Here is a 144,179-nt window from a genome sequence, read left to right as displayed (position 1 = left end):
CATTGCTCAGTGAAAGAACACCGGCTCTACATGTAGAAGGTCCCAGGTCCAATCCTTGGCCTCTCGAAGTACGGCAGGGAAAGACTCCTGTCTGATGTTTTGGAGAGCTGGTGCCAGTCAAATGAGAATTCCTGTTCTGGGGAGAGAAAGGCAGGCTGTAGTATTTAGTCCTTAATGTTGCTGGTGAGACAGTGAAAAGTTTACAACAATTTATAATCTGGAGGACAGGTAATTCAACTATGAGGATAATTCACTTCTGATGGAAGGAAAGCTTCGGATGCCAACAGCCAGCCTTCTCAACTTATTCCTACAATTAACATGTGGTTCAAAACGATATAAGTTTGCAGAAAGCAGAGAAGTAGTGTTTGCTTTTTTGCTTGATCGAGCGAGTCCATAGATTCTTAGAGAAAATGATATGAGTAATATGTCATAGCATGGCACCCCACACAACTGAATTGGATTATTGATGTATATATTTATCTGTATGACCTGTATAATAACAAAATTGCAGATCTTGGACCTATTAAAATCAACAGCATTCTAAGTGCTGACATGCCTGGGTACCAGAGTTTGCCAGACGTTTGAACATTTTTCTTAAGAGTTTAAACATGCAAGGTAGCATTTAGAGGCACAATGCACTAAAGATTTTGCACAGTGTTTAGAGGCATGAGGCACTATGGGAATTTGAATTCCTATAGATTTTCATAGAAAATACCTATGGGTGTACTTAGGCCATATCAAGCTGATAGTCAAAATGTTCTCCCATTGTACGATCAATCAATGTAATTATGGTTTTAGGGTAGGGATGTGCACAAAAACAGTTTGCCCAGTTTGGTTTGAGTCCAGGCTGGACTCAAACAAAACTGGGTGTGTTTGGTTTTGCCTCCCCTAACAGACCCCCCCTCACCGGCTTGGCTCGAATTTAAGCAGTTTGGAGGTTCTAAAGTAGAAAAAAAAATTAAACGCTCACCACCTCCAGAGGGTGCTCTGGGGTTCCCCCTCCCCTCTGGTCTCAAATGGCCTGTTTGGGGCCTCTCTGTGCTGGTGGTGGCCATTTTGGAGGCTGCTGCACATGTGCACTGGCCATCTGCATAATCAGGTTTAACCCAGCCACACAGATGACCAGTGTGCATGTGCGGAGGCTTTCAAAATGGTTGTTGCCAGCACAGAGAAGCCCAGAACGGGCTGAGAATGGCCCAAACTGGGCCATTTGAGGATGGGGAGAGGCCAATGGGGGGGAGGGGGAACCATCAGAGACACACACACACCCCACGGCAGCACTCCCGAGAGGCAAAGAGTGTTTTAAATTTTGGGGGGTCTACTTTAGAACCCCCGTACTGGTCCTAATCTGGCGCGGGTGGGGGCTTCAGCTCAGCTTCGAGCTGGACAAGTTGAATGCTGAACTGGATCAAGATCAAGCCGGTTCGCACATCCCTATTTCAGGCCAGGGAGAAGAGCTGGTCTTGTGGTAGCAAGCATGAAATGTCCACTTTGCTAGGCAGGGTCCACCCTGTTTACATTTGAATGGGAGACTACATGTGAGCAAATTTAGGCAAAGGGTCGCTTTGGGAAGAGCAGCTGCATGCTTGCATGCAGAAGGTTCCAAATTCCTTCCCTGGCATCACCAAGATAAGGCTGAGAGACTCTCCTGCCTGCAAGCTTGAAGAAGCCGTTTCAAGTCCCTGTAAACAATTACTGAGCTAGGTGGACCAATGGTCTGACTCAGTATAAGGCAGCTTTCTAAGTTCCATTCTTTTCTATTAACGTATTTATTAAGCTTTAAGGAAAATACAGAAACAATCTACAGAAATGAGATTGCCAGTCATAATTTATTTTCTACCATCCTAGACCCCACTCCTCTAAATCTAGAATAAACTTTGCTATACTGGTACAAGTTGCATAGTCAAGAATAGTTGGAGAGCAGTGGACAGCATACATCTGTAGGGGAAATATGGATCTAGCAAGAAGAGAGAGAGAAAGAAAAGAAGCAGCAAAAGGTAGTAGAGGGATATGGAAAAGCAGTATGTAGGATAGGGGGCAACTAGATCTCTGTTTAAGGGCTTAATTACTAATTAACATTTATATACAGCCTGTCTGCCAAAGCTCTCAAGAATTTACTGAGACATGATACAAAGACAAAATAAATTGGAATGGAAGAAGAGAAAAAATAAAATCAAGTCCCAACTCCTTCATATGAAGTATTGTAAAATTTTAAACGGTGTAAATGAATATGTTACATTAGTCGCATTTGCACGTAATGCGGAACTAGAGTTGCAGGGGCCAAAGGTTTCCCTATTGTTACATCTGAATTCATGCCACTCCGGTGCCATCTGTAAAGCAACCCAAGGTTGTGCTCTGCAAACTCCAATTTGAACCCTCGGCTTGTAGTGAGTTTCACTACTCAAAAATGGGGTTGGAGATTTGGAGTATGATGTGAGAATGCAGCACTGGAGGTTGCATTCACTCTAATCGGAGTTGAGGTAGGAAGCTCCTCCCTCTCTCTGGTGGTGATTGGTTGTGCAGGCTGTCCTTCAAGCAAGAAGGAAGCCCGCACAGCCACTTCCCCCTCCTCTCTGCAGTCTCCCTAACTGTAGAGAGCCTGTTCTCCATTTCATCCAGATGTTGACAGGAGAGCGGCAGGAAGCAGAACTGCTGGTCCATTGGACCAGCAGTTCTGTGCGAATGTAGCCATTAATTCTTGGACTATAACCATCTCATTGCTACAAAATGATAGCATATGTTCCAGCTACCCTTGTTTTCTCATCCCTATCTCTAGTAAAACACTGACTCACATACCATACAGCATTCTGTGGACATTTTGTGCACAGCTGATGCCGCTGCATATTCCAAGTACAAGTTGCGCTAGAGTACACTTGTGCAAATGCTGAAAGCACATGACCACTAGAAATGATGGCCTTGTGATCATGTAACTCCCTCACACAATTTCGGCATTTATGCAAGGGCACTCTGGCACGACTTGCATTTGCAAGATGCAGCAGTATCCACAGTGTGCAAAATGCCTGTGAAATGCTGCACTGTGAACCAATGCTCCAGTTTTGCCCCTATGCTTGCTTATCCATGGGAGGCATAGAGGGTGCCTTTTTAAAATGTTGTTAATGTGAGCACACATGCTCAAGAGTCTAGATAAATTTCTGAGTGAAGTGGGGTGAGGCAGTGGATGCATGAAAATGAACACACAGGACTCAAAACGCCAACTCCCTCCTCACCTTCCATCCTCTTGCCATAACTGTCTGCCTTCTATGCAACATAGTCCTTCATCTGCCAAAAAGCAACCACAATTTATTTTCTCTCTCTCTTTACTGTTGATTCAATTAATTGTGCCACCCAGGAGTATGGCTAGCTCCATTGGGTAGTGCTGGGGTGGAGCAGAAGCAGGGTAGATCCTGAGGGTGACTATAACAGACATATGCTGGAGCCTCAACACTGGCAAAGACACATACACACCTCTGCCCCAACAGCACCACCATCCTTTCTTTGCATGGAGCATCCAGGAAGCTTAGAGGCAATCCGAGATGATTTTCAATCAAATGGATGTGTGTGTGCGCGCGTGCGTGCGTGTGCAGGGGCAATGCAGACAGCTTTTCAGACAAAGGCTCCATGTAATGTTTGCTTTTCCTTTAGTATTAACTAGGTTTGCTGGTAGTTAGTTACAGCGACTAGTTAGTAGTTTTTCTTTGCTGTTTTTTAACATGCTTTCAGTGCACACCTATGAATGAACTAGGAATTCTAATCTGTATTAGTGATTCTATGGATCTAAGGAATTAGTCTGGATTAGCACAGAATACATGCTCGATTTTATGTAGGTTCAGTTAGTACAATCTACCTTTAAGAAGCAGAGAGGCCTACAAATGGCCTCTTGCCGTGCAAAATCCCGAAGCAATCCCAGTTTCAGAGTGTACATTGTGGGTAATTTTGGCTTTCCATGCTAAATCAGATTTAATTTTATTAACTCTCGCTTCTGTTTTTAGAACCCATACATACTGGAGATTAGTTGGGGCCCACTATGGTAGCTGACAGATCACACAGTGCTCCGTCTGCCTTACAACAGAGCATTGGGGCAATTGTGCAAGAGTGTTCTTGTGCAAGACTGCAGAATTGTGCAAACATCATTTCGTGACAGAGGGCCATTATTTCCAATGGTTCTCTGTTGCACAACTGCATTTGTGCAATACTGTGATCTTGCACAGCTGCTGAAATGCTCCCTTGCAAAGCAGATGGAGTAATGTCAGCCAGTGTTTACACTTTCCTAACACAAAGTTGATGTGTTTAGAAACCTCTCTCCAGAAAGGATCAAGTATTTTTCAGTACCATTACAAGTCGGTCAACTGGACCTTAGGTGCTTTCTCACACCTTCAGCAACTGTCTGGATATAATAGAAGGTTCAAACCTGTCCTAACTAAGATGCCTCATAAATCATCTTGAATCTCACATCTAATGTGACAATGTGTTATCACAACTGATTCCACTGCTAACCATCTGTAGGTTTGGGATTCAGAGCACTTTGAAGATCTACATTTATTTTCATTTCAAAATCTGTTTCTGGGCTTTCAGGCTATGGTAATGCATAACCAACTGATTAAGCATTGCTCCACTGAAATGAATGGGACTACTGCAGAACAATTCTGGAGTAAAGAGATTTGAGACTTAGGGATTTGATCTTCATTACTCAAAGTATATCACTGGACGGCACTGTGGCTGTTTAGGGTAAATTCATACCAATAAATTGGCCCAAACATGTGCATTTAGCAGCTGATGTCAGCACAGTAATGTTGGAAGAGAGTACTCATGGACGAACGTCTAGTTATGACTTAGTCCTCACTGAGGTGATGAACGTATGTCTGTGCTGTACCATTTCAAAGTGAAGATGGGGATGCAATTGATAAAATAGGTCTTCATAGAAGACAATTGCTTCCATATAGAAAGCTAACACATCAGGAAGAAGGCTAGTTTAGACTCTTTCTTCCTGATAGCTAATAATTTTCCATGTGAAGGATTCTTCTAAATATGAAGGCACAGTCCCAGGGTATGGCACATGCCGCAGCCATCTTGCTGAAACTAGCCAGTTCAAGATTTGATCAGTGCCTAAATGGGTGACCCCTTCAGAACCCCTCATGTACATCACCCAGGCATTACTTAACGTTTCAGATGGAATTAGGCCTGCTTCCATGAACAGGGCCTAATTTAGACTGTGAGACCTTTGGGAACAGGGAACTTTATTTTATTTTATTTATTTACTGACTTAACCTACTATGTATGTATTTATTTGTTTATTTCGGCCAAAGGCCAGCATATAACTTACTATGCAAACTACTTTGAGAACTTTTGCTGAAAAGTGATATATAAGTAGTAGTGGTAGACGTAGTAGTCGTAGTAGGGCATGCTGCAAAAGTAGAAATCCCTATTGGTGAAAGTCACTACCTGCTGCAAGACCTTTCATACAATATGAATCAGCTTTGCATTCAATGGGGCTCCAAGTACTTGAAATATGAGACTGAAAACAATAAGGAAAGTCAGATGCCTTATTACTTACGTAACTTTTACATCATGTAAAAGGTAGGTTTTTGTTCTTTTAAAGCCCCTTCTTCCATTTTCTTCTAATCTTCTTGGGACAAAGATTGCCTGTCCATACTAGATTCATGAAATCTTCTGTTGTGTACCCCATGGTGCATATTACACACTCCTGTGTGATCTGTAACCATTACCACCATCTCCAGTGCCTATTACTGAGCCAATTTGATATCCAATTGAGTATTTCACCATCAATACTCTACCTGCTAACCTTATAAATGAATCTGTTATATGGTACCATATTGAAAGTCTTTTCAAGTCCAAGTGAATTATGTCTAGTTCTTCACTCTTGTCCATTCTCATTGCTACTTCCTCAACGAAATGAATCAAGTTTGTTAAGCATGACATTCCTTTGGTAAATCCATGCTGACTATCTCTAACCAATCTATATTAGATTGGTATTAAAGTCAGACTCCAAGGGGCCCCCTACATAAATATGTCCTGAGGATGCTTCACAAGTAGCTGAGATGGAGGAAACACAGCTAACACAAGTTGTGCTTGGCTCCACATAACCTTTTATATTACCTAGGACTGCACACTTTAAACAGTTTAGCGGGTAGATTAATTTGCTAAAGCTTTAGGGGTAAATTTTAATCACCAGAGTGGAAAGTGACATTGGTTTTGTCATTTAATGCTATTTTGATTCTGGTTCTATATAAATATTATATAACACCTTTCCTTCTAACAGTGGACATAATCTTTTTGAGGAAACAGAGAGGGGTTTATTTTTACCTTTCTTTCAAAATCTTAGAAAGCTACTTATCTTGAGATTTTAATAATATGCAAACAAATGTCATTTAGCAGTTGTTCATTTAAAAGACAGATGATAACTAAACATTTTTTTGTTGGTAGATCTCTAATCGGTTTCCACAAAGGTGGGCCATTTTGAGTTCTCAGTAAAGAACAATTTATATCTCTGTGACTAGTCATATCACCTTTAAAGCGCTACACAGGTTACAAAGTGAGATTAAATGATAAAGGAACATATCCTGTAAGCAGAGATAACCCACTTCTCTCGCAGTATATCTACCACAGGGGCTTAGCCACCATTGGGCGACCGGGTTCAGAGAACCCACGCTGCTGCCCCTCAGGGGCCGTGCCTCACGGCCCTGACATGCCCCCCTACATCAGACATCAGACACAGGGGGTGTGGATTAGCTCCCAAACGGGGTCACATGGCCCTGTTCAGGAGTTAAGTGGCCAGCACTGGGTTCACAGTGCTGGGCTTGATCTAGCTCCTGAACGGGGCTCCGCAGCCCCATTCGGGAGCTAGACCATGCCCCCTGCACCATACATCAGACACGGGGACATGGATAACTGCCCACATCTGATGTCGGATGCGGGAACAGGGCGAGGGGGGCTGCGGTGGTGGCCAGACATGGGCCACCGCTGGCCTCCCTCCACCAGTGATCTACTATTTTCTCCCCCAATTCTTATATTTGATTAAATATCAAATATATTGATAGGGGGGGGCATGTTCACACAGACAGTTCCCCCATGGTCCCCCTGTCCCCCTCTCACAGCAGCTCCTTCCAGCAGCTTTTATGCCTTGGAGGTGAAGTAGCAATGTATGTTGAAGAAAGGATAGAATCTAACAAGGTAGAAAACCTAGGAGGACCAGAGTGCTCCACATAAACCCTATGGGTGACAATACAAGGCCTGAAAGGAAATGTGCCAGGCTCGTACTGGCCCACAGGGCAACAGGCATATTCCCGGTGTGCCCCAGCCGTGTGGCGCCCCACGCCCCAACTCCCACCCTTAATTACCTATTCTGCTCAAAACTCAGTGCCCTCCCCACATACATTCTCAACGCTATCCCCACATACATTCTATTGCCCTCTCAGTGCCCCCAGTCCAGCCCTGAAAGGTGCTACTGGGGACGTGTTATCGCCCTCCGGATCAAAACACTGACAGTGACTGGGAGTTGCAGCAGGAAATCGGGGAGGCATCAAGGAGAGGAAAGGCTGTAATAATGGGTGACTTCAATTACCCACACATAGACTGGGTAAATTCACAGTCAGATCATGACAAGGAGATCAAATTTCAAAATACACTGAATGAATGTGCCCTAGAACAGTGGGTCTTGGAACCAACCAGAGAGAAGGCGACCTTGGACTTAATCCTGAGTGGTACCCAGGACCTGGTGCGGGATGTCAGTGTCATCTACCCTTCTATCGACATGGACCATAGTGTGATCAAATTCAGCATACATGTGAGGAGAGAATCACCAAAGAAGTCTAACACAGACACTTTGGATTTCAGAAGAGGAAACTTCTCCAAAATGAGGAATATGGTGAAAAGAAAACTGAAAGGGAAAATCAGGAGAGTCACTTTGCTCCAGAATACATGGAGTTGACTCAAAACCACAATACTAGAAGCCCAGTTAGATTGTATACCCAAAAGGAGGGAAAGTACCACTAAGTCCAGGAGGATGCCAGCATGGCTAACAGGTACTGTCAAGGTAGCCATAAAAGGGAAGAAGACTTCCTTCCGAAATTGGAAAGCCTGTCCAAATGAAGAGAACAGAAAAGAACACAAACTCTGGCAAAAGAAATGCAAGGTGACAATAAAGGAGGCAAAAAGAGAGTTTGAGGAACATTTAGCTAAAAGTATCAAGGGAAATAACAAAAACTTCTTTAAATATATCAGAAGCAGGAAACCTGCCAGGGAGGCAGTTGGACCATTAGACAATGAGGGAATGAAAGGGATTATTAAGGAGGATATGGAGGTTGCAGAGAAGCTAAATGAGTTCTTTGCATCCATCCTCACAGCAGAGGATATTGAGCATATACATGTTCCTGAACCAGGCTTTTTGGGTATGGAGGCTAAAGAAATGAGTCTGATAAAAGTGACAAGAGTTGATGTTTTAAACTATCTGGAAAAACTGAAAACTAGCAAATCGCCAGGAACGGATGGCATCCATCCAAGAGTCCTCAAAGAACTCAAATGTGAAATTGCCAACCTCCTTGCTAAGATATACAACTTATCCCTCCAATCAGGTAGGGGCATGCACGGAACTGGCTGGTCCGGTTTGGTTCGAGTCCGGACTGGATCCAAACCAGACCGGGCCAGTTCAGTCCAGCACGCCCTCAACCCCCCCACAGTTCAGTTCAGTCCTGGGGGTTCACGGAAATTTACTATTTTTAAAAATAATAATAATAATAAAATTAACTTACCCCCTTCGAGGGAGTTGTTGGAGGTGGCGTGGGTGTGTGTCTGTGGAGGTTCCCCATATCCCCGCTGGTCTCCCTTCATGCCCATACCAGCCGTTTGGTATGGCCAGTTGCCCAGGCATGGCAGGCTCCAAAATGGCCACCGCGCTGGAGGGGGAAGGCCTGAATGGGCCGAAGAGCCAGCCGAACGGCTGGTATGGGCATGAAGGGAGGCCGGAAGGGGGAGGGGGAACCTCCACGGACACCCCCCCACACGTGAAATAAGGGGGTAAGTTAAAAAAAATGGTTTGTGTTTTTTTTTAATTAAAGTTGTCTGCGAACCCCACGAATATTTGGGGGGTGTATGGTCCGGGGTCAGACTGAACAGGGGATGATTCAGTTCAACCCTGAACAGTCAATGTCGAACGCATTCGACGTCAAACCTGTTTGCACATCCCTACAATCAGGCTCTGTACTGGAGGACTGGAAAGTAGCAAATGTAACACCAGTTTTTAAAAAGGGATCCAGGGGCAATCTGGGAAATTACAGGCCAGCTAGCTTAATGTCCATTCCAGGCAAATTGATGGAAAGCATCCGCAAGGATAAAATTGTAAAGCACATAGAAGAACAGGCCCTGCAGGGAGAGAACTGTCCCTATTAGATGAGCAACTGTCCCTTTTAGATGAGCAACCTATAAGACCCTATTATATCTAACTGTTCCTATTAGCGAGCCACTGTCCCTATTAAAAAACTATCCTTTTTAGCAGGAGGAGAGCAACTATCCCTATTCAGCCAGCATAGCATCTCTCCAGGGCCTGCTGCCGTTTGTGTGTTTAAACCATGAGCCATTTGGGGGCAGGGATTGATTTTCTCATACCTTTTGTGATGTAAACTGCTCTGAGGACGGTTTTTTTTTTTTTTTTTTTTTTGGTCTGAAAAGCTATTTGTAGATCTTTTAAACAATAATAAGTATAATTCACAGGAGAAACCAGGTGCTATACACAGAATGGAGCATAGGTGACATTCTGTTTGGAAGCTTTTCCACCAAAATACTCTGCTAGCTTCTTGACATTTTTGATTAGGTTGTAGCCCTTTTCTCTTTAACCATCACTGAGGACTCTCTAGTGTAAGTGGAAAATAATTTACCCTAAATATGCTATCTTGAGTTTTTTTGCAACATATGAATTGGATTATCTGAGACTTAGAGTATGTCAAGAATTCTTTGGGAAATACTAGCCTTTGACCTCACAGTTCGCAATGTACACTGGCAGATTACTAATGGACATACAGTTGTGGCTTATTGAAATAACAGAAGTTTCCATTTCTCTTCTGTGTTGTATTCATAAACAAGGAAGTGAATGTATTGTTGACATTCCTTGCTTTGAAAGATAACAAAATCAGGTGAGTTGGCCACTTTAATGAGTCTGGCATCACAGCCAGTAGAAAACAGGAAATGATCCACTGGAACAATTTAAAGGGGTCCCAAATCAGTTTGACCTGCATTCAAGGCCTTGAACTGCTTGAACAAGCAGTAGTTATATGCCCAGAAAAAAAAATAAAAAAAAATGGATGAGTCCCGAAATGCTTAATTTGAGCTGACTAAAGGTATAGAACAATCAGAAGGCTGCCTTATATTGCATTGTTTTGATCTCACCATCTTTATTTATGACTAAATGAAGACCTAATGAATTCATTTGGCAAGTAAATAAAGAAATGCAAATGCAACAAACAACTCACAAGGTCTGGCCCACAAGGATGTATTATTACATGTCATCATGATCAGCATCAATAGCACCAACACATCCATATTTGTGAACAATTGCATAGAAAATTAAAGGCTCTCCTAATTGTCAAAAGCTGGATGTTGCTCAATGAACACTGAGCTCCTCTATCACATTTGTGATGTTTAAGTTGTCAGCGGCATGGAAATCACAGCAATAACATGAAAGCAGGTATGCATGTAGTGTATATGCTGTTTATGCACTGCTTCCTCCATGTGACCTGGACTCCTCAAATCTCTAGGATGCCCACTGGAAGAAGCTGCCATGTGGCTGAACCAGCCTTAAATGTATTTGATATGTGGTCCTTAAATATAACTGACCCATTCAGCAAATTAGTTAGAGGTCTGGAAGTTCTGGTGTATATACATGAAGCTCCCCAACACACCAGATGTTCCCATTCATTTCATAAGAACAGCCCTGCTGGATCAGGCCCAAGGCCTATCTAGTCCAGCATCCTGTCTCACACAGTGGCCCACCAGACACTTCTGAGAAGCCCACAGGCACAAGGTGAGGGCATGCCCTGTCTCTTGCTGTTGCTCCCCTGCAACTGGTAACTGGAGGCATCTTGCCTCTGAGGCTGAAGGTGGCCTATAGCCCTCAAACAAGTAGCCATTGATAGGCCTGTCCTCCATGAATTTGTCTAAGTCCCTTTTTAAGCCATCCAAGGTAGTGGCCATCACCACATCCCATGGCAGATAATTTCAGTAGATAATTGCCTTCAGAATTCCTATACAGATTGAATTCCTACAGAGGTGCTCTTACCCCTGGACCTTGGGGCCAAAGTCCAGGGCCTCCACAGCCCCTGGGGCCCCCAAAATTCTCTTTAGTCTGTCCTGGATGGTGTGGTCACCCGGCAGAGCATTATGATGCTTAATTTGCAGGGGAGGGGGTTCTCCAAAGGACTTTAGGTCCAGGCTCCAAAATTACCTAGATGTACCTCTGACTGAAATAACTGCAGTATTTAGGCAGCAACCCAGGCATGCAAATCGGTGTCTGCAACAGACAGGGGTGGTACTTCGAGGAGGCAAGGTCTCCTCAAGCAGTGTATCATAAACCTGTCAGGCTAATCTAGAGCTGTATATCAGCAGACAAAGTGTGAAGTAGGCAAAGGATCAAAAGGAGAATGTCAGAGCCAAACAGTAAGCAATTTCCAAACCAAAGCCAGTCTGAGTCATTACAATATCCAGTCGGTCAAACCAAGTCCACGTTGAATTCCACAAACAGAGTCTAAACGGTCCAGAGTCAAAGCACAGTCAAAACAAGCAGGAACACAGCTGGATAGCTCACCAAAGCACGACATTGCTATCAGCAATGCGGCTGAAGCGAAGCCGTCTTAAATAGGCTGAAGCCATGTGCTTTCAATCATGGGTCCCTGACTCAGCAGCTCTTCTTGTTAGTTGAGCCATTCTGTGCATGCGTCTCCTTATCGCCTCCTGTCTCTTCAACTGACACCTCTCCACAGTTGAGATCGGCTGCGCCTCCTCCACAGGAGCTGTCGTACTAGGCTCTGTTTCTTTTTCAACGTCCCATGAGTCGGTCCCGCTTGCCTCTGCAACTTCTTGCCTTTGAGGTTGCTGCACTCTCTCCTCCGCTGTCACACTGCCTGTCTCCTCCTCATCCTCGGAGTCTGATAGCATGCCCATGACACAGTGAATGACTGAGATGCCAGTGGAGCAACAAGATGTTCCCCACCAACTCCAGCCACCTCACATGCCTCCCTCTGCTGCCCCCACCATCCATGTAGGTTAGGAAAGAGCCACCCAGCCCGAACTAGTGACTCCTAGTCTGACCCTACAAAGATAGGACCAGCCCCAGCCCTGCACACTAACACCAGTCCCAGAGCATGAGAGAACATCAGAGATGGGGCCCATTGAGACAAGACTTGTGGAGCCTAAATGCCCTGAAGCAACACCCTCGGAGACTGAGCCCCCAGGAGAGCCAGCTCCTTTGCTTCCATCACCCTTCCTAATATCTGCAAGGCAGGATCAGCTGGAGAAGAGGAAGAGTGCCAGACTCCTGGCCAGAGGGTTACCCCATTAATAAAATTTCTATTTTATTACTCTTGTAAGCCACCCCAAGCAGTAATGTATTGGGAGGGATGGAGCATAAATATTTAAAACCAACAAACTGCTGCTGCTCTCCAGGCAGGGAGGCGAATCCCAGGAGCAGCAGAGTGAGCTCAATGCTAAGAGCTCACCATACCTCTGGTTGGATTTGGGTCAATGTGTCCTATGGACCTGTCCATGGTGCTATCCTGACCAACCTGCCTTACTGTCTTGGCCGATAGACCTACATTGCTTTACAGCAGCGATTGTGGCAACTATTGTTGCTGTGAAGCAGGAGACAGCAGAGGTAAGTTTGTGCACACAATCAAGCAGTGACTATTATCATTGCTTGGAAAGATCACCTCTCTCTCAGTAGAGAACATAAGAACAGCCCTGTTGGATCAGGCCCAAGGCCCATCTAGTCCAGCATCCTGTTTCTCACAGTGGCCCACCGGATGCCGCTGGAAGCCACAGGCAGGAGTTCTCTCCTGCTGTTACTCCCCTGCAACTGGTACTCAGAGGCATCCTCAGAGGAGAGCTGGTCTTGTGGTAGCAAGCATGACTTGTCCCCATCGCTAAGCAGGGTCCACCCTGGTTGCATATGAATGGGACACTTGATGTGTCAGCACTGTTAAGATCTTCCCCTTAGGGGGTGGAGCTGCTCTGGGAAGAGCATCTAGGTTCCAAGTTCCCTCCCAGGATCTCTAAGATATGGCTGAGAGAGACTCCTGTGTTGACAATACTGAGCTAGATGGACCAATGGTCTGACTCAGTAAATGGCAGCTCCCTATGTTCCTATGTTCTTAAATTATACTTTCTGTTCATAATAAAATTATTTTGATCCTTTCAATGACTTGCAACTCAAGGCAAACCAGTAATTCACCCTTGCCTAAATATGTCAGAAAAGGGGCAGACATACCTATTTCTTGGTGAAAAGTTCTGTTTCTCACTTCACAATTAATCTTCTTGGAATTTTTTTCCTACAAGATAGTTAATCTCTCTTTTTCACTTTTGGGAACTGAAAAGAACTCATCTAAACTGGTTTTGGGAACTGAAGGTGTTAGTGTAAACTAAACCAAAATCACATGGCAAGCACACAAAAGAAAAACGGTGAGGGTGATAATGTAAATTATACAATAATGACTCTAATCCTGCATCTCTGTGTAGCTGCCACATAATTTCTTCTGCGTGTTTCTCAGTTATCTGCTGAGAAATAAAGACGAGTGGGACACGCTCAGTGAACCTGACCTGTATGATGAAACCGTTTATGAGAAATTATGATATATGATGAAAATACAAAGCCCTGATGTTAATGGGCTTATTTATTGATTGCAAATAAAATTCATGAAGTGTGAAGCCAAAAATGGTGCTATGGGGAATTGGGCCAGAAGGACATTAGCCAGACAGTGTGTATTACACATAACTAAAGCTAAAGGTTGCCGAAAGGCTTCAGATTCTCAGAGCAAAGCCTCTGAGGATACAACAGGAAAGCCTTTAATGCCGCTAAAGCTCTGTCAAGCCGCTATTTGCATATTTTGCCTACAAAAGGGAAATGCTGTATTAATTCATTTTTATTTACCTTTTTGAGCCCTCCAAAAGAAACCTCACAGGAAAGCCATTCACGATACAGCTTTATGAGATAATGTTGAGAGCGGCTTTGCAGGTAATGTCTGAAAGGGAGAGGGAAAATGTGAGTCAAATTTAGATTATTAACAACATAATCCTTCGGCAGCCGGTATCTTGGAATCTAATTCATCTTCACATTTAAATTTACAAATGACTTGAGCTTTCCCTGTTTCTTTTCATTACCACCACCTCCAAACACACACACACACACACACACACACACACACACACACACACACACACTTCCTTCCTTCCTTCCTTCCTTCCTTCCTTCCATAACTTACTGGAATGGGGGGAAAGGAAATTGCTGCTTAGTGGGCAGGTAGCAGGCAGTAACATGAGAAAACTAGGTTCTGTTCCCAGCAGGAGACTGGGAATGAACATTTTTTTCACCCTACATCATGTCTTTCTTAACCACTGAAGACCTGAAGGGACCTAGCAACACACATCTCTGTTTTTATCTTACCAACAGAGCAATATTTTCCAGATGGCCTTGTGGTCCTACAGCTGTGGTTTTTAAACTGACTTACATTCAGCCAAGCGTGTAGCTAGGTAATTTTGGACCTTGGACCTCTGAGCTTACGGAGGGGGGGATGGCTACAAAATAAGCATCCTCTCTGTATATATACATATTTCACCACAAACCCACAGGTCTAGGCTAGTGTGCATTTGGGGGTGGGAAAACTAACCCCCAAAAACTAACCCCCAAAGGATCCATACATCTTCTTGATCATTCACTACAAACCCACAAATCTAGGCCAAAGTACACTTGCCAAAAAAATAAAAAAGACCGTGCAAGCCCCAATGAATTCACACAACTTCCTAATCATTCACAAACAAAGATACAACATGTGTCCCTTGCGCCACAGTTCAAACACAAAACCAACTTGGACGTATAATTCATTTGTAAGGAAAAAGGGACGGAGAGCCACAACACATGCCCTGGGACTTTTTAGTTTAGGGGGGAAAATGACTGAGGGGAGACATGATAGAGGTCTATAAAATTATGCATGGTGAGGAGAGAGTGGATAGAGAGAAATATTTCTCCCTTTCACACAACACTAGAACCAGGAGCCATCCCATGAAACTGATTGCCAAGAAATTTAGGATGGACAAAAGGAAATTGGTCCTTTTTTTCACACAATACACCATTAACCTTTGGAATTCTCTGCCACTAAATGTGGTGACAACCACCAGCCTGGATGGCTTTAGGAAGGGCTTAGATAAATTCATGGAGGACAAGTCTATTAATGGCTACTAGTTTTGAAGGCCATCTCCAGCCTAAGAGGCAAGATGCCTCTAAATACCAGTTGCAGGGGAGCAACAGCAGGAGTGAGGGCATGCCCTCTACTCTTGCAGGTGGGCTTCCCAGAAGCATCTGATGGGCCACTGTGTGACTCACCATACAGTTCTTATGTAGGGTCTTCTTACTGACTCTGGCCAGGCTGTGGATCTCAACTGTCACATGAGAGCCATATGACTCCCTCATTCCCATTCTTTGAAGGCAATTGAAGACTGCCCTTTTCATTCTGGTGACTCATTTGTCTGGTGGCTGCTCAGAGTCATCCCTTCTCTGTGGCATGCACTTCCTGCTGAGATTAGAGCTGCTCCATCCCTGCTGGCTTTTAGGAAACAACTAAATATGTATGCACCTCTTCAGCCAAGCTTTTTAGTTAGTTGGTGTGTGTTTATGGATATTTTAATCTGATTTTTATATGTTTTAACTGTTAAATTCTTGCTTTGTTTTATTCTTGGTTTGTTTTATGCTGTAAATGGCCTAGGAACTTCAGTAGTGGGTGGTATACAAATGTATCAAATAAATAAATAAATAAATAAATAATCGTCTGATTTCTTATCAGTTGGTGTTGTAGCTGTGTTTGTTGTGTTTTAGCAGTATTTTTAATGATTTTTTTTGTTTTAATTTGTGTCCCAGCACAAAGCTAATATATAAATCTAGTAATAGATGCATAAACTGAGTGGGCACCTTTTAGAAAATTGCCTGAAATCTTCTGCAACACACAGGGTTGCCATGACAGATGTCTAAAGCTTCCTGAAAGATAAATATCTGGCTTCTTGAAGCTAACAAGTTTGAAAACTACTCTCCTACGGTTTCACAAATAATGACAGAAATGGGACCAAGGGAGTCTTGGTGATTGGTAATATGCACCATAACTATGAAATCATGCTTCAGTATAAATGGAGTAACTGATTCCTCAAGGATCAGGTTTGCTTAAGTCAGACTAGCTTTAACATGAAAGCCCACATTTCCTTCTCCTTCCCATATCGCTGAAGCAAGAAATTATTAATTGATTCTGAACTGCATATCTAATACGGAAGCTTATCTACTATGTTACTTACATTGCTATGTGGCTGACACTACATTGTCTAAGTTGTAACTGCATCTTTGATATTTGCTAGCATATGCTCACTTCATACAAGATATGTTTTTAATGGCCACTAATAGATGGGTGCAAGTCCCCCGCTTTTGCATATATTGCTGTGTGCTTTCTCTTAGATTGAGGAATTATTGTTAGGGAGGGGAAGCACTAACATGGCTTAGTTACTCCCAAACATCTTCCAGACTTTTCAAGGGTCTTGTGAAATTGGTCAAGTGTCAAGTGTCACAACAGGGTAAAATAGTGCAGTTCTTCACACAACCGAAAACTGGGTCGGACAAGTGTCCTACCCAGGTTTGGGAGCTGTCTGCGCTCCCAATTTTCGATTGTGTGGGAGCAAACAACTAGGTAGGAGGAGGGAGAAGTGATTGTGTGGGGGACAGGACCTGGGTAGGAGAGCTTTTTCTTCTACCTTGGTCAAATGCTGGGTATGAAAGCTGGGTAGGACAGCACTGTCCTACCTAGTTCCCGTCTCCCACAAAATCATGTCAAATTGTCCTACCAGTTTTCGGCTGTGTGAACAGTGCTGTGTGAACAGACTAGAATGTTGGGATTTGGATCGAAAAGACGGTCTGAGGATGTTTGAGAGAGAGAAACAAGATGAATTTTTGCCAGTATCAGAAAAACATCTTGCTTCATGAAAGCAGAAAGATTTCACTGGGCTAGCACTACTGCCATCATGGTGTGATCTTTAGGGCTGCCATAGTCAAGCTTCCCAAATCCAGGTGACCTAATTTGCATATTATGCAACTTATGCTTTATTTATTTATTTAGACAGATTTGTATCCTTTCCCTTCCTTCTCTGCCCTCCCATGTGATCAGATCCAGAGTAAAATCCAGCCAATCCGGGCAACGCATTTGAAATCCATGTAAATCTGGGTGGAATTTAGCAGCCGGATGGAGGACCCAAAATCTGGGGGCTACCCTAAATTCCAGGGGAAACAGCAACCCTAGTGATCTTAGACAGGGCTCTAAGAATGGGTTAGGTGGGGGTCACTTGCAAATGGTGAGGAAGCTTAAAATTTTTTGAAGATCATGTAGGTGTCTAAAGGTTTATCACTCCTCTTTCATCTGTACTGAGAGACTATTTAATTTGTGGTTAGATTTCTTCAATTTCCCCTCCCTGCATAATATTAGGGAAATGCTGCATCTGAAAGACTTCCAGCCAAGGTCAGTTAGCGCTCGTAGCAATTCGTCTTACAAGAAGCACTCTTGTGATGCAGTTAGCCAGATCATCTTGCAAAGCTGATTAGTACTAAACCCTGAAGACATTTCAAATAGACTGCAATGTTACTAGTGGAAAGGAAAAAAATAGAATCTTTGGTAGTAAGACTTCAAAAATCCCAGCTAATGATGTACAAGTTTTCCCCCTCTAAAGTACAATAAAGGAAATTCTGGGGAGAAAAAGAGAGCAAAGAGATTAATTAGGGGTGTTTCCAGAAGAGAATTCTTAGCACTACAAAACTGAAACTGACTTTCCACACTTCCACGGATATAGAGCTTTTTTGGTGTGCTCACCCCACTAAGTTCCATCTACAGTGGTGGGCAACAGGCGTGGCCAACCTGAGACTCTCCACAACTCCCATCATACTGAGCTACAAATAAATTGCATCTCTGGATGATGGAAGTCATAGTCCAACAACTGCTGGGAAGCTCACAGGTTGACCAGTAGTGTGACTATTGTTCCTTCTCTCTCACCATCTCTCTCTTCCTATTCTCCCACCATAGTAGCTTTTGCTTGTAGGTATGCACAGAAAAGTCCATTTCATATAATACAGCCCCTGGCACACATAAATATGAAGGAGACACACTGAGAGAGTAAGATCATACACATGATCGCTGTTGGTGGGGCTGGGGAGGGTGGGGGGCAGGATTAGTCCTACCTTCCCCCCACATTTGCGTGGTCTCCCTTCAGCCATGCCGTTCACATGCCCACACAATCCGCACTGCATTGAGCAGTGTGGCCATTTGGATTCCAGGGGAATGGAGTCCGGCCTCCAGAAATCCCACAATGCACTGCATGAGAAGTAGGCAGTACATTGCAGGCAGCCTGAGCATTCCTATGACCAGGGAGTGGGGTAGAAGGGCACACTCGCACCCTTCTACCTCTCTATAAGCCCAGGGGGGAAACCCATGCTACCGCAGTGAAGAACAATCAGGACCAATCTCAGTGCTCCACATGAGCTACCTGGCTAGGGCTGCTCATGTGAATGACCTCTGTTTCTGTCAGAACATCCTCTGCAGATGTCCTGACACCTTCCAAGTGCATCCTTTTATTGTGTGGGTTGCTGTTCATCCAAATGACCCCTATACACGTGATCCAAATAGTTGTTTAAAAGCACCGAAGAAAGAATGAAAAGTTGAATCACAGAATTTCATACATTCCAATATATGAGATTACTGTTTCCTAACAACAGAAGCTGCAGTGTTTTATCACATGAGGCATCTTACAAAGACTCTCTTGGGCACAGGCTGACATTCCATAAGATTCTGAGATTCTAACTCATTTCTCAGATTGAGAAATGCAGAATTGTACACCCACAGGCTATAAAATGTAATGCACATCATGCATATAATGCCAAAGGCCATTGTGGCTGGGAATGATGGGAGCTGAAATTCAACAACATCTGGGGACCCAAATTTGAGAACAACACAATTCCAAATCCAGCAAATGTGATCAATGGGCAATAGGTTTCTGCAAGCAAATCTGCTATACCTGGTTGGGAGCGAGGGAGAGTTACAGAAATACTGCCTGTCTGTCTATCTATCTATCCATTTATGTATTTACTTTTAAAACTTCTGCACCACCTTTCAACAGTGATCCAGGGTGGGGGGTTAAAAAAAAAAGATGCATTCAAAGGCGTAACTATAGGGGGGGCAGGGGGGGCACGTGCCCCGGGCGCCATCTTTTTGGGCCACGTGGGGGGCGCCGCCATGTTAAAAAATAATAATAATAATATTTTAAAAAAATACAAATTTCTCCTGCTCAGTGCAGCAGTGCTGCAGCAGTCAAGGGAGTGCGTTGGCGCCCCCTCCCCCACGAGCGGTCCCTTCTGCGCCGCCCACACACAAACCCCATTGCTTTGCTGGCGGCCAGTCAGTGGCCTGGCTTGGCGGCGGCGGGCGCCTTTAATGCTGCTCACTGCGCCTGCCCGCCCGCACCCCCCCCCATTGCTTTGCTTGCGGCCAGTCAGTGGCCTGGCTTGGCGGCGGGCGCCTTTCATGCTGCTCACTGCGCCTGCCCTTGGCTGAGGCTCACTCGCTCCGTCGCTTGCTTAGTCTGGAACAGCCAGAAAGAGGCCCTCTAGTGGCTTGCCAGCCAGAGGGTCTCTAGTCAGTGACACACGCACGCGTGACTCGGCCAGCGTGCCAAGTCGCGCTGCGCATGCATGCGGTGCGTCCATCCTCCTCTGTTCGCCTGCACGTGGTGGCGCGGTCGCCGTCGCGGAGGAAAGCATTGTTGCTGGGGCTGGGGCTGCACTGCAGCAGGCGCAGGCAGGACAACGAGGACACACCCGGACACCTGGCACGGAAGAAAGGATTCGGCGGCGGGCGGGTGGAAGCAGCAGACCAAGTGTCAGGGTGAGAATGAGTTGCAAAAACTACAGAAGCCACATGTGGAAAAAAAACATATTAAAGAATCAGGCTTTTATTTAGCTGCCCAACTATGGTCTCAGGTGCCTAACAGGTGTTAATGTTTGCATTACACGCTCCTCTCTCCGCCCCAAAAGAAAGAAAAACAATCATAAAGATTCTTTGGCACTCAATCTTAAATGCATGCATGTATATGGAACTGAGAGTCAATTCCCACAGTCTGGGTAGTACAGCAGTGTGAGTTGACTCAAGCAGTGTAACATAGCTGACTGTGCATTGTTACAAGGTGTTTCAAGAGAGTTTTACCACGAGTTCTGCTTGCTGGCATGCTCGTTTTTGCACTGTGAAAGCTTGCCTTGTGATCTCAGTTTACGCTGAAGTGCTCCTATAACAGCTCCATCTCAGAAAAACCTGCAGTGTTAGCTTTAACAAGTGCCTGTGGTATCCTGCTAAAGACACAAAGTTTGGCAAGAAAAATGGGGGAGGGGGTTATATGCCAGGACCTTTGGAGATATTATTCTCTTGCTTGTGAGGAAAAACCAAAGTATAATGTGGTGTGTATCATCAATCATTGCATCATAATTCTGTTGTTTGAGATACAAGCCAACTCCACAGGGTTGTTGCTTGTGAGGAAAAAACTAAGTATAATGTAGTGTGTATCATCATTGCATCATAATTCTGTTGTTTGAGATACAGGCCAACTCCATAGGGTTGTTGCTTGTGAGGAAAAACCTAAGTATAATGTGGTGTGTATCATCATTGCATCATAATTCTGTTGTTTGAGATACAGGCCAACTCCACAGGGTTGTTGCTTGTGAGGAAAAACCTAAGTATAATGTGGTGTGTATCATCATTGCATCATAATTCTGTTGTTTGATATACAAGCCACCTCCACAGGGTTGTTGCTTGTGAGGAAAAACCTAAGTATGTAGTGCACCACTCTGGGCTACTTGGAGGGAGAGTTCGCATTTTTTGGTTATTTATCGCATTTTTGGTTATTTATCGCATTTTGACATTTTTGGTAATTTTTGTAATTTTTTAAATTTTTAAAATAAAAGTTTTCTGAAACATGTGTGTCAGTCAGATGTATGCTGGGGGGTGGCAGGGGTGTGTGTGCGCGGCGGGGGGGCGCAATTTCAGTGCTTGCCCCGGGCGCCGTTTTCCCTAGTTACGCCTCTGGATGCATTACAGCAAAACAATATCATGAAATACAGAACACTAATAAAACAGCAGATGGAAAGCAGCAGTTAAAACAATGTTAAAGGCCTGAAGGAATAAAAATGACTTCACCTGGAGCTAAAAAGACAACAGCGTAGATTCCAAAGAGAGAATTCCACAAACTGGACACCACAACTGGAAACCATAACTAGAGTATATGGTGGCCACTTGCTGCTCTAGTTTACATAACAATGTAAAGTTAGTGTGATGTAATTAGACATACGCGTTTTATAGCATTTTTGAGGTTCCTGGAGTTTTAATGAGTGAAGATCTGAATACTGACTTGATGGATTAAACCCAGGCGCGTAACAATGATAGGGCAAGGGGAGACAGTTGTCTGGGGGCCCCACTGCCTGGAGGGGCACCCCAGAGGCACCTCATGTGACTCCCCATTGCCCCCTGCCCAGCCCCATAGCCTCTCAGCCACTTGCCCTCTTCGCCGTCTCTCCTGCTTGTTCTGCTGGCCCGCAATCGAAGCAGCAGGCAAGCTGCAAAGAGCTCCTTTTCTCCCGCCTCTCAGCTGATCGGCGGGTGGGCGGGGCTTCCACGGAGGCCTCCGTGTAGGCCGCAGTGAAGCCTGAACTCGAGTAGGGCCCAAGCAAGCCAGGAAGGAGGAGGCAGCCAGTGTGTTCTCTGCAGCAGAAGACCTCTTGCTGCCCTGCTTAACCCAGACCAGCATTTGTCAGGTAGAGTGTGAACTCCTTTTTGTGGTTACCTTTCCCGCCCCGCCCCCCCCATATATAGGGATCTGCTTGCCATAGGGCTTGGATATGCGGGGGGGGAGGGACTGAGAAGTCTCTGAATATTTATTTTGAAACAGCTTGGAAAATTTGCTGACTTTAAAAAAACTATCTAAAAAGTCCTATAAGTGGCTTGTTTCATGGCAGAAAATTGCAAAAACTTCTGGAACAGTATTTTATTAATTTCATTCATTCATTCATTCATTTATAAATGCACTTCTGTTCAAGTTGTTTTGCAACCCAGAAGGTCTGAGTGAGAACTGTGAAGCATGTGTGGTGCTTTTATTTTATTTTTCTTGTGTGTGAACTGCTCCCCAATAACTTGCAGGGACTTCAGGGTAAATCTGGCCAACATGTGAATGCAGCACCTCCATTCCAGAGGAGATGTGTCTTAAAGGGCTTTAAAAGCCTCCTGTGAAAAACCTCCTGCAATCAAACTTGACTGAATTTGTTCAGAATTCTGAGAAAACAAACATAGGTTCACCCTGCATGGTTGAAAGTCTCCTTTGCTAATCTGCAGCGAGGGGCCCATTTTAATAATTCATCTTTCTAGTGTGTTCTAGGCATTAAAAGTAATACAAATGTATAGTACTCAATGTATATCACTATATATTGTGATATGTGTGTGTGTATTCAGTGAAATGTATTTGCAGGCAGCATACTTATTTTGGAATATCAGACTTGGGGGCCTGGGATGTGCAGAGGCCCTGGACTTTGGGGGGGGGGGGGCATTTTAAAATCTTGTCTCTGGGCCCACTCCAACCTTGCTACGCCCCTGATTAAACCTCTGGGGAATGAGCTTCTGTATACTGTCTTTGTCAGGAAGGAAGGTGAGTTCTGCAGCAGCTGTAACTTTCAAATGCTCATCCGGAGGAGCATCATATCTGTGGCTGCTTTTTAAAAAAACAGCTAAAGACCTTTTTATTTGTTCAGGCTTTTACCCCTTAGGGGTTGTCAGGCCCCTCAGAAATCCTGCTTCTGTTGTCTTTTTAATGGTGGTTGTTTTTTTGGTGTTATGTGGGTTTTTACTATTTAACTGATTTTAAGGTTTTAAATGATTTTAATGGAATTTTATTGTATTTTAATTTTTGCATACTGCCTTGGGATGCTTTATGAAAGGCGGTATAAAAATTGATCAATCAATCAGTCAGTCAATCAACCCTGTGCATTGCAGTAGTCTTGATTTCAGAGGCGTGAGCAACAGATGCTTTGAGAAGGGTTGCTGTGAGAAGGGTTGCTAGCAAATATACGCACTACATTGAGCTCAGACGATGGCCAAAAGTCTTTATCTGGAGTGAAAATCAGTATAATTTTAATATGTTTTTTGTTTTATAACCCTTTAATTTATTTTAACTCCTTTAAAATTCACTGCTGACAGTAGATTAGTGGTGTTGCTTGATTATTTAAAGCCTTTGATGACATGACAACAATTATTATGAAAGACCGGGTTTATTAGGACCAATCAGATGTCCTTTTGCACTTTGTCTTTTAAAGCCAATAGCAAAAGTGAACATTAACCAAACTGGATTGTCCTGCAAAATGTTAAAAAATAAAATAGACCATAGGGCTGGGGTTCCCAGATGTGGTCTGCAGGTACTCCTAATATGTGGAACTGGCCCCCATGCTGATACATCCACTCTCTAAAGAGTGGACACTTTTGCGTTCTTGCACAATATAAATATTTTTAGAGCTCACTCACACTCCAGAAGTTCTCTGTTAGAAGCGAAACAATGCCACTGAGAGTCAAGCGGTGTCTTTTGCTCTAAGAGGGCAACCAAGATGATCAGGGGCCTAGAGCACCTTTCTTACGAGGCAAGGCTACAACACCTGGGGCTTTTTAGTTTAGAAAAAAAGATGACTGCAGGGGAGACATGATAGAGGTCTATAAAATCATGCATGGTGTGGAGAAAGTGGATTGAGAGACATTCTTCTTCCTCTCACATAACACTAGAACCAGGGGTCATACCATGAAATTGACTGCTAGGAAACCTAGGACCAACAAACGGACGTACTTTTTCACACAATGCATAATCAACTTGTGGAATTATCTGCCACAAGATGTGGTGACAGCCAACAACCTGGATGGCTTTAAGATGGGTTTGGATAACTTCATGGAGGAGAGGTCTATAATTGGCTACTAGTTGGAGGGCTAAAGGCCACCTCCAGCCTCAAAGGCAGGATGCCTCTGGGTACTAGTTGCAAGGGAGTAACAGCAGGAGAGAGGACATGCCCTCAACCTCTGCCTGTGGCTTCCAGCGGCATCTAGTGGGCCACTGTGCGAAACGGGATGATGGACTAGATGGGCCTTGGGCCTGATCCAGCAGGACTGTTCTTATTTTCTTAAGAGAGTACTTCCAGTGTGTAGGCAAGCTCCGAGTAGTATTTGCAGTGGATGTTAGGAGTGCCAGATGTCAGCTCCCTGATCCAGAGCTCCCCGAGCTGTGCGCAAAGGGAATTCTTGCAAGAAGTTTCTGCATTCATTTTAATGAAGGAGGCATTTCTGTATGCACATCCCATTGTGCGTGGAGCTGCTCCCCACTGAAATGAATTTAAATGAATGGGAACATCCTATGCCTGTGCATGAGTTTCTAAAGTGGTGGTTCTCTTATATTTAGCAGGGGGAGAGCAACTGTCCCTACCCAATCCCAGCACAGCATCCCTCCAGAAGCTGTTTGCTGGTGTCTAACTTATGTTTCTTTTTTAATGTGAGCACTTCTGCAACAGGAAACCATTGTATTCATTTATTATTTCTTTTCCCATGTAAACACTTTGAGGACTATTGTTGAAGTCCTCAAGACCAGAGGAGAGCTAGTTTTGTGGTAGCAAGCATGACTTGTCCCCTTAGCTTAGCAGGGTTCACCCTTGTTGCATTTGAATGGGTGTGAAGTGTGAGCACTGTAAGCATAGGCGTAACTGGGGGGGCAGGCAGGGCACGTGCCCTAGGCGCCACTGAGGTGGGGGCACCATGCCAGTTCCTGCCACCCCCACCCTATTGCCCACCTGCCCAGCCCCAGGGCCCCTCAGCCACTTGCCTCCAGCTCCGGCTGATCGGCGAGGCCTAGGATCGGCAAGGCCTGCAAATCTCAGAGCTCTTCTCTCCCCACCTCTCAGCTGATCGGCGGGTGGGCGGGGCTTCCAGAGAGGCCTCCGAGTAGGCCTCCCTGAAGCCTGTACTCGGCAGGCCAAGCAAGCCAGGAAGGAGGAAGCAGGCAGAGTTCTCTGCAGCTGCAGAAGCAGCCGCTCTGCCCAGACCATCCAGCACAGCTTTTGCCAGGTAGGCTGTGAATTCCTTTTTGTGGTCCCCCACCCATAGGAATCTGCTTGCCATAGGACTTTGATATGGGGGGTGGGGCGAGACTGAGAAGTCTCTGAATATTTAATTTAAAACAGACTGAAAAATGTGCTGGCTTTAAAAACAAAAACTATCTAAAAAGGCCTATAAGTGGCTTGTTTCAGTGCAGAAAATTACAAAAACTTCTGGAACAAGTATATTTTATTTATTTTCATTCATTCATTCATTCATAAATGCACTTATGTTCAAGTTGTTTTGCAACCCAGAAGGTCTGAGTGAGAACTGTGAAGCATGTGTTGTGCTTTTATTTTATTTTATTTTATTTTATTTTTCTTGTGTGTGAACTGCTCCCCAATAACTTGCAGGAACTTCAAGGTAAATCTGGCCAACATGTGAATGCAGCACCTCCATTCCAGAGAAGATGTGTGTTAAAGGGCTTTAACAGCCTCGTGTGAAAAACCTTCTGGAATCAAACTTTACTGAATTTGTTCAGAATTCTGAGAAAACAAACATAGGCTCACCCTGCATGGTTGAAAGTCTCCTTTGCTAATCTGCAGCGAGGGGGCCATTTTAATAATTAGCATTGCTAGTGTGTTCTAGGCATTAAAAGTAGCACAAATATATAGTACTCAATGTATATCACTATATACTGTGAAGTGTGCATGTGTGTATTCAGTGAAATGTATTTCCAGGCAGCATACTTATTTTGAAATATCAGACTTAAATCCTTGGGGGCCTGGGGTGTGTGGAGGCCCTGGACTTTGAGGGGCTGGGGGCCCATTTTAAAATCTCATCTTGGCCCATTCCAACCTTGCTATGCCCCTGGCAGTCACTACACATGGGTTTCTGCACAACACCTGCACAGAAGAAACTTCCATGTAGAAAATGTGTCTCTTGTAAATTGACCCTGAATTTTCCATCCATGACTGGGATATCTGAGAGTTGGAGTCAATAATAAAAGAACAGCACACTGCTTGTGACAGGAAGGGGCAAATTACAATGATTTCTTAGTCTGACAGAGGCTGGTTTTGGCCCTGGCAGAACTTGGCTGTCTGCTCCTGTTGCAAATTCCTCTGTCTAGTGTGGCAAACTAATGTATCCTCCTCCCTCTTGGTGTCAAAGTAAGCACTAGTGTGGTGAATGCACATATACCCCATCATGAGCCAACAGTCATCATAAGACAAAGGCTGGCAGGAATCATTCACTGGTTTATAGACACACACACACCCCACCACCTTCTTCTTCCCCTATTTTGCTAGTGGCTATTTGGGCAGGTGATCCTCTAGGACAAAGTCATGTTTTTTAAAGGATGAGATGAGACAGAGAAAATGACACTTGGAATCCTCGCATAACTCCTGACTGTTGTTCTAAGTCTTTTACAGAGATGGCTCATGTTTTCAGGTTTTGATCAACAAACCATGTCTAGATGGTACAGTGTTCCTTTTAACAGGGATTTCCAGATATTGTTGACTACAAGTCCCATCATTCCTGTTTGGACAGGGGCGCAATTTCAGTGCTTGCCCTAGGCGCTATTTTCCCTAGTTATGCCTCTGACTGTAAGATATTCCCCTTAAGGGATGGAGCCACTCTGAAAAGAGAAAAAGGTTTCAAGTTCCCTCTCTGGCTTCTCCAAGATAGGGCTGAGAGAAATTTTTGCCTGCAACCTTGGAGAAGCTCCTGCCAGTCTGTGAAGACAATACTAAGCTAGATAGACCAATGGTCTGACTCAGTATATGGCAGCTTCCTATGTTCTTATGAAAATGGTATGTATAAATAGTAGTAGTAGTAGTAGTATATGGTGTGGTAGTTAGCATCAGACTAGAACTTTATTTATTTCATTTTTACATTTATATCCCGCTCTTCCTCCATGGAGCCCAGAGTGGTATACATGGTTATGTTTCTCCTCACAACAACCCTGTGAGGTAGGTTAGGCTGAGAGAGAAGTGACTGGCCCAGAGTCACCCAGTGAGTTTCATGGCTGAATGGGGATTTGAACTCAGATCTCCCCAGTTTTAGTCCAACACTCTAACCACTACACCACACTTGGGAGAACAAGGTTCAAATCCTCAGTGTGAAGCTTATTGGGTGGCTTTGGACCTCTCCATATTTCTCAGTCTAACCTACCTTACAGGGTTGCTGTGTGAGGATAAAATGGGGAGACCATGTATGCCACCCAGAGTTCCTTGAAGAGTAAGATAAAAAATGTAATAAATAAATTTTTGTGTGCACATCACAGGGGTGAAGCTCCTCGTGCAAAGAGCCCCTGTACTTAACCAGGTGGCACATGAAACATGCTAAATATATTTGAATCCACAATGATTCTTTAACATTTTGAAATTCCAGCTATATTATAACCGATTTGTAAGTTGTCGGGCAGCACAGGCTTCCAGCATAGATATGAACTGGAACTTTCCAAGGTAGAGCAATACGATAAGATCTAGAACCTTAGCTAAGTACCAATAAGGACATGGAACAGCACCACCAATCGCTGTGCATCCCAGCTAGTATGCTGTGGGTCACTGACTGATGTGCCGTGGCTGACTTACTCTGAGTCTGCTCCAAAAGCAGGAAGTTTAAACACCCTGCTTGGGAAGCTGACTTGCCCCTTGCCTGGGAAGGATGGTGTGCAGCTTAAATATGTCCTTCCTGGCACATATGGGAGCGGGTTTAAGTGAAGCCGGCTTGCTTCCTTATGCAACAGGAGTGAAACATCCTTTCTGGTGTATTATGGAGCAAATCATCTCCAGGATGGACACAGACATGAATAAGAATAAGAATTCTGTAAGAATAAAGAGGAAGAACGAAAGTAAAATAAATAAATAAAAATAATGTGGCAGCTTTGCCAACACATATACACACTTTGAGGACATTCACATGACTGGGTGGGTGGGCAGAAGGCTGCGCTTCACTTACTTCCCCCCAGATTATCATTTTAGAAGTATTTGATGTGCCACCACCCACCCAGACGATCCGTGCTGCTCTGCAGGCCAGGACTCGAGGCCTGGGCTTGTTGTCCTGGCCGATTCGAGGCCAGGGCTTGTTGTCCCAGCCTCCGGGTATCCCACAATGCATCACATGATGAGTATGGTGCATTGGGGGATTCTCCCATCAGCTGGGCACTCTAGGGGCCTGTCTCTGTGTCTCCTCGGGCTGCATGCAGTCCAGGAAGACACATGATCCTGGCAGCCAGGTTATGGGTGTTCTTGAGCTCTTAACCTCAGCTAAAAGCTGGGCTTGAATGCAAGGTTAGGCTGCTATGCTGTGCGAATCCCGGCACTGCAAACGAGCAGCCTAACCCAGGCTGGGCCTAACCCCAGGCTGGGCTGCCCTAGCCTGCGTTAGGCTGGTCGTGAGATCAGCCTTAAAAGGTATGCAAGTTGTGGGGGACAGTGTAGCCCTATGTTTGTGTTTGTGTGTGTGCCTCAGGATGAAACACTGACCTATTGGCAGAGGTGCACCTAGATAATTTTGGAGCCTGGACCTAAAGGCCTTTGGAGGTCTCCACCCTTGCTGGAGGAGGCCTCTTCCCTCCCTGATGCAAGTTAAGCATCATCCCCCTATTCTTATACCACATATTTCTTTCCCTACTCCCCCGCTTTATGTCTAGAACAGCCAGCACAGGTCATAATCACATGTCGCTGACCGGCACAGTGTGGGCCAGTGGTGATCACAACACCTAGGACAGACTCAAAAGGATTTGGGGAGCCCCAGGTGGTGTGGAGGCCCTGGACTCTGGCCCCAAAGTCCAGGGGTAAGAGCACCACTGCCTATAAGGACATAGTGCTTATGTAATCATTACAATATGTTATGTTCTGTAAAGTAACTCATGTTAGCAAAGTAACTCAGGTTAGCAAGTAACTCATGTATTTTCTTTCTTCTAATAAGGCTTTCCCAGAAAGCCTTTGCCTAAACTGGGCAGGAATCCATAAACAATAAATGCTGAGTGCCAGCAAAACAATAAAAAATATGCAGGCCATAGGGCTGTGGAGCACAGCAAAGGAATGGCTCAGAGCTTCCCTTCTAGACATGCATATGTTGTGGTGGCAGCACACATTCTGGGCATCTCAGTGGTATGCATGTCCTAATGCAGCCTCCCCATGAATCAAAGTATCTGAGGGCTCAACCCATGGTTTAGGGTTGCCATGCAAGCAAACATCCTTCCTTTTCCCCACACACCCTTTTTGTGCTGGCACAGCCAATTTGGGTGGATTGGGCTCTTTTCTCTTTTGTCTGCTCTTTAGTGTGGAAAAAGCAGCTTAAAATCAAGCAAAATTTGAATATGTGGGCACTGGTATCACTACCAATGTAAAAGACATGACCAAACAAAATGTGTAGCTAGCAACTAAAGGAATGGTGTTGTGTGTTTTTTTAAAAGATGTTTTTAATAACTAAATTAAAAGCGACTAACCCATTTTATACCACTTGGTGGCAACACTTCCATATTTGATTTATTGAATCTTGTCAGTATTGCTGCTGTTCTGATAATTGAAAAAAATAAGTATGGGCCCTAGATGGAAATACTGTACAACTAATTACAGCAGACATCAATCCCATCACCACCACCAGGATTTCTTCCCCCACAACCATAAGGATTTTTTTTCCCCAATTCGCCAAGAGCAATAAATAATGTGTTATAAAGCTATGCTGCCTGGAGTATTTTAATAAGAATTTTTACATGCCACAGAAGCATCATTAAAAGTCTGGTTAGGCTGTCATCTCATCATAAATAGGGTCCCAAAAATATTTTCAGGGAATTTAATTTCCTTCTTAGCATACATACTGCAACAAAGCAAAACTGCTGAACAACATAGTACTATGTTCTCAGATGCTTCAAACTTTACATGGAATTGCTTGGAAAGCAATGTCTGAGTGACTCTATACCAGAGCTGTACAACTCAAATGTCCTGATAGCCCAGAACCATCTACAACTTGGTGTGCAGGGGCCGAGGTCAATTTTTAGCAGATGGAACATATTTCTGAGAAAAGATGCATATAATGGCACTATAAGGCAGATTCCAGATAATAATAATAATAATAATAATAATAATACTGCCCTTCAAAAAATGGCTCAGGGCAGTTTACACAGAGAAATAAAAAATAAAAAATAAGATGGATCCCCATCCCCAAAGGGCTCGCAATCTAAAAAGAAACATCAGATGGACACCAGCAACAGTCACTGGAGGTACTGTGTTGAGGGTGGGATAGGGCCAGTTACTCTCCCCCTGCTAAATAAAGAGAATCATCACATTAAAAGGTGCCTCTTTGCCAAATTAGCAGGGGTCCAATGTTGCTCTTGGATGCCTGGGAGCCAGTAAAATAGTCCCTGAAGGCCGAATCTGGCCCCCGGGCCTTATGTTGTGCAGGCCTGCTCTATACCAACACTTCAGTTGTATTTTCTCCATATGATGTAGGACAGGAGCATTTCTCCAAATTAGAAGACGGACCTAGACTGCACTCTTCAAGGTCTGAACAGTTCCTCCCGACAGCAACGTCTCTTCCATCTGTGACTCTACTCATACTACTCTCCAAAAATATACTGACACTGCTACACTCTTTTGCCCCTCAGCAAGATTATATCTTCTGCTCCGTATCTGGGCCACATTTTAATAAGCCTGGTGGCTGTTTGTTTGTGCAACATTTTATTAAATCAGCATCACAAATAATAAATCTGTACTTGTTCTTATGTTGTTGTCCTGCTATGTCGCAGTTATCACACAGACAGGTCACCTTTCAAATGGGTAGTGGTTTCACTGTGCTCATTTATTTCTCATGTAGCAGGTCTATGGAAATAGTCATGAAACCTCCACCAAGATCTAGCCGGGGAGATCCATGCAAGAAAGAATGTTTCCACACACATACTTCATTTAGGTGAAGAGCCTCATTCAAATGCACATCCTGATCTGTACTGTGATGTTCATCCAGCCCCGTTGAACTGGTTAGATACATTTCTTGATGCAGACTGGCTCACATAGGCCAGGAGTGCCTTCTATCATCTCTTGTTGATATGACAGCTACGTCTGTTCCTTGAAGATAATGATCTCAGAACTGTGGTGGACTCTCTGGTAACATCTAGGCTTGACTACTGCAATGTGCTGTATGTGGGGTTGCCTTTGTATGTAGTTAGGAAACTTCAGTTGGTCCAAAATGCAGCAGCTAGATTGGTCTCCAGGGTTTCTCAGCGAGACCATACTGTGCTTGTTTTAAAACAATTGCATTGGCTGCCAATAGGTTTCCAGGAAAAATACAAAGTGCTGGTAATTATCTTCCTTCCTTATGTACATTTATATACTGCCCCATACAAAAAGGTCCCTGGGCGGTTCACAATATAAAACTGATTAAAACATTAACATAATTAAAACAATTTAAAATACAATAAAAACTCTAAAACTGAAGCTTTAAAACTATAAACTAAAAGCCTGACTAAACAGGTATGTTTTTAGGTCCTTCTTAAAAACATTCAAAGCCTTTGGAGTCAGCGGTATATAACCAACCAGCCAACCAACCAACCAAGACAGAAAGATAGATAGATAGATAGATAGATAGATAGATAGATAGATAGATAGATAGATAGATAAAATGCTTGAGAGTACATCAGCCTAGTAATGTTGCATATGCACAAATTGCATTACACATGCATAGGCTCCACTGGAAATAATGGTCTTACTCTTGTGTAATGCAATCCATGCAAACATAATATTGCTAGGCTGTCATACTCTTGTACAGTATGTGAACCTCTATCCCCATCTTGGATAACTACTTGTCACATTATTAGTTACCCACACAGCTATAGCTAGAGAAAGCCTCTGGGTATATACATGTTCCTTTTGAATCTGCTTAGGAACCTCATTTCACCCTGAACTGTCTGTGCTGCTGCAGCCATCTGTTACTGCACCCCTATTCCTCTATCATCATCCATGGAACATACATGTATAGTATGAATGGGGACAAGGAAAGGGAAAGCAGTGCTGCCTTCAGTTGCATCCTAATAGTCATTCATTGGCCCTGGAACAGTGATGCAATTCTTTGATTGGAAGGTGACAAAAAGCAGAAGTGTTCAATTCATTACCTCAGGTTGTGAGATGCTGAAGCTACCAGCTAGGGTTTTACAGAATTATTTCCATGGTTATAGAAGTTATGGACTTATATGGTATACCAGTTAGTTACAAAACTGACTTCACAGTCTGTATCTCACTACATTTATTAACTTTCAATGCTATGAAGTCCAGACAGCCATCTATACCTCCAGTTTGTTTGCTTGGCTAAGTACATGAAAATGTGTGTGATGAAACCTCCTCACTATAAAGCCACATTTGGGAAGCGCAATTTGTGATGGTGAAGTGGTGGGAGGTGCTTAAGCCTCTCCCCCCCACACACACACACCAAAAAAAATGTATCTGCAACTCCCCTAGATTTTCTTTCCTATGAGGTTCCTGGCTGAACATAAGAACAACCCTGCTGGATGAGGTCCAAGGCCTATCTAGGGTATCATCTGGTTTCCTACAGTGGCTCACCAGATGCCTCTGGGAAGTCCACAGGCAAGAGATGAAGGCATGGCTCCTCCCTTGCTATTACACTCCTGTAACTGGTATTCAAAGACATCTTGCTTCTGAGCCTGGAGGCAGCCTATAGTCATCAGGACTAGCGGCCACGGATAGTCCTGTCCTCCATGAATTTGTTTAAACGCCTTATAAAGCTATCTAAGCTGATAACCATCACTACATGTGAGCTGCCCAGGGAACAATTTGTTATGGGACGGCTAACAAATAAAGTTTATTATTGATTATTACTATCTTCTATATATTTAATTCTCTAAGACGTACCCATGGCTAATCCCGTGCGTGACAACTCTCGCGAGAGTTTGGAGAGGTGCGGGATAACCAAGGGACAGGTGGGAGGGAAGAAAATGGCAGCTGCGGTGGCAGCAGCTGGCCGTGACCGGGCGGCAGGAGGGTGGGTGGCTGCGACCAGGCGGTAGGTGGGCAGGCAGGCAGGCAGTCACGGTGGGCAGCCAGAAAATGGCGGCTGCAGCAGGGCAAGCAGCACAAAAGAAGAAGATGGGGGGTGATGGATGGGGAAGAAGAAGGAGGAGGAGGGTAGGGAGAGAAGGCGGCAGTGGGCAGGCAAAAAAGCGGGGTGGGTGGGATGGGGGAGAAACCAGCAGTGGCAAACTAGGGGTACAGATGCTCTGTGCCAGATCAGCTAGTTATTACTATATCCCATGGCAGAGAATTCCATGATTAATTGCACACTGTGAAAAAATACTTCCTTTTGTCACCCCTAAATGTTGGGGCCTTCCTTTTGTAGGGGTGGTCTTGCTGCCTGCTCAGAGGTGCTGTTTACATGCATGTTTGGTAGTCAGAACGTCAGCCAGTTTGGGGAGAAGTGGTTGGGGAAAGCAGCAGGAAAGGAAATGATTCCCCTACTTCAAATCACCCTCTCCTGATTCTATGTTGCAGGAAGGGAGGATGTTGTGTGTACATCATTTACTCACATTTGCAAAGAACATGAAGTTAGGCCTTATAAATTGCAGTTTGCTAGCTGGCAATGTGGCATTTAAATCCAATGGGAGAAGCAAGATGTTGAATTGGGGGAGGGAAATGAGAGAGCCAAAAAAGCCATTTGTATTGACACTTGTTTTAAAACTAAGGACATAATTACCCTGTTGCAAGCCTGTGCTGCAGCGAGAGCATCTTGTTGGGAACTAATTAAAGAATTATCCAATGTTTAGCTTCTCATAGATAAAGAAGCATAAGCTTTGAAGCAGAAGTGTTTGCAGTGAGCTTTTGAAAACTCTCTAAAGACAGAGGAGCTTAAGTCAGTTAAGCCTTTTCCTTTGCCAATTAGACAGCTTTTGAACTGTCTTTTTAAAATTATGATAGAAGCTGCCAGTGCCTCTGAAATGTGAGCAATTTACTTCTTAATCTCTATCCAGTGACACACTATAACATAATGCTATCAGCATGGAAATTGGCATCAGGTGGGGCAGACAGGAAACAAGGCCACAGCTATCGCATTCCGAGGCAGGTTAGACAGAATGTATTTGGGGGTGCCATGTAGGCATCATTAGCTGGATCTGCTGTTTTTCCAGTATTCATGTCATGCAGAAGTTATTTTATTTTTTTATTTATTATATTTATATACCACCTATGTGCATCTCTAGGCAGTGTACATAATTTAACACAACACATATAAAAGTGTGAAAGCAAAACAATGTATTATTTATTTATTTATCATATTTTAATATGATATGCAAATTTCACAGAATAAACAAGATAAAACAATCTCCTGGGATAAAAACAATGAAACGAGTTTAAAATTAATTTCAGTTAAAAGCCTGAGATAACAGGTGTGTCTTGAGGATCTTCCGAAAGGCAAACAGAGGTGGAGATGCTCTTATTTTCACAGGGAGCATATTCCAAAGCCCTGGGGCAACCACAGAGAAGGCCCAGTCCTGAGTCACCACCAAACGAGCTGGTGGCAACCATTAACGACCTCTCCAGATGATCTCAATAGGCAACAGGCTTCATGGCAAAGGTGTTCTCTTAAGTACCCTGTACCCAAGCCATTGAGGGCTTTATAGGTAATAACCAGCACATTGTATTTCGCTCGGAAACATAGCAGCAGCCAGTGCAATTCTTTTAAAATTGGTGTTACACTATCTGTTCATGTTGTCCCAGAGATCAGTCTAGCTCCACATTCTGTACCAATTATTTGTCCTGTATTTCATTTTTATCCAAAATAAAACTTGGGAAACCGGGAGATAACTCACCAAAAAACTAAATTTTATATAGGATAACAAGGTCCAAGTACCACCTCTTCTATAAACTGTGTGAAAATGGGAATATTGATCCGCCTCACAGGGTTGTTGTGGAAATAAAGGCTGCAATCCCTTTGCAAAATTTAAAGTTCTAGATAACATGCTAAGTATCAGTAGAGCTTCGGTTCTGTGTTGAGACATAAACAAACACCAATATTTCCAATGGAATGAGCATGCTGGGTTTTTTAAGGTTCGTTTAAATGAATGGTGAGTGAGGAAAGGCTGTGCAGCATTTATTGGAATAATAAGTATTCACTTCAAAGCTACGGTATTCTGGACAGCGTTGCAGGTGAAATAAAATGGAAGATCTTAAGAGTTTGTTGACATTTTGTTTGCAACTTATAGAGAGAAAAGAATAGAAAAACCCATTTTGTTCAACAATTAAAGGTAGATGCCCAAGTCACTAATTGCCACTATTTGCACCTGCCTCTTATCTGAGTATTGGCAGCTACTACAGCTAATTAGGCCTAATCCTAGCCATCTGTGCACTCTTTGGGGCCGGCGGTTACCTCCTCCCCACCACCACCTTCTGCCCGAGTCTCCGCTTCCAGGCCCAGCCACCTCTCCTCTCCACCGCCACTTCTGCCCCCGCACTTTCTTTCCCCCCTCCTGGGCTTTGCCTCCATGGGTGAGCCAGGCCCACCACCGCCTCTAGCCTTCGCGACCAGGCCTGCGGCGGCAACCAATCCTCCTGGGTATGCCTCAGCCAATCAGGCATGTCTGCTGCCCAGCCAATCAGCTGGGTGCTGCGACGCATATTCCAAGGCACACCCAGGAGAATTAATATAATAGATGACAACTGCTTGATAGTTCTAAGTTAGAGGAATCACCTTCCGTTTCCCCATGTGCTTGGCAGCCAGTCCTGTTCCTCTCTCTCGTCTACTTGGCTTCTGCTGTGTGGAAAAACCCCTCCTCTTCTGCTGTGTGAAAACCCGCACCGAACCTGAAGGACCAGGCTCACAGCCTATGGGTGCTCTTCAATCCAGCACTGTTACTAGAGGCCCAAGTGGCCTCTGAGGCTCAGAGCGCCTGTTAACTATGACCTTACCTGGATAGAGATAGCTTAGTCACAGTTACTCATGCTCTGACAATCTTGCTTAGATTACTGCAGTGCATCGTACATGGGGCTGCCTTTGAAAACTGTAGCCGATACAAAATAGGGCTGCAAGATGATTAACGTGGACTGATGTTTTGATCATGTCACACCAGCGCTTTGTCAACTACACTGGCTCCCAGTCCATTTCTGGGCCCAATTCAAAGTGCTGGTTTTAACCTTTAAAGTCCTATATGGCTTGGGACCACTTTACCTGAGAGAGGGCCTTGCTCCATATGTCCTAACCCGAACCTTCAGATCTTCTTTAGAGGCCCTCCACCAGGTGCCCCTGCCAAACGAGGTGAGGTGGGTGGCTACCAGGGAGAGGGGTCTTTTCGGTGGTTGCACCCCATTTATGGAATAGCCTCCCCAGTGAGGTTTGCCTGGCTTCATCACTTTGTTCTTTTAGACACTAGGTAAATAACTCTTTGTTCACCAAGGCCTTTTAAATTCAGATTTGATCTGATTTTTTAATGAATTTTAAAATGAGTTTTTAAGCTGCTTTGTATTGTATTTTGTATTTTCTTTTCAACTTTTTAATCTGTTATGATTGAATGTGTTATGTGTTTTTATTGTATGTTTTAAGCCTCTGTTGTGAGCTGCCCAGAGAACAATTTGTTATGGGGTGGCTAACAAATAAAGTTCAAAGTTTATTATGATTGAGGTCTTCTATTCATGCTATTGAATGCCAAGTGTGGGAAGGCAGTTTAGGTTCCTTAACTAGACCAAAAACCAGTTTGAATAGGTCAAGATAATTCAAATTATCCAAACCTTCAGGAGCTGAGTTGCCACCACACACTGAAGCACTCTGCCCAAACAGCAGAGATTAGAAACTGGCTGATAACTCTCAGAAGTGAAGGATCCAGGGAAGGTTTTTTCAAAAGAGCTTCACAATCACGTCTTTAAGACTAGATAGTAAGGTCATTCACATGACCAAAAATTATGAGGGTGGGGAGGGCTGGCGGGGAGGCAGGCACGGAGGCCAGTGGCGGACTGGGTTCTGCCGCTGCCACAACTCCCCTAGCCCCACCCCCTGTGTCCGACATCAGTTGCAGGGAGCGTTTAGCCACACCCCCAGCATCTGGTGTCAGACGTGGGGGCATGATTTAGTTCCCTAACAGGGCCGCACGGCACCATTTGGGTGTTAGATTGGCCAGCGCTGCATTTGCAGTGCAGCTGGAGTGACTCTGCCTGCCTTTTAAAGCAGGGCTGGCCGATTTAGTTCCCAAACTAAACCGATTTAGCTCCCAAATGGGGCCACACATCAGACACGAGGGGGGCGTGTCTGGGGTGCAAGGCACGACCCCTGATGCAAGCCTCAGTAGGGCTGCTTGGGTGAACAGCCCCATTACTTTGTTATGTGTGTGCATCATCTGAAGAAAGATGATCTAGCAACCTTGTTAAAACTAAGCACTTGTGGGTCTGGTATGTGCCTGGTGCGACATGGCTAGGAACTCTGCATCTGCCACCTTGAATTCCAAGAAAGAAATGCTGGGAGAGATACATAATAAATAAATAAATCTGATAGTAGTAACACTAGAGGGACAGGTTTCATCATTAGAGCTGAACAGCCAGCTTGCATAATATCATGCACTGGGGAAAAACCTGAATTTCTGTCTGGTTGTAGCAATCTCCAGTGAAAGTAAATAACTTTAGTTGTTGTTCTGTTGTTTTTCCCCCATTAGCATTCCACTGAGAAAACAGAGGAAGGGGAGTTCAGCTTTCTGAAATTAATTCCCACAGGAAAGCATTCTTCTCTCTTGCTGCAGAGAGAAACTCCCACACAGACATATAAAAACCTTCTGAGGCTGCCACATTCTTGAATACCTTTATCTTAGTGAAGCCTGGCATCTTTTCACAAACAGAGCTGGGTCAGTCACATGCAGAACAAGAGAGGCATGGCAGATTGTTCTGCAGGGCGTTTTCCAGATTACACATTGCAATGTACTCACACCATATCCTCTAAGTGCCCCTCCATATTGCTTGTGTTTCCACATTGGTGTTCCTACGTTGTCAGCAGGGTGTGTTCACATTTCCCATGCCTTGATTCGAATTCTAATGATGCGTTTTTGCCCTACAATGTTGTAAATGCATTGCAGGAAAGTAGCTACATTTTTCCGTTGTAGGAAGCCTTGCCCCACGTTTTACTCATTGTAGTGTTTTGCAGTGTGGACAATTCTTTCCGTGCCTGCTTCCTCCATCCCCTCACCTCAGGGAGAGAAACAGGCAGGGAGAAATCTTAGCTTTCCCCTCCTTTCCTCTCACAGATCCCAAACCCCACACCTCCCTCCTCCTCCACTTGCTTCCAACATAACTGGAGCTTCTCAACACAGAAGGGGAGGGGGAGATCAGAGAGGTTTTATTATTATTATTTTTCCATAGGGTTATTTTATGCATTGCCCTTTTAATTTGCTACTTTGGCCAGACACTCGTATTAGTGCAGCTGAGCAGATTTCTAAATCCATCCCTTTCTCATGAATGTTTTACTGAAGAGGAAGCCCATTTACTTCTGTGCAAATCCACTTGCTTAAGAGCCTCCCCATCTCTTAAAACCTTTAAAAAGGGAGTCAAGACATATTTGTTCACCCAGGCTTTTAATTAGATACTGTTTAATTGTTTGATTATTTTTAATAGTTTTAACATTGTTTTAAATTTTAAATTGTTGCAATGTTTTAATCTATTTATTTGTTGTAAACTGCCCAGAGACTTGCATTTTGGGCAGTATACAAACATGTTAAATAAATAAATAAAAAATACTGCAAGGCAAAGGGCAAGGAGAGAGAACAATCACTTACTTAAAAGAAAGCCCATTGAACTGAATCATGACTCATTTACTTCTGTGCAATCCCACAGCCCTCATTGGAGGAGCACTCCACTCCCCTATTTGTTTGTTTGTTTGTTTGTTTGTTTGTTTTATTTGGAGGTGTGCTGCTGCCATCCTCCATCCTCAGGAGAAGGCCTGGCAGGAGGAAAGCAGCAAGGGCGATGGCAGAGAGGAGAAAGCTACAAGGCTCCCTGGCCCTAGCGAGGCTCTACCTGGGGCAGGCCCTTCCTTAGGGTGAGGCAACTGGTATGATTGCCCCAGGCCCCACGTTCGGAGGGGCCTCACGGTGGTGGTGCCACGGTGGTGTGAGCAGTGAGCAGCCTCCCTCACTGCTCACTCAGCTCCCATTGAGCATATGATTGCCCCTCCTGCTGGCCGCACCATCGGGGAGGAGGGGCAGCGAGCGACGGCCGAGGCAGCGAGTGATGAACAGCCTACCCCACTCGCCTGCCTCAGCCCCCAGTGGCACAGCAGCTGGCATGGCGGCCGCCACCATGGCATGGCTGGCAGTGGCCAGCAAGAGGCGAAGGGCCTGCTCCACACAGTGAGGCTGTCCGCACGCACGCCTTGGCTCTGAGGCAGAGCGGCAGTGGCAAGTAAGCAGCCTGCTCCGCTCATTGAGGCTGCCTGTGCACCCGCCTCGGCTCTGGGGTGTGTGTGCAGTGGTGGCAGCTGGCGAGCAATGAGTAGCCTGGTCTGCTCGTTGAGGCGGCCCGACAGGGAAGCTGAGGGGCTGCTGGCTGCCGCCACCATGGAAGAGGGTGCCCACCCAGGTGCCCCCGTTCCTCTCTTTCCCTTCCAGGCTTACCGCAGGATTTCCTTTCGCTTCCCCATTTAAAAATAATTTTTAAAAAATTATGTCACACACACTCCACGAGTCGAGTCCATTGGCCCAAATGGAACAGGAGGAGGGACAGATAAATGGGTTTCAAGGAAAATATGGACACTCTTGCCTGTAAAATACGTTTCTTGGGGTGGAAAAATATGCAGCATTAAACAACCCTTTACTCTTGTTTTGAAACCGTTACACTATTCTGTCATGGTTTGCAATGCACTAACCATTGCTAATCTCATAGTTTGGAAAATACTAGAAGAATTAAACCCAGAACTCAGCTTTCTTTCTATGGTAAGGGCAGCAGGACTTGCTTCAAACCATTTCAGCCACAGTAAAGGTAAAATGTACCCACAGCTCAGTGTCAACTCCTGGCGACCACAGAGCCCTGTATTTTTTCTTTGGTAGAATAGAGGAGGGGGTTACCATTGCCATCTTCCATGCAGTATGAGATGATGCCTTTCAGCATCTTCCTATATTGCTGCTGCCCGATATAGGAGTTTCCCATAGTCTGGGAAACATACCAGTGGGGATATGAACTGGCAACCTCAGTAGGCCACCTAAAAGTCCACCTAATGGCGCAGCGGAGAAGTAACTCCCTCTAGGAAGCAAGAGGTTGCTGGTTCGAATCCCCGCTGGTATGTTTCCCACAACTTGACTTAAAATTATCAATTAATATCAATGGAGTTAGGCCAGCTGAAAAAAGTGCAATTTAAATCAATACACAAATGTGCATTTGTTTCCAAATCATAGTCTCCATTTTAAGAAATCCCGCCTCTCTGCGTAAAACTGACGAGGGGACACATTGCCCTACCTGAAAGATGTACCTTAAAATTCTCATTTGTATCTTTTCAATGTCAGTAACAACACCAACCGGCCCCAACTGAGCTCCATAAAGAAGTTGTGACCCAACTTTAACCTGAAACAGTTTTAGCGCGGCAGGAATATAGTGGGCCCCTCAGGAGCTATAAAACACTTGGACAGCCGAAGCTGACTTAGAAGCGGATTGGCAGATGTAATTACAATGGGCTTTCTGCTTCCCTGAGGCCTGAAAAACTACACCCATGTATTTGAATAACTTGACTTGAACCATCACACGAGAATTCTCATGCAGCTTAAACAACAATAGTAATAGTCTCCTATCGATTGAGGAATTCTCCAATTTTTACAAAGTCTATCTCTTGCAACTGAGTCAAATGCGATCTTGAAATCGATAAATGCAGCATATAGAGCTGTACCAGAACCAGTGCTATACTTCTGTATCAAATTATTATTTATTCAATGTTGCAAGACTAGTATATGATCAATCGTGGAGTGCCCAGGTCTAAAACCGGCCTGCTCTTCTGCTATGATCTGTTCATCCTCCAGCCACATAATCAGCTTCTCATTAATACGTTTTGCATAAAGCTTGCTGACTATGCTGAGGAGACTGATTGGTCGATAGTTGGCTGGTAGATTCCTTTTGCCTTTCTTCCAGGGGCGTATCTAGGGAAAATAGCACCTAGGGCAAGCACTGAAATTGCTTGCCCTAGGCACTATTTTCCCTAGATACGCCCCTGGAAGAGAGGCAAAAACACTGAAAGCACTGAAAGCTCCTGTCCAAACATCTGACACCCATCTTTCAGATAACTTTACCATAATATCAGCTAAAAAATACAACTCCAGACACTTTCAGGAGAAACAAGTTGTAAGCAACACACACATGAATACACACGTACAACCACACATGTGGCACATATGTGCCAGTTGCCTTCCCAAGGAAACGCAGCACATCCATGTGCTGGGCATGCCTCCATACAGCTAAGCAGTGAAAGCTCTCTTTAGCAAATGCTCTGCCACCTCAGCACACCTCACTACAGGTTGCTGCCTCCAAGAAATTCAGGGATGGGTTTTTTTCTGTCCAAACGGCCTTTGCCTTAAAGGGAGATGGTTGCAATGGGAAAGCAACAGGCAGACTGGATGGTAAACTTTATGTCTAGTTTATCAAAATCAGATTGCTTGACAAATATGCAGATAAAGATAGAGCTCTGTATAGAGAATTAAACAGCATGAAAGTGAATATTTCCATTTTATTCCTTGCCTCTCCCCACCCGCCACCCTTCAGTTTTGCCAGCTTACAATGTATTAAACCAACATTATCTTTTTAAGGCATGTTTTGTACACTTACTTTTGTGCCATCTGTATCTGTTCTTTAAACGCTCAGGTACATTGCATTCTTCTGACTCCCTAGATCAGGGGAAAAACTAGACTAGGGCCTTGCAGAGGCCATTTGAGCATGTGTGGTGGCCATTTTTTTTGGAGCACATGCTCAGATGGTCCCTGTGAGCTCCTAGGCCTTGCCAGGCCTCGCAGAGGCCTTTTGAGCATGTGCGGCGACCTCCAAAATCACCACCACACTGATCTTTGTAGGCCTGAACAGGCCTGAAATCAGACCGGCACAGGCTGCAGCGGTGATCTAATAGGCCGGCGGGAGGAGGAGGAACTTTTGCAGACTGCCCCCTCCCCCCGCGGGCTTTAGGAAGCCTCCCGAAGAGGCTATAGGTTAAAAAAATTGTGGGTTTTTTTTAAAGTTGTGAATTGAGGGTGGGTGGGTAGCATGACACTGGCACCCCCCCACAAGTGGCACCTAGGGCACGTGCCCTGGCTGCCCCTGCTAGTTTTGCCTATGCTCTCTTCTATAATGGAACTCTGAATCTATTCCACCCAGATGCCTCAATGCAACTAAAGTAAAAGTGAAGTTGTGCCTCTTTGCTAACTTGGCAAAGAGGCACCTTTTAACGTGGGGATTCTCTTTATTTAGCAGGGGGAGAGTAACTGGCCCTATCCACCCCTGGCTCAGTACCTCCAGTGACTGTTGCTGGTGTCTATCTTACGTTTCTTTTTAGATGGTGGGCCCTTTGGGGACAGGGATCCATCTTATTTATTTATTTGTTATTTCTCTGTGTATGCCACCCTGAGCCATTTTTGGAAGGGTGGTATAGAAATCTAATCGAAATCTAATCTAATTAATCTAATCTAATCTAATCTAATCTAATCTAATCTAAATAAATAGTTGGAAAAAAGCATTAGAGCGTAAGCTGCCCTATATTGGGGTTTCAAGCGAAATTTTATTGTCAGTGGGCTATGAAAAAGCCAGGAGAATATTGGTGCAATGTTTGATAGATTTAGACCTCCAAGAGGATATAGCCAGTTTACCAAGATATATTTTTCTTAGCAGTGGTTCTCCTCAGCTGAGACCTGCTAGATATTTATATTCCATCACGGTCCCAAAGCTAAGAAGAGTCTTGACATTAGTTAGATTTAATATTTTACCTACAGCTATTCTTGAAGGCAAATTCAAGAAGGTTCCTTATGGGGCCAGGGTTTGCCCGTGTGGAGCTTGGGTTGTTGAATCTTCTGCTCATGTTCTATTGTACTGTCCATATTACAGAGATGCTTGGGCTCAATTAATCTTACCATTGCTGCTTTCTATTTGCAAATTTATTGTCTGGTAATAACGATGCCATTTCTTTAAATGTTGCAAAATATTGTTTTGTTGTCTGCAAGCTATGGCCTGAGTTAGCGGGATTGTCATTTTAAGCTTTCTGAAAGTTTTAGATGATTGTTTGTCATCTATTGCTGTTATTATGGTCTGGTTATTGACTGTATTTTTTAAATAATAGAATCTGATCCTTGATCGTAAAATAAATCTTCATCTTAAGCATCTGGGTGGTGGCAACTGGGCAGTGCTCTCTCATGGGATGTGAAGCTGAACACGACCAATTCTTGGGTTATGACAACTTTGAATTTTACCACCCAGAACTAGCGACCTTTCCTGTCCTGTTTCAAAGTACTCACAACCAGATATCTTCCTGTGCTCTATGGCAGTGATCATCTACCTTTCCATCAACTCTTTAACCTTAACATAATATCAGACCCACTTCTAATCTTTGTAACAAAAAACAAAACAAACACACCCACCACCACTCATTCTTGCTGTCTTTCTTTCCAACTGACAATCAGCAGCAAAGACTAAAGAAAAAACTAGAGGGGGGAAAGACAGTCATTCCTATGCTGTGCAGGAACCGCCGTCATTCCCAATGGGAGTATGGTTAGAGAGACTTCTCACAAGGCTTATTAGGCAGGCATGCAGCAGCTCCACCTCTGCAAGCCGTGCAGGCAAGCTTTACAACAGGGGCTCCCAAGGCACATGTGCACCTTTGCTTCCATCGGTGGCCCCCTGTGCAGTATGGGAGCCACTTCTGGTGGTGCTACTGGTGTGATGCGCTTTAAGTTAGGTTGTAACCAATGTTCCCTCTAACGCATGCACATATGTGCATGCTCACAAATGTGTTGATGTCTGCTCATTTAATTTTAGATCCCACTCAGGTTGAATCAGGAAGGCTCCAACAAAACTCATTCTGCGCACATGAAAAAAATTAGATGGAACACAGGTTGGGGCCCACTTATGGTTCATGACACACCCGTTAAAAACTCAACTCTAGAGGGTCTGTCAACTTCTGTTGATTGGGAGCATAAACTACTGTGTGTGTGCTGCAGGGGATGGCCATGCTTGCTGATTGATCCTAAGGTCTAGTCCTGAATTAGACCTCCTTAGGTTACTTGTCAACTAATGCAAACCTGCCTACACAGCCACATTGTTACAGAGCCAACAGGGCATCAGGACTAATCAATTGTCTGTTAAATTAGTCAATATGCAGGGTTGCAGACTAGACCACTTAAGTTAGTTCACATGTTTCTAGATGCGATTTGAAACCTTAATTTGTGTGCCATCTGAGTGACATTTTGCAGGCAGAATGGATAATAGTGGGACACAATTAGGATTAGGAGAAGGAATAGCGTAGTGCACTATTCAAAGTTGTAGTCCTTCTGGAGAGAAGAGCGACACTCTACTGGAAGGCACTCTCACAAGATCACACCAAGGTCAACTATGCAAATAAACCATAATAAATAACTGTTCTCCCCATATCTCTCCTGCTTCCCATTTGCCAAAACATAAGGCAACATCAGTGACATGCAATACAATAGTATCACAGGTGCCTAGGAAAATATCTGTTTTTGATAAAATATCTACACTCAGAAGAACTAGTACATAAACTGGGCCTTATGCACCCTTTGACTAGAAACGTGGAGTGCCAGTATTTAAAATAAAAATTAATGAATCAATAAAGTTGCCTTAGAGATGTTGCTTTAATGTGCTATATGAACTGGCTTTGTGAAATTTTATCCAAAAGCTAATCAGATGATCTTCACCAAAGATACAGGAACTGAAGATAACTTTTAGATGTCAAGAATAGCACCATACAGCAGAAGCAATATTTCAGTGATCTTTGAAATGCTTCTTCAGCCTGGGCTAATCCTCTCCACAGGTTGATGCTCTCAATCCTTAATCACAATCCGCACATAGATTCTTCCAGAGGCAACATATCGCCACAGCAGCACTGAGACAAACCAGTCAGTCGCTCATCTCTCACTCCCCTCCAGAGAAATCAGACTCCACTGTGTAAAAACCCCTTGGCTAGGATCAAGGACCAAAGTCTCTTATCTCTTAGCTGTACTGGGAGGATTTACCTCTGTGGGAGTCCAGCAGAGGAATCGAATAAGATGTTGGCATTAACTAAGGTTGTCAGCATGGGAGAATTGCTACTCTGAGATCTTTAGTTCAGCTGCTATAGTATTTCTTATAAGTCTCTATCCCCCGACCCCTTCTTTAAAAGAAGTCTTGTTCTGTCTTTTCTCAGTGTTTTTACCAGGGAGTAGGGAAAAGCATTCTGTACCCCAGGAGTGTACAACTCAAATTACTCTGCGGGTCATTTTTATTTTTCAGACTGTGTTGCCTGAGGAGGTGGACCGGCTGCTTGGAAGGCTGAGGCCTACCACGTGCATCCTCAACCCTTGCCCTTCATGGCTGGTGAAGGCTTCTAGGGAGGGACTGGGTCCATGGGTGCCAGGGGTGGTTAATGCCTCTCTAGAGCAAGGGATGGTGCCCCCTCACCTAAAAGAGGCAGTCATTAGGCCTCTCCTACAAAAGCTCTCATTGGACCCAGATGACAAATAACGTTTGACCAGTTTCAAACTTCCCCTTCTTGGGCAAGGTGTTGGAGAGTGTTGTGGGGTCTCAGCTCCAAGCAGACCTGGATGAATCTGATTACTTAGATCCTTTACAGTCTGGCTTCTGATCTGGATATGGGATGGAAACTGCCTTGGTCACCCTGGTGGATGATGACCTTCTGAGGAAGTGTTACTTTGTTGATCCTCCTGGATCTCTCAGTGGCTTTTGATACCATCAACCATGGCATCCTTCTGGGATGTCTCTCTGGGTTGGGACTTGGGGGCATGGTTATCCACTCCTACCTGGAGGGTTGTACTCAGAAGGTGGTGCTGGGGGGGTTACTTACTCCACCCCTTGGCCTTTGAGGTATCACAGGGATCTATTCTGTCCCCCATGAGGTATCTACATGAAACCACTGGGAGAGATCATCCGTGAGTTTGGGCTGTGGTGCCATCAATATGCTGATGACACCCAGCTCTACCTATCTTTTAAGTCAGCAGACACCAGGGAGGCAGTGGATGCTCTGAACCTGGGCTTGGAGGCTGTTATGGATTGGATGGGAGCAAACAAGCTGAAACTTAATCCAGAAAAGACTGATGTGCTCTGGCCTGGTAGAACTGATCATCCGAGTAATGAGGTAAATCTGGTCTTGGATGGAGTCACACTCCCTCTGAAAGACCAAGTCCGCAGCTTGGGGGTGCTTCTGGACCCAACACTGTCCTTGGAGGCACAGGTGGCGGTGGTGTGCAGAAGTGCCTTTTACCAGCTACTGTTGGCACGCCAGCTGTGAACCTACTTGGAGAAGTCTGACCTGAGTGACCTTAGTCACTCATGCTTTGGTAACATCCAGATTGGACTACTGCAATGCACTCTACATGGGGCTACCCTTGAAGATGGTTAGGAAGCTTCAGTTGGTTCAGAATGCTGCTGCAAAGATGTTTGTGGGCACAAATCACTTTATGAGTGTCACACCCATCTTGCAGCAGCTTCATTGGTTACCAGTCCGCTTCCAGGCTAGAGTCAAGGTGCTGGTCTTGACCTTTAACGCCCTACATGGCTTGGGGCCGGAGTACCTGTCAGACCACATTCACCCATATGAGCCTGACAGGGCCCCTCCGCTCGTCATCTCAGGCCCTGCTCTTGGCCCCACCACTAACAGAGATCTGGTTATCAGGGACAGGGCCTTTTTGGTTGTGGTCCCTCAGCTTTGGAACACCCTTCCTGAAGAGCTTCACCATGCTCCCTCCCTCAGTGTTTTAAAAAAACAACTAAAAACACATCTTTTAAAAGAGGCTTTTTAATGCTCTATCTTTGATTATATCTGGTAGGTTCTTTTGTTTTTATAATTTTTAGCTTTTAAAATAACTTTTCATTTGAAACTTAATTCTGAATTGTGGTTTTAGCCTGACTTTTAACTTTACTTAATTTAATTTTATTAGTTTTATTTTACATTGTATCTAAATTATTTTATGTTGTATTTTTTTTTGTGAGCCACCACAAAAAAGGGGTGGGGTCGAAACATTTTAAATAAATAATAAATAAAATAAACATTTTCTGTCAGGTGTGCCAGACATTAAGGTGTCACAAGACTCTGTTTTTGCTGAAACAAAACTATTTTGTTTCAGCCATGTGACTGTCTGATTATTCGATTGTTCAATAAACATGCCCCAAACTAGTGAAAAGGGCTATTATGATGAAAACATTCTCCCACCCCACCCACTGATGGGTAGATCTTTGATATTCCACAAAGAGGAAGGCCTTAAGGGAGTGCAGGTCTGCACTACTCAAACCTTCTGGCTTAGTTCCGTAGGATTTTAACTATTTTGGAAAATATTAAGTTTTACTAGAGTTCACTGGCTGACATCCAGACTAATGTTGTGGTGATGCATCCACATTTTTAGTTGTACAACAGGTGAAGAGTAATTTTCAATAAACATTTTTTGCAGACACTGTGTCCCCCAAGGCTTCCTCGGCTCTCAGGAACATAGTTTCAAGAGGCATGGGCAGTTGCAGAGGATTGTAAAAAATAAAATAAAAATAAAAATCCACAATTGTAAAAACAAAACAAAACACCCCTCTGTTGCACAACAGAAAACGCTGGCACATCAACATAGTGCTAGTCTGAAGGTCAGACACTGTGTGACTGGCATTCTCTAATCTTATTCCTGTAGTGAAAAAGACCAGAAAAACGTGAAACAAGTTTAATGTTAAGATGTTTGGTTAGGAAACTTGGTCAGAATTTACAGAAAAGGCGTACTATAGGTAACTGGTGTGGAGCTGTTCTAAATTGTAATTTTAATGGGAAATGATCGGCCTTGTTTAGAACCTGATTGGAGAGCATTTACCCACATTGACAAGGATGGCTTCCTCTACCTCTATGTCAAAAGGTCTTCCCTGAATGTTTACAGAGTATCTTGATCAGACACCATCTTAAGAAAATGGAAACCTTTACAATGGAGGAATTCATGTTTAAATACTGTATTTACCCAAATACAAGATGACTGAATTTAAGACACGCCCCTTAAAAAATAGAGGTTAATTTTTTTAAAAAAAAAGGTTAAATACAGGTTATACCCTTATTTACCCAAAAGGAAGAGGACTCTGAATTTCAGATGACCCTGATGTCTAACATGAAAGGCAGCGGGGCGCTAGGAAAATCACCAAAGCCATAAAGATTGCCTTAGGTCCACTTCATATAGTTGAACAGCCTCCATGTGATCCCTAACAGCTACACCCAGTACAGTGATTCCACAGAAATATGTTGACATGCTTCCACTGTCTACACAATTTGGAGTCATTGAGATTACAGAAATAGGAGGGGGAAATGCAGATATGATTCATTTATGAAAAATGATGTAGTGTCCAAAAAGTAGCAAGATAAAGGTGTGGTGTTTTGTTCAACTCAAACAGAATTAGTCATAAATCAACAATCAGAAAATGATTTTCAAAAATGTGGGGCAATACTGGCATTTTGAGGATACTGTAGATATCTAGAGAAATAACACAAAGAGAAACTATTAAGAAATAACACACACACACCCCCCATTGGTACCTTTGAGTTGTCTCTCAACCCAAGTCCCAGCCACAATGGTCCGTGGTAACTACTGAATGACATGCATGTGCAACAAAAATTTCTAGCACTGTAAATCCAGGGATGCCCTCATCTGCTTCAGGCTTGTCAGTAAACACAACACCGAGAAGAATTATGGAGCCAGTACAGAATATGGCATGACCCAGTGTTTTTATTGACTCCTGCAACACTTTATATCATTCCACAATTTTTTTTTAAATAACATGAACACAAAATGTGGGTTGGATGATAAAATACCACAGCGTGTTTCAGTATCCATCCCACTGGCCAGTAAGGATGACCAGCATGCAGCCTGGCAAAAGTTATGCCCAAAATTCACTCCCAGAGAGATTGTTGGGGAGCAAGTTACAAAAGAAGTAAAAAGATATTTGCCAGCAAATAGATGCAGTTTCAGTACAAGCAGTATTTGAATCAATTATGTTGTGAACAATAATACCAATACTATCTAATGAACAGGGATGGAATAAGACACTAGTGTGAGATGCAAGAACAAGGATGGCATTTCTGGGACTACATTGGAACCAAGGAAAATCTGAAAGAAAACAGAGGTTAATCGCAAGCCTTTACACACATCAAGTCTCCAAGTACGCATCCAGGTTGAAAAGCAAAAATGATCTTTTCGTATAATACAGCACAATCTTATCCATGTTTACTCAGAAACCCTATTGAGTGCAATTGGGCTTTTCCCCAACTAAGTGTGCATAGAACTGCCCTTTAACATTTTTGAATATCTATCTATCTATCTCTGAAAAGCAGTTGGTCTTCTTGCCCAACATGCATTACATATTGTTTTGAACACTGACTTTGTAGGCTGTATTTAATATGCAAATAAATATTTGGAAATGTTTACTAGAATGCATTATTTTAATTGATATACTCAGTAGATATATCAATACAGGCTGCATTCCTATACACCATTACTAGGGAGTAAGTACAATTAAATTCAATAGGACTTGCTTCTAAGTGAACATACTTAGGATTGTGTGGTTGAGCCTTAATTGCAGATAAAGGTTGGTTTCCAGCTAATCGGTGGGGATTAACAGTCTCACTGTCATAAGGCTACCAAGCAGCATTTTCCCTTGTGCCAAATTTGATAAAAAAGCAATTTAAGTATGGGGTTCCCTTCCAGATTTCATTGAATATCAGCAGATGGTTTGCATTCCAGCTAAGATGAAACAGTAAGAGCCAAAGGCAACCAAAGCTGAAAGTGATCAGATGAAACGAATGTGAAAACACACTTTAAAACTGGATCTTCTTAAACAATATTGATGAAATTGTTTATTTAAAAGCCTTTGACTGGTTATTGTAACATTCTGTACTCCAAAATTCCAAATTTGCTGAAAAAGAAAATATTAAAGTGGGTCTTCCCTTGTAATGATCGTTTTTAATCATATAATGATTATGTTTAAAAGAAACAGTGCCTTTCAACCAGTATCTTCAAAAAGGCATACTTTGATAATAGGTGTGCATTTAAATTGAAACAATTATCAGCCAATTATTAATTAGAAATCTTTCATGAGATGACAGTCCTAGCAATTATACTTTTAAGAATTCATTAACAGTTTCCATACATTTCTACCCCAGTCCAGCTTGGAAATCTTCCCACAAAAGCTGACAGGCACATGCATTTTTCTTGCTTGATTGGGAACCATAAGCAGAAATTGGATGCACATCTCAATATGCATCTAAGTGAGGATATATTCTGTCTGCCTTGCATTGCTTTGAAAAGGATGCCCACTTTAATGTGTATTGAAATGTGCATCCATATCCTCTTTTTTCACACAACTAGTTATGTGGTAGCATCTTGTTTACATGTCACTAGGGTGTACATATGCTCCGTGGAGTTAAATGACAAAGGCACACCATTGGGAAGTGTGGTGGTTCTAGCAATTTCATTCTGTTTCTCATAACATCAAGTCTATCTGCCAGCCCAGCCAGTTGACACACATCATGTGACTTCTCATTTGCCTGCTGTGGAAACTGAAAGCAAGAGCTATGCTTGCAGAGCTTTCCTAACCATACCTGACAATGAAAGCCCTGCACATGTGTAAGCTCTGGGTCATGGCAAAAACACACAAGTCAGACACTTTGGAAAGTATCATCTCAGGTCTTGGCAAGAAGGTCATTGCTAGGGTGCGCTCCATGGCTACGTTTATTTTTGTACCATTGACTTCAAGGCTCTTAAGCAAATCAACACTTCCTGCATTGATCCAAACATTTAAATGGATTTATCACAATTTCCAAATAGGCTACCTACATACTGCACACTATTTCATTCTCGGGGCTTTTGAAATTGGCCTCTAAGCCATTCAAAACACTTTATTCTTTAAAAAATATATATTCTGGAAGATTCCATATATTTTTTATACATATAATTCAATATAATATTCAAATAATACTTCACCATTCCTACAACCATAGCCCTGAAGTGTTTCTCCTGAGAAGCATACCTGCTTTTCAAGTTTTGAGATGCTTAGGGGTTAAAAGGTATGAATAGAGAGGAGTTTGCTTATCAGTGAGAGGTGCAGACAGTGGCTGACATGATACGTAAGCCCTATGTAGGCAGAAGGGCTTGTAGTGCTTCTGCTGCTGCAGAGCAGAAGCAGCGGCAAGGCTGGAGAAATCAGATGGTAGCACTGGAATTATCATTTTTCTTCCGGTTGGAGTGAATCGGAGAAAAGAGCAGTAATGCTTTTAATGCAACTATACCTGTATTTACCCAAATACAAGACTCTGAATTTAAGATAAGCCCCTTTAAAAAAAAGAAGAGGTCAAATACTGGTTGTACCTATCTTTACCCAAAAGGAAAAGGACTCTGAATTTAAGATGACCCCCTAATTTCTAACTGGGGGTGGGGGGCACTAGTCTTAGATTCAGGTAAATACAGTATCACTCAATCTCTCCAGCCTTGCCTTTGCTTCTAAGTACAGAGCAATTGCACTGAAAACCCTACCATCTATGTAAGGCTTAGGTATTATGCCAGCCAAAAATTTTATAAGACTGGGGAGGGCATAGCATGCCCTTACATAGGGCAGTATTACACAGATACACATTTAGCATAGCTCTTCAGGTGCTTAGCAAGTCACTCTGGCCAGTCATAGGCAATTGCTAAAGGGGCAGCACTGCTTTCTTCATTTTGACTTGTGACTATACTAAATCAGGAAGACAAAAAATGATTCATTGCCAACAGTTCCTCTATACAGGGGTGCAGCGTCCACCAGTACAACCTCGTTCAAAAATTAGTACATGATTCTATTGTGTGCTTCTAATCGGTATCCCAACACATGTACACACTGAAAATCAGATGCAGGTCTTAACACATATTGGTATACATGGGTTTGTGGGATTTTTAAAAATACATATAGGGAAAATGTGTCTTAATTTTTTTATATACATATTGAGAATGTTTTATACGTATAGGGAAAATGTGCCCATGAATGTTCCCCTATTTCAACCCAATGACTGAAACACAAGTGTCGTCCTTCAGTTTATATTTACTGATGGTGCTGACAGCTGGTGAGGCAGGCCTTAATTGTTCCTGTAGTTTCTGCTACGTTTCCTAAGGAAACCTAAAATGCACCACAGACCTCTGTGATCCCAAATGCCCCTGAGCAATGGCTGATATGTCCCACAGTGTAACACAATTGGTGTAAACCCACCTGCACTATGGGGCTCTAAATCCTCCAGCACCACTGCTGCCCAAGGACTGGCTCTTGTGCAATCAATTGCACTACTAATTACTCATACTACTGACTCTTGTGCAATCACATGTTGTGCACTGCTTCTATCATTCCCACTGGAAGTAGTGCTCTGTGTGCTGGAGGCAGCAGTACTGGTTCTGTGAGGCACTAAATCACCCAGTGACATACAGCAGTGTCACTAGGTGATTTAGAGACCCACAGTGATGCAGGCAGGTCTGCACCACCCACATTACACTGCGGGACATTTCAGCCAAAATGAACTAAACTGCCTGCTGGAGAATCTTCTCTGTACCTTTTTCTATACTTGGGGATAAGACAACTTGGGAACCTTGCCATGAAGAAGTAGGCATAAATAGACCTATGGTGCAGCGGCCACTATCTTTTCTTTTTCAGTTTATACCCTCATCCTCTGTGTATTTCTAATATATAATCCTGCTAGTGCGGGCATACTAGTGTAGCATACTCATGCTACAGTTCCTTTCCAATTGATGCAAGTCATTTAGGTGTTTTCCACTAGAAAACAAAGTTTTACCATTCTCTAGCACAAATGGAATGAATCTGTGCCTGTGCCTTATCTACAGAAGTCAAGTTTGAGCTGATTGCCTCTTCCCAAAATGCAGCAGCTTTATATCTTGGTCACATGGCAGTTTCATCAAAATGTGTAAAAGCATGTGATAGGAACATAGGAAACTGCCATATACTGAGTCAGACCATTGGTCTATCTAGCTCAATATCGCCTTCACAGACTGGCAGCGGCTTCTCCAAGGTTGCAGGCAGGAATCTCTCTCAACCCTATCTTGGAGAAGCCAGGGAGGGAACTTGAAACCTTCTGCTCTTCCCAGAGCGGCTTCATCCCCTGAGGGGAATATCTTGCAGTGCTCACACGTTAGTCTCCCATTCATATGCAACCAGGGCAGACCCTGCTTAGCTATGGGGACAAGTCATGCTTGCTACCACAAGACCAACTCTCCTCTCCTAGACCAGTTCTCCTCTCCTGAGACCAGCTCTCCTCTCTCATGTGATCACACATGAAACTTTAAGGGAAAGGTTGAGAGGAAATTGAGTCACCCAACAGCATCTTAAAATTCAGATTTGAGATGCAGACAGCAACATTCTGTTCTGAAAGCAACAGCCGCCATTCATAAAACTGTAAAATATTATTGCCTTTACATCTCGTGTTTCAAAGTGGCTGAAATAGTCTCAAACAGATATGGGCTAAGACCGGACACTGCCTACATATCAGTCTTGTTCACTGGCTCAAGTTCTGAGGACAGCAGAGAAACCAGCGAGAGGGGACAGATACCTCAAAAAATTCTTCTGTGCCCAACACATTTCAAGGATAAACAAAAGCCCTTGAAAAAGGAGTAATTCCAAACACATTGGGCAGATAAAGGTATTTTAAAGGTGTATACTCTTGTTTATTTTCTATTCAGTGCCTCCCTCCCAAAAGCCCCCTATTTCTCTATTGGTCGAGTTTTCTGGAAGCAGCTTGCTTGTCCATGAGTTATGCTTACAATAACAGTCATTCCTTTTTTACCTACATAAAGAATATCATGAAAGTAGATTTGCATAGAAAAGAAAAATGGAAATGGCCAGAGTCTATTAAACATACAGAAAGGAAATAGAAAATATTTTGCAAATATTCTGCAAATATATGCACGTGGAAGAACAAAGCAGGTACTCCAAATACAATGTTCACAACATTGCTATAGATATCAATGAAAAGAGTAATTTCACACACACAGGTTGCTTACATTACATATTTTGGTGAAAAGTATTAACATTTTTGCAGAACCACCACTGTATTCTTAACCATGATCCATGCTAAGTGCTGAGCATCAAACTTTCTACTGGAGAAAATAGAAAAGTTGCTCATTAAAGGGTTTTGTTGTTGTTGAAGTGTCACCAGGATAAGAAAGAATGTGCTTGATCATTATTAGTCCTCCTCTGTACAACTCATGGCTCAAAGGCAGAAAGGGGAATATTTATTTACTATAATAAACCACCTGGGATTAAGTCATTTTTTTCACTCACATCAAACATGCACAAAAATAAAACTACACAAACATCTGACTTGCAGTAGGGCTCTGACTCAGCAGCACAGAGACTAAGAACCCTGTTTTGAGCCATTTTCACTGTGTATCTAGTTGCAGGATTATGTTTTACACTGTTGTGTGGGTGTGATCTTGGTATATCCCATCTGAACTTTTTCTTCTTTTTTTTGCGCTGGCACAACAAATCTTAGGATTCAGCTGTTAAGGCTGCAATGCTAAACACACGTTCTCATGGATTCAAAACAACAGTGATAAAGTTTAAGATCCAATTGTACAATCGTAGCCTCGTAAATGCTGATGAGAAATTTAATCACAGATTTGAGCCGATTTGCATTTCTTGTTCCATAATTGACCACAGTACATTTGCCAGTCCAACAAACATACACGGGACTATTAAAGTTTCTTTTTTGTCATACAAAATGGGACTGGTGGAAGATCAGTGTTAATAAAGCTCGTCTAGATGCATTCTTGGCATAAATGCATTTAGTTTGTCATCAACCTGTTCCAAAAAGTATACAAATTTCAGAGGGAATTGAAGGGATGGGATGCTTCATAAAACAACGTTTAAAAAAAAATGAAAATCATACACAGATCCATCACACTTCTGATTCAGAAATAAAATGTTTTTCAAAAAGCAGTGGACAGCTGTACAACTGCCTCCACCTCTGTCCTGGGGCTCTAAAAGGCAAAGCAATGGAACGAGTGCTGCTGCTTGACTTTAGCAACATGGATAAAATCCCGGCAATTTTATGGCAAGTGGGAGGCTTATCCTGTTTAGAAATTAATGGTATAGGGCAGTTAAGCCAATAATCTGTGCAGCAAAGTGACTAGGCAGCCTATCAAAGGCCCCACATTGAGCATAACAAAGTTGGCTCTTGACAAATATATAGTTCCGTTTTACATTTCTGATTGCTTGTGTTGCCCATCTGCAGTCTGCCATACAAGATCCTTTGTAAAGCTCCTTTCCATTGAACTAGAAAATCTAAATAAAGTGCAAATAATACTCAGGTTTCCTCAACTATTTCAAATGCTTAGTAGTTTTATTACCAGTATTGCCAAAGGCCAGTTGGTCTTGACATTAGCAGGAGGCTTGGTGATGTTCTTCACTTTCTAAAATCCTGGTGGCATTCTTCACTTAAAGGCAAGTAGAAAGTAGGGGTGCTTTTCCCCCAGTCAGATGTGGTAGGCAGCTGCCATAAGTACCATCACTGTAATATGCAAATACTAGACAGTGCCAAAAACACAGTGCATTTCTGCAGGTAAGAAGAGTGTCCAGTAAATCACCAGAAACAGACCGTGTTGTCTTTGGATCTTATTGCTTGCAAAAGAGAGTCCAAAATAATCAGTACAAAAGAACCGCATTGGAAAACCACTGCTCAGTCTTCATTGAGAACAGCTTCTGTCTTTCCTGCATCTATAATGAAAAATTGAGGACCCAATTACAGTACAGAAAACATTCTGACAGAATGACAGAAGACAGCAGGCCTAAACAATGTGCATCTATAAAGGCTCCTTTCCCTTGAGGGAATGCTGATGTCCTGAACGTCAATTTGCTCTTGATTTCAATGAGGGGCCCCATTCAGATCCCCCTCAAAATGCTACAGGTTCTAGATGCCACCTAAGAACAAGGGGCTACAAGGGTTGTTGTTCTTTTAGTAGGCTAGGCAATATGCTGACACAAATTTCATATCTAATTGCATAGTTAATATGTGTGGATACCTCAAGGATATTTAATCTGTTCTAGTTATCCAGGGTCTAGTCTCCAGCTGACATGAAGCAGGGACAAGTTTGTAAAGTTCATCATCAGCATTTTTATTCTGCCTTTCTCCAAAGGGCTCCTGGCAATATAGACAGCCCCCCATCTTTTCTCCTCACAACAATTTAGGCTGAGAATCAGTGGCCACTCCAAGTATTTAATTTAATTTATTTATTTATTACATTTTATATCCCGCTCTTCCTCCAAGGAGCCCAGAGCGGTGTGTTACATACTTAGGTTTCTCCTCACAACAACCCTGTGAAGTAGGTTAGGCTGAGAGAGACGTGACTGGCCCAGAGTCACCCAGCTAGTATCATGGCTGAATGGGGATTTGAACTCGGGTCTCCCCAGTCCTAGTCCAGCATTCTAACCACTACACTATGCTGGCTCAAGTTATATAATATAATTTAGCTGGCTAAGTTTTGTGGCTGAGCTGGATCTGAGCTTACTCTCTGTAGACTAAGTCAAACACTTTAATTATTAAGCCAAAACCTGTTCTTCCAAGTTATCTCAACTAGTTTCTTAACAACATATAAACTGGAAGGGGTTCAGAGGAGGGCAACAAATATGGCAAGGGGTTTAGAAGCCATCCTGTGAAGAACAGCTAACGGAGTGGTGTACCTCTGAGACTAAGCAGGGTTAAGATAGCCATCTTTTAAATATCTGCTGCCACATAGGAGGAGGAGTGGACTGTCTGCCCTCTGCAGTGGTGGGCTTTCAAAGGTTTTCAAACAGAGATCTGTAGCAGTTTTCTGTATTGATCAGCGGGCTGAACTAGACGACCTTCCAGGTCCCTTCTAATTCTAAGATCCTATGACTCCATTAAGGGTTAACCATCAGCCTCTCAAATGCTAAACTTACAAAGAATACTCTGCTTGGATCCCCAGAACATATGACTGTCTCCCTAGCAATGTTCACTAACCCTCCACTTCCTTGGAGAATGCCGTCAGGTCTTCTTTAGCCACACATTCCTTAGAGGTCTTTCACACAACCTCATGGCTACTGCTGGGACTGCTGTGGGGATGGCAGGAACTCGCCTGCCTTCCCCGGCAGATGAGCAGCTGCTGCCTTCCCCTCCACTGTGCTGCGTGCCCACACAAGCAGCAAGTGGTGACCGCAATAGCTGGGAGTAGGAGGACTTCCCACATCCCAGGTTGCCCTGGGGCACAAGTGCGGCTGCTCCTTCGCCCCAGCTTGCTGCCAAAAATGGCGGCAGGCCAGGGGGAAGCTGTTTAACCCAGCGGCGATTACCCAGACAATAGCTGGCTGACGTTAAGTGAACCACAGGTTTGCTTAACCTCGGTTAAACACTGGGTTAAAAACTCAGGCTTAGCACGGGGGCTGCCCTGGCCTGGGCTAGGCTGCACGTGTGAACAACCTCAATGAATGCAAAGAGGGAACATGGGAGTGTGGCTGCGGCACGTTCCTTGCAATGTGTACTTTGGACTTCAATTATAGAGACCCCTTTAAAGACAAGCCTCCAAACAAGAGAACTCTGGGCACATTGTGTGCATGCTTCCCTTTGTGAAGACACAAAGACTGTGGAGAGGTTGCTGCAGGGGGATCCATGTGCGGTAAATATGTGCCGTTCTGAATGCAAGCTGCTACACATTCAGCTGAGAAACCTATTTCCACAGGTAGCGCTTGAATGCACTGGGTCAGTCCATAGATGTGTGCCTCATTAATTCTCTGGGGCCTGTGATATCACAAGATGGTGCATGGCAGTGATACAAATTTGATATAATATGTAAGTGATCATACCAACTAAATTCCTGAATTTCTTTTTGGCTTCTGCTCTTTCTTCCGCATCAAAATACCATACAGTCATGGCATATCTGCAAAGGAGAAGAAATTGATTTACATCTCTGAATGCTATCCTACTGAGGGCAGAACACTAGACTTTTCCCTCTTACATCAGAAAAACAAAACAAAACCCAGCAACCCAAGTAACCGTGATTTACGGCTGCATTTGAAATATATTACTCAGCAACTAAATTGGTCAGCAGGTGACAGTCTAGGCATGCACATCATAAATGTTTATCTGCACACAAAACACACAGATATAAACAAGTGGGAAAACAGAGCTGTTTTTTCTGCCTTCATCACTGTCCAGTTCCAGACACTGCCAGAGATACACAGAGATAGCACATAACAAGTTACCTTCAGTTATCTCTGCAAGGTATTGCTTGGCATTATTTTGAGGCCTGAAGGCAGCTGACTACAGCTGCTTGGTACACTGTCTCAAGCACACAATTCAAGGCACCAGGTTTTACTTGTGCGTTGTGTGAACATGTTGCCAGAAAGAGCCTTGTAGAAATCTTTACATGTACCCAAATGAGAGTGAAAGGAGCCACAGAGATAGCAGCAATCACAGTGGTAGCAGTACATGTCAAGGGGATCTAAGGCTTGACTCCACAATCCAGTAGTTCAAGCCCCTTTCGTGGTTTGTAGTGACCCACTGATTTATACGGCAAGCCACAACCACAAATGGTACCAGTCTCTTCACTGGCTTCCTCACTTCTCATCTTCACTTGTACTTGCATTCAAACATCTTCATGGTCTAGCTCCTCTATAGCTATCTTCTCTTCTTTCTCTATATGCTCCTCTCAGACCTTTTGCTCTCTAGGTACCAATCTTGTTTAGGCTAAGCTTGCCCTATTTGCCCTTATTCCTTTTATGATGATAAATATTTATATTCCACTTTTCCACAAAAGTTCCCAAAGTGGTTTACAAAGATATAAATAAATAAATAAAATCACCACTTCAAAAAAGGTGCCTCTTTGCTCAGTTAGCGACTTTCCCCATGCAGCTCCTTGTCACTAGAATGCCTTCCATCTGACAGCCAACTCTCTTCTGTTTTTACATTCAAGCATTTTCTTAAAATACAGCTCTTCATCTTTACTTCACCCTATTGACCCTATCTCCCTTTTACTTTTACTTGATCTTCCCATTCTCTCTAATGTGCCTTATTTTTTACTTTTAAATACATATGTAACACCATTCCAAAGAATGAGAGGCAGGTCCCTCCCTGCCCTAATGAGCTTACAATCAACACAAGCAAAACAACAGAGGAAAGGGAGAGAAATGAAGAAAGGGGTAAGCAGAGGGAGAATATGCAAGTAGTTACATGAATGTATAGTTCTTATAGAAGGACAATGAATGCATCATGCCAAAGGCTTCACGGAAGAGGTGGGTTTTAAGAAGAGATCTGAAGAAAGCAAGAAACGAGACATCAAGCACATGTTCTGGGAGACTGTTCAGGGGCTCCACATAAGAGGCACCAAACGGGGGGAAGTGGAGACCTTTGAGGGAGTAGAAAGCCTTTAGTCAGTTATGGGATGGTAGACCGGGAGAAGCAAAAGCCACAGGCAGGAATATAGCAAAATATGACATCTATATTGTTAAGTTTGTCCTCCTAAGGGGAGGACTTGTGTTTTGTTTAATTCTTCTGTAGCACCTAGAAATTTAAGGTGATAGATAGATAGGATAGGATGGAGCAGTTTTTCTGGGGCTGTATCCAAAGGCTCTACCATGACACTGCTTGTTTGCATTGTTCAGTTCCTCTTTCTCTACCTTGACTAGGACCTGGGTTGGTCACAAACACTTCCCAGCTTGTCGGGGGGGGGGGGGGCTCTTTGAACAAGGCTGGGCAACATGTTCAGCTTCCAGAGTCACAACAGAAGCATATGTTAAGTCAGCAGGCCACAATTAATTTGCATAATCTTTTACACAAAGCTATGCATATGCCTATCATTTGCATGAGAACAGGAAATGCCAGTCAGTAGCTGGGCGATGCAGCACCATCATTCTGTATTAGCTTTACTTTGAGTTTTTAACCTTAAATGTGAAAGGTCATGAGTTATTTACACAAATGTACCAAATGTCATCAGAAAATGTACGTTAAAAAAAAGTTAATGGATCAAAACTGCCCTTACAACATCAGTTCCATAAGTACACCCTCACTCATCCTAGGCTATGCATTTGCTCCAACTCACTTCAAGACAATTCCTTATTTAAAACACAGTGCAATGCAACCAGATTTAGCATTCAGGTAAGCATGAAATCCACCTTCCATTTCTGCAAACAAATGAAATTAGCTTATACTGAGCCAGCCTATTGGTCCGTTCTAGTTTACTTTGGCAAAAGCCTTCCAAGGCCTCAGACACTAAACTGGAGATGCTGGAAAATGTATTATGAAACCATCGTTCTTATAAATCAGACATAAGAGTGGTTGTTTCATAATACATGATATATGCTGGATTGAATAAGGTTATTTATTTGAGGATTTAGACTCTATTTGGGGTTCATTATGTATCACTGTTATCATTTGGGAACCTTAATAAGATTTTTACTAGCATATATAGATTATGGAAAATGAACATAGAACCTCAATGGTCTACTTACTACTAAGCAACAGGCCATTTCTTAGGACACGCATAAACAAAACCACTTTTGCTTACCTTGTTGCATAGGAAGGTTGCACTTCATGTGGGTTCCTTCGATCTGACCAGAAAAAGAGTAATCTGTCAAATATGGGTTCAACATCAGCGACATAGGACTTTCCCTCAGGGAATATTCGTAGAATCCCCCCATGCAGCTTAAAAGAAAAGAGAGAAGGGGAAAGAAAAGAACAGTGTTCAGTTTACACGTTTATAAGATCTTTAACAAGTATATCCTAAAATGCCTTGTTTTTTCTTTTTAAAGGACAAGAAATAGGGCAGAAGGGAAGATTTAATGTAAAGTGAAAGCAAAAATATTACTGGAACTGTCGGAAATACACTGAAAAAGCAGCTCTCAGCACTGACAATCTCTCTCTCTCTGGTACCATTAGTAGAGTCAGATGGAAATAATGATTGACTGTCAATGGGATAAATACAGAATTGTTTCTCAAAGAACAGCTGTATTTGGGGACATGACAGATACTAGAAGTGTAAAAGACTGTATAAAGAGCTTTTTCTGATGTAACAAGAATACTACTATAGTTCCTACTTGCTTTCTTTTTATATGCCTCTTATTGTTTATGAACTTAAAACTTCACTTGCTGTATTGCAGCAATTGTGCTTAATAATTATTTGCATCTTTCATAAAAATCAATGAACTAATAATGGGGCGGAATGTTCCTTTTGCCAAGTTTTCATAGCTTGATGATGCTCCTCAAAGAAGTGAAGATTATCCACAGTAGGTCTCGAGGAGGAGAGATGGTCTTGTGGTAGCAAGCATGAATTGTCCCCTTTGCTAAGCAAGGTCTGCCCTGGTTTACATTTGAATGGGAGACTATATGTGTGAGCACCATAAGATATTCCCCTTAGGGGATGGGGCCGCTCTAGGAAGAGCATCTGCCTGTTTGCATGCAGAAGGTTCCAAGTTCCTTCCCTGGCTTCTCCAAGATAGGGCTGAGAGAGATTCCTGCCTGCAACTTTGAAGAAGCCACTGCCAGTCTGGGTAGACAATACTGAGCTAGATGGACCAATGGTCTGACTCACTATATGGCAGCTTCCTATGTTCCCGTGTTCCACAGTATACTTCCATGTGCGCTACAGCATATAATGGCTGACATCCTGTCTAATGCAACATCAGCACACCATGCTGTCGAAGACTTCCAGAGCTCTGCAGTGTGGAGCGTGTGGGTTGGGGCAGGCAATTTCCACCACTCTCTGCTTCTCCCAGAAATGCCCTGTGCCCTCCCGAAATTATGTCCCTGAGCAGCCCTCAGGGAGGGGTTTTTTTGGAAGGTTCGGAGCATTCCTGAGGAAATCAGTGCAGTAAAAACCTCCCATTGAACAGTTTTTAAAAGGTAATAGTTATAATGCTGTTTGTATTATACAGTTACACTGCAGGCAAAAGAGTTCAACAGAGAAGTGCAACCAATTATGATTCCTTGATTAATGTTGCTGTTTGATATATATGTTTGTCATAGTCATGTTTTACATGCTAAAGTACACACTTAAAAATTCAATTGGCCCTGTTGATATAGAAGATTATATGTTAAAATGAACCCTCCTGAAGGCAAAAACCAATTTTATTTATGTAGATAGTGTAGTAACATACTGAAAGGGATGGTATGCCTCTTCCCTTCCCTACTGCAAGACTGCGTTCTGATGGACCCATTAAAATTGGATGCTTAAGCTTTACTTGGCATCCACAAAGACCAGACATGACTTATTAATTGTAAATTGGTCTCTCTCTAGCGTCAGGGCTTTGGAAAGCTATGTTTTGGACAGACAGCAACCCTAAGGACATTCCTTTAGATGTCTTATAGCAAACTGTTCCAAAGTTCAAAACAGGTACATTACGAAATATATCGCTTTTTATTAGGTTAAGGCATGGGGAGGGAAGGTTTAGATGCAAACAAATAAAAATGTCTGTTGCCTTTTTAGACCAACCCCCACCATAAAGCACAACTGTTTTAACATTCTATTAAAGGCGGTTTTGTGGTGCTTAGTTCAAAGGACGAGAGCACTATAAACCATCCTGCCGTTCTTTATTTAATCTGCTTCAGCTGTCAGAATCCATTCATTTCTTTGTGGATGTCATTTGTTTTCAGCAGGCTAAAACTTTCATTATCCATTTCTTTAAACAACAACCATGCCAGCAACCCAGAACATCTGAACAACCACCTGCCTTCCATGACAGGGTGTCAAGTGGAAAGAAAGAGACTGTAACAAGGAAACAAAACTGTAGCTTCAAATTCCCAATGTACTTACTATAAACTGCTATTATATATCCAGCAGCAATGATCTTGTGATCTAAGCAACTCCACAACATCCGGATAAATACGAAGTGCAAGAAAACAGCTGAATGTATAAGACAAGCGGTTTCTGGGGCAGCCTGTCAGAATCTGTGTATCCACCTCACAATGTCATGACCTACCTACCTTTGAGTCCCAGTTCTTATTCAGGTAGTAAATACATGTGATACAGCGTCCATCACCGTTCGGGTTGTCTACATGACGCACATAACCAGTTCCATTCCCAGGGTAGCAGGCTACCATAGCCTAAGGGATGAAACATAAAAAGAAAGAACACTGGTTAGAGTCTCAGGACTGCCACTGGATTTCTATTTGCTCTTTGGGGGGACAATTAAAAATACAGTGATAAGTTTTTCATGTTATCCGTAAGTAGATTACATAGAATTATAAAGTTACAATTTTAAAACACTCTAAAATGCAGCAAAGACAGAACAGTAGAGAATACTAAAATCTAGATAAAAGACACAGTAAAACTGAACTCACTCAAAGGTGTGAATGAATAAAAAGGTCTTCACCTACTTCCAAAAGAATAGAAGGTTCAGCCCAGGAAAGTCTCCTAAAAAGAGTATTCTAGATTCGAGGCACCATGATCAAGAAGGGTCAACAGCCATTTCACTTCAGATGGCAGGGGTTTTTACATAAGGGTATCTTCAGGGGTGGAGCCACCATTGCACAAGAGTGTGTGTACAAAGGACCCAGGTAGCCATGTTTAGGAGCCATGACTGGTGCCCCAGCCACACACCCTGCATCTGACGTAAGACGCAGGGGGCGTGGTCAAGTTAGCAAATGGGTCTGTGTACCCTGTTTGCAAGTAAATTTCAGCCAGTGCCGTGTTTGGAGTGTGGCCAGGAAAGCCTCTCCCTGCTCGTAAAACAAGGACACACAAGACAAGGAGAGAAAAATTGAGTCACGTGGCTCTGTTTTTGAAAGGCTTCAGCCAGCGCTGGGTTCCCAGCCTGGCCGGGAACGTGTCTCCCTGCTTTTGCAAACAGGGAGAGACGCTCCCGGCCACGCTGCGAATGTGGCGCCGGCTGAAATTTACTTGCAAATGGGACACACAGCCCCCTTTGCTAATAAAAACATAATGTCTGATGTCAGACGCAGGGGATGTGGCTGGGCTGGCGGGGGCCACCAGCAGCGAGCTGGATAGGGCCACTGTCGTCCTCACTCTGCCCTTGGGCCTCTGACACGGATCTAAATAACTGGGGAAGTTCACATAGGAAGAGGCCATCCTGGAACTCTTTTAGTCCCAAGCCACTAAGCACTTTAAAGATTAAAAGTAACTAGGCCCAGAAAGGGACCAAGAGCCAGTACATTTGTAAACTGGCAATTGATGTATATCCCAGTTAATAGCTTAGCTGCCATATTTTGCAACTGCAATGTACAAACTGACACCAACTTGACGGGCAGGCCCACACTCATGTTAGGGACTTGCCAGGGCTGCTACACAATTTGAAGGGCAGCTCCAATGGTGTAGCACAATGAGGCTGCAGCAGAATGACTTAAAACTGCTTTCAGACAATTGTGCAGTGCTCCAAAGAAGTGCTGCTTATGTGTCTGCCCAGACATGGTTTTAGGTTGTTCCGCAGCAGCCTCATCATGCTACACTGCTAGGGCTATTTTTCAAGGTGTGCAGCAGCCCTGCTTGGTCCTTAACAGCAACCTAGGGCTACCAATCATGTTGGTCATTGGCTAACACACCACACAATATTCCATCTGCCTAGTAATGGAGCATTCGTGCAGTTGTGCAAGAGTGCTCTGCACAAAATGCAACAATTGCAAGGGTGGGGTTGTGGAATTGGAAATAATGGCCCTCTTATCACACAACTGTGTCTGTGAAATTGTTGGTGTCATGTGCAGCAACGCTCTTGCACAATTGTGCGGATGCTGCTCCATTGCTACAGCGCAGGGGTGCACAACTCAAAACGTCCCAGTGGGCTGGAAACAACCCATGACTTAACCTGGGGGGGGGGGGCATGGTAAGTTTCCAGCATATGAATTGTGACATTTAAAAAAACATTAATAAAAGTGAGGGGAGAGAGGGATGGTGTCAGTGGGCTCTGGCCCAGGGGCAGGGGATCTCTGGTCTCAAGGAGCCAAATGCACTGAGCTGCTGTTGCTGTTGCTGCTTGTCAGAACAGGCCGAGAGCTCTTCATGCCTTCTGTTGTGGTGGCAGAATATTCCTATCTGAGGGCAAAAAGGTCCCTGTGGGACGGATGTGGCCCCCAAGCTTTATGTTGTACAGGCCTGCTATAGAGACTTAATGTTGTGTGATATTTCATCTATTGCCTTTAAGGGCAACTCTTAAGTCACTTTCTGGTCCATTCCAGCCTGACTGTGGCTCTAGGGGCCAATCTAGACTAAAAAGGTTCAACCGGCCACCAATCTAGGCTACAAAACATAGGTAGTAAACCACCACCACCACCACACACACACCCCGGACATTTCCCTTTTCCCCAGAAAAAGTGACTGCCATTGCAAACATTCGTTTGAATTTTTGTGGGAAGGGAAGAAAGTATGGGCAATCTTAAACAGAGAATTGGCTGAGCAGGAAAATGATTAAGCACACCACGGTCTCCCCACTGCCTCTAAGTTGCATAACATTTCCTCCTGCAGTGCCTTGTGTGTGTGAGTGTGTGTGCAGGGTGGGGGCGGGGTCCTCTGTGTTAGTTGCATTTGCATGCAATATCTAATACATCTAATTGCATGCAACATCTAGATTGGCTCTAGATTCTTTAATCAAAGGGCAAGCTCCACTAGGAAGATCTCCTGCACAAACCACATTGAAATGAAAAGCAGTGGTGACAAAGCACCTCTACAGGTCACTTTTGTTTCATCAGGGATTGCACAGGAGAGCTTCCCTAACATAGGAAACTGCCATATACTGAGTCAGACCACTGGTGTATCTAGCTCAGTATTGTCTTCACAGACTGGCAGTGGCTTCTCCAAGGTTGCAGGCAGGAATCTCTGCAACCCGATCACCCTATCGCTCTCTTTAAAAAGAAAAAAGTCCCTTTCCATTTATGGGAAACAAGGTGGCGCTTATACCATCAAGTACTACCACTTAATGCGGCTAAGCCATGGCTCCCAGAGGACCAGCAAGAGTGCCCTAAAATCACCTGCAAACAGAAAGCTAGTGAGCTAGGCAAAACATTCAGAGAAACCCACTCACATTTCTTAAAAGAGTGTGTGGTAGCCAAAAGAGTGTGGCAGGGAGTAAGCAAGCTGTTAGAGTGGCCTGATTTGGAAAAACAGACTTGGGAAGAACTAACCTCGGGTTTGAGCAATAGAACCTCCTTTCAAGGTCCCAGAAAGAAACCTTCAAGGAAACGGGACGGAACGGGTGCCCCCATACTAGGGAATTGGAACGTTCCCCTTCTTGTAATCAGGTTGGTAAACTTGTATGTCATTTATGCAATGCTCGTGCATAGGAATAGGGAGGGAAGACGCGACCAAGAGGTTCACGCAAATGAGACAGTAAATCTCTTCTGGAAAAGTTTGTATGGTTATGTGCAAAAAGACAAGAGTATCTCTTCTAAACAGCAATGGGACAAATTGTGGAAATGGACGTCGGACGTAACCCCCCGGATTACCTGATGTGCCTTGTAATCCCCCACCCCCGAGTTACAGTACTACCTGCATATACTTCATAACTTGTGTGTTTCCAAATTCTTGTGTGTAAATCTTTGTAGATATATCATGTACAAACAACCACTTTGTATATAATTGTGCTTTGGCAACGTACTGTATGCTTTGGTAGTTTGTTGGTTCAATAAAAAAATTCTTGTCCTATCTTGGAGAAGCCAGGGAGGGAACTTGAAACCTTCTTTCTGCTCTTCCCAGAGCGGCTTCATCCCGAGGGAATATCTTGCAGTGCTCACACATCAAGTCTCCCATTCATATGCAACCAGGGCAGACCCTGCTTAGCTATGGGGACAAGTCATGCTTGCTCCCACAAGACCAGCTCTCCTCTCCCTAGAGCAGAGCATTTCAATGAAAGTTTGCCTGAGTATGAATAGCCTCAGTTCATGCTTCCTTACTAAAAACAGGCTGTACTCTCTTGATGCTCTATATAATATTCATTTTTATTTTCATTATCTGTCTTGGAGTTTGCCAAAGGATCATCCCTAATTTGAGAATATCACTTCTCCACAGATTATTATGGATGTCACTTATTTCAGCAACTATAATGCCAGATGTTCTCTCCTTTACCCCTGTTTTTAAGAAGTGCTCAGCAATCCCGTTTCTCTCCCTCAGGATGCTTTATCTCTGATGCCTGGAGGGGAGTTCAACTCCACTGCCTCAGGTCCCAGCTCCTCGGCTCAGATATGCAAATCTCTCACACACCGCCTGCATGGGACTGTACGTGTCTGCTGTCAGGGACTGAGCCACACAATTAACCAAACACTTTGCAGAATCGTACTTCGTGTTCAGAACATTTTCAGACCTGCCAAAGTAGTCATTAACTCTTGTTTTGTTTAGTTCATCTAAAAACCAAATAGGAAAGAACCCCAAGAACCACAAGGTACAACTGAAGGTGACTAAGAAGAATGCACGTTTCACAGTGGGGCAGGGGAGGGGAGGGAGGAGGGAAGGTTCTTCCTTAAAGCACGTACTTATTTAGGTTTTTTATGACCAGAAAGATATTAGGGACCTAAGGCTGCCATTCCTGGCAATTGTAATCATCCCCAGGAATCACTGGCTAGGGCCTTCAAATCGAAGGTGTTGGTAGCAGCAAGAACATATCCCCACCTCAGCTATCCTTGTGGGGAAAGGGCAGCGCTGCCACTGCTCACCTGGGAGCCCCTGGTGATTACTAGCTCTTGCGCCAACCTGGTGAGGAGGTTGCTCTTGTGGCAGCAAGCATGAATTGCCCTCTTTGCTAAGCAAAGGGGTCCACCCTGGTTTGCATTTGAATGCGAGACTAAATGGGAGACAATGGGATACTCCCCTTAGGGCAGGGGTGGGGAACCTTGGCCCTCCAGCTGTTTTTGAACTACAACTCCCACCATCCCCAGCCACAATAATTGTGGCTGGGGATGATGATGGGAGCTGTAGTTCAAAAACAGCTGGAGGGCCAAGGTTCCACACTTCTGCCTTAGGGGATGGGGCTGCTCTGGGAAGAGCAGAAGGTTCCAAGTTCCCTCCCTGGCTTCTCCAAAATAGGGCTGAGAGAGAGACTCCTGCCTGCAACCTTGGAGAAGCTGCTGCCAGTCTGTGTAGACAATACTGAGCTAGATGGACCAGTGGTCTGACTCAGTAGAAGGCAGCTTCCTATATTCCTATAAAGGCATAGCCCATGTGCAACACAGTCTTGCCCTCTAAGACACTGCAACAAACCCGCTCCACACTAGATAATGGGCTTGTTCACATGATCAAGTTCAGGATAGGAGAAGTGCCCAGCCAGGGTAAGAGAGCCATGTATGCTCCCAGTCAGCAGTCACGTGTTTGCAAAGAGCAAGCTAGAAGGAGGGAAGAGTGATCGTGTGGGAGCTGGCTTTTCATTCACCCTCAATAAAATGTTGGGGACAGGATGTGGATGGGCTGCACTCATCCTATCCAGCTCCTGGCTCCCACATGATCACTCTCTCCTCTTCCTACCTTGATCTTTGCAAACATGATCGCCAATGGTGAGCATGGACAGCTGTCCTATCCTGGTTGGGTGCTCCTCTGATCCTGTTTGGGGTCATGAGAATAGCCCTAGTTTAGATAGATAGGAAGACTGACTGACTGAAGTTTGGCAATGGGATAAATGAACAAAGCACTACCTAAATCATTGATAAGAATCAAGAATCATAAGATCAAGAATAATTGTCTTGACTCTTATAGCTCTGCCCAGAAATATATTACTGGATTCACACTGTAAACTTTTTGGAGTTGCAAATTTCCCTTCATTTCCTCCTTCCTTCCCTCCCTCCAAATAAAACCCCCATGACAATTCAGATAGGCTCCTATCTCCAGTTCTACTAGAACTCACTGAAAAGTGTTCATAATACAAAAATAAACAGCCTTTTTGATTTTTTAATGTTATTTGTTCTGAACACCTATACATGAATAAGTAACTCAAATACCTAAAATTCTACAACTTAAAGAGAAAGTAAACTGGTTTTCAAAAGAAGTGAGAAAGAATACTGAGATAGAATACCTACAGTTGTTCTTGGAGGCAGAGTTCTCAAGTAGCAGGGATTCCCAGATGTTGTTGACTACTACTCCCATAATCAACCCCCAGCGGCCATTTCAGCTGAGGATGTTGGGAGCTGTAGTCAACAAGATATGGAAATTTCTGTTACAATGAACACTGCTTGGAGAGTAATACCTGAGGAGACAGTGAGTCCACTTCTTCACAATCTCCTCCACCATTCCTTCTACATTCCATTAGTGAAACCCACCAATACCCACATGTTCCTGCACATGTTCAAAGCTCAACAGATGTTTGGCACTGTAAAAACAGATCGTGCCAACTATGTGTTGGAAGAGGAATTTGTGCCACCTTAAAAGCTGACTACACAGACCATCTGTAGGTGAATGCACTTGGAGATCTAAGCCAGGAAGGATCTAATTCTACTGCAGCCACCACCATCATTATTGTGTGGGCCTCTGGATGTGAGGCTGTTAATCCTGCACAGCAACCTGAAAGGTGACCCACATGTGGAAACCTGTCTTGTGCTTGAACTGCTCTTGCTGGAAGAATACTGCGTATGCAAATACCACGTATGCAAAATTTATATTCTTTTTTAAGCAGATGCTTCAAATGCTGCCAAAGTTAAGTACTTTAAAGTCCCACTGATGCTTAATGTTTAATTCTCATGGTTATTTTCAGTTTTTACTACAAATTCTCAATTAATCGATGCTTATGGTATCACAACTCCAGAAACTGAATGTTTTCTGTAGAGACACTATTCCAAGTGGCTTTTAGAATTATCTATATTAAAATTGGGGATTTAGCACTTTTAAAAGCATTTATATTTGATTGATTGATTTAGAGATTTAATATACCGTCCAATCCACAGATTCAGGGTGGTGTACAAAGCAAGAACCAGCATCTGAGACAAACAAACAAAAAACTTTAAATTAAAGGGTAAACCCCTGGCAGAAAAGAAATGTCTTTAATAAGGATTTAAAGACTGAAAGGGAGGAGGCAGAACAAACTGGGGGGTGGGAGTTCCAGAGTAGGGGGGCAGCAACAGAGAAAGCTCTTCCACGGGCCCTAGTACCATGAACATCTCTGAGACCAGCGACCGGAAGAGGGTCAACCTGAGAAGATCTCACAGTACAGGACAGGACAGGCCAGGAGAGGCAGTCCTGAAGCTAAACCGGCACTAAGCCCTCAAGGGTTTTAAAGGTAAGAACCAGCCCTTAGAATTTGACGCAGAAGCAAACAGGTAACCAGTGCAGTGACTGCAGAAGAGGTGTCATACCATCATATCTTCTAGCACCCATAAGCAGGTGGGCCACCGCATTCTGGACCAACTGAAGCTTCCGGGTAGTCTTCAAACACAACTTCAGGTATAGTGCATTACAGTAATCCAAACGAGAGATTATGAGGGCATGAGTTACCATTGCCAGGGCCTGCCGGCGAGATAGGAGAACCAACCGAAGCTGGGCAAAGGCACCTCTGGCCACGGCCTCCACCTGCTGCTCAAGCAGGAGCCGTGAGTCCAGGAGGACCCCAAGTTGCAGACCACCTCCTTCAGAATTATAGTTTTAATAGGATACTTCATAGTCATTTGAGCCCCCTGGTGGCACAGTGGTAAAACTGCCGCCCTGTAACCAGAAGGTTACAAGTTCGATCCTGACCAGAGGCTCAAGGTTGACTCAGCCTTCCATTCTTCCGAGGTCGGTAAAATGAGTACCCAGAATGTTGGGGGCAATATGCTAAATCATTGTAAACCGCTTAGAGAGCTTCAGCTATAGAGCGGTATATAAATGTAAGTGCTATTGCTATTGCTAAGTGCTATTTTCTAGCCATACTGTTACCCTCGCCCCCGAAGCTTAAGGGAAAGGTGGGCTATACATTTAAATACATAAAGAAATATGTTGCACATGACATATACAGCCTCCCAATGGGTAATGAATAGTGGCTTACCTATAGCACAGCCAGACACTCACCCAAGATGGATGTAGGCTCTCTGGCTGCATGGGACTCACCACTCCATCAGTGCTTTTAGTGAAAGCAGAAGAGGCTCAGTGCAAATGACTGTGCATCATCACAGCTCTGCTTGACTCCTAGCATTCCCAATGGGGATCAGGCACAACAGCAATGATACACAGCAACATTTGCACAGAACCTCTTCTGCCTTCAGTAAAAGCAACAATTGAATAGAGTGGCGAGTCCCATGCAGCCAGTGAGCCCACATACAGTAGCTCTTGAGTGCAGTGTTCCCTATAACAGGGATTCCCAGATGTCGTTGACTATTTATTTATTTATTTATTTATTTATTTGATTTATATACCACCCTTCCAAAATGGCTCAGGACAGTTTACAACCGACTACAACTCCCAGCATCCCCAGCTGCAATGGCTTTTGGCTGGGGATTATGGGAGTTGTAGTCAGCAACATCTGGGAATCCCTATTACCAGGAAAACCACTTGGGTGCCTAGCTCTCTGCCTAGTATGCAAGCCAGAACAATCACCCATGGGTCTTTAGCCCTGGCAGCAGAATGTGGCAGAGAAGAAGTGCTGAAACATTATATACTCTCCCTAACCACTGCCACAGTTTGGATGAAGGCTTAAACAATGAAGGGAAATCATTGCGGCCCTCCTAGAGCCTGTTGAAACAATATCAAGTGTTATCAGAGTTCTGGCTGGAATGACTCCAGCACAGATAAAGCTGGCCTCTATGGGACTTATAGTTGTTAGCACTGCTTTTGGAGTAATTCAAAAGCAAAACAAGAGGGAAGAAAAGACGACGAGTTGAGTGATCCAAATTTAATGTAGGGAATTGCTAAACGTTAATGTCTCCACCAGTATACTCTCTAACAGGAATTTCCAGATGTTGTTGACTACAACTCCCATAATGCCTAGCCAAAGGTGTTGCAGCCAGGGAAGCTAGAGATTGTAGTGAACAACATCTGGGAATCCCTGTTAGAGGGAACACTGATCTGCACTTGAGATGATTGCAAAAATCTAAAGGAGAGTCAGCTGACAGGATTTGCATCTCAAACTCAGCACACAGCCAAAGTCAAGTTAACAGCCATCTCCACGATACAAACTGCTCACTCTGCCTTTTGATATCTCAAAATACTAGTGCACTAACATTGCAGTTACTAGGAAGGAGTGCAGCCTTATTTCAAACTAACTTTGATTGCATGCCTTTAAAAAGTCTTTGTTCTCTTATTCTAGACCAGGCCTGCTCAACTTCTGCCCTCCTGCAGTTGTTGACCACAACTGCCATAATCCCTGGCTACTGTGGCTGGGGATTATGGGAGTTGTAGTCCAAAAACATCTGCCGGGGGAGGGGGCTAAATTGACCAGGCCTGTTCTAGACTAATAAAGTCAGCAACTGAAACAAACTGACATTAGTCTACACTCATTTGTTACTTACAATTGCAGAGAATAAAAGTGGCAGTGCAGAATAAGCAGAGTAGCTTCAGCCATAGCTCAGTGACAGAGCACATGATCTGCAACGTCTGAGGTTCAGACGTCTTGCCCCTGCTAACTGGGCAAAGAGGCACCTTTTACCGTGGTGATTCTCTTTATTTAGCAGGGGGAGAGTAACTGGCCCTCTCCACCCCCAGCACAGTACTTCCAGTGACTGTTGCTGGTGTGTGTCTTATGTTTCTTTTTAGAATGTGAGCCCTTTGGGGACAGGGAACCATCTTATTTGTTATTTCTCTTTGTAAACCGCCCTGAGCCATTTTTGGAAGGGTGGTATAGAAATCGAATTATTATTATTATTATTCAAGCCTAGGTATCTCCAGGTAGAGCTGGGAAGGAACACTGGAAAACCACCAGTGGTCAGTGTGAACAAGAGGCTCCCATCTTCCTCAGCCACAGTAGTCAGGGATGATGGGAGTTGTAAGCAGAAAACAGCTGGAGGGTCACAGCTGGACACCCCTGATCCAATGCACACCTGGTTAAGAGCCAGTGTAGGGACTCCATATGGGAACCTCTTCTTGACTCACCCAGTGCAAGGCTTCCTGGGCTGAGGGGCAGGGGGTCTCTCTCTCTCCCTGGGATGGATTGTATTCATTTAACTCTGGTTGGATCTTTTCTTGTGGGTTTATTTTCAAGCTACAGAAAAGTTAATTCAAAGACTAAATTACATAACTAAATAAAGAAATTTAAAAATAAAAATAAATTTCAGTCTGCATCCCAGCTGCAAAATAGCACTTTCTACCTGGCAGTGTTTTGTCACTTTGCATTTATAGCACCAAGCAAAGGGCTAAAGGTTAAGAAAATAAAACAGGGATTGAGAGGAATGCTCTAGCAATAGAACCATAATTTTGCTTGCAGTGAACACCCCAGTCTCCTCTAATTATTAAAACAATTAATCTTCTCTCGTGTGTAAGAAGGGTGTTGTCTTGCTCTTTAGCTCACATATTTTGCTATGTACTGCAATGAATATTTATCGCCAAGCATCCTACTGCTCAGGTCCTCTTGTTTTAGTTATTATTATTATTATTATTTTACATTTTATCTCCCACTCTTCCTCCAGAGTAGTGTACTAAATACTTAAGTTTCTCCTCACAACAACCCTGTGAAGTAGGTTAGGCTGAGAGAGAAGTGACTGGCCCAGAGTCACCCAGCTAGTATCATGGCTGAATGGGGATTTGAACTCAGGTCTCCCTGGTCCTAGTCCAGCACTCTAGAATATTAAAACTTCTTTCTTTTTTTAATCTCGAAAATGCATGCAGCAGAGCTTCCCCTTTATGTCCACAGACATGTATGTAATTTTGAAACCGATTCGCTGCATACAGAGAGCAGGGCAACCAGAAATTTAAGAGGCTGCTGAAAATTAATTACTTTCTGTCGGGACAGTCCGAGTCAGCCTCCAATTAGCAGATGCAAACACACTTGGTGCATCGCCGTATGTACATATTTCAATGGAGGCGCTTTCGGTTTAGGAAGACTTCCTCAGAACTGCTGTGCGATCTGGCTCCTTGCCAGCTGGATGATGGCTTAATGACAGTGCTACGTGCAGAGCGTGAGGCTATCAGCAATCAAACACAAACTTCATTCCCAAGTACACTTCAGAGAGAATCTGTTGAGGGAAGGAAAAACACATACAAAACATACAGCACTTTTTATTTCTGATTCTTGCTGAAAGCTCCCTTTTTTCCTTCCCCTCCCCCAACTCCCCTCACAAGACACACATACAAAACCCGCCAGTTCCTTTGTGTCTCACACATTCCTTCAGCTCTGAATACAAGAAGAAGGGGAGGAAAAGAATACAGAGAACTGCTGTTTAAAAAAAGACAGCCACCCCACCAGTTTCCAAGAAAGAGTGAGATATCCTGTATACACGCCACTGAAATGAATGTGCTCTACATGCTCTTGTACAGCTCCTATTCATTTCAATGGGGCTTGTGGAGGAGAATTTCCCAGTGGATTCTGCCCAACCTATTTTGTCATGGTAAGCATTCAATGCAGACAGAACGAATCCTCATAATAAGGCACATGTGGTGCAGTGTCCAAGAGCTCAACCTGGCAGGAAAATAATTATATAAGTATTTGCCCATTAAAGAAGTAGGAAACAGATCTCCCCCTCTGTTCAAGGTTTCAGTGGAGAATAGACATAACTTCAGAATGAATCTCCTTGAAGTGATTTTAAGTAGTGTTCTATCAGTAGGGCAGCAGGAAAATATGTAGCTCCTGGTATGTTCTGAGTTCTGCCCTCCCTACAAACACTTTAGTACTTTAAATTTCTGTTTTACTAATCACCCAACAGCAGTGGCGGCCCATGAACGCACCTCCGGGGTGGGGGGTGGGTGGCAGCTTTAAGAGTTAAGTAATTTGGGACTCACCTCCACCGTGGCGGCACCTGAACGCTATTCGGAGCCGCAACGTGCTGCCCAGCAGCCCCTATGGCGGGGAAGCACCTCCGCCACTCACCTGGCTTCCACGGAACCGAGCCCCCGCCAGTGGCCAGTTGAGTGGCAGAAGCACTTCCCCGCCACAGGGGCTGCTGGGCAGCACGCTGCAGCTCCGAACAGCATTCAGGTGCCGCCGCCGAGGTGGCAAGTTCATGGGCCGCTACTGCCCAACAGAATATGGGCACAGACAATATATTAACTAACATGTTATACAGTGCCATTTAAAGTAAATATGAACATTCTGAGGCAGCTTCTGAGAGTATTAGTAATAGAAGGTTTAATATTATAGACAGAAATAAGAAAGGTTACTGGCCTGCATCCAGCTCAAGTTGCGCAAAACAACTGGTGGACCCATTCAGGAATATGAATCCCTGCATACATCCAAAGATGCATCCAACCAGTTCAAAAGGGCCCAGATGAGGATGTGAATTCAGAGGTGCTGGATCAAGGTGACCCAAGATGGTGATTTTTACCTGTGCATTATTTTACAATGTGCCAAATGGCTACCTCATCTGGATCGAATGAAACAAATGGGAATTGCTTCCAGTGATGTGTTGGTAAGAACTCTAAAATGCTGGATTGGCTTCTTAAGTCATGGAAGCACTACTGAGAAAATCAGGAGAAAAAGTGAAAGACATTTTCTCAGGAGTATCACCCAATTAAGACTAAGACTGTGCCTTTACTAGCCTGATTCTTTCTGGTACAAGAAGGGCAAATTTGTGCTGTTCTTTGAACGTGTGCAATCTACAAATGGATTGAACAGCATATGAGTTCCTTGAAAGTAAGTGCCACCCTAGGGAAGAGCTTCAGTGCCCTGCTTGAGTGGCAGGCTGCAACCTTTCCTTACAAGTGGATCTACTTACAGTGGGAAAGCATAGCTGTAACTAAAGCCCTCTCCCATCCAAACGTCTATTCAAGAGGAGGCCTTACGATGCCTTGAGTGGACATTGCCCCCTTCCCTGATGGCAGTTCTGCTCAGGAAGAAGAGGCTTGGTCATTAAAAGTCAGTCTGCACGCTGTGTAATATTGCAGTCCACAACCCATTTCAAATTCCTGAGTAGAACTGCAGAAAGGGAAACTGTCAATGACCAGACATAATATGGAACATTACTGGAGTACCTTCAATTAGACCTCTATGACAAATTCCTTTTGTGTTCACAGGTACATCAGTTTGGGGGGGGGGGCGGAAGGCACACAGATCATAACTCTAGTTCTAATAATCTAGCAGTATAGGAAGTCAGTGCAAAAGCACTGAACACAGTGGGGGTGAGATGGGGGAACAGCACAACAAAATGACAATCCAGCTGATGTACTTTGCATTTCTATTGCATCCTGAATCTGAAGATTTCAAAGTGATTCCCAAAGGCTGTTCATGATTGATTATCATTAATCACTTCAGAGGTGAGAACCTACGGAAAGCAAGTGATTTTTCAACAAGCTAGTGACAGAGTTTCAAAGCAAACCGAGACTGGGCTATTCCAGAAATAGTACTTTAGTCACTGGCAAAGATTACTGAACCTACAAAAATAGGTGCCAAATACTGCATATAGCAAAGAGCTCACAAGAAAAACCAGTAACAGTGTCATAAAATGTTCATTCATGCAGTGTTCCCAAATATTCTGCAAATAAGCTCTGCCCAGTGCACATGTGGTAAAAGGTAACGTGTGCCGTCGAGTTGGTTTCAGCTCCTGGTGCCCATAGAGCCCTGTGGTGGTCTTTGGTAGAATACAGGAGGGGTTTACCACTGCCATGCAGGATAAGATGATGCCTTTCAGCATCTTCATATATCGCTGCTGCCAAATATAAGTGTTTCCTACAGTCTGGGAAACATACCAGTGGGGATTTGAACCGGCAACCTCTGGCTTGATAATCAAGTCATTTCCCCACTGTGCCATTGTGAGTAACAGTCAACTCACATTTTACTTTTCAAAGTTGGGTACAAGCACCTGAGTTTAAAACAGCAAAATATATGTGTTCTGTGAACTGCAAAAGTAAATGACCAAACTTGCATTTAAACTTGGAAGCAGCAAACAGGAAAAGACTGGAAACCCACTTTCATGCTTATTGCAAAGAAACATTGCTATTTAAATGCATAGGTGCAATTCACGAATGAAGGCACTGTGTGTTTCTTCTCCTTGTTTATACTTCAGTTCATATAGTTTCCAAGTTCAAATAGCAATTGTGAGTTGTCTCTAACTCACTTTTAGGTCTTTCCTCAAATTCACTTCTTTCTCAACAGCTTTTCTAGCTTTTGAGGACGAAACATTTGACTGTCTTGTACTTTTTGCTCCTACTTTCCTCATCTCTGTTTTTCCTTTACCCATTCTGATCTCTTTATTTATCTCCTAAGCTCCTTTCATAAGCAAACTTATCTGAAAATAAGTTATTTTTTTCCCCCAGTGGAATTTGCTTTCCTGGTCATGTATTTACATCAAAAGGGAGCAAATCACATCTGTCTTCTATACAGTACAGTGTGTGTTGTTACAGCCAAAGAAATATTAAACAAAAACAGAGTCACACTCTAGTGTGATACTATGTGGACAAGATACTATGTAGACAAAGGAGGGTGGTCATTCAATTATCACTAGTGGGATAATCAAAGGGTAGCTTTAGCCTCAGTGGTTTCAAGTGTACCTTTTCAATGGTTACCATTCACTCTTATGGGGAAACGTTATAGCACTGTTTTCTATTCTGTACAGAAAGGAAGACAAAACCTGCCTTTCACCCCTGACACTGGGTGGCATGGCCCTCTCAGACAGGGATCAGGCAAAGAGAATTTGGTGTGTTCTTCCCTCCCTCCCTCTCCCACACACACACACCACCCATCATAATGACAGGCATATTGCTAGTTAATAATAAACTTCTCCTACTTCAATTACAAACTCTGTTAAAGCCATGCTATAAAATCCAGCTCTAGCCTAGATAGGGGGTCAAGTCTGTTGCTAATGCAATGAGATTTATATCAATGGCTCATTGGTGTTACCTGTGTAATCAATGAGAAATAAATGTCTTAAGATGTATAACCTACCATGGAGGAACCATGATTATTTCCTAGTTCATCGATCACGCTGGAAACCGCTACACGAAGAAAGCACAAGTATTAATCTCCCAACCCAAGCAGCAATGTTTTCTCTTTTCAACAGAGATGTTTTTTGCAGTGGTTGTATACACATTTTGTCTTTGGGATGCTGACCTGGAGAGATGCTGCCACCATCTGACAGCAAAGACTGTGTTCTTTCTGCTAAGGCTACATCTTCACCAGTGTTCTAAGGCCGGGCTGCTCAACTTTGGTCCTCCAGCTGTTTTTAGTCTACAGCTCCCATAATCCCCAGCCACAGTTGCCTATAGCCAGGGATTATGGGAGTTGTAGGCCAACATCTGCAGGAGGGCCAAAGTTGAGCAGCCCTACCCTAAGGTGTGTGCATGTGTGTGTGCTCACAATTTTTTTGATGTCCACTCAGTTTTAGATCTTGCTCAGGTTGAATCAGGAAGGCCCCACTCTCAGTGCACATGCGCACACGCTGCCTTGATACCGCCACCCGGACCAAAACTCATTCTGCGCACAGAAAAAAATTAGAGGGAACACTGATTTGCACCTGAGACCAGGACTTCTCAGAAGGTTAAAAAAACAGAGGCCGCATTAGAACAAAGACCAGTCACGCAAAACACTCACAAGTCAAAGTAGGTGGGAAGAAAGATTTTCCCATACTGTACTAATATGGCAAGGTAAGCTTCCATCCTCATACGACAACAACGCAGAATATGTATATACCGCTTTTCAACCAAAGTTCTCAAAGCAGTTTATATAGAAAAATAAATAATACATAAATAAGATGGTCTCCTGTTCCCAAAGGGCTCACAATATAAAAGGCAACATAAGGCGGACACCAGCAACAGCCACTGGAGGGATGCTGTGCTATGGATGGATAGGGCCAGTTGCTCTCCCCTGCTAAATATATAAGAATAACCACTTTAAAAGGTGTATCTTTGCTGAGTTAACATGGGTACTTTGTATAGAGATACAAAGCTACCCTATACTTGGAAAAACCATCGGACCACCTAGCTCAATGTTCTCTGTTTGCAGGTGGGGGTCTTTCCCCACCCTATCTGAAGATGCTGCTAGAGACTGAACCTGGATCTTTCACGCAAAGGACGTGCTCTACCACTTAGCCATAGCCCTATCCCATCCGCTAGAGCATCAAAACTTCACATAAGAACAGCCTTGCTGGATCAGACCCAGGCCTATGTAGTCCAGCATCCTGTTCAGTGGCCCACCAGATGCCTCTGGGAAGCCCACAGGCAAGAGGTAAAGGCACATCCTCTATCCTGCTGTTGCTCCCCTGCAACTGGCATTTAGAGGCATCTTGCCTTTGAGGCTGGACGTGGCCTATAGCCACCAGACTAGTAGCCATTGATAAACCTGTCCTCCAAGTATTTGTTCAGGCCCCTTTTGGTAGCATACAGGAGGGATTAACCATTGCCATCTCCCGCGCAGGATGAGATGATGCCTTTCAGCATCTTCGTATATTGCTGCTGCCCGATATAGGTGTTTCCCATAGGCTAGAAACATACCAGCAGGGATTTGAACCAGCAACCTCTGGCTTGCCAGGCAAGTCATTTCCCCCATTGTGCCATTAGGTGGCTGGAGAAGAAAGAACATGACCACATTTGCAACATTCTACTCTGTGTCCTTGGGTCATTTAAGCCTACAGCTCCCTGAAGGTCTTTCAAAAGCTGTGATATCAGCGAAGTTCTTGACAGTCAGAGGTTTCCCGCAAGGCAGAACAGCTTATCACATAAAAGCTTTCCTTCGTCCTTAAGTGTTTGACAATTGTTTATACGCTTACAAAACGAGGCAGCAAGCACAAAGTATCTACCTACCTATCTTTTAATGCAGGGCTCAGGACAATGCAGCCTCCATCCATACTGCATCCAGGGTCATACTGCAACACAACTAGTGATATTTTCAGGCAGTCAAAACAGTCTCTAGTCTAAACTGAGTGACATCGAACATTGTAAATAAACAGCATGCTGAGCTATTTATTTTTATGAGAGTATCCGTTGTAAATGTGATGCTTCGCATTTGCATAGCACTTTCATGTTGGTTTGTTTTTTTAAATGCTTCACATCTTGTTCTACTTCTAACAATCTTGAAAGGTAAATGATTATTTATTGCCATATTCCAGATCAGGGGGCTGTGGGTGTTTGGCAGTGGCTTCCTAAGCCCACTGGTTTTAATCTCATCTCTGCTAGGAATTCATAGTAATGGTAAGATTCACATAGGGGAGTTTCTGAATTGTAGGAACTATACTACATCTACTATACTAAACCTACTCATTTTCTTTGAGGCAGGATCCTGCTAGGGGAGTCTGATTGAAGAGCTGGCAGAGGCAGCAGACATGAGGGCAGTTCACACGATGATTGACTAGGGCTTTTCCTCCAACTACCTAATGGTGCAGCGGGGAAATGACTTGATTAGCAAGCCAGAGGTTGCTGGTTCGAATCCCCACAGGTATATTTCCCAGTATAGGAATATACTGGTATATTTCCCAATATAGGGAAACACCTATATTGGACAGCAGCGATATACAAAGATGCTGAAAGGCATCATCTCATCCTGCGCGGGAGATGGCAATAGTTAACCCCTCCTGTATTTTACCAAAGACCACCACAGGGCTCTGTGGACACCAGGAGTCAACACCAACTTGACAGCACACTTTACCTCATTCAGCAGCTGGATCCAGCTGCTGAGTAGGAGGGAGTCCTCCAACCCAGCTGCTGCTTGCTACATGATCACGGAAGGAGCTTCCAACCTTGTTTCCCCCTCACAGATGATCAAATATTGGGAGGATTCACAGCTCCCAAACTAGGGTAGGCACAGTGTTCTCTGTAGCAGGGAATCTCAGAGGTTGTTGACTACAACTCCCATAATCCCCAGCCAATGGCCACTGTAGCTGAGGATGCTGGAAATTGTAGTCAACAACCTCTGGGAATCCCTGCTACAGGGAACACTGGGAACTCCTACCCTAGTTATCATCATGTGAACCACCCTATGGTCAAGGTGACAATACAAGGTTGCAGAGAAGCTAAATGAGTTCATTGCGTCCATCTTCACGGCAGAGGATGCTGAGCAGAAGATAACTAACTGTTCCAGAACCAAGCTTTTTGGGGATGGAGGCTAAAGAACTGAGTCAGATAGAAGTGATAATAGAGGATGTTCTAAACTGTCCGGAAAAACTAAAAACTAACAAATCACCAGGGCCAAATGACATCCATCCAAGAGTCCTCAAAGAACTCAGATGTGAAATTGTTGATCTCCTTGCTAAAATATATAACTTATCCCTGCAATCACGCCAGAGCCTGATTTCTTTCCGGGAGGACTGGAAAGTAACAAATGTAACACTGATTTTCAGAAAGGGATCCAGGGGCAATCCGGGAAATTACAGACTGGTTAGCTTAATGTCTGTTCCAGGCAAATTGAAGGAAAGCATTCTTAAGGATAAAATTGTAAAGCACATAGAACAGGCCCAGCTGGGAGTAAACCAGCATGGCTTCCGCAAAGGTAAATCTTGCCTCACAAAACTTTTAGAGCTCTTTGAGAGTGTCAACAAGTGTGTGGATCAAGGTGATCCAGTTGACATAGTATACCGGGACTTCCAAAAAGCTTTTGACAAAGTTCCTCATCAAAGACTCCTGAGGAAACTTAGCAGTCATGGGATAAGGGGACAAGTACATGTGTGGATTGCTAACTGTTTGAAAGACAGGAAACAGAGGGTAGGTATAAATGGAGAGTTTTCACAATGGAGAGAAGTAAGAAGTGGGGTCCCCCAGGGATCTGTACTGGGACTGGTGCTTTTTAATTTATTCACAGATGATCTAGATAGAACTATGGGTAAGCAGCGAGGTGGGCAGATGATACCAAACTCTTTTGGGTAGTAAAATCCAAAATGGATTGTGAGCAGCTCCAAAAGGATCTCTCCAAACTGGGGGAGTGGGTGACAAAGTGGCAAATGCGGTTCAATGTTGGCAAGTGTAAAGTTATGCACATTGGGACAAAAAACCCCAATTTCAAGTATACGCTGATGGGATCTGAGCTTTCAGTGACTGACCAAGAGAGGGATCTTGGGGTTGTGGACAGCTCATTGAAAGTATCGACTCAATGCGCGACAGCTGTGAAAAAGGCCAATTCCATGCTAGAGATCCTTAGGAAGGGGACTGAAAATAAAATAGCTAATATTATAATGCCTTTATACAAAACTATGGTGTGGCCACACCTGGAGTACTGCGTACAATTCTGGTCACCACATCTAATAAAGAACATTGTATAACTGGGAAACGTGCAGAAGAGGGCAACCAAGGTGATCAGGGGCCTAGAGCAGCTTTCTTATGAGGCAAGACTACAACACCTGGGGCTATTTAGTTTAGAAAAAAGACGACTGCAGGGAGACATGATAGAGGTCTATAAAATCATGCATGGTGTGGAGAAAGTGGATAGAGAGAAATTCTTCTCCTTCTCACATAACACTTGAACCAGGGGTCATCCCATGAAATTGACTGCCAGGACCAACAAACGGAAGTACGTTTTCACACAACACATAATCAACTTGTGGAATTCTCTGCCACAAGATGTGGTGAAAGCCAACAACCTGGATGGCTTTAAGAAGGGTTTGGATAACTTCATAGAGGAGAGGTCTATCATCAGCTACTAGTTGGAGGGCTATAGGCCACCTCCAGCCTCAAAGGCAGGATGCCTCTGAGTACCAGTTGCAGGGGAGTAACAGCAGGAGAGAGGGCATGCCCTCAACTCCTGCCTGAGGGCTCCCAGTGGCATCTGGTGGGCCACTGTGTGAAACAGGATGCTGGACTAGATGAGCCTTGGGCCTGATCCAGCAGTGCTGCTCCTATGTTCTAAGGTTGGTTGAAGTCATGGTAGACCTCAATCTGTACGTTTTAAGTGCAACTAAGTTCCACTTACATGGATGTAAGTCACGCTGGTATTAATGAAACTCATTAGGAAATAATGGTTGCGATTCAGCAAGTCTATGAAATTGCACCGAGGAGCTTGCTCAAATGTAGTGTTTTTGTCTTTGATTTCCAAACAGCAGTATGTCCCTCACTCACCACTTATGAGACACCACAAGCTGCTGCTGTTTGGCAAGCAAAAGCAAAACTAACGCCAAACATGGGCATTTGAATGACACACTTCTCTGGATCATGGTCAATGGGTTTTCCTGCAATCAATTAAGCATGCCAAAGTTCTGCTGAAACTGATGGGGCAAAAATGTATGCGGAGAGCTGCAGAATGACACTCCTGGGTGCCGAGTACGACTGTTGGTAAAAGATCTAATATTAATTGCCAGAGATTAAGAATTCAGCTTTTGTTGTCAAAGTTGGATATAAAAATGTAATTGAATCCAAAACCATTCAAAATGTGTGGAACTAGAAATAAGAGAAACAGATATTGAAGTCATTCACCCAATCGAAAAAATATGTTCTACCTGGGTTTGGGAGCTGTGTGCATTCCCAATTTTCAGTTGCGTGAAAGCAAGGCAAGAGGGAAGTGATTCTGTGGAAGCCAGGTAGGAGGGAAACCTGGGTAGCTTTTCCTCCTACCTTGCTTCCTTACAATCACTTCTCCCCAAGTTTTCCTCTTACCTTGCTTCCACACAACCAAAAGTTGGGAGCGCACACAGATCCTAAACCTGGGTAGAACAGAGTTTTTGATTCTGTGAATGAGCTCATTAGCTATCAACAGCAGGGGTGGTTGACCCCAACCCTGAACAGGGCTTAAGACAATAATAGGCATCAATGGGGTGCACCCCCAATTAGGAGACACCTCCCCCTGTGGTGAATAGTGGATTTAAGCCTAGCCTTTGTCTCAAAGCAAACCCATGGGTGGGGGGGGGGGAGAAAAATGCTGATTCATTCCCTCCATGTTTGCTCAACCAAGGCTGCTCCTTTAAAACTTAACTTGGTAGAAAATACGCTGCCACCACACCCTAATTACAAAGTTTAACTTCTCCCTGGATTTGGGTGAGTGTCCAGGGAGACTCTCTTCCTCTTTACCAATGGAAAAATCTCAAGGATCTCCAGATATCCTTCCATGAGAGAAGTCTCTAGGCTGGCTGTTGGCCATGAGGCAGCAAGACTTCATTGCTGGTGCTCACGAAGCCTGCTCCTCATCTTCCCTCCTGCCCTGGCTCCTTCTGAGATAAGGACCCCCTTCACTTCCTGCAGCCAGGCCTTCTAGGTCCAGGTCACAGTGTGCTGAGTGGCTGATCCCAGAGGTCAGTACCTGACAGACAGGGCAGGATTCACTTCTGGTTCACTCTTTAGGGTAAGGGAGGAGCCGATTGCTACACCCTCCCATCCTTATATTGCTGTAACCACTTACAGCAATATAAGGATGGGAGGGTATAGCAATCGGCTCCTCCCTTACCCTAAAGAGTGAACCAGAAGTGAATCCTGCCCTGTCTGTCAGGTACTGACCTCTGGGGATCAACCACTCAGCACACTGTGACCTGGACCTAGAAGGTGAAAATGGGTTATGTGTGAAAATGGGTTATGCTACTGGCCAGGAGAGTCAACTCCCATCTGAGGAAAATAGTAATGGCAACAGCTGCTCACTACTTACTCTCAGTGTGAAGATGCACAAACTACACAAAAACCAACTAAAAGTCTTATGGACAAACACATTTATTTCAGCATAAGCCTGCGTGGACTATGGAGCTCTAGTCCACAAAACCTTATGCTGAAATAAATATGTTAGTCTTTAAAGGGCCACAAGACATTTTGTTGTTTTTGACAGAACAGACTAGCATGACAACCCCTCTGGAAGCTTCATGTACAATATTTCATGGAGGTTGAGCCATAAAGCTGCCAATAATAACCATATCTATGCAACACTGGCTGTAAAATCAGGACTTAAACAGCAGAACTATTAATTAATTTCGCCTGCTACTAGTACACAATTAATTCCTGTCTGGCACAAGATGAAAGATCTATGCATAAACTAGTGCCCTCAGCAAGCCCTATTTTTCGCTCCCTCATACGCATACGATTGTGAAGAAAGAATGACATTTACTGAAACAGCTGATCCTAGAAGGAAATAAAGATACCAAGGTAAATTGTTAACCCAATTAGACACCTGGAATTCCTTCTGCAAACAAACAGGTTTGCCTTTCAGCATACACATTTGGCTGCATCAATCAGTGTAATGAACATCAGTGCCTTTCAGTTTATTAGGGACGTTTTTTAAATGCATTATTCATTCCAAAAACATTTCTGGGGAGAAATTGCACTAAAATATATAAGCAAAACCAAATTGTCTTGTTTTTGGAAGACTTTTTGGTTTTGCTAGTGTTGGGCAGTAAATATATATTGTAGTGTTTGGAAAAGCTGAGTACAAACCCCACCTTGGGGTGCATCTGCAATGAAGCTTAGTTTCAAGCTTTAACAAAATGCTAAATGGAAAAACCTAGCCATCTCTGAAAAGAGAAGATGCCATATGATCAGATGTCAGGAGTTGTGTGATCTTACCTAAAAAGGGTGCTAATAATGCTAAGGCTGTGGGTTTGGACCTCACACTGGCTACCCAGGGGCAGATGAAAGTCCAGCATTCTTCTCAGATCTATCCTCCATGAATTTGTCTATCATGATGGCTCTATGGTGCCCCCATGTTCAGAGGCAGGATCCCCACTGAATACCAACAAAGAGGTAGGGCTATTGTCCAAGCCCTGCTTGTGGGCTTCCTGGAGACGTCTGGTTGACCACTGTGGAAACCAGGATGTAGACTAGATGGATCTTTGGTCCGATCCAGCAGGGCTCTTCCTTTGTACTTTTTGTGGGTCAGCTCTCATCCCACCCAAGGGAATAGCACAGAGTGTGCACTAGAGCTGCATGGCTTATGAATATCTGATGCATCAAACTTGTGGATCCAAGGCCTGATAAAAGGTCCATAATGATGCACTGCAAGTCAGAAGCCATAGGTGACGGCTTCGGCCAAGCCACTGTATCTCAAGACCAGCCTCACAGGTTGGGGTTGCAAAAGTTAAAAGTTGTAAGAGTGCTTTATTACCGGGAGAGTGCTGTACAAAATAAAGGAATACCACCTTCAGAAAGGAATCAGGTAGATTAGAAAATTCTACAAGAGCCAGGCTCCCACTGAATGTAACATATGTTCAAAACTATATGGAAAGCAGGAATCTTGAAGAAACAGTCTGTATAGTTACACATGATGCAATTTAACATCACTTAAATGTGTGTCTAGCATGTACTATATCACAGCAAAGTTTTGTTTTTTAAGCTTTGTATCATAGGTTTAATGAATTTCCCTCTGTCACCAATAGAGGACGAAATTTTTCTTTTCAAAAACAGACTTACATATACACCAAAAGATACTGGACAGTATCTAGTAAGTTACTCCTGAGTAGTCCTATTGAAATTAAGTAGTCCTACAGAGTAATTCCTGGGAAATAATATTTATGTAACCTAGTTTGGATGCTGCTCACTGTGTGTGAGCAGATCCATGTGCAAAAGCTGAAGAAGGCAAGCATACAGATAAAAGGCAGATAACCATTCCTTATCTGGGAAGTAAACATCTCTGCACTTCTAAGCCTGAGGATGGCTGAATCGTGGGTGCTGCTTCTGTATGCACAAGATCTTGGGCATTCAGAACTGAAGCAATGGATTAACGTTACTGTAACAGACGTTAAGTGCTGGAAATGTTTGGCAGTTTTCTTACATGTGTGGCAGAGGTGTAGTTCTATTAAAATATACTAGTCACAAATATTAGAGGTCATTTTCTAAATAATTGGGGATAGCTTGAATTTTGAACCACTGACTGTTTTATTGAATCTCCTTGGTGAAACTTATCGGTACTGTATGCTTCAATGCTTCTTATTAAGCAACCGTCATAAGAAGTCAAGATTGTAGATTTGTTGCCAAGACTGAATATTGGGGATAGTTCACAATTTCTCAACAAGTAGATAATTTAGTGTTTCACAGAAATGAACAAAATGGCCAACATTCATAGAAGACATGGATCTATTCCCACCCTCTTCCGCCATGTTGAATTTAAGAGAAAAATGGGCTCCACTTAAATGTATACTGGAATTTGCATTGTAACCATGTAGGATGACAAAGATCTTATTGGGTTTTGGGGGTTTTTTTGGCAATTTCAACTTTCCAAATAAAACAATTCAAACAACCACCAGTGTGACACTAACACAGCAGATATTCAGGGTAGATTTATTTATTTATCATATTTATGAACCGTCTGATAGGTATATAACCCAAGTTACAACAATTAAACACTCACCCACGTTTGACATGAACTTAAGGGACTGTCTTCTCCGGCCTGTTCCTTCTTATGTGCTACATTAATCACCTGAGGCCCTGCTCTGGACAGCCTTTGCCGTCGGAGGAATAATTACCATCTACTAGGAGCAGGGGCGTAACTACCATTAGGCAAGGGGAGGCGGCTGCCTGGGGGCTCCCACGCCTCGAGGGGCCCCCCAGAGGCAAGTCACATGTGAAGTGAGTGTGTGTGTATCAGCGAGGGGCCCATTTTAAAATTTTGTCTCTGGGCCCACTCCAGCCTCGTTACGCCCCTGACCAGGAGCAGGGCTTTTTGGTGATGCCAATTTGTGGGATGCTCTCCTTGTGTACGGCCACTGAGCCCCTGCATTGCTCCCCCTTAGGGATCAGATGAAGCCTTGGACTAGGGGTGTGCACAGAACCGGTTTGCTGGTTCAGTTAGAATCCAGACCGGATTTGACCCACTCCAGTTCTGAGTTCGGCCAAACCAGATCTGGTCCAGTTCACAGATATACTTGTAAAGGGGAATCCAGCAAGGATTCCCCCTTACAAGTAAAGGGTACTCTGTACTTTAGTGGAGGCCGCTGCGTAGACTTTGGCAGCAGTGAGGGGAGGTGGTGGGGGCTCCCCCAAGCCCCCAGCCAGCCTCCTGAAGGACAACCTGGGCCATCTGCAGCCCAAGTCCGGCCTCTGCACACATGCATAGGCCATTTTCATGACTTTGTGCATGCACAGAGGCCATTCACATCACCATGCATGCACAGAGATCTCCACCCGCGCGCGCACATACACCCCCCTACCCCTGCTTTGGTTCTTTTGAGAAAGGCAGGATAAATGATTTTTTAAAAACTATAATACTTTTAGAAAGCATATTAAATCGTGGCTTTTTACCCAGGCTTTTATTTGATTGTCTCTGCTGCTGCTCTTTGTACTCTGTATTGCTTTTATGCTTTTTAAATTTTTAATCAGATTTGTTTTATATTTTTAGCTTAATATTTTAATTGTGTCTTTTTTACAATCTCGTTTTTAAATTTTGCTGTAAACCGCCTTGGGATTGTTTTAATGAAAGGCAGTATATAAATTTTACAATAAATAAATAAATAAAATAAAACACTAATGAGAGGTCAGAGGGTATTTGCAGTGAAGAACTGATAGGCAGGAGAAGGGATGCTCTATCTTTACCTTGTCTACCAATTCTCTCCTGCAACTCTTCCTCTAAGGCCATCTTTTCCCAGCCAGGCTAGAAATAAGTGGAGGAGGGAGACTTCCCCGGGGGAGAGATTGTGAAAGCTCAAGAAGATTCCCTCCCCCGCACACTGATTTCTTCTCTGAAGTGCCTCCCCAGCTCCCACAATCACATTTAGAAACCCGTTTTTGCCAGTATAATGTGCAGTTCTATCCTTATACTTGGGTTATCCTCACTATACTGAAAATTCTGTTTCGCAGAGAATTCAAGAGTCCATCAAGGTTTCTCTCCCTTTTGAATTTCAGATTGCCATCCACAATGACTAAGAGCAAAAAGGCATGTCTTTAGTTTAGTTCACAGGAAAGGTCACCTAGAGTTTAAGCAGTTTACACAATTCCTTTCCCCAGGAAGGAGAAAAGGAGAATTGTCAATGGCAATTTAACTGATCGGGGGCCCTGATTAACAATCTGATTAAAAACAAAACACTGAAGTAAATGGAAATTGTCACATGACTTCATGCTTTCCTCAGGCCCTAGGCAATAGGATCTAATAGCAGCGGGGGTGGGGGAAGCAAAGCATATTTATAAGAAAGAAAATAATCCAGATAAAAATTGATACACCATATATTTTTATTTTATAATGCAGAGGTAGGCAGCTTTGGCTCTCCAAATATTGAACTACAACTCCCATCATCCACAGCCACAGTTTATTGTAGTTCCACAACAGCTGGAAAGCCAAGGTTGCCTACCCCTGTTATAATGGATTCAAATTTAAGGAAAGATTATGTATCAAACTGCTTTGGGGTAATCTAGGATGTTGGGTTAATCAGTGAGCTAGTGTTCTTTAAATAACAATCAAGAAGATGCATGAAGTTGCTTGGATGACAATCAGGAATTGAGCCAGCGTGGTGTAGTGGTTAGAGTGCTGGACTAGGACTGGGGAGACCTGAGTTCAAATCCCCATTCAGCCATGAAACTAGCTGGGTGACTCTGGGCCAGTCACTTCTCTCTCAGCCTAACCTACTTCACAGGGTTGTTGTGAAAGAGAAACTCAAGTATGTAGTACACCGCTCTGGGCTCCTTGGAGGAAGAGCGGGATATAAATGTAAAAATAATAATAATAAACATGTGCACACACATGCAGTTCTGTATGCGGTGTGTCAGTTAAACAGATGCTGTGTTCAACACAGCTACAGTTGTGCACTTCTGTGCCCTGCATTTGAGGGAGCCTGTACCAAGGTTTGCTTTTAACATGAATGCATGTATGATCATTTACACAAAAACAAGTAGATGTGTATAGACAGCTATACAAACATAAAATGTAATATCTGAATAGTGCTTTGGATAATAGAGATATATAGATATCCCAAGTATTTTTTATCTTGGGATACCCACATATCATCTACCCCACTCTCTACTCCTCTTGCTGGGAAGGGGATGGTTATGGAAGGAGCTGTGAAAAGGCAAACATATGGTCACCCTCTATGGATGTGGTAAAAGGTAAAGTGTGCCGTCAAGTCGGTGTCGACTGCTGGCAACCACAGAGCCCTCTGGTTGTTTTTGGTAGAATACAGGAGGGGTTTATTATTGCCATCTCCCACACAGTAGCAGATGATGCCTTTCAGCATCTTCGTATATCGCTGCTGCACAATATAGGTGTTTCCCATAGTCTGGAAACATACCAGCAGGGATTTGAACCAGCAACCTCTGGCTTGCTAGGCAAGTCATTTCCCTGCTGCACCATTAGGAGTGGTAGTAATGGTTTAAATCAATTGAGCCTGCTGGATTAGCCTCCTGTGAGACTGGACTGGGGGAAAAAGCCTTTTTAAAGGAGAGGTGGCCAATTCAAGGCTGCACTGGTGTGAAGATTTGACTGGATTGTGTTCCACCCACTCTCCCTTTTATGACAGGAGAACTCTAGACCTTTTTGATGGTTGCCCTCTATGGGAACAGGAGTTAATTTTCCTCCTCTATTCTGATTAACATGTGAGTGGTTTTCACCTTCTCTGGGGGTCTACTACACTTTGCTGGTTTTTTATGCCAGGGAAATCAGGGTGACATGCACTAATGTTGAACATTTGGAGGGAGATGTTCGAGTTCCTCTAGGGTTGCATGAATGTGGAGAGATGGTGTGTGTTCTGTTGTGACTGAGTAGGGACCAGTCTAATGGGACAGAGGGAACTAATTCAGTCAGCAATGGTGGCTGCTGCTGAACACTGTGCTTCAACTGGAACCTTGGGTGTGTTCTTAGTTGTCCTAGTAAGGGGTTGGGGACACCATGTGTCACGAGGAGTCCACCCACCAGGGTTTAAACTTGTCAGGGCATGCCACCCTGATTCCTGTTTTAAACCTGTTTCTTGGTTCCTTTTATTTTTACTTTTACATTTACATCCCGCTCTTCCTTTAAGGAGCTCAGATTAGTCAACATGGATATGTTTATCTTCACAACAACCGTATGAGGTATGTTAGGCTGAGCAATAAGTGACTGGCCCAAAGTCATCCAGTGAATTTCATGGCCAAACAGGAATTTGAACTCAGGTCTTCCAAGTCTCAGACCAACACTCTAACCACTACTTTTTAAATATCAAATTTTAAAACTTGATGTTAAACAAAGTTATGACCAATTTTAATTCATATGGTGGGTGTCTGCCTCTTTTTTTTTGGTTTAGCCTGCAATTTACAGTACCTTTGTTTGAAGTCTTCGGCAAAACCCTTTAGTCCTCACCCCTAGAGAAACTAAGCCTACTGCATTTGCCATATTTCTGTCCATCCCTAATTACATTTCCTGTGTCTGTCCTTCCTTCCCCTTCTCTTATTGCCTTCCCTTTATCAAGATCAAGTCTGAAAGATCCTTGGAGCAGGGATTTGTCTTTTTGTTTATGTTACTCCAAGAAGTAACAACTTCACTGTATTTCAAGAATAAACACAATCCATATCCAAACCCAACATACTACCTGCTTCAGTACCGTACCATATATATATCCAAATCATCCTTATGAAAGTACTATGTGCAATAACGTTGCATAAAAGATCTGAGAACATTGCCTGAACGAGGAAAATAAAAGTACATCAAACTGCAATTTGTCATCTGTTTAAAAGAAAGGTGGGGAGAGACAACCCACTCCCATTTCTGCACATAATCAACCAGACTAACTAATCTTGCTTGACAAACACAGATATAAACATCAGTTCTGACAAAGAGCCATGGCAACTGCTCCAGGATCTCTGCCAAAGCTGAATTCCTCCGTCTGATATCATAAAATGACTTGTCTGTTGTATTTACAGTTCCAGTGGCTGTGGACCCAGTCTGATGAGCACTGGGCATCCTGGAAGTCAGCCAAGAGAACAGATCTGAACCCAATCATTACGCCAGAACATGTGCATTTGATTAGAAAAAAAGAAAGACAAATTATGCATATTTCTCCAGGATGGCAGTTTTCATCAGACCTTCCATTATAAACTAATTGCAAAGCATGCAGCTATGCAAGTATCATCAAAATCCTTTGTTGCCTATAATAAACAATTATATTTCTATAGGTGGTGCTCTTCAGCAGCCCTGTCATAAATCGCTCTCACCCTGCTGCTTAGGTTTTATGCCTAGAACAGAAATAAGTTCACAATCCTGCAGCTTATATTCTTATCCGACTAAAAATAGAGTAATAGTCATTCCTTACCTCTATACAGGTGGCCCTCATTATTCACGGGGGTTCTGTTCTGTTTTTGCCTATTAGCATGGAAGCGGAAACAGCGAATAACGAAACCTTGAATTAGCAATGTGCACAAAACCGGTTCGGAATCCTTTACGGGCCTCCTAACCGGTTCGAACAGCGGATAGTTTCGCCAGTTTGACGGCGGGGTGTGTGTGTGTGCTGCTTTAAGGGCAGGGGAGGGTGCACTTACCCCACACCTTATTTCCCCATTGTGTACTACTTCATTAAAATAAATAAATTTAAATAGCAAATGTCATTCTAGAAAATTCTTCATGGTTATAATCTCATATATGTTTGTAACAACCTTGTGAGATGAGCAAATCCCTATCTTTCAGCTTAGATGCAACCTCATCCTCATTCCTTGAATACGGATATCCCAATATATCATCTTCCCCACTCTCTCCTCCTCTTACTGGGAAGGAGATGGTTATGGACGGAGCTGTGAAAAGGCAGACATGTTACCACACTCTATGGGTGTGGTAGTAATAGTTTAAATCAATTGAGCCGGCTGGATTAGCCTCCTGTGAGACTGGCATGGGAGGGGAGATAGCCTTTTTAAGGGAGAGGTGGCCAATTCAATGTTGCATTGGTGTGACAATTTGGCTGGATTGCATTCCACACACCCTCCCTTTTAAGATAGGAGAACCCTAGACCTTTTTGATGGTTGCCCTCTATGGGGACAGGAGGGAATTTCCCCCCTCCACTCTGACATGTGAGTGGTTTTCACCCTCTCTGGGGATCTACTACACTTTGCTGGGTTTTTAAGCCAGGGAAATCAGGGTGACATGCATTACATTAACATTGAACATTTAGAGGCAGATGTTCAAGTTTCTCTGGGGTAGGAGGAATGTGGAGAGATGGTGTGTGTTCTGCTGTGACTCTGAGTAGGGACTTGTCTAATGGGGCAAAGGGAACTAATTCAGTCAGCAATGGTGGCTGCTGCTGAACCCTGTGCTTCAACTGGAACCTTGGGTGTGTTTTTAATTGGCCTAGTAAGGGGCTGGGAACACCATGTGTCAAGAGGAGTCCACCCACCAGGGTTTAAACTTGACAGGGCATGCCACCCTGATTACTGCTTGAAGCTTGTTTCTTGGTTCCTTTTATTTTTACCTTTACATTTATATCCCAGAAAGCTCCTTGGAGCAGGGATTTGTCTTTTTGCTTATATTACTCTGAGAAGTAACAACTTCACTGTATTTCAAGTATAAACACGGTGCGCCCGCTACTTCCAGGTACATCTGGACAGCATAGCAAATGGGCGGCAGGGAAATACACTGCCACCCCAATGGACTTTTAGTTAACCAAGTGCTGGTGGGGGAAACATGGCTGGGGTGGTGGTGGGGTGGAAGTGCACCCTCCCCTGCCCTTAAAGTAGCACACACTCCTGCCATCAAACTGGCCCCCGCTGATTCCATGCACATCCCTACCTTGATCCAATGGGAGATGGGGAGTTAGGTTCCTACCCCAAAAAAGCGCAGAAAAAACAGGGGGGTGGGCAGAAAGAAGGATAATACCTTATTCTCCAGGTCTCCAGCAATGCCCTTCAAAATGGTTTAATATTTGCCAATTAAAAAAAAATAAATTTAATGGTCTCTCTGCTTAAAAATGGCGGCTGGAAATGATGATTTTCATTTGGTCATTTCCGGCCACTCAAAAATGCAGATAGGCAAATTTCGCCCATTTCCCACCCATGGATAATGAAACTGGGTCTCTGAGACCCAACTGCAGATGCACAAAACCACAGATAGAGAGTCCTCAGATAACGAGGGCCTACCAGAGGTGCTCTTACCCTAGGACTTCGGGGCCGAAGTCCAGGGCCTCCACACACCCTGAGGGCCCTCAAATCCTCTTTGGTCTGTCCTGGGTGATGTGGTTTGTGCCCTCAAGAGCTTACGTGTTAAAAATGATGCTCAACTTGCAGCGGGCGAGGCTCCAAATGCCTTATGTCCAGGCTCCAATATTACCTAGGTGTACCCTGATAACAACTGAAAACAACCACCATTGCGGACAGTAGGAATTATATATATCCATTAATTTACTGTGATTTGATAATAGCAAAGCAACTATTCAGCACTAGAGTAGTACTAACAATGTGGACAGACAGGCCTTAAAGCTGTTATCTGTGCTAGGACTTTGCCATGTGTCAATTTCATATCAGGTGCATGCTGATATAGATCAGACCTGGAACACGTGCACTGAATGGTCATAAGACCATTATATATCCCTGCTGGATCAGGCCCAAGGCCCATCTAGTCCAGCATCCTGTTTCGCACAGTGGCCCACCAGATGCTGCTGGAAGCCACAGGCAGGAATTTAAGGCATGCCCTCTCTCCTGCTGTTACTTCCCTGCAACTGGTCCACTCTGTCTGGCAGCATTTCAGGATCTCAGACAGTCCTATAACCCAAGATGCTTTAACTGGAGATAAAATCTGGGAGTTTTGCATGCATACATGTGCTCTACAACTCAGCTATGACAACTACAATTAGTACTAACCTATCAATCACAGTTTTCCAACGTGCTTCAAATAATGGTCTGACACTAATTATAGTTTGCCCAGTTAGGATGTCATGACTGACTATGGTTAGAGCAACCTGGAAATGATGATGGGAATCAGCACACAAGAGAGGAGGAGGGAGGAGGGGAGGTGGCAGAAAGGAGTGGGTGAGTCCATTGTACATTCATGATTCTCAAAACTCCAGTCTGAAGATTGACCCAACTGAGCTGGTATTTTGCAGGGTTACCAATCTTTGCCATACTAATAGCAAATGCTATTTACTGGTGTGGTACTAGTAGACAGACATGGACAAAATTAACTAAGCATAACGTAACCATAAGCAGATGCAAGAACATGCTAAAATATTCTACTGTAGTGAGAACAAGGAATTTTACTTTCTGTGTTGAAGTTCTTTGGATAGTCTGCTTGGAATTCCCACCACATGAGGTATTGCTCTTCTTTTTAAAAAACTGAAGTCCTGAACTACAGCACTATTTAACTGTGGAATACAATGCTGCCTTCCATCTGTAATTGTTGGTGGTTAAAACTATCCTTGTACATAAATAGTCCCCTTGAATTCCTGGAGTGATGGACAGGATCATAAAGGTTAGTTGCTTGTACTATTCTTAAATAAGCATCCCAATTTTGTTCTAAAGATATAAGTTAGCCTACTGGATTCCCTTCAACATGAGTGGGCTCTGCTCTTTATTATTACTTCAACATTACTGATACACAAGTTACTGGCACAACATTTTTGCAATGTGTGGAAAAAGTTTAGAACTCAGCTGCAAACTACTGTCACTTTGAAATTGTCAAATATAATTAACATGCCTTGCTCTATAATGTTTTAATATAACTGAATGTTTCTGCACTGACTAATGCTAACATGCCCTTTATCACTTTTCCAGCAGTTAAGAAGTCTGGATTGACTTCTAATTTCATAAGCAACAGCTGTGCAGTGCAATCCTATGCCCATCTACTGAGAAGTATTTTAAATGGCTGTAGGGGTTTTTTAATGTACTTTTTTCATTTTAGGGTTTTGAAATCGTTTTTAAACTTATTGTTTCATGGTATTTAAAAATTTTTGTTTTTATTGGTGATTGATTTTAACTGTTTTTGTTTTGTTTGTGAACTGCCCTGAGCTGAATTGGATAGGGCAGTATAAAAATTCATTCATTCATTCATTCAATCAATCAATCAATAAATAATCAATAAGTATTAAGTCAGTGGCTAACATCAGGATTAACACTGCATTAGTCCAAACATGTTATGCTAGTGCAAGAATGTTGTGCTAGCTAGTACTGCAAAGTTGGAGGCCGTGTTCCAGACTAGTGCAGCACTGGTGCAACAGAGTGTGCTTATACAACATGTAGCTTGCCTCCTGCTGTGAAACCTCTTCTTCAGCCCATATATGTTACAAGCAATGATTCAAAACTGCCTGCTCTACTGGTTGCACAAACGCTTGTGCAAGTGAACTGAGACTGCAAGAGTTCACACAACTTTGAGCATCTGCTCAGCAGCCTTCTTCTATGGGTGCATCTTTGTTCATTGCACTAGTGCAGTGTTACTCTGGATGTCAGTCAATGGGACTTACTTCAGAGTAAGTCAAACAGACATATTTCCAGGTACGTATGCCAAGGATTGCAACCTGTGGCAACAATTTTAAATTTAGGGCATGTTCACAACTGGGGCTTAGATCCGCTCTGCTTTAAATAGATTTCTAGCCAGATTGTAAAATCAGCTTTGGCTGCACTGTACATTCTATTTCTTTTCAAATTCACTCCCCTATTAGCAGCTTCCTTACGTGACAAAAAAGTAGAGGAAAGGCTTCAATGTACTTTTTAAAAATGCTGTTTATTAAAAAGGTAGTGATTCCCATCCAGTAGATCTAGAGAAGAGTCATCCTTAAAGTCCTACTTTGGAGCGTTTGAAGCCAGGTTCTATGAGCCACTCAACTGAGGCCTGGTAAAGACAGCACACTGCTCAATCTCCCAGCCACGCTTAGGAGATCATGAGTCACATGCACTCCTTCCCACTCTCTGACCTGTCCCTTATGTATGCAAATTTCCCCTTTTCATTTTCAGAGCTAACTATGGTGCAATGTTACATCTGCCCTATGCACTGAGATGTCCATGGTGGGTTATTCCCTAACCACCATTTTCAATCAGGGTCAGAAGCTGAGTTTGCAAACTGTGATTTGAGTGTACCACAATTAGTGAAAACCCTGGTGGAGACACAACACAGCACCATGGTTAGCTTTAAAGAAGGAAGGGATCCGGTTTATTTTAACAGCCATAATTAGTTTTGAAACAGGCTGGAGGAACATAAAGACATGAGACTGATGAGCTTGTTTGCATTATGCAACTCAGTTTTGGTTATCTGTACACTTCACTTATTCGCATGCTCCACCTATTTAGAAACAATGATCTGTGGAAAACTGTGATGCACAGCACATTTTAGGACAATGGAATGGCACTGAAACAGCTGATCAGCAACCAACTAGTTGGAACAGATGGATGTACTGTTGCAAACTACCAAATCAATCAAGTATATTTGGATCATGTACATGCACAAATGACTGCAGATCAACCTTGCAGCTAGCTACTTAACAATTCCTCAGAAGAGCGGCTTCATCTCCTGAGGGAAATATCTTGCAGTGCTCACACATCAAGTCTCCCATTCAGATGCAACCAGGACAGACCCTGCTTAGCTATGGGGACAAGTCATGCTTGCTACCACAAGACCAGCTCTCCTCTCCTAACGCAGCATAAAGATGACAAGTACCCATCATTCTTCCTCATTCATTCTTGGTGTGAAATGTGTACAGGTGTGAGGAACCTGTACACAATGAACCTCATTTTTCAGTGTACAGCACTGTTCGCTCTAATGTGTGCCTATGTGCACGTGTTCACACATTTTTGATGTCTGCTCAGTTAATTTTAGATCCCGCTCAAGTTGAATCAGGAAGGCCCTACACTAAATGCATGTGCACACACACTGTTTTGATAATGCCGCCCAGGACAAAACTCATTCCACCTAAAGATGGGAAAAATTAGAGAGAACACTAGTGTACAGCTGCGAGGAACAAACCCCTAACTGTTAAAGAATAAGTGGTTTGTTCACTTGAACACATGTATGAAACTGCTTAACTTTCTGCACAGTAGAAAGAAAGCAATATCACTAGAATAATTTCCCTGACACAAAGCTTTACATCAAGAGAGTATTCCAGACTGCAATTATTAGAAAACCTTTCTCCATGCCCATAAAATCAGGAGTTTTGTTATCCCTTCTAAATGTGTTTAGCATTCAGTGGGTACAATCCTATGCAGACATAGTTGCTCCATTGACCTCAGAGGAACTTACTTTTGTGTAAACATTTTTAAAAGGCTGTAAAAAGCAAACAAATTGATAGGTAATTTGTCTGAAGCCATGCAGTCCTTTTAGCATTATAAAGGTAAAGTTGTGCCATCCAGTCAGTGTCAACTCCTGCCAACCACAGAGCCCTGTGGTTGTCTTTAGCAGAATACAGGAGGGGTTTACCATTGCCTCCTCCCACGCAGTATGAGATGATGCCTTTCAGCATCTTCAGGGGCGTAACAAGGCTGGAGTGGGCCCAGAGACAAAATTTTAAAACGGGCCCCTCGCTGATACACACACACACTTCACATGTGACTTGCCTCTGGGGGGCCCCTCGAGGCATGGGGGCCCCCAGGCAGCCGCCTCCCCTTGCCTAATAGTAGTTACGCCCCTGAGCATCTTCCTATACCACTGTTGCCCAATATAGGTGTGGGAAACATAGCAGCAGGGATTCGAACCAGCAACCTCTGGCTTGCTAGTCAAGTCATTTCCCTGCTGCGCCATTAGGCAGCATTATAGTAGCTCCTTTAAAGCAAACTTCAAGCCCCAGAAGGAATTCATGCTTGGACTCACATAGTACTATAACTTTCCAGTAAAAATGTTCTTATTTATTGCTGTGAATTTTGTTTATTGATTCAGCAGTGCGGTGGCCTCTGCTGGTACATATGTGCATAAATTAGGGATTAACTTTATTACCTCTCTAAAGACAAGTTAAGCTGCTCAGGAGCCTGACAAGCACTCAAGCCTAGAGTACCACAGTGGGCTGCCTGGAGCTTAGTGGAAAAGTGACAGGAAAGGAACCTGTTAATCTAATTATGAGGGGGACTTTTGCAAACTTTTGTCACCATTCAGATCCATTTTGCTTTTTTCTAGGAAACACTTCTGCTTCTTTGTTATCACTTCTATGTTGCAATTAACAACATCAGAGAAAGTTTTCCCTGTTTGTTTCAAAAACCAACACTCTGCATTTCTACTTCTGGGACACAAATTGCAAACCGTTTAATCTCACTGAGATCATCTGGGGGCTACCCCCATATAAGTAAGTTATAAACTTAAGTTCATACATATACATGGGCTGCACTTAAAAGTTAAGGACTCTAGAGCACCTCACATATTGTCATGGTTGCAATAGGAATTATTTCAACGGAACTGTTCAGGATTGGAGTTTTAGAAAGCAGAAAGAAAGGGGATCATTATAATGAATCCTGGTAACACAATTATCTATAGCTTGCAGTTTAGGAGGATGAAAAGATTAATTCTAGCAATAAAATTAAAGCAAACACCATATTTAGTATCCTGATGGTAGGTATTCAGGAGTGAATCCTAAACCAAATCTTATTACATGAGAAATGTTAGCAGCTATTTTACTCTACTGAAAGCTCTTACCTTGGACCTTTCTTTGACATAGTATTTGCCCAGTCTACTGCCACAGTACATCACCAGCCTGTCTATCAGTGACAAGAGAAAGCTGATGGCCTCACATCCCTCCTCAGTGCCTGCGATCCACTTTATCTGGTCTCCCCTCAAGTGCCTTTTGGAGATGCCAGTGCGCTGGCCGGCTAGTTGACCATCCTGTAGCTCCCCGTCATAATGCATCTGCTTCACTCGTTCCAGGACACAATCTCCTACTAACTCCCCCAAAAAGTTGTCCAGGTAGCAAAAGCCGATGTCATGCAAACAAGGTACAATGTAGTCTAGAGCTATTTTCTCTAGATCTAACCTCATGATATGACGCAAGGGCATCCTAGCAATTGCCCCCCTTTTGTTTTGGAGACTAAAATCAAGCTATGGACCGTGAAGGCGCGCTGATGTGCATCAAATACTTCTAGCAAACTGAATCAGCCACACGCGCCAGCATTTCTCACTCTTGGGTTTAAAAAAAATAACCACAAACCCCAGAGCAAATCTATGTCGGTGTAGCAAAAGAAAGCGGTGTGTCCGAAAGTTAAGGTAATACTTGGTCTTCAGGGTACCCAGCGATAGCCTTCTCCGTTCTTCCCAGCCCCTGGCGACATGAGGCTGGAAAATGAAGTGAACGGCGATTGCACTCCTACCTCGAACTGACCTCCGCTCACTGCTAGGAGCAGCACCTTGACAGATAGATAATTGCTGCAAAGGGGAGCTGCTGCAGACCTTTTCTATCTGCTTTGCGGGAGGTCAATATGTATGTGAAGGGAACACCCCCGTTTACAGATGTGGTCGCTCCCCCTTTTTTGGAGCCGAGTACTGCAAACTCCTTTCAATTTATTTAACTAAGGCAGCAGATGGCCCCTCTCTGATTAATACGTCTGCTACGTGCAGAATGTGTCCTTACTCAGCGGCGAGCGCCACGTGGGTGGAGCCCGGACCTTGGGACACGCTCACCCGGCGGCCACCCCCAGCCCCGCAGAGCGTGAATTCAACCAATCAAGTGGGAAGCGGGGCGGGGCTTCCTGTAGAACATCCAACCCCCACAGAGTTCACGGCTGGAATCAATGCATGGGGGCGGGGGAGGGGGAGAGAAAGAGAGAAAGCCGCGTGTCTGGAAGAGGTGTGACTTGCTGCTTGGCGGGCACCGCCCACACCCAGAAGGGGGCGTGGCCTCCGCCATTGAGGAATTCTCTCCCAGCATGTACGCTTCTACTACGGTCTTATACTAGAAGCCAATGTAAACAAACGGTAGGGAATGGGTGTAAGCGAGTGCCAGCGGAGTTTCTCTTGGCAACTTAATACTACAGGGGACGGGGAGTGAGTTTACAAGTGCTTATCCTCGTCTGTTTTCGGAAGGAGGTCTTCCCCTTCCCCACACCTGACCTTCTGCAGACAAACCATCATTAGACGGCTGGAAAGTGCTTTGCAAACAACATCACTCATTCTAAGTGCCAATGCCCGGGTTGAAAGGAAACTCTCCCCTGACTTAAAAGCATCCATGGAATTGTAATGGTTTAGAGTCTAAATCTCAGGAATCTTTCCTAAAAGGAAGTGAGATTATATAGAAATATAGATTAGATTCAGAATTTCTCTGCTAAAACTACAACTCAAAAATTCGGCTTTACCAGTTTTGATGACGGGGGAAAGGAAAACAAAATCCTCGTGAGATTACCCCTTATTTGAATCATTACTATGAAATCACACGTTACTTGCAACATGTCGTGAACTCTACCACATTATAATGTATTTTACAAAAGAGTCAAACTTGGACTAAGAACTAAGGAAAAAAAGCAAACTACTTCACATCATGCAAGAGTGACTAGAAACGACAACCAAAGTTTAGTTAAGATTCTGAGAGATTAGAAACTTGGGAGAAGCCAGAGTGTGAGCTTTGTAGAGTCCTTAAAACTGAAACTACTGACCTTGTGTCTTCCTCTAATTTTGTAATGACCCAGCTTTCCATCTGCATGCATGATGAGTTTATCCATTCTTTTCAGGAGGTAGCCTATGTTTTCACAGCCCGGTTCACTGCCCTCTACCCACAAAATCTCGTCCCCGCGAATAGCTTTGCTGCTGCCCGCTCTCTGACTCGCCAGGGCTCCGTCCTGGAATTTGCCACTCAGTTGCAAAGCCAGGACCTCTTGCAAGATTCTCTCGGCCATCCTGTGCCCCAGGAAGTGGTCTACTATGCACAAGCCATAGGCGTTCATACAAGGCACAATATAGTGTAAGACTAGCCTCTGAGCATCTCTGCGGTGCTCTCTGTGAGGCGCTTTCTTAGGAGGAGGAGGGCTGGAGAGCAACGTGCCCTCGACGGCTCCGGCCTCCCCTGCCTTCCCCGGGCAAAGGCCGCTGCCATCGGGCTGCTCCTCTCGCCCACCCTGGCCATCCTCCTCGCGGCTCTCGGGGCGAGTGATGAAAATCCTCCTCATGCTTTCTACTGAGTCCCCACTGAGCTTGGCCGGGGGCTGCTCTGCTTCCCCGCCGGTGGCCATCCGCAGGCGGATCAGATCCCCCGTCCCAGGAGGAGGCAGGAGGCACCGCCTACCGCAGCGACGACATGCTGCTTCTGGCCCGGCCTGAGCTCCACGCGGGAAATGCCATGTTTCCACACAGCCGGATACTACAGAGAACATGCCGCTCGGGAGCGTGCACACGTACCAATGGGAGCGAGCGGCGCGTCCCCCCGCCTCCCGCCCTTCCTCTTGTGCCGCCGCCCCTCCCTGCCATCCCTTGGGGACACGGGCCGGGAACACGCGAGGTCCAACGAAGCGCACGGAAAAGGCTCCCGGGCAGTGCTGGACGTGCAGGGAATGACTGGAGTCTGGGATGGTTACGTGCCCTCGCTTGCTTGGTTGGAACGACAGACGTGACTCACAAAGAAGCTCAACCACCACCGCACTGGAGCTATCTCCATTCATTCTCCTGGATGGACCTGGTCTTTGTCCGGGAATTTCCCCCCAGCTCTCCTTTCGCCCCTCCCATCGCTGCTCTTTCGGACAAGCAAGCGAGCAAATGTGCTTCGTTCGCAGCAGAACTGCGGAGATTTCCCACCACTTCCCACCTGTTTCGGCTGCTGCGCTCCAACACAACCGGCCCGGCGGGGCGCTCTCCTTGGCAAACCGGAGCGCGCAGCGGGGGGACAGGCTAAGCGGATGGGCCACTTCTGCGGCTGGTGGGAGCTGCATTCCGCCGCCAGCAGAGTGGCTATTTCCCACCGCCACTGGCCCGGAACAAACACAGCTTCCGCCGGTTGCAGCGGCTGCCCTCTCAACTCCGCCGGGCCCTACTGTGGACTTTTCGCGGCAAAACAGAGTGCCACGAGGCTGACTGAAGTGGTGGCGCAGAGATTCCCCACCACTGCTGGCCCAGGACGGGGCGCTTCCTTTCAGTTGCAGTAGTTGCCCTCCAACTTGGCTGGGCCCCGCAGCGTACTCTTTGCAAACCAGAGCGCGTTGCAGGGCCGGCTGAGTCAGAAGGTGAGAGTCTGCTGTGGTGAGAGCCGTGCTGAGGCCCTGGGAGCGGGGAGATTCCAGGCAGGAATCTCCCGCCACTGGGGCTCCACATCTCCGTGTCACTGCTGCCTGTCGCCGGAGTCACTGTGGTTCCCACCACAGTTGCTCCGTGTCACGGTTGCTCCCACTGCCCCAAGCCCTGCTCCCTCCCAGAGGTGCGCCTTAGGTAATTTGGGAGCCTGGACCGAAAGGCCTTTGGAGGGGCCCCGCAAGTGAAGTATCATCCTCCTACACACACACCATGACACATGCAATATTTTTATCACATGGGGTCTTTAGGGCACAAACAGCAACTGAATTCACAAGAATGTAAGAATATAAAACAGGTATATTTATGCAAATATGAAACATTTCAACATGCAACGTAATATATTCCCTTCCCACACGTTTCTTTCCAGCCTCTCCCCACTGTCTCTAGAGAGGATTTGGCGGCCCCCAGGGGTTGTGAAGGCCCTGGGCTTCGGCCCGGAAGTCCAGGGGTAAGAGTGCCTCTGCCTGCACCCACTAAGGATGGCCCCGACTACCCGAGTTATGACCATTAACTTACATATATAGATCAAACAGTGCCTTACGTCCTTTAACACAGTGCTTTCAAAGTAGAAAGTTCCGTGTGGTTGTTGCATTCTTTGACTTTACAAAAATCCTGCAAGATTTGACAGGAACCAGGCAGTCCTTAATTAATCACCTTAATTGAAATGAAATGTGCTGTCGCTCTCACCTGGCTAGAAACCATACTATCAGCTTTGGAAGCCTTGCCCGCCAAGGTGGGTGTCGTGCATACTCAGTTGCTATGGAAGTTCACATATGCACAAAAGTACTCTTCTTTATGGCCTCATGTCTGCCATGAAGAATCCTGGAATTTACTTGGCTTTCAAGTTTAAACCAGCATCATCAAATAAGCAACTCTGCTTAGTAATTCTGGTTCACTAAAAAGAAATCAAGGCTCTGACACTATAAGAATGGAGAGACCAGAGGAGAACTGGTCTTAGGAACATAGGAAGCTGCCATATACCAAGTCAGACCATAGGTCTATCTAGCTCAGTATTGTCTTCACAGACTGGCAGTGGCTTCTCCAAGGTTGAAGGCAGGAGTCTCTTTCAGCAATGTACTGTATGCTTTGGTAGTTTGTTGGTTCAATAAAAAAAATCTTGTCCTATATTAAAAAAAGAAAAAGAAAATCTTGTCCTATCTTGGAGATGTCAGGAAGGGAACGTAGAACCTAGATGCTCTTCCCAGAGCGGCTCCATCCCCTGAAGGAATATCTTGCAGTGCTCACACATCAAGTCTGCCATTCAAATGCAACCAGGGGAGACCCTGCTTAGCTAAGGGGACAAGTCATGCTTGCTACCACAAAACCAGTTCTCCATCTTGTGGTTCGCTAGTATGACTTGTCTCCTTAGCTAAGCAGGGTCCACTCTAGTTGCATACAAAAGGGAGACTAGAAGTGTGAACACTGTAAAATATTCCCCTTAGGGGACAGAGCCACTCTGGAAAGAGCATCTAGGCTCCAAGTTCCTTCCCCAAATATCTCCAAAATAGGACAAGAATTGTTTTTTTTAATAGGACAAGAATTTTTTATTGAACCAACAAACTACCAAAGCATACGGTACGTTGCCAAAATAGGGCTGAGAGAAATTCCTGCCTGCAACCGGGATACTGCAACATTTTAGATGCAAGTCATGAACCCAGCTGTAGATGGCACACTATAGATAATCCCATTCTATGAAACACTAGTCAAATATGATTTCAAATTAAAGTGAGCAAAACAAAACAAAGATATCAAGGCCTCACCATATTAGCCATTTAAAAATAAATAAAATAAGCAGCATGCATATTGGTTTCCTTATAAATCAACAAATCAGTCTTCTGCATGGCAAATTTTTCACAACTATTTCATGATTTCAGAACGAAGGCTGATAACCCATGCACATTTACTTTGTAGTAAAGTCACCTTAAGTGGTGCAGTGGGGAAATGTTTGACAAGCAGAAGGTTGCCGGTTTGAATCCCCACCGGTATGTTTCCCAGACTATGGGAAACACCTATATTGGGCAGCAATGATATAGGAAGATGCTGACAGGCATCATCTCATACTGCGCAGGAGGAGGCAATGGTAAACCTCTCCTGTATTCTACCAAAGAAAACCACAGGGCTCTGGGGGCTCCAGGAGTCAAAATTGACTTGATGGCACACTTTGCTTTAAGAACCATTGAGCTCAGTGGAGCTTATGTGTAAGTGAACATAAATAGCATCATGTACACAACCTCAGTTCTATGCATGGATCCCTTTGGATCCCTGCCAGGTGAGCAAAGAGTGGTGGTTCTCTTATACAATGGTTCTCTTATAATACAAAGTGCTGGTTGTAGAATCCAAGAGAAAGAGTTGTGGTTATGCAAAGGCAATGCAATGGAGTGGAATCAGGAATATTAATAGTTTAATGAAATAGATATTGTATACAGAGAGGCAAGTGCACACTGCTTTTCTGTGCTCTTGCTGCTGGCTGTATGTTCGCCTTGCCTCTATGCCAGGACTGGAATACAAGCCCCATTCAAAAACTGGCCTGTATCAAGGAATGGATTAACCAAAAACATCACACTGGTTATTCCCTATAAAGCCCTTACCAGCTCGGGCCCAAGGTATTTAGAGAATGCCTTCTTCCTTATGAACCCTGCCGCCTATTGAGATAACCAGGGGAGGTTCATCTGAAGGTGCCATCGGCTCCTCTTGTGGCCACTCGGAGGTGTGCCTTCTCTGTAGTTGCCCCAGGGCTGTGGAACACACTTTCTTCTAAGATTAGAGCTGCTCTATCCCTTATGGCTTTTTGGATACAACTGAAGACACATCTTTTCAGCCAAGCTTTTTAGTTGATAGTTTTTTAGTTGAATTTTATTGATTGTTTTAACTTTAAATTGTATGTATGTTTTAAATGTGTTAAATTTTTCAGTTTGTTTGTTGTAAACCGCCTAGAGACTTAAATACATAATAAATACAATTTAGCAGGAATAGAGCAACTGTCCCTATCCAAACCCAGCACAGCATTCCACCAGTGGCTGTTACTGGTGTCTTACCTTAGGTTTCTTTTTAGATTGTGAGTCCTTTTGGGACAGGGAACCATCTTTATAATTTAATTTATTTTTCTGTGTAAACCACTTTGCGAACTTTTGTTGAAAAGCAATTTATAAATATTTGTTGTAGTAGTATGCACCTTTATTTAGGAGCAAGCTCCACAGAATTCAGCAGTAATGAATTCAGCAGTTACTTCCTTCTGAGTAATATGGGTCGAATCAGACTGCAAGAGTATTGTACTGCTTTTAAACTCAGTTAATTCTTTTAAACGTCTTTATTAATAAATTCAATCCAATATAAGCAAAAAGGTAGAGTGTGCCGTCAAGTCAGTTTCGACTCCTGACACCCCCAGAGCCCTGTGATTTTCTTTGGTAGCATACAGGAGGGATTTACATCATTATAAACAATACAATTTAAAGCTGAACACACTGATGAATAACAAACAAACAAACAAACAAACAAATAAAGGAATAATCAAGGCAGAGCCCAGGCTATCCAATGAATCATAATATATCATACTATTGAAAACCTCAGCCTTTTGAGGCTGTGGTTGGAACTCAAAAATGGCTCGTACACATGTTCCAAAATGCACATTCTCTTTCTTCTTCTTCAAGTCTGTCTTTCTTTCTTTCTTTCTGACGCATTTGTATATTGCCCAAAACTTGCTTATCTGGGCAGTTTACAATAAAACAATACAGATTTGGGTTTCATCAGCATACTGATAACATCCCGCACCAAATCTCGTGCTTCCCAATATTCATTGCAGGGAATTTGGTGCTTCCACAGTTCCTAGTATATGATCTGCAGACATAAAAGGTCCCCTTATTGTAAATGGAAATAATGCACATTTTGACTTGAGTATTTGGAAAAGCTGTTTCCTTTGACCATATTATTCTCCACATACCTTCTGGATCCACTGTGTCCTGCTCACATTTCAGCATGCTGATCTCCTAAATGTTTAAAATAATGCTGTTTGTGTAACCTGTATATCTCTCATTACCTGAGTGTGCAAGTTTTCTTATTTACAGTGGTGTGTTCCAGGTTTGAAAAGTATCAACATGTTAAATAGCACATATCTGAGATTAATAAATCATGTTTTGTATGTAAATAGTGTCAATCTGGAATCTGACCAGCTAAAATTCAGTAAATGAATTTCCTTGTCTTGAAAGTGTTTTGCATGTCTGTCATGATTTATAGTGGCAACTTAAAGAATCAGTCCCAGCGCTAGTGCTTACATTTGAAAAGAGAGAAATAGAGACTTACTACAAATCATGTTTGATTGTGTTAAGATCCAGGTTTCTTTTTAAATATGCTTTTCTTTAACCTCCTCCTCTTCTGTATCATGCCCTGGTGTTTCAAAAACTGAACACTAAATTCTGCCGATAGATATATGGCATGGCATACAAACCCTGTGTGGTAATGCATACCTTACCAAGAAAGGTCTGTATTTTATGTGTCACAGATGCAGCAATGGAGCTGAAGTTCACTTCTTGCACTAGAGTTTGATTTTTATTATTAGGTATGTCCATTTAAACATGTTGTGCTTTTATAACTTTTCAGACTTTTTAAAAAAACAATCAAATGCTGTTACAGATGTTTCAAGAAACAGATTGTATTGTTAGTATGTGCATGTTGGCATTTATTTATTTTATATTAACTGCCTATTGCCTATTGATTGTTAATTATGTCTGAAGAACAAATCCTAAATACAGTCCTAAATGATGAGTGCTTTTCATCACACGTTAATCTGGCAACATTGTATTATAGAGGTTCTCAAGCTTTGTCATAGTGAGAGATCCCCCTTTAAGAGAAAACAACTGGACCGCCTATAGCAGTTTTATCCTATAAATCTTCTTCAGTTAGAACAATCACTGGTGTGCTCCTGCTAGCTAAAGCATTGTCCTGAGTCTAGCTCTAGGTGGACAAACTTCACCCTCCAGCTGTTGGTGAACTACAACTTCCATCATCCCTAGTCATGTAGTTAAACAACTGCTGGAGGGCCAAGTTCCACCCCTGGTCTAGCTAAAAAGGGCAGTTGATTTCCCACTAAATCAACTTACTATACAGATATAAATGAATTTGCTCCCTGGGCAGTAAAGACACACACATATTCTGAAGTGTGACAAGTGGTTTCGACACATATTTGCTACATTCTGAGTCATTTGTTTGCAGGGCAGAGGTGTGTCAAAACTACTTCCACTCAAAACCATTTCCTGCCCATTTTCTCCCTCCAAAGGCTGGCTGTGGGGGACCTAGCCTTGATTTTAAACTAACTTTATCCATGCCAGAGCTGTGTAAATTACAGTTGTACATATCCGGAACGCCATGTTTAGAACTGTGGACTCCGTGGAGGCATCTGGTCAGCCACTGTGTGAAACCAGATGCTGGACTAGATAGGCCTTGGTCCTGATGCAGCAGGGCTGTTCTTAGGATCTTATGTTCTTAACATAGAAACATAGGAAGCTGCCTTATAACAAGTCAGACCACTGGTCCATCTAGCTCAGTATTGTCTAAGACTGGCAGTTGCAGGCATGCAGGAGTGTCTGTCAGCCCTATATGGAAGATGCAAGGGAAGGAACATAGGAAGCTGCCATATTCTGAGTAAGACCATAGGTCCATCTAGCTCTGTATTGTCTACACAGACTGGCAGCAGCTTCTCCAAGGTTGCAGGCAGGAATCTCTCTCAGTCCTATCTTGGAGATGCCAGGGAGGGAACTTGGAACCAAATGCTCTTCCCAGAGTGGCTCCATCCCCTAAGGGGAATATTTTACAGTGCTCACACTTCTAGTCTCCCTTTCATATGCAACCAGGGTGGACCCTGCTTAGCTAAGGGGACAAGTCATGCTTGCTACCACAAGACCTGCTCTCTTCCCATGAACTTGGAACCTTCTGCATGAAAGCATGCAGATGTTCTTCCCAGAGTGGCCCCATCGCCTAAGGGAAGTAGCTTACAGTGCTCACATGTAGTCTCCCATTCAAATGCAAACCAGAGCAGACCCTGGTTAGCAAAGGGGACAATTCATGCTTGCTACCACAAGACCAGCTCTCCCCGCCCCCTGCCCAACTTTGGAACAAGGGGTAAGCAACAGCACTAATAACTGCTCCAGCACATATGCTGGGGCAAGGGAGCAAGCACAAACCAGATAAAGGGGGGAGAAAATTGGTGCCCGTGAGTCAAAAGGCAGGGGAAGGAGCAATCCCAAGGTGCTAAGAGAAATATTGTACTGAATTACTCCACAAAATACCTGATGGGTTTCGAGCTGGGCTCCTCCTCAAAAGCAATATAATCTTCTGATTTTAGGATTCATGGATGCATTCAGTGAATCTCATTGAAGTTGGAAATATCCTAAGAAAAAGAGCAGAAGATGCTGGTCTCTGGGGAAGAACCTAGCTTGATACACAGCAGACATTTTGTGGAGTCATTAAATACAATATTTCTTTTTAATATCCTGGAGCTGCTCCCTCTCCTTTTTTGCCCAGGGACAAGTACCGGCTTCATTGTCAGGAGCTCCAGCTATTCCTTCGTATAGTAAGAAGAACCAGTGAAGCCAGAGCTATACACTCCAGCACTGAAGGAGCAAAAAGCATAGAATCTGAGTGTAAGAGACACCAAACAATATTAAGTTTCTGTTCATTTCTGTTCACTCTGTTCATTCTTGCCCAGAAAAGATGGGACACTAGGACCAGAAATGTGTTTGAAATCCTCCAAAAGATAATAAAGAAAGAAAACAGACCCTGAGAAACATGCCTCCCATAGCACTTAAAGATTTCATGATGAAGCCTTATTTGGAATTCCATCCCATGAGGCGTGATCTCTCCTAGGAGCAGGGCCTTTTCTGTAGCAGCTCCAGTGTTGTACAACTTTTTACCAAGAGCGATTCATATAGCCTTCTCCTTGCTAACTTCTAAAAAATACCAAACACGTTCTTTTTTCAGCTAGTCGTGGGAAATTAAGTCCTTCCTCCCATCTCCCCCTCCCTCTCTCTCTCTTATTGTTTATTTAAGTTTGTGAGTCACTTTTGAAAATTAATATGAAAAAGTGCAATATAAATGTTAAATCAATACATAAATATTAACACAGCATATATAGTATATTGGGCTAAACTACATGTTATGCCACATAAACCCTTTTTTTAAATGAACGCAGCCACCAGCATGGTGACTGGTGAACATACTGTTAATTTGATTGCAGAAGTAGCATGTGGGGTGTTCGATCCTTTCCTCCTGTGCCATTTCCCCATTCTAAATCACCCTTCCAAGCTTCTCTTTGCTCTGAGGATTCAGGGAATATACAGGGTACAGTGATGCTTGCATCTTGCCATTTTCCTCTCCCCCTAAGAAACAGTAGCTTGGATTAAGGACAGGCAAATGGCCAAGGGAAAACCACCTCCAGTTCCTGAACCACTTCTCTGATCAGATTACCAGCCCCTGTTGACTGAATTTATTTAAAACCAAACAAGTCGGGAGATTGGTTACTGCCCTCACACCATAGTGTGTAGCCTGGCACTAACATGCCATGGACTTGCAAAAAGTGGGTTCACACACTGTATTGCAATCAGGGGCATAGCAAAGTTGGAGTGGGCCCAGAGACAAGAGTTTAAAATGCCCGCCCCCATCACTGAAGCTCAGCTCATGAAGTAAAGAAATCTTAAATGAGGCTGAATAGTGGTAACAAAAAACATAGTAAAATTTATACACACACACACACACACACACACACACCTATGTGCCACAATAGAACATCATCCTAAATTATTTTTTAAAAAGTTTTGTAAATTTTGGATGATGCAAGTCATTTAATGGTACTAGAGAAAGACATGCTGTTCTGGTAGCTCCAGGTCTTAAGACTCACATCAATTTCGGAGGATGAATACAACTGAAAGAAGCCCGGGTGGGTGCACGGCTGGGGGAGTCAGTCATGTGACTTGCCTCTGGGGGCCCCCCCAAGGTAGTGGGCCCCCAGACAACTGTCTCCCCTTGCCCTATTATAGTTACGCCCTTGATTGCAATGGCTCAGTCATGTTGCATGCAAGAACTGTAGGATTTTGTGCTTGACCTGCCTGCATAGAGGCCCTCATTAGCTTTTGATAAAGAGGAGGCATATAAAGAAAGCACTGATACAACTTGTCATTCGATGGTATACTCTTCTGCTGGTGGTATACTATTTCAGTTGATGCAGTATAAGAAGGAGAGCAAGGTAAGGAAGGGAGGAAAGAGAAATGATGGGGAAGAGAAAGTGAGTCTTGGCACTGATAATTCCATATTTCAGCACCAATGGTCAAAGTAATGCTTTGCGTTTTCCACAGTCACTTTAATGCTAAATAGGAGTTACAATGTCTTGCTTAGAGCCTCATTATACATTCTGCAATGGTCTTATGTGTTTTCATCTTTGGTATCATTGGCCTCATAATCACAGCATGCACAATTGATCTGTTACCATGTCCAATCACAGTAATTAAAGACACAGTACAGTCATCTAAATATGTGCTGCTCTGCACACAGAGTTCTGAGGAAGAAAAAATGTCTTGTAAATGTTGTGTCATAAATATTTCCTTCAGTGTTCTTTAAAAAACAACAACTGTGGTTTCTTCAGTCCTTTGCAGAATGGAGTTTCTACCACTATTCTGCAACCATCTTCTATTTTATTTTGCTATGTAAACCACTTAGAGATTTTTTTTGTTGAAAAGCAGCATATAAGGAGGGGAGAGCTGGTCTTGTGGTTGGTAACAAGCATGACTTGTCCCCTAAGCTAAACAGGGTCCATCCTGGTTGCATATGAAAGGGAGACTAGAAGTGTGAGCACTGTAAGATATCCCCCTCAGGGGATGGAGCCGCTCTGGGAAGAGCAGAAGGTTCCAAGTTCCCTCCCTGGTTTCTCCAAGATAGGACAAGATTTTTTTATATATATAGGACAAGATTTTTTTATTGAAACAACAAACTACCAAAGCATACAGTACATTATCAAAGCACAATTATATACAAAGTGGTTGTTTGTACATTATATATCTACAAAGATTTACAAACAAGGATTTGGTAACCCACAGGGTTATAAAGTATATGCATGCATTACTGTAAATCAGGGTGGGTGGTTGGGTGGGATTACAAGGGACATCAGGTAATTGGGGGGGGGGGGTTGTGCTCAAGGTCCATTTCCACAATTTGTCCCATTGCTGTTTAGAAGAGATACACTTGTCTTTTTGCACATAACCATACTAACTTTTCCAGAAGAAATTTACTGTCTCATCCACGTGAACCTCTTGGTCACGTCTTCCCTCCCTATTCCTATGCAGGAGCATTGCATAAATGGCATACAGACCCCTGCTAACTGGGCAAAGAGGCACCTTTTACCGTGGTGATTCTCTTTATTTAGCAGGGGGAGAGTAACTGGCCCTATCCAGCCCCAGCACAGTACTGCCAGTGACTGTTGCTGGTGTCTATCTGATGTTTCTTTTTAGAATGTGAGCCCTTTGGGGACAGGGAGCCATCTTATTTGTTTGTTATCTCTCTTTGTAAACCGCCCTGAGCCATTTTTGGAAGGGTGATATAGAAATAATAATAATAATAATAATAATAATAATAATAATAATAATAATAATAATAATAATACAGGTTTACTAACCTGATTACAAGAAGGGGAACATTCCAACTCCCTAGTATAATGGCACCTGTTCCGTCCTGTTTCCTTGAAGGTTTCTTTCTGGGACCTCGAAAAGAGGTTCTATCGCTCAAATCCGAGGTAAGTTCTTCCCAAGTGAGTTTTTCCAAATCAGGCCACTCTAACAACTTGCTTGCTCCCTGCCACACTCTTTTAGCTACCACACACTCTTTTAAGAAACGTGAGTGGGTTTCCCTGAATGTCTTGCCTAGCTCACTAGCTTTCTGTTTGCAGGTGATTTTAGGACACTCTTGCTTGTCCTCTGGGAGCCATGGCTTAATGGCAGTACTTGGTGGTATAAACGCCAACTCATTTCCCATAAATGAAAAGGGACCTTTTTCTCCTTAAAGAGAGCGATAGGGTGATCGGTTTGCAACAAGTACTGGAAGTGTGGTGTTTGTAGCGTTTACGTTATAAATCAGCTTTTAAAAAACCCACTTCTAGAATCTCTCCATAAATTGTTTTCCTTAGCTGCTTAACTGAGGAGGATCCTTTAAATAGATCCGGTTCAACCTTCCATTTCTTTAGTGTGAATAACAAATCTCTCAAGTAGTCTGGGTGGTCTCTTTTCAATACTTGTGTGATATTACCATTGAAAGAACCTTTCTCCCACCATGCTATACCCCATGCTGACTTTCATCAACGTAGAACAAAAAGCAAAACCCGGGTTTTTTGCAGGAAGTTGGACATGCTATGGACATTCACAAAAATCCAGTTTCCAAAATTGTAGGACATGAATTCAGTTACAAAATAGGGTTGCAGGGCAGGTAGAGCTAGGCCTTCCCGCTCAACCTCCTTAAATGCTACCGCACGGGCCAAAGGGAAGGACGCTGTGTGCCATACTAGACGGAAGACCTGGCTTTCAATTCTCCGAAGGAGATTGAGCGGAGGAGGGTAGACTACCGCCAGGTTGTGCACCGGAGGTATCAGGTAAGTCTGGATGCAAACCACTTTCTGGTACATGGCAAGGCTCCAATTTTTCCACATGGTGATTTTAAGCATTACTTCTTCTTCCCAATCTGTCCAATTCCCCACCCCCAGATTTTTTCCTTAATCCCGTATTCAATCCCCAAAATATTTACTGTATCTACCCACTTCAGTTTGGACTCTGGGACCACTTTGCTTTTACATTCAGAGATGGGTAGGCATGAGAGTTGCTGGCATTTGGGGTCCATTTTAACAAATACACTTTTGTCAGCATTTAATTCTGAGCCTGAGATCTTGTCATATTCCCCGAAGAGGTCCAGTATAACAGAGATTTCATTTTCATCCAATAACAGTAATGTAACATCATCGGCATGAGTTACAAATTTTACCCTAAACTCAGAATGCGGTTCTGAGTGGACAGGTGGTTCGGCCATCCCATCACTCTCCATCCTCCTCCCTCCCAGGAAGATCTTGCAGGACAGAGGGATAGAGACCGAGAGTCCTTGCAGATGTGGTTCTCTCTGAATCCTGATCAGGATTTGATCCAGGGCAAAAACATAAAGTAATGGGCTCAGTGGGTATCCTTGGCAGACACCCAAATGCAAAGCGATCGGGTCGCCCCGCAAACCATTAATCTGCAGTGTCACCTTTGCATTCGTATAGAGCAGCTGTATCCAGGTAATGAAGAGGGGTGGTATACCTTTAGCTTTCAACAGTGTCCACAGGTAATTGTGGTTCACTTTGTCAAAGGCCTTAACTTGGTCTAATAAGAGGAGGTGACCTTTCCAACTTTCATTCTGTATAGAGTACAAAAGTTGTCTCAGCAGACACAATGAGTCTGTCATCTTTCTTCCCGAGATGGTGCTTGTCTGCAAGCTGTGGACCAATTTAGGGGCCACTTTCACCAGTCTATTATTTAGGATTTTGGCAAAGTTTCTGTACTTGATATTTGTGAGCGTTATCGGCCTCCAGTTTTGTGGTAAAGTGGTGTTGCCTTTCTTGGGGAAAAATATTATGAGGCCGTCCCCAAATGACCTATTTAAACGCCCATTGTCTAGGACAAAATTAAATAATTTTACTAAGACTGGTAGTAGCTGGTCTGCGTAAACCTTATAGAAAGGATGTCTGACCATCAGGCCCAGGGGCCGATGTGTTCTTTCCCGCTGAGATAACCGCTTTGACCTCATCTATCGTTACAGGATGGGTCAAAGAGCCCTTTCCCTCTTCAGTGAGGGAATAGCCGAGACCATATTCATTCAGACTGCAGAACCTATCTAGATAAGATTGGGCTGAGAGAGATTCTTGCCTGCAACCTTGGAGAAGCTGCAGCCAGTCTGTGAAGACAATACTAAGCTAGATAGACCAATGGTCTGACTCAGTATATGGCAGCTTCCTATGTTCCTCTGTTCTGTAGTAGTAGTAGTAGTAAAATAATTAATAGCAGAGAGGGTCAATATGGCAGTCTGTGTTATTTCCTTTCCTCTTAGCCTAGCTGTAGAGCCTTTACCATTGCTGTCTGTCACAGAGAGAAACTGAGAGGAATATAGGATATGATATTCATGCCTTCAGCCTGGTCCAGACATTATGCTGTATGAGATTCCAGATATCTGTACATTCATTTATGTGTACAGAACACCAGCTGCCTCCAGGAAGCCCACAAGCAGGAGATGATGGAGGCATGGTCCCCTGAAACTGGTATTCAGAGTCAGTGTAGACAGCACTGAACTAGATGGACCAATGGTCTGAGTTGGCAAAAGGCAGCTTCTTATGTTCCTACATATGGTTGCTGCGGCTGCAATGAAATAATATAACAGACTGAGTATATATTTTTGGATTGTGCTAGGTTCTAGACCCTTATATCAGATTCTTTGAGCTAAAGGATCAGGCTGCTGGTGTTACTCTGCTTGTATTTTTCCTGCACACACCTGCTTATACACACCTGCACACCCCAAATATAGGAATCTGACTTTTGCTCAGACCATGAGAAGGTAAGCCACAGCCTGCTTGCCTGCCTAAGATTCCAGACAGGGAGACAGACTGTTCTGACTAGGTGTTCTTTGGTGCCCACAGGTCATTAGGATGACTGCAAGGGACAAGGACTATAGGAGTACCACTCTGGCTGCCTCCGAGGCATGTGCAGAGAGCCAGAACAGACAAGCCTAAAGTTTTACAAAAGAGACAATAGACGAGGGAATGCAGCTTTCTTCTTTTAAGGAGCTGGTCTGTAGATAATTGAAGTGTCAAAGATATTTTCTCCCTTTTCTAGTAGTATCAGCTGAGTCATAATAGAGAGAGGTGTAGGGGTGTGCACAACACCAGATTTGCCAAATCCAAACCGATTCGAGCCAACCCAGCCCAGATTGGTTTTGGCCAAGTTGAGCAGGACCCATTTCGAGTTTGAACCGAGCTGGCTCAACCAGCTCAGAGCTATACTGGTAAAGAGGAATCTGGTGAGGATTCCCCTTTACCAGTACAGTGCAGGGGGCTTTCCTAAGTATAGAGAGGGTGAGAGGGGGCAGTCAGTATACATGTACTTACAAGAACATGCTGTGGTTGTGGCCCCCCCCACTGCCCCCCACCCAGTTTTGGGCTTCTCTGGCCCAGTTTGGATCACTGCGCATGTGCAGGGACCATTTTACTGACCTCTACGCATGTGCAGAGGCCATTTGCCTCTGCGTGGTCACACAAATGACCTCTGTGCATGCACGGAAGTCAGTAAAATGGCTCCCGTATGTGTGCAGAGGCCTAAACTGGACCAAAGAAAGCTCAAACCAGGATGCTACCAGCCCAGGCTACTCAGGGAGAGGCTGTAGGGGGAGAGCTGCCCTTGTGGCCACTGCCGTAGTCACAGCTCGTACTTATAAGTACATATTTACCCCTCCCTCCCCCTCTATACTTAGGAAAGCCCCCCTGTCCCTGCCTGTCTAGTTTGATTCAAACTCGGACCAGTGGAGACCCATCAAACTTAGCCAGCTCAATGTCGAGCCCTGTTTGAACCGAGCCAGCTTGCACACCCCTAGAGAAGTATGCCCCATTTCATCTTTCTTTCTAGTCTGCTTCTTTGGCAGGACACTTCTCAAGAAACTCTTCATTTTAAGGGGAACGCCTATGTGATTGCCCATAGGATGCATGCAATGTTGACCACACACACACCTTATATGGAACAAGTACTCAAAATACTTTTGTTGGTGCCCACGTATTCAGGTCCTCAGGTCACATCTTGGACTATAAGATCCTTCCCCCATGACATCTGTGTTGTTATTGTTGTGCATTGGCTCAGTACACACATCTAAACTTGCTGCCTTGCTTGTGTGCACACCCATTGAGAAACACCCAAGTGGATAGATGATCCCCACCTAGACAGCAGGTAGCTATGGATACATCTTTGTTCTACCCCTTTCTCTAAACCTTCACCCCAAACCTCTATCCCCCTTCCTTAGCACAAAAACATGGTAAATGTGTATCGGGGCAACCCTAAGCCATCTCCAGAGAGTCTGCAACCCCCTTATGGGAAGACCATTTTCAGCAACCTGCTGGGTTGCTGAAATCTTTGCATAATCTTAATATTTGCTTAATCACAATGCTTCTCATTCTGACCCCCTTTCTAGCTCTTACTTAAGAATTAAACAACTCTTTGTTTTCAAGACACCTGTCTGCCTTTAGCCTATCCTAAGTTCCAGTGTAGCCTACTATGATCAACCTGTAAACCTAAGAACATGGCTGTATGCAGGTTTGCCCCAATTGAGCTAGTTTCCCCCACTAGTCACAAAGGGCAATTATTATCACACTTCATAGCAATCCTGGTAATACTGGTTCTAGTCATGCCACAGAACAAAGTGGTAAGAGGTAGGAGCACAGACGAAAATATTTCAAACTATAGGAGAGGGATGCTACTTCTGAATGTTTTCCCTGTGCAAAATACTCCCCACAAAGACAAGACTAGAACAACAGGAAGAAAGATTCTAACCCATGCCTTTGGCTGCTGTGCTGGTTGTCTATTTGTATGGAGTTTTTAGGGGAGCATTAAAAAAAACCCAACGCAACCCCCCTCCATCAGCCTGAAGGAGGGCAGTCCATTCTAGCACCTCAGCATGCAACCTGTTCACTCTTCCGCACGTATAGCACAGTCCTCAGACAGCACTTCATAGAATCAGGCCATTAGTTATTTTTATCTGTTGCAAATGGGTACCAATTTAAAGATACCAAGTATCAGTAGCTGTCCTTAATAATGATGTACAGTCTAAATGGAGCTCACTGTGCACGAATGGCAGCAGTGTTGGTTTTAAAATTAAGCCGCATTGATTCTGCTTAATGAAAAGCCCTGTGCCCTCACACAGTAGTTAGCACTCTGTGGTGTGCCCCAAATTCCTGGCCTGAAAAAAAAATGTCTTCATTTCTGCACTTCAGAAAATTGTGCTGATGGCTACCCCACGGCTCATAAATGTGATCTTCTGATAGCCATAGGCTAGTTCCCTTCCTTTTAATCTTTTCTTTTCTCAAGAGCTTTAACAAATTGCCCTATTAGCAATAGAAATCAATTGGTTATTAGGTAATTACCACAAGCAAAAAGTTAGCAACTGGCACGCACAGGAGCTATCATGCTTACACAGCTTTCAGCTCATGCTGGGCAAATATTACACTTTTTAAAAGGATCTCAAAGTTCTTATCCTAATGCTTAAACAGTTTGGAAACAGCATTAGTCTCTGACATTTGGTTCACAGGCTGTTGGCTTTCCAGATGATGTCACCTTTCAGCATGTGTAGGATATAGTATATTCAGAACATATATTGATGTTAATCACAATCTGGCTTTTCTAAAATAAATTCCATGGTTCATATGTACTAAGAAATGCCACTCTCAAGAGAGCCTTTCAAAAAGAAAACCCACTTCTATTGATGTGGAATACACACACACACACACACACACACACACACACACACACACAGGAATATGTATATTCCTTAATTTGTCACTATCAAACACAATTTTTTGGTACATGTTGAAATTTGTTATATATTTTGCTCTTTAATAACTTAAAAGAACTCTAAAGTGAAATATGCATGCTATAGACAAAAGAGTGGGGTAATCATAGAATAAATGGGACGTTCAAAAGTGAAGCTTTGGGGAAGCAAGAGATCTCTAAGTACCTGTCTTAAGTACCTTAACTAAAACAAAGACATTTTACAGTCTGGTTTGGCTGCTCATATACAATGGGCTAATTCGGACATAATACCAAATCACTGGTAGGAGGTTCCTGGGGTTAAGTGCTGAAGCTGAGAATTGTGCCACAGACGATCCAGTAACTGCAGTTTCGTTACTTCTGCCCACTGACTAGAGTCTTCCCTCCGTCTTCCTGATCCTCCCAGGCTCAGTCCCACTATTTGTGGTGCTGCTTTGTATTGCCAGACTGTGGGCATGGCATCAGCATGTCACTCACCCATCAACCATTGGCTACTATGTGAATGGGGGCGTGCTCATTGTGCTTGTGTCTTATCATCGTTGGGCGGCTGTCTTCAGCAAATTAACCCTTTCCTACCAAGCATCGCATGACTGAGCTCCACGGTTGAAACTGTATCCTTCGTGTATGAAGCTGGAAATTAAAAATGGAGCACAAAGTGCAAGGGGGAAAGTGACCCTGAGTTGGGGGGAATCCAGTTTCCTACACTGCATTACTTCACTTCCAACCAGCCCTCCCTCAGTTTCACCACCCCTCATTTCCTCAGAATCCAGACAGGCCTTGCCCACTGTTTCCCAATATACCCAGGGTTTGTCTATGCCCACCAAGGACCACCACCACGCTATTACACAATCCACATCCCTCGTCTCCCACAACCTGCCAGTACACAAGCCCCATTGCCCATCCCTCACTTACAGTTTAAGAACTATACAATGTGTACTAAATTGAATAAGGTTTTGTTTTTGTTTTTGTTTTTTTAAAAAAACTAATTGCAATATATAGGGTACGGGTGATTTCTGGTTCTGTGTTAAAGGGAAATCTAGGAATGCAGCATGCCCCTGAAAGGACGGGTTAGATGATGAGTTGCTAGGCATTTGCTCCCAGAAACAGCCAGTGAAAGATGCAACTGATGCTATTCTGAGCTTCTCTGAGCCTCCCTGTCAATGGATGAAGGAGGAGCTTCAACACAAACTCCAGGTTACGGCAGTTGCCAAATCTGAACAACACGATGGAGCAAATGGACCTGCAGTTTCGGCATACTAACTTCAAACTGAGGGGTTTGATTGATTGATTGATTGATTGATTTTTTTAATGCCACTTTTCATTAAAACAATCTCTAGACAGATTGTTTGTAAAGACAGTTTACAAAATATTTAAAACAATATAAAACTATAAACCAGTTAAACAATAAAAATATTAAATTGGAATATAAAAATACAAATCTAATTATAAGTTTTAAAAACATACACCATAAAATACAAAGCAGCAGCAACAAAAACAACACTCATATAAAAGATTGGGTAAAAAGCCAAGGTTTCACTTGCTTTCTAAAAACTGTGATAGAGACAGAGGAGCACATTCCAAAGTCTGGGGGCAATAACTGGGAAGGCCTTTCCCCATGTGCACGACAGCCAAGCCTCCCTCATTGTCAAAACTAAGGCACTCAAGGAAGTTCAGTTGGGAAGAAATCTCACATTTGGACAGTCAGAAACACCAGCCTTGAGTATGTTTAACTGCAGTTTGGCCTTATGTCTGAATTGGCCCAATGGTTCAGATAAGTCCTAACAACAAACCATAATTTAGATCTACAGGAAAGAGACTTGTGCTCACATGCTCACTCCTTCTTTGTAGGGATTGTTTGGGATGTTAGGGAGGGCAACTCAAGGTGCATGTGAAGTCACCTGAGGAGACGTTTTAGGTTGAGGCCAAGTACACCTGAAGAGTGCTTGCCTGGGTGAAATCCAGGGTAGTAAGAGGGACAGAGTGGCAACTACAGTTCAGTATCTGAAGAACACACACACACCTAAAAGCAGAGCATGTTTGTTTGTTTGTTAGTTTGTTTACATATATACCGCCTTATATGTGTAGTTCTAGGCAGTATACACAATTCAAAACAACAAATACAAAACAGAGTAAAAACAATTAAACCAATTTCACAGAATAGAAAAGTTAAAAATTTTTCATGGGATAAAAACAATTAAACAGATAAAAATTAATTTCTGTTAAAAGCCTGAAAGAAGATAACAGGTGTGTTTTGAGGGTCTTCCTAAAAGCAAACAGAGATGGAGATGCTCTTATTTTGACAGGAGAATATCCCAAAGCCCCGGGGCAGCAACAGAGAAGGTTTCCAGCAGTTTCATGTAGATGTTAAAGAGCATTGGAGACAATATGGAGCCTTGTGGAACCTGAAATTAAAGTGCCCTCCTCTGTGAAGCACATAAGTATAGATTGCAGAGATAACCCTTGGTTCTTCCTGATGAGATCCACCCTTTGGCTTTGCTCATGAGATAGCAGAATAAAGGAAAAGTATAACACTGTTTGATTCCTCCCTCCTTCCCCCTCTTTGGTTAGAGTGCTGGACTAGGACCGGGGAGACCCGAGTTCAAATCCCTATTCAGCCATGAAACTAGGTGGGTGACTCTGGGCTAGTCACTTCTTTCTCAGCCTAACCTACTTCACAGGGTTGTTGTGAAAGAGAAACTCAAGTATGTAGTACACCACTCTGGGCTCCTTGGAGGACGAGCAGGATATAAATGTAATAATAATAATGATCATCATCATCATCATCATCATCATCATCATCATCATCATCCTTCTAACCTGTTGGCTGCAAGGTCATACGAGCCTCTATCTTCATTCTCTCCCTGGCAATTTCCAGACTAGCAGCAAAATGCCTCTGTTCAGGCAAGTCGCATTCAGAATGTAAACAGTAGGGGGAGCAGTCTCGTGGAAACTAACACCCGAAAAAACAGCAACTTTCTTACACCGGATATACGACGTCCTAGCTCTATATTGCAGCAATTACATTCTAAACAAGGCATTGGAAATGTGAACAGCGCCCTGCTGTCCATGTAGGGACTGCAGTGTCACAACACAGGGAGCCAGGTCTCACGATCAGTGAGACCCGGTCTGGGAAGGAAAGCGGGCAGAGCGGGCTAAGCCCGCTCTCCCCGCACACAAGCAGGGTGGGAGTCCTGGGTAGCCGGATCGGCCACCCACACAATTGCCGGCTCTGTGATGGAGCCGGTGGGGGCTAGGGAGTTTGGGGGCCGCGCAGCCCCCGGAAGCTCCAGTATGCCCTGCACAAGCACTCAGGGCATACTGGAGAGACTCCCAGAGCCAGAAGGCGGCTTTTCGCCTCCCCTCCGGGGGTCTACTCATGAGTAGCCGTGGCGCAGAGTCGCGCTGCAGCTACTTATGATCAGAAAAAACATGTTTGCAGAGCACTCGCTCCGCAAAACCGGTTTAAGGGGAGGGGTACTTAGGCGGGTTAACCTCCAAGAGGCAACTTGGCTCGACTGCGAGCTTGGTGGCTCCCGCGATCATCCAAAATCGGGCTAGTCTCCCCTAGCCCAATTTTGGCTGATTGTGGGAATAGCCTCAGGAAGTGTGGAAGCACACTTCAGAGATACAACGTGACGCCGTTGCAGGGTTTAATCTGGAAAGCGCCCCTCACTCTTTCCTTGGAAGTGGCCTTCTCTCCCATTTCAAATATTGTCAAATACTCAGTTTTTGCATTGTGGCTCTGCTTTGTAAAAATAAACTTTATTTTTCACAAGGCCTTGTCTCAGTCTGTTTGCTCTTCTGGGGTATTCATGACTTGGCACCATCTGGAATGGAATCCCTTATGCTTGCAAATTTCATTCAGAATTAACTCCCACCACCACCATTGTGCTTCAAAGTATAGATGCACACATGTGTAAGATACAGGCAAACCTTGTTACTTGCGGGGGTTCCGTACATTCCTCACCCACTACTGCGAGTAACCGCTGTAGTGAGGTATTGTGCTTATGGAAAACAGGGGTGGGGGGGAAAGGGCAAACAAGTCCAAAAAAAGATGGGGGGAAACTACTGTACTGTGCTCTGCAGGGTCTCCTTGTGCCCAAGAAACCACAAAATGCCACCCAAAACTTTGAAGAAGAAAAAGGGGGGGGGCGGCAAAAACCAGAGGAGGACTACTGTATTGTGCTCCGTGAGGTATCTTGTGCCCAGCAACGTCCCACAAACAGCAAAATGCCCCCCTGCAGAAAATGCCCCCTGCAGAAAATGTCCCCTGCGGAAAATCACAGAAAAATTCCTTTTTAAAATGGCTCCTGCTTACAAAATGGTGACTAGAAGTGACCTCCACAGTCACTTCCGGCCCTCTAGGAACCATGGATATACGGGTTTTAAACCTTTGGTATCCATGAATAATGAAACTGGGTGTCAATTAGACACTCATAAATACATGGAATCGCGAATAATGAGGTTTTCCTGTACATGGATTCAAGCAAGCATGGTAAAAACAAACTAACAAACAAACCCTTAATTTACTTGAACTGCTCACATTAATCATAGGTCCAAAAATTAATCCCAAACAGAGAAGGTGTTCTTCTTCCTATCATTCCTGATTATTATAGCTTGCCCAGTTGACTTGTGCTTTACATAAAAATAAACAAAAATTTGAGAGCAGTATTTCCAATATGCTTTTGATAAGATGTTCTGGCCTAGGACATATTTAGCACAGCGTATTTGACATTCACATTTGCAGTTTCTAGCTTCCTGGATGCAAGATGGAGAATTTGGAGAACCAAGAAAAGGGTGCATCTCTTCTGCAGCTGTTCTAACTTGCATGGAAGATCAAAGTGTATTTTACTGTCTTTTTATAACAGAGTGCACTTTGCCTTGAGGACCTGGAGGTTTTCCAGATGGCGATTTCCTCCTGCTTTGCTACCCTTAGAATAAGGGTAACGTCAGACAAGGGAGGGATTTATAGCAACATCAATACAGTGCTGTTCAACTTTTTCTTGACAACTCGCACTTAACACACAGTATATGCATCCTTAAAAAGCTGCACTTTGGGGAAGTGTCAAAAACAATTGTGTGCGATACGCTGCCATTTTGGAGAGACCTCGCCCCTCTGCACCACCCGCTGCCCTGTCAAGAGCACTCCTGTCCCACCCCCTCCTCCTGCCTCTTCTCTCGCTTGTGCCAAGCGTAAACAACTGGTCCACCCCACTGACCAGCTTCCACTGACTTCACCTTCCTTGGTGTCTGCCTCCTTCTCCTCCACCCCTTCCTCCTGCCTCTGCTCACCAGCAAGAGCCAACTGGGAATGGTGGCAATGGATGCTCACGCACATGAAAAAACACCTGATCCACCTACTCACCATCTGGTGCAAGGCAGGCAGTGAAGGCAAGAGGAGGCGATGTCTGGGGAAAGTGAAAGCAGCAAGGGCTGGCAAGCAGGCAGATTGATTGTTTTTTCTCAGCATGATCGTGAGAAGTGGCAGAAGCAAGGAAGTGGTGGTTGAAGAGGAGGTGAAGGACTGAAGGCAGTAATGTAACGACCTTGATTTACTTTGGCTTATCCATATTTACGCTCATACGCACTTATAGGTGATTTTTATACTCTCATCCTAATTCATCTTATCCTAATTTATGCCATTTTTCCCCATGGTAACTTTTTGAAGACAGAGGTGTGCACCACATTCTCTTAAGATATATGGAGAAGTTGACTAGAAGACTATAACTGAAATGGAAAGACACTAAAATGTTTTAAATGTTTTTAAAAAGATTGGGAACCATTTTTGCTTTACTTAAAGCAAACTATTTTTCTAATATGGACTTTTCAGTAGGGTTTGAAATATAGTAATAACAGCAGGTTGGGTTGGGTAAAATTGAGTAGTAGTGTGGAGTATGTATGTTTTGAATTATTATAGCAGTGGTTTATATGTATAGTTATCGTGAACCATGCAGATAGGTAAGCGGGAAGTCAATATTTACTTATGTGTAGAAATGAATGTAATTTGAATGTAAAGCTATTGTAAAAGCCAATAAAAATTTAAAGTGCAAGAAGACTAAAACTGGTTGGATGATCCAGGAGAATGCCATCTGTTTCTCATGTAACAAGCTCCAAAAGGAGGCCAAATCACTGGGTTGTGATTCATCTGATCCAGATAAATATACCTTTCAGATACCAAAAAAGGAAACATCTTGGTTGCATCTTGTTCATGTGAGCAAAACATCTTCCTATACTCATGAATTACCAGTAGCACTGCCCAGAGCCTTCAGGTAGGGCAGTATTGAAATGGAATGAATGGAATGAATGAATGAATGATAAAATAACAATAACAATAAACAAATAACAAAAAACAAATAACAAATAAATAAAATAGCACGTTTCTGCAGGTCAGTAGTTTTCAAAACCTATGTCTATATCAAAAATAATAATTTCAAGTCTGCTCAGATCAATGACTCATGATGACTCATGATGAACTTCATTTTCACTTCAAGCACAATCCAGCCAAACTTAAACACTGTTTAGGTGTCAGTAAGATAGTTGAGAGAGATAGAAATGTGTGTTTGAATCTCACATTGAAACTGATGGATGTAAACAACCTTATCAAATAAGTCACACCTTTATTCATTTATTCTATTTTATTAAAATATTTCTATACCCCCCAAAACTTGCGTCTCTGGGGGGGTTTACAATTAAAATCATTTAAAACATCAAATCAATTAACAATTATAATCATTTAAAATCAGAGAGACGGCGACCTTGGACTTAATCCTGAATGGCACCCAGGACCTGGTGAGTGATGTCAGTGTCATCAACCCTTTAGGGAACAGTGACCATAGTGTCATCAAATTCAGCATACATGCGGGGAGAGAATCACCAAGGAAGTCTAACACAGACATTTTGAATTTCAGAAGAGGAAACTTCTCCAAAATGAGGAATATGGTAAAAAGAAAACTGAAAGGGAAAATCAGGAGAGTCACTTCACTCCAGAGTGCATGGAGTTTACTCAAAACCACAATACTAGAAGCCCAGTTAGATTGTATACCCAAAAGGAGGAAAGGTACCACTAAGCCCAGGAGGATGCCAGCATGGCTAACAGGTACAGTCAAGGAAGCCATAAAATGGAAGAAGACTTCCTTCCGAAATTGGAAGGCCTGTCCAAATGAAGAGAACAGAAAGGAACACAAACTCTGGCAAAAGAAATGCAAGGTGACAATAAGGGAGGCAAAAAGAGAGTTTGAGGAACATTTAGCTAAAAGTATCAAGGGGAGTAACAAAAACTTCTTTAAATACATCAGAAGCAGGAAACCTGCCAGTGAAGCAGTTGGACCATTAGACAATGAGGGAGTGAAAGGGATTATTAAGGAGGATATGGAGGTTGCAGAGAAACTAAATGAGGTCTTTGCGTCCATCTTCATGGCAGAGGATACTGACCACCTCCAGCCTCAGGGGCAGGATGCCTCTGAGTACCAGTTGCAGGGGAGTAACAGCGGGAGAGAGGGCATGCCCTCTGCCTGTAGGCTTCCAGCGGCATCTGGTGGGCCACTGTGCAAAACAGGATGCTGGACTAGATGGGCCTTGGGCCTGATCCAGCAGGGCTCTTCTTATGTTCTTAAGAGGAGGAGGAGGAGCAGTTGGAGCGCCGCTGCAGCAGACTGTAAGCTATTCTCCTCCCTCCTCAGCTGAGCTTGTGGTGGCCGCTGGGGAGGAAGAAGAATTTTTGGGGGAGGCAGGTGCACTTCATGCCACCATCTGCCTACGGGTCTGTCCCTCTCCTACCTTGCTTTTTACTCACAGATGATCAGAAAATGGGAGCACACACAGCTCCTAGATTTGGGTAGAATGCGTCTCTTAATCTAATTAGAATAGTAAGAAGAGCCCTATAGAGTGCCATATGTTAAAATGTCTGTAAGCAAAATAACAACACATATATACCTTATACTTTAGTATATCTAGAGAAGAAGGAAACAAGCCAGCTCTATGAAATGACAATAATCTGAAAAAATCTAAGTAGTTTGATAGTTTTTCAATATACCCTCATATAGGCAGTAAAATGAAGGCTGTCCTCCTCATTCTTCAGGCCCCTAAGTTCTTCAGGCCCCAAAGAGAATTCACTGCAGAACTGAATTTTCACCAAGAACAGAGTGATGCTGGTACAACTGGAAATAAATTTAATACACCTTTAATTATCAGCTAGGACTTCTGATAGCAACTGTGCCTGTACTAGGGCACTGTGGTGGCACCAGGTTTATGTAGGTCTTTGTTTCTTGCACACAGCTCAAGTCACATGAGGATAGCATTGGCCTTAATTCAAGGCAGAATTATTCATGACACTTCTTTGCTTATTTATAGAGGTTGTTCACCTAGTCATGCTTGATGGAAACAGAATGGATGGATTTACACATCTCCTACGAGGTACACTGAGTCAACAAAGTACATTATTTCATCGTAATATTAGTTCTTGAATTATAAAAGCTACAAACTCAAATTAGAGACTGTAGAACTTAATTAACTTGGTGGGGGAGGGGCAGTTGGAGTCATCAGATGGTCATCTGTCAAACTCCATAATCTTTAGAAACCCACAATTCCAAGGATATTGCCTTTTGTTTTCCAATACACTCACTGTGTATTGTACCCCAGTTCTTGTATTCTAGGGAAAGGTGCATTTTTAAAAAATTTGACCTATAGCTTAGACGCTGGCATACTTACTCAGAAGCAAGTGAGTTCAATCAGACCTAGTCCCAAATAAATGAGCACAGGAGTGCAGCTTATCCAGCTTGAGCTAAAATGCTGGCCAGATAAGATGTAGGCATGTTTATACTTGAAAGAGCAGGATGTAACATGCTGTGCAGTGCAACACGAAGACATGGTATGGTTGTTAAACTAATCAACAAAACAGTAATTTTGCATTCATCAATTAAAAACCTTTGGTCAGCAAAAAAACCCCACCACCTCCCTTATATACAAGTTGAGCAATACATTTTATTATATTTAATACACATACTTATAAAAAGCAGCCTAAATGGGGATGGGAGTGTGTCTTGATATGACCCCTGGCCATGTTCCCTGAGCATCCCTACGTTCAGTGCTTGCCTCTGCAGACAAGCACTGAATCCAGGAATACTTGGTGGGGGCAGGGGGTTTGTTAGACTTCATCTCTGACAGGAATGCAGGTAGTTCACCTCCATCTGATGCTCAACTGGTACATAAGTTTTTAAAAACCAACAAAAGATTACAAAAATTACACCATAAGCCTCCAGAGATCCAAAGGAATCCTACTCCAATGGAAGCCAAAACATGGGTAGCAATGCCCCTGGGAATGCCTCACTGCTTGAGGAAGTGGAGAATGCATAATGATACCTTGCCAGTGCTGAAACAGTTCCAATGGCGCCTGGTCAGTTTCTAAGCATGATTCAAGTGCGCCTGGTTACTATAAAAATCCTGCATTGTTTAACGCTTGGGTACTTCCCGGGCTGCCTTCCCTTCTATCAGCCTGCCTGGATATAGCTGGAGGCTCTCTGGGTAGCCCTGTCTTTTTCGGTGAGGCTGATGGTGCCTGGAAAAGGCTTTTTCAGTGGCAGCATCTCATCTATAGAAAGCTCTGCCAAAGGAAGCTTAATTGGCACCTACTCTGATTTTCTGGTGCCAGGTGAGGACTATTTTTATTTTCCTAGGCCTTTTAAATGTCTGTTGATCATTTTATCTGCTGTGTTTTTATTTGCTGTTCTCTCTTGCTGTGTTTTATTTTGATTTTACATGGGTTTTATAGTTCTGTGTTTTTAACTTTGTGAGCACCCTGAGAACACTTATGCATTGAAGGGCAGAATATACATTTATTACATAAATAAATAATATTGAAGATGCTCTAGTTGTCTTTCACTCAGATGTTTCACCTTTTGCTTTCTCTCTCATATCCCATTCCTCTTACCCTTAATAGTCCATCCTGCCTTTCACTCTTGTTCTCTGATCCTTTCATCTAAAAGCTAGAAATGTGGTTCCAAAAACAATCAATGCATTTCTGAACAAAATCACTGAAATATTGTCAGGGGAGCCAAACAGAACTTCAGTTATAAATCTTATTTGTCAATTATTTCAGTGTATCAGGAGAGGAGAGCTGGTCTTTTACTAGCAAGCATGACTTGTCCCCTTAGTTAAGCACGGTCCACCCTCATTGCATATGATTCGGAGATGATGTATGAGAACTGTAAGATATTTCCCTTAGGGGATGGATCCGCTGTGGAAAGAGCAGAAGGTTCAAAGTTCCCTCCCTAGCATCTCCAAGATAGGGTTGATTGAGATTCCTGCCTGTAACCTTGGAGAAGCCACTGTCAATCTGTGTAGACAATACTGAGCTAGATGGACCAATGGTCTGACTCAGTGAGCCGGGTCTCACGATCCGTGAGACCCGGTTCGGGAAGCTCAGCAGGGAGAGTGGGCTAAGCCCGCTCTCCCCACACACGAGCAGGGTGGGAGCCCTGGGTGGCCGGATCGGCCGCCCACACAATTGCCAGCTCCGTGATGGAGCCGGTGGGGGCTGGGGAGTTTGGGGGCCGCGTGGCCCCCAGAAGCTCCAGTATGCCCTGTGCAAGTGTGCAGGCCATACTGGGGAGACCACCGAGCCAGGAGGCTGCTTTTCAACCTCCGACTGGGGTCTGCTCATGAGAAACAGCAGCATGGAGCCGTGCCACAGCTACTTGCTCCGCAAACCTGGTTTTAGGGGCGGGCTACTTGAGCGGGTTACCTGCTCAAGAACCACCGGGCTCACAGCTGAGCCCGGTGATTCTCACGATTGTAGAAAATCGGGCTAGCAGAGGCTAGCCTGATTTTCTACAATCGTGTGAATAGCCTCAGAATATGGCAGCTTCCTATGTTCCTATATTCTTATCATCATCACCTTGCTCCATGATGAAAGAAACATTGGTATACCACCCTCCTGACAAAGAGCATAACTTTTTGAAACAAACATCACCTTTTTCTGAGTCCAACCCCAAATTTGCTAAACTTTCACAGTGCATGTGTGATAGTTACATCCTATTGCAGACATGATGATCAGATGCTGAGGTCATTCTCACGAATGTGGTTGGGAGGGCAGGTGGAGAGGCAGGGTGCTTCCTACCTCCCCACACACCATCTACCTACCCTTCTAGGCTCTGCTACTCGCCCAACATACGATCGGTGCAGCGGGGTGTGGCAGATTCGGGAGTCAGGAGCTGGAGGAGGAAGTCTTCCGACATCCCACAATGCACCACGCCAGGAGCACAGTGCACTGGGGGATTTCCCGCTGCCAGGTGCTCTTGCCACCCAGCTTTGTGCACGCTCAGGCTTCAGGGGACTAGGGACTGGGATAGAAGGGCATGCTCGCATCCTCTATCTTGTTAAGAGCCCAGATAAAATACTCAGGCTACCTGGTGGGACACTGATGGGATCGTGCCTGATCCCAGTGCTCCACACAAGCAGCCCTACTTAGGTAGGGCTGTGCAAGCCCAGGTAGGGCTGCTCATGTGAAGAGCCCCAATGTGCAGCAAAATAAAGTCTTACTTTTCATTGGGACATAAGTTCCCTTCATTAGATATCCCTGATTTAATGCCTGATCTAGGTATTCTTGCACAAAGATTAAGCTGCTCCCAGATTTAGTGCAAAGGGACACTACGTCATTTACTCTCTTGTCACCTCTATGTTGAAGCAATAGTGGTCTTTGATGTTTATGCAACTGCAAAACCTCCATACATTAGAAGGGTTTTTTTTTTCCCCCCAGATAGGAAGTGAAGATATGGAAAGGGAAGGGAGAGCAGTCATAGTCACTGCTAACCCATGGGACAGCAAGCCATTTTATGTATTTATGTCTATGTAAACCGCTTTGGGAACTTTTGTTGAAAAGTGATATATAAATGTTTGTCCTCATCATATTCATAATCCTTTGCACTTCATCCGAATGGTTGGCAGAATAATCCCTGGGCTACTCTTGTACAGGAAGGCAGGAGGTATGATAAAGGGTTTCCCGCTTATATAACAGCTTCCAAAGGGTAGCTGTTTTAGTCTGTTGTGGCAAAAATAGCAAAGAGTCTTGTGGCATTATAAAGACAATAAACACAGCTGTACGCTGGCATTAGAGACCCACTGGGCTGCTGTGCAATAAAAAAGGAAGCTCCAATAGTGTTGCACAGCAAAACAATTGTGCAATGACTTAAACAGCATCTGTGCAGTTGTGCAGCACTGGAAATGTTGCCCCCAGATGTTGTTGGAGTACAACTCCCATCATCCTCAGCCACAAAGACTATGTCTGGGGATTCTGGGAGTTGTCGTCTAACAACATCTGGGGGCCCAAGGTTAAGAAACCCTGTTTTAAGTCATTGTACAATTGCCCAGTTGCACAACACTACTGGAGCTACTTTTCTGGTTGCACAATAGCCCTGGTGAGTTCCTACTACTGGTATCTTGCTGTGTAGAATGTTGGCCAATACATTTTTAAGGTGCCAGTGGGTCTTTGCCGTTTCCCCTTATATTTAGTAGCTCTATCCCATTTGCCTGACACAGCTGACTGTGTCACAAACAGGATACAGGATCAATCAAACCGGATAGGCACAATTTTTAAATACCCTTCAGTCACCCTCCTCAGGTGAGCAATTCTGCAGACACTGGCAGGAAACTAAGACTGAGGTCTTGCACATACTTCAAAGTCATTGCTTCCTGCATTCACGCGATATGTCATCTACCATTGCATTATTTGTTGTATGTAGCACTCTGCTTCTTGTTACAGTAGGTCTGTGGTTTTGTTCACTATATGTCATTCCCTTTCTCTAGAGCAGTGACACTTTTAGAGACCTTTCTATTGTTGATTTTCTTGTCAGGAAGCATAGAGAACTGAGGGTCTGTGACCAATCTGCAGAAATACAACTTGAAGCAAAAGGTGTGCCCCACAAAAGGTGCGCCCCACAAAAGGTGCACCCCACAAAAGGTGTGCTCAATAGGGATGTGCATGAAAATCTTCGCCGCCGACGGGAGTAGCAATTTAAGGGCGGGGGAGGGTGTACTCACCTCTCCCGCCACATTTCCCCCACCGGCGCGCTGTTGATTTTAAGCCGCTCGGGGCAGCAGTGTTCCTCCCTGCCGCCCCGTTTCCCCCGTCGGCCGGAAGTGGCCGGAAGTCGCAAGCGCACGTGTGCCCGTCGTGCGTGCACACACCCTTCTGCCGTGTGCACGTGCACGCATGACGGGCGCACGCGCGCTCATGACATCCAGCCACTTCCGGCTGTCGGGGGAAACAGGGCGGCAGGGAGGAACGCTGCTGCCCTGAGGGGCTTAAAATCAACAGCGCGCCAGCAGGGGAAACGCGGCGGGAGGGGTGAGTACACCCTCCCCCGCCCTTAAAGTGCTACCCCCGTCGGCGTTTCGGTGCCGACACTGCCCCCAGTGCCGAAACGTTTCAGAGGCCTTCATAATGGCCTCCGAAATGTTTCGGGCACAAGCCTAGTGCTCAACATGCACCTTTGCCTAGAGGCTCCTTCCACTTCTCTCATCCTGTTCCTCCCAGCTCTTCCACTTTTAATCTAGGCCTGCTCAACTTAGGCCCCCCAGCTGTTTTTGAACTACAACTCCCATAATCCCCAGCCACAGTGGCCAATAGCCAGGGATTATGGGAGTTGTAGGCCAACATCTGCAGAAGGGCCAAAGTTGAGCAGGCCTGATTATATTCTGCACTACTGTAGGGGAAGCTCCAAGGTGGAGCCAATTGCAGCAGGTAAGCGTGGCGAGCTTCATGTTGGGGCTTCCCCTGCCCAGGTCTTGAAGTGAGCACCCTATCGGGGTGGGGGAGGGAGTAGACATCAATACGCCCACCTGAAAGCATTCACATTGGCCCCGGTAGGAAGATGTTGCCTGGCCATCAACAGACAGCGTAGCTTCGTAGGATCAGGAGTGGCTCTTGTGAGATCTCAAGGTGAAATCTCGTGAGACTTGCCCCAGCTGTCAGGAGCTATATAAGGGAGGACTGGCCAGTGATGAGGAGCCAGTCCAGGTAGACGGATTGGTGTGGAAGGAGCCCTGGGATTCTGACTGAGCCTTGGAGGTAACAACTAGGGATGTGCACCAATTTGCTTTGGCACCATCTCAAGGGTGGCAAGGGGTTCCCTTAAGAGGAGGGGGGCATGCAAAATATATGCTCTGAACTATGGCTCCCACCAGTTCAAAGGTCTAAACAGCAAGATCTAAAGGTCCTGATGGGAATGCCAGGTTGGTTAAAGGGAAAAGCGAGTATGGGAGGAGAACTGGTCTTGTGGAAGTAAGCATGACTTGTCCCCTTAGCCAAGCAGAGTCCACCCTAGTTGCATATGAATGGGAGACTTGATGTGTGAGGACTATAAAATATTCCCCTTAGGGGAGGGAACCGCTCTGAGAAGAGCAGAAGTTTCCAAGTTTCCTCCTTGGTATCTCCAAGATAGGGCTGAGAGAGATTCCTGCCTGCAACCTTGGAGAAGCTGCTGCCAGTTTGTGCAGACAGTACAGAACTAGATGGACCAATGGTCTGACTCAGTATATGGCAGCTTCCTTTCTTCCTAAAACATCTTGGATTAGCATGCCAACCTGCTGCCAATGGGCACTTTCCTACCAGATCAACTGACAGTTGGGGCGGTGGGGTGGAATTCAGATCAGATTGTGGCAGGTGCAAAAGCACCTCTCCCCCATGCCACATCCAATCTCGATTGCTCCCCTGCCCCAGCCCCTACATTGGGAAAAAACATAATCACATCCACTGGAATGACACAATGTAACCTTGGGCCACTTCTGACAATATAGTCCCTGGCATGCACACCTAAAAAGGAATATGCCAACATATTCTGTGGACATCCCATTAGCCTCCTGGCATGTCCCTTTATGGTGGTGGTGATGAAGATGCACCAGAAAGGCATCAGGACATCCTCAAAGGAACATTGAGACAATCTTTGGGATATCCGTGTGCTAAGTGTGTGCCCATCGTCATTGGTTCTCTGCAGCATTTGGTTGCATTTGCAACACAGGGGAAAAACATTTTAGGTGGCTGCATCTTTCTCCCTAAGGAAGCCCATCTTTTCTCCCTATGAGCCTTCCATCATCATATTGATAGAAATCTCTTTAGAAAGGCTTTGGCCTGTAACCTTTTTTCTTATTGCTCTAGGAGGGTTTTTAAATTAATTTGCTTTTAAAAGTGCTTCTTCTATCTCTTGTTTTGTAATCTTTTTCATTGTCATTAGTTTTGTTGTTATTTTGTGGCCTTTTAATAATGTGAGCCTCCTTGAACATTTTAAATGGAAAGATGGGATATAGATTGTTTTAATCAACACGTAAATAATAAATTCAAGAAAGAATTGATGGAAAGCAGTACTCCTCTGTGGCAGCTACAAACCCAGTCAAATCCACACTTTTTGCAGCTCAGATACACACTTTCATATGAGTTTTTATGTTAGGAAACCATTCTGAATGCAGCATAATTGCTGCATTCAAAAGGGTGTGAAAATATTCAAAGCAAAGTATTACTTAGCTCTCATCTGCTTCACTGGGTTTACACCCTGATTGCTCAATATAACAATGGAGAGGGAACATATCTTTTTTTAAAAAATGACTAAAAGGTCATTGAGCAATGCTGGTTTTATTATTCCAGTTTTGCTAATGCAACTAGGAGGATACAGAGGAACTCTATTATATCACTGTAGAAACAAAGTATGGGAAATATAAGTAAGGCAGAGAAAAGCATGTAAACTAAGAAGAAAGAACTTCTATGGTAGACATCCCTCTATTATTGCATCCTTGCGCTCTCACTCCCCTAGGCTTCCTGTGGCGATCCTAAAGTTGCCTGTCAATGAGAACACAAGACGTTCTGGTAAGAACTAATCTGCCTACTTTCCTTTCACTATAATCTTAATTGATAATTACCATCTTCAGAAATTAGTCCACTTCTGCCTCAAATGTTCACACATCCACCATCTTGAATAGGGGTGAATGACATAATCACGAACGACACTGTTGAGGTGTCGCTATGTATCCCTACAAATGTGGCTCAAATCGGTCCCCACTTCTGCCTCAAACATCCATGCGCCTGCCATTTTGAATTGGGGTGGATGACATCACCACAAACTATGCCATCAAGGTGACCCCATGTGTCCCTACAAGTGTACATAATTTGGTCCAAATCAGGTGGTTCACTTGACCTCAAAAGTTCATCTTGAATTGGGGTGGATGACAGCATCACAAACTACGTAGGTGTTCCTATGTGTTCCTACAAGTGTACATAATTTGGTCCAAATCAGGTGGTTCACATGTTAGCCTACTTGAGCCTTAAACGTTCACGCATCAACCATCTTGAATTGGTGTGGATGGCACCACAAATGACACTGTTGAGGTGTCCATATGTGTCCCTACAACTGCACCAAATTTGGTCCAAATCGGACCAGGTATTACAAAGTTGTTAGGGGGACACATGAACACAGACATAGGTATGCGTGCGCACACGCACACACACACAGAGAAAGCTGGGTGATCTCATAAGTCTATTGCCTCTTGTCCAGTTGCCAACTTTTGTTGTGTTAAAGCATAACATTTAGGTTGATTCCAAACTTAAAAAAAAAAAATGTAGCACCAGTATTTTCCAGTGAGACACTTGCTTAAACTGTGTGGCTCACACATGGACACCTGTGTATCAAGTTGAACTCAGCCTCAGCACTCATTTCACATGCTACTTGATGTGAAGAGCAGAGTGCATGTATGTGGTTCCTCCATAGCAGCCCCTCACAGGCTTTGTTGAGTGGAAAGGGGCACCATTTTGTTTGTTGAACAAAATGGTAAGCAGCAGCAGCTGTGGGAATCAGGGACATAGCAAGGTTGAAATTGGCCCTGGGACAAAAAGGAAAGAGAGGCCCCTGCCCTTCTTCATGCCTTCTTGTTTGAGGAGGGGAGAGCACATTGCTGGGGACATTTGTTGTGCCCCCCTCCCCCCCATGGAAAAACAGCTACACCCTGGTGGGAATTGTTCTCATAACAGCTTTCTCGTATGTCCTACTCCAGTGTCTGCCCCCTAGCCCTGCCTAGATACCAGAATTTTTGGAAATAAAAGTTGCCAAACCACACCAGAACACATCTCCCCACCCTTTTCCACACTCATATTTCTTTGCTAATCTACTTCTTCCTGGAATAAGCTTTGTTTCAGTGGGCTGCTCACTTCTCCATATCTGCACCTCCTTCTTCCTAAATTTCTGCAGCAAGTCCTGGCAGACCTCCTCATCCCTGCCCTATGAATACTGGACCCCATCTGTCTTGTAAAAGTAGAACTAGTAGTACGTATCTATTCAAGTATGCTAGTCTCATCTATCGTGATGTTTAACCTACTGCGATACTCCTGAAGCTAAAATGAAAAGATGCTCATTTAATAATAACCTGTTACCACACCTTCTAGGTAATAGTTACTTGCCTGAAAAAGCTAGCGAGTCCTGCCCTTTTGAAAAAGTGGAGGTAGCAAAGTACACGTCATCCTGCTTGTACAAATGAAACTGCCAGCAACAATTCTATGAGTTACCTATAAGGAACTAACTCAGATTTTGTGGGAGAGGAAATAAAACAGCTGTTCTTGCAGAAATTTCAGCTTTGGTACAGCCTGTAGTGTGAACTATGTCATACATCAAGGAAAGGGAGGGGGGGCAGCAAAGTTGTGAGGGTTGAGGGAGTGGATAAAATGCATGCAGGGGTGGCTTTTGTGTACCTAGAGGCAAGTTGCCAAGTGCCGCCCTTCTTGTGAGACCCTCTTCGCCTCCCCCCCTTTAAAAATAGGGGCAGAAGACATCTTGCCACCTCCCTGGTCAGAGGTGTAGGTAGCTGAGAGGAGGCCCATGTTGACCCCCCTCCCCGGCAGCCCCTCAGAGTGAAGGCAATAGTGCAGAAAATAGGGAGGGGTGGAGCTGGGGGCCCTCAGGAGCTGCTCCTCCCCAGGGGTTTTGAACCCATCCATTCAATTATAGCTACACCCCTGTCCCTGGTGCCTCAATAATCTGCTGCCTCAAGCAATCACTTCACCTCATGGAAGAGCTCAGCCACCCCTGAATTTGTAAAGGTGCATCTGTTGAAATGTCCTTTACAAGTGTGCAGAGGTGTAATTAGCAGTGTTCAAAGGCGTTCAATGAACACAGGCCACCACACCCTCAGGGGCCCTGCCATCTTCCATCTGCCCTACACACTCACACCCCCCAAAACTTGTTGCTTGCTGTTGCCACTGCAGCTTGCTGCTACAGTTTGCCTTCTCCCCTACCAACCCTCATCCCCACCATTTATCTCTGGCCTTGCTGCTCCTCACCCCCCACTGCTCTTCACCCCTGCTGCTCGGTAGCTGGTCCACACAGTGGTGCAGGGGGGTGTTTCATGGCTTTTCTCCTTGCTTGAATGAGGAGAGCTGGTCTTGTGGTAGCAAGCATCACTTGTCCCCTTAGTTAAGCAGGGTCTGCCCTGGTTGCATCTGAATGGGAGACTTGATGTGTGAGCACTGTAAGATATTCCCCTTAGGGGATGGAGCCCCTCTGGGAAGAGCAGAAGCTTCCAAGTTCCCTCCCTGGCATCTCCAAGATAGGGCTGAGAAAGACTCCTGCCTGCAACCTTGGATAACCTATGTTCTGATTCAGTATATGGCAGCTTCCTATGCCCCTATGTTCCTAAGCCAGCTAAAAAATTGAAAGCACAAATGTGCCCTGATGTTAATCCATGCACATGTGCACACTTCATTTTGTTGCTAATTGTGCAACTGTATGAGGTTCTATGGCTTCTCTCTTCATTTGAACTAGGAGAGAAGTCATGCGCCCCCCCCCCCCCCGCCGCTGCCACACACACTGCTGCGTGAACTGGATACCGCAGCAGGGGCAAGAATGTTTGGTGGTTGTTAGAAAACTCTTCCCCAAAACGGGGGGGGGGGGGAGGGGGGCAGAATTCCCACCTATTCATTGTCTGACTTCGAACACCTGGTGGCAGCCTGCCCTCTCTGGGACCCATTGCAGGTTCCCAGAGGCTGCTTCTGGGTGTCTGAAGAGTGGGAGGCATTCTTAAAAGGAATCGCGTTCTGCCCTCGCCACCCCCAGATGGAGCCAGTCCTGGCCTCTCCGGCAGCTGCTGCCCTCTTTTCCCTGTGCTCCGCCTTGGAACTAGAACCAGGAAAAGCACTGGAACTATGTTCTGGTGCCTTCTGGGTCCACTACACTAGTGGTTGGGAGACAGAGGAGAGAGCGAGCACGGGGGTCTGTGGTAGTGTGGGGCTGGGGACAATTGCCCTGGGTGCCCCACCCTAAGGATGGCCCTGGCCATCATTCTAGTTAAAATAATACATTAGTGAGGTATCTGTGATGAATCAATGTATTTGCACAAAGTCAGCTGAAATATTTTCCAGAAAAGGGATAAATGATAAGGTTTATGCCTCTTTGAAGAGTTATACTAACTTTCACATGGCAAAAGTCACCAGAAGACATTTATGCTGAGGAGAGGCCAGATGTTGGGTGGCAAGGGTTAATTTAAGCTTCTATCCAGCAGGACAGTTCATGAATTCACATTGGTCTAAAGATCTATGGATCCAGTGGAAAGGCCACTGTCGTTCAAACTGCATTTGAACTTTGGAGTTGAGGCAGTGCTGACAGGGCAAGAAGCCATGCATGTTAAGTACAGCTACTGCCTTCCATCGCTTGCTATTTATTTCACAATGTTGTCCACCAGTTGATTCTGGTTCTGCCTACTGTCAGCCTGAAACATTATCTGCCCTTTAGTAGAGGAAAAAAATAATAATGCAACAGGTTTCTCACTTTAGCTACAATTGTTAAGAAGGAAAATATTTGTTTTTGTAGGGACACGTATGAGAACTGGATGGAACTCACCAGATGTGGCTGAATGCCCAAGATTAATATAGTCCACACCTCTGTTCTAACATAGGTCTCTCTATGCTAATCTTACATGGAGCAGGAAGAAAGGATAGATAGATATCTATCATATGCTAAGGATGTACGTGGCAAGCCCCGCCCACACAGTGTTTTATCAATTGGAGGTAACAGAGCAGAAGCACCATGGTAATTGGGCAGTGGGGGCTCCATATGCAGATATGGAAGAGGAGCAGGTAGGGGGTGAGCGAGTAAGCGTGCAGTGGGTAGTGGTGAGTGAGTGAGCAAGTGGGTGGGTGGCGAGCAAGTGGCAGGGAGGGGCAAAGTCAACGTTCTTTATTTGCGACCCAAGGTCAGCATAACATAACATAAACAAAACATCTCATAACATAGAAAGATACAATTGGGAAAAGGGAATATGTAAATATATAGATAAATATACACAAATAATATTGTGGGGAGAGGCAAGCGAGTGAGTGAGCAGCGGGGAGAGGGTGAGCGAGTGAGTGAGTGGCGGGGAGAGGGTGAGCCAGTGAACGAGCAGTGGGCAGGGGCAAGTGAGTGGGTGAGCAGGCGAGTGAGTATGCGAGCAGTGGGGAGTGTGTGAGTGAGAAGGGAGTGAGCGAGCAAGCAGCAGGGAGGGGGCGAGTGAGCTATCGGTGGGGAGAGGCAAATGAGCAAGAGAGCAGGGAAGTGGTGAGCAGCAGGGAGGGGGCGGCTGACACTGAGCAATGAAGCAGGGGCTGTGGCGGGGGCAAGGAGAGCAACAAAGTCTTAGCACAAGGATGCTCTGTGCAGGTTCAGCTAGTATATTATAGTTACACTGATCTTTTTTAGTCTGTGTGTATGTATATGTGTGTGTGTGTTTATATGTATATCTATGTGTGTGTGTGTGTGTGTGTTTGTGTATATATATATATATATATATATAGAGAGAGAGAGAGAGAGAGAGAGAGAGAGAGAGAGAGAGAGAGAGAGAGAGATTGATTAAGTGCCATCAAGTCGGTGTCGAATCTTAGTAACCACATAGATAGATTCTCTCCAGGATGATCTGTCTTCAACTTGGCCTTTAAGCTCTCTCAGTGGTACATTCATTGCTGTTGAGTCCATCCACCTTGCTGCTGGTCATCCTCTTCTTCTCTTTCCCAGCATTATGGACTTCTCAAGGGAGCTGGATCTTCGCATTATGCGCCTGAAGTATGATAGCTTGAGCCTAGTCATTTGTGCCTCTAGTGAAAATTCTGGATTGATTTGTTCTATGATCCATTTGTTTGTTTTCCTGGCTGTCCATGGTATCCTCAAAAGTCTTCTCCAGCACAAAAGTTCAAACGTGTCAATGCTTTTTCTATCTTGCTTCTTCAAAGTCCAGCTTTCACATCCATAGAGTGTCACGGGGGAAACCATTGTCCGAACAAGTCTATTCTTTGTAGGTATAGACACGTCATGGCATCTAAATATCTTTTCCAAGGCCTTTATTGCAACCCTACCAAGTGCTAGTCTGTGGCGTATTTCTTGACTGCTGGAACCTTTACTGTTGACAGTCGATCCTAAAAGGCAGAAGCTATCCACCACTTCAATGTCTCCATTTTCAGTTCTGAGGCTGGTTGCTGTACCTGTTGTCATTAGTTTAGTCTTCTTTACATTTTGCTGTAGTCCCATTTTTTCACTGTGCTTCTTGACTTTCATTACTAGAGCTTGCAGATCATCTGCATTCTCAGCTATCAGAGTGGTGTCATCAGCGTAGTGCAGGTTACTGATGTTTCTTCCTCCAACTTTAAAACCATGCTCATCTTCTTCCAATCCAGCTTTTCTCTGTATATGTTCAGCATATAAGTTGAATAAATAAATAGAAAGTATGCAGCCTTGTCTTACTCCTTTGCCAATCTGGAAACAGTCTGTTTCACTATGTTCCATCTGGACTGTTGATTCCTGTCCTGTGTATAGATTTCTCATGAGAACAATGAGATGTTCTGGGATGCCCATTTTCCTAAGGATATTCCACAACTGGACATGGTTGACACAATCGAAGGCTTTTCTGCAGTCAATAAATCACATATTGACTTCTTTCTGGTATTCTTTTGCTTTCTCAGTTATTCAGCATGCAATGATGTCTCTTGTTCCTCTGCCTTTTTTGAAACCAGCTTGAACATCCAGCATTTCCCTTTCCACGTAGGGCTCTAATCTACGGTGGATGATCCTGAGCATTATTTTGCTAGCCTGTGAAATTAAGGATATTGTGTGATGGTTTGTGCAATCCGTTAAGTCTCCTTTCTTTGGTTTGGGTATGTAGACTGACTTCTTCCAATCTGTTGGCCACTGTGTCATTCTCCAGATTTGCTGGTATAGTTTGGTTAGAGCCTTGACTGATTCTTGCCTGCCATATTTTCTATAGCTATTCCATCGATTCCTGTAGCCTTTTGATTTGGTAATGACCGGAGTGCTGATCTAACTGCATCTTCCCATACTAGAGGTTCTTGCAAGTAGGGAATATTGTCACGAGCTTGTCTGTCCGCTGGCTGGTCCAAAGTCTCTCTATTGGAGAAGCCAGTAGCTCTGGAGTCGTTCTGCGTCTGCAAAGTAGCACAAGAGAACTAATCAGTACCGAGTACCCAGTCTACACCGTCCCCCTGAGACCGAGGCCACTTACCAGATTCCAAACGTTCTGAGCCCAGAGTCCACGGCGACACAGAGGGAGAGGTAAAGGCTGTTGATAAGTCTCCTTCAGCAGCCCATCTGGGGAGAATCTATCCGAAGCCTAGTTCAGGAATCAGGTTATAAGCAGGAGAGGCCAGGAACTCAAGAGTCCAATCATGAAGCCGGGGGGTTACACATAACTGAAGGCTGGAGATGCAGCAAGCTCAAATGACGCGTTGCTTCCAGCAACTTGTTCCTTGCCTGACGGCTGACTTATAAACCTTGACTAATTGCTCTCCTCCCACATCCAGCTGTTAGAGATTCAGTGTTTATCTTGCCTGTTAAGGAGGCACTGACTCCTTCTGAGTGTCTGCACCTGCCGTCGGCGTTTTGCACATCTCTGCTCTTGGGGGGTTAAAATGGTTGATCATCGTCCGGCTCAGAATTTGGCTCTTCATCCCCCGTCTCCTCTGCTCCTGATGGGCCATCCTACAACCTGCTCTCTTGACTCTTGCTCAACTTGGCTTACCTCATCTGGTAATCCCATTATCAGAGAGGGTCTGGTAAATATTATAAATGCTTCTCTGAGGGAGGGCAGAATGCCTCCTTGTCTTAAGGAGGCTATTATTAGACCTTATCTGAAGAAACCTACATTGGATACCTTGGAGTTAGCTAATAACAGACCTATTTCCAATCTTCCATGGTTGGGCAAGTTGATTGAGTGGGTGGTGGTCTCTCAGCTCCAGGCAGTTTTGGATGATACAGATTATGTAGATCCATTTCAAACCAGCTTTTGAGTGGCATATGGGGTTGAGACTGCCTTGGTCAGCCTGATGGATGATCTCCAATTATCAGAGGGATAATCAACAGAGGGAGTGAGTCTGTTTTTGGATTTCTTGGCAGCTTTCAATACCATCAATGATGGTATCCTTCTGGATTGCCTGAGTAGGGTGGGATTGGGTGGCACTCTTTACAGTGGTTCCGTTTGAACCTCTCTAGTAGAATTCAGATAGTGTCGCTAATGGAGACTGCTGCTCTGCAAAGTGAGAACTAAAGTATGGAGTTCCACAAGACTCTATACTGTCCCCAATGCTCTTTAACATCTACATGAATCTGCTGGGAGAAATCATCAGGAGGTGTGGTGCAGGGTATTATCAGTATGATGATGATACCCAGATCTATTTCTCCATATCATCCTCATCAGGAAATGGCATAACTTCCCTAAATGCCTGCCTGGAGATAGTAATGGGCTGGATGAGGGATAACAATCTGAAGTTGAATCTAAATAAGATGGAGGTATTATTTGATGGAGGAATAACAATCTGAAGTTGTATCCAAATAAGATGTGGTGGGTCAGGACCTGAGAGATAGTTTAGATCTGCCTTTTCTGGAGGGGGTTACATTACTCCTGAAAGATCAGGTACGTAGCTTGGGAGTGGTCCTGGATCCAAAACTCTCTGGTTTCTCAGGTTAAGGCAGTGGCCAGGGGTGCCTTTTATCATCTTCAGCTGATACGACAACTGCGTCCATTTCTGGAGGCAACTGGAATCAAAACAGTGGTACATATGCTAGTAACCTCCAGGCTTGACTACTGTAATGCACTCTACATGGGGCTGCCTTTGTATGTAGTCCGGAAACTACAATTGGTACAGAATGTGGCAGCCAGACTTGTCTCTGGGACAATCTGAAGGGACCACATTCCGGGCGAAATACAAAGTGCTGGTTATTACCTATAAAGCCTTTAACAGCTTGGGTCCAGGATATTTAAGAGAGTGCCTTATTTGTCATGAACTCTGTCACCTATTACGATCTACTACACTTGATCTTAGCCAAAAGGCCAAGAAGTGATACTTATTACGATCTTCTGTAATCTTCTGGTTACAGTTGCCACCATCTTGTTTGGTAGTAGTGACTCAGGACTGGGCCTTCTCTTAGGCTGCCCTGGGGCTTTTGAATGTGCTCCCTGTTGAAATAAGAGCATCTCCTTCTCTGTTTGTTTTTAGGAAGACCCTCAAAGTGGACCTGTTTTCTCAGACTTTCAACTGAAATTAATTTTAAACGTCTTAATTTGCTTTTATTTTATGAGTTTGTTTTTATTGTATTTTGTGGGATTAAAACTGTTTTTTAAAATTCGGTTTTATATTGTGTTTTAAATTTTGTATACCGCCTAGAGACGTATATGTCAGGCGGCATAAAAAATATGACAAATAAAGGCAGAGGAAAATTAGAAACCCCCTCACCATTACTCTGTTACTCTCAGTGGCTTACATTCTGCACAATACCTCACTGATCCAAGAGCAGAGTGCATACATTGGCTCCATGCCACTTTAAAGTCTGTCCATGCTGCTAGAAAGCCAGAGTTGCTCTATAATGGCCACTAAAAATTGTGTCATCGCTGTAGTGACAATCTTCACATTGGGAATGAACGAGAAATCATCTCTACAGTGATGATGCAGTCTTTGTATCTAGTGATCTTCTCCACACCTCCAGCAGCGTGTGCAGGGTGTGTAGCATGTGCCCTGCTCTTGGATCAGTGGGGCACTGTAATCCAGCAGTGTTCCCTCTAACAGGGATTCCCAGATGTTGTTGACTACAACTCCCAGAATTCCCAGCTGCAATGCCTTTTGCTTTGGGATTATGGGAGTT

General features: G+C 44.0%; 1 protein-coding gene across 2 annotated transcripts; it reads right to left on the bottom strand.

Moving 5' to 3' along the window:
* Window positions 1–54,413: 54,413 nt before the first annotated feature.
* EGLN3 (egl-9 family hypoxia inducible factor 3) lies at window positions 54,414–102,508 on the bottom strand. Of its 2 annotated transcripts, none has more exons than XM_053286864.1 (5): window positions 101,836–102,508; window positions 63,528–63,647; window positions 61,114–61,250; window positions 58,415–58,488; window positions 54,414–56,311 (listed from the first exon to the last, which is right to left on the bottom strand). In XM_053286864.1, exons 1-5 carry the CDS (start codon window positions 102,406–102,408, stop codon window positions 56,274–56,276), a joined length of 942 nt encoding a protein of 313 aa, XP_053142839.1. In that variant the 5' UTR covers window positions 102,409–102,508; the 3' UTR covers window positions 54,414–56,273. The 2 variants fall into 2 exon arrangements, with proteins under 2 accessions (XP_053142839.1, XP_053142840.1); XM_053286865.1 differs by lacking the exon at window positions 101,836–102,508 and adding an exon at window positions 99,890–100,547.
* Between the last annotated feature and the right edge of the window lie 41,671 nt (window positions 102,509–144,179).

This window comes from Hemicordylus capensis, chromosome 1 (assembly GCF_027244095.1).
Source record: "Hemicordylus capensis ecotype Gifberg chromosome 1, rHemCap1.1.pri, whole genome shotgun sequence".
Classification (NCBI taxonomy): domain Eukaryota; kingdom Metazoa; phylum Chordata; class Lepidosauria; order Squamata; family Cordylidae; genus Hemicordylus; species Hemicordylus capensis.
The sequence above is the reverse complement of the archived record's forward strand: the minus strand, read 5'-3'. Positions and strand labels throughout refer to the sequence as shown.

Bases quoted from the DNA above. Each gene is read 5' to 3' on its own strand.
- EGLN3 (XM_053286864.1), bottom strand. From the start codon at position 102,408: ATGGCCACCGGCGGGGAAGCAGAGCAGCCCCCGGCCAAGCTCAGTGGG. The intron at 58,489-61,113 runs GTAAGCAAAAGT...TCTCCTTTGCAG, and splicing joins CAACCTTCCTATGCAACAAG to ATATGCCATGACTGTATGGT. The intron at 56,312-58,414 runs GTATGATCACTT...TTTTCATTATAG, and splicing joins GAAATTCAGGAATTTAGTTG to ATGCAGGAAAGACAGAAGCT.